This window comes from Channa argus, chromosome 14, assembly GCF_033026475.1.
Source record: "Channa argus isolate prfri chromosome 14, Channa argus male v1.0, whole genome shotgun sequence".
In the NCBI taxonomy this organism is placed as follows: domain Eukaryota; kingdom Metazoa; phylum Chordata; class Actinopteri; order Anabantiformes; family Channidae; genus Channa; species Channa argus.
In genome coordinates this window covers 5,685,308-5,792,934 of record NC_090210.1, presented here as the reverse complement: position 1 = coordinate 5,792,934, position 107,627 = coordinate 5,685,308, and the positions used below count along the sequence as shown (strand labels likewise).

General features: G+C 39.6%; 4 protein-coding genes across 9 annotated transcripts; 1 reads left to right on the top strand and 3 right to left on the bottom strand.

Annotated features, from left to right (window-relative positions):
* Nucleotides 1-6,768: 6,768 nt before the first annotated feature.
* On the top strand, nt 6,769-26,688 carry pax3a (paired box 3a). 3 transcript variants are annotated; one of them, XM_067475377.1, is made up of 9 exons: nt 6,769-7,198; nt 7,698-7,933; nt 8,338-8,467; nt 8,674-8,817; nt 17,017-17,216; nt 17,786-17,951; nt 18,116-18,339; nt 21,451-21,714; nt 25,640-26,688. In XM_067475377.1, the coding sequence occupies exons 1-9, from the start codon at nt 7,114-7,116 to the stop codon at nt 25,775-25,777; spliced, it is 1,587 nt and encodes a 528-aa protein (XP_067331478.1). In that variant the 5' UTR covers nt 6,769-7,113; the 3' UTR covers nt 25,778-26,688. The 3 variants fall into 3 exon arrangements, with proteins under 3 accessions (XP_067331478.1, XP_067331477.1, XP_067331476.1); XM_067475376.1 differs by lacking the exon at nt 25,640-26,688 and adding an exon at nt 22,871-24,051 and having other exon boundaries at nt 6,785-7,198; nt 18,119-18,339; XM_067475375.1 differs by lacking the exon at nt 25,640-26,688 and adding an exon at nt 22,871-24,051 and having other exon boundaries at nt 6,794-7,198.
* Nucleotides 26,689-29,306: 2,618 nt separating this feature from the next.
* LOC137098815 (uncharacterized) lies at nt 29,307-33,619 on the bottom strand. Its single transcript, XM_067475437.1, has 8 exons — nt 33,508-33,619; nt 32,527-32,573; nt 32,211-32,393; nt 31,766-31,894; nt 31,351-31,596; nt 31,057-31,173; nt 30,886-30,974; nt 29,307-30,779 (listed from the first exon to the last, which is right to left on the bottom strand). Exons 3-8 carry the CDS (start codon nt 32,227-32,229, stop codon nt 30,705-30,707), a joined length of 675 nt encoding a protein of 224 aa, XP_067331538.1. The 5' UTR covers nt 32,230-32,393; nt 32,527-32,573; nt 33,508-33,619; the 3' UTR covers nt 29,307-30,704.
* A 971-nt stretch (nt 33,620-34,590) lies between these two features.
* On the bottom strand, nt 34,591-39,932 carry LOC137098756 (serine-rich adhesin for platelets-like). Of its 2 annotated transcripts, XM_067475318.1 has the most exons (6): nt 39,744-39,932; nt 38,986-39,018; nt 38,516-38,641; nt 35,644-38,424; nt 35,207-35,295; nt 34,591-35,086 (listed from the first exon to the last, which is right to left on the bottom strand). In XM_067475318.1, the coding sequence occupies exons 1-6, from the start codon at nt 39,799-39,801 to the stop codon at nt 35,012-35,014; spliced, it is 3,162 nt and encodes a 1,053-aa protein (XP_067331419.1). In that variant the 5' UTR covers nt 39,802-39,932; the 3' UTR covers nt 34,591-35,011. The 2 variants fall into 2 exon arrangements, with proteins under 2 accessions (XP_067331419.1, XP_067331420.1); XM_067475319.1 differs by lacking the exon at nt 38,516-38,641 and having other exon boundaries at nt 35,644-35,847; nt 39,744-39,866.
* A 177-nt stretch (nt 39,933-40,109) lies between these two features.
* On the bottom strand, nt 40,110-55,811 carry LOC137098755 (zonadhesin-like). Of its 3 annotated transcripts, none has more exons than XM_067475317.1 (28): nt 55,556-55,811; nt 55,243-55,376; nt 54,459-54,654; nt 54,288-54,360; nt 53,487-53,884; nt 51,061-51,625; nt 50,752-50,948; nt 50,271-50,660; nt 48,959-49,251; nt 47,853-48,118; nt 47,379-47,444; nt 47,013-47,150; nt 46,651-46,907; nt 46,449-46,533; nt 46,234-46,299; nt 45,969-46,103; nt 45,625-45,881; nt 45,431-45,515; nt 45,158-45,355; nt 44,887-45,018; nt 44,512-44,768; nt 43,058-43,142; nt 42,907-42,981; nt 42,393-42,601; nt 42,135-42,291; nt 41,701-42,044; nt 40,895-41,024; nt 40,110-40,786 (listed from the first exon to the last, which is right to left on the bottom strand). In XM_067475317.1, exons 2-28 carry the CDS (start codon nt 55,266-55,268, stop codon nt 40,632-40,634), a joined length of 5,235 nt encoding a protein of 1,744 aa, XP_067331418.1. In that variant the 5' UTR covers nt 55,269-55,376; nt 55,556-55,811; the 3' UTR covers nt 40,110-40,631. The 3 variants fall into 3 exon arrangements, with proteins under 3 accessions (XP_067331418.1, XP_067331417.1, XP_067331415.1); XM_067475314.1 differs by having other exon boundaries at nt 40,111-40,786; nt 54,459-54,682; XM_067475316.1 differs by lacking the exon at nt 47,379-47,444 and having other exon boundaries at nt 54,459-54,682.
* Between the last annotated feature and the right edge of the window lie 51,816 nt (nt 55,812-107,627).

Below are 107,627 nucleotides of genomic sequence, written 5' to 3'. Positions count from 1 at the left end.
GTTTTTACAATAAGAAGTCACTGTTTAGTTCACTTTTTTGTGAAGCAAAAAAGGTAAACCAATAACTTTAAAGTCCCTGACTGATTGTGAAGCCCCTTGACATCCAGTTGGACTTACAGGGAAAAGGGGGGAAGGGGTTGTGTGGGGATTAGGGAACAAAAGGATCCTTCTCTGTCATCAAAGAGGATCTGCTCCCAACTCATCCTTAACTCTGTGGCGACAGCTTTTTATTTTTCGGGCGAAGGAGTGACGGCTGGAGGGAGGAGGGAGGGTGGGATATAGTGGAAGAGTTTGTTGGCAGGGGATGCAGATTTCAAAGTAATCTTTAACTTTAAGCCCTGCAGTCCCTGTGAAATGAAGCCCTCTGCCCCAGACATAGTTTTGCCTGTGGCTCCCAGTAGAAGCCTGCCACCCCTCCTTTTTTTTTCTCAAGCTTTTGTCATGGTGGCATTTAAGTGGCATTACTCGCCAACTGGATGACCAAATGAAGGAGTCCCTTTTGTGGGACCTGGAAAAGATGGATTTTAACTCCTGAAACCAGTGTCGCCTCTTAAAACAACACCAAGTGAAAATAAATGCCTGCTGTGCTGTTAGGAGTCAACCTGCTCCAAATAGAGTCATCTTTGTGAATCTTAACCTAAACTAATAAGCTAAAAACGGTATGCAGTATTTTTCTCAAACACAGAATTGGTAAGTTTGACAGTTTGTTATAGGAAACAAATACACAAAAACTCAATTGACCAATCTTTTATTCCACGTTTCCGTGTAACCTAACACCTTTGAGGGTGTTCTGGGTGTGAGCCAAGTCATTAGTGGAGTTATATCTTCTTGCAGTTTATATTAGTTGGGAAGAAAACTTAAGCCCATCAGATGGTTTAAGAGCCCTAGGTGGTCATCTTCATTGTCTTTCTACTTTACAACAGTACTTACTTAGGGCCCCCTGCCCCAAAGTTATTTCTCTCATCTTGTGAAGACCCATGTCCCCTCAGGGTCAATGGCTTGGCATCCCCTGCTGATCTGGTCCACCACAGGGAATCAGTGTAATCTCAGAGGTGGTTATGAGCTAAGCAGGTTCTGTGGCTGGCAGGTCATGTTAGAAATGCTGTTGGCAGTAGAAGCTTATAATAAATCAGTCACATACCACCGGATTAACACATGTTTATATATATATGTCTAGACAACTGCTCACACAGTATCCTCCACGCACCTTAGGAAATGTGTCAAACAAGTGTTGGGGGAAACTGTAATGAGTGATTGTTATTCCAGTCATTGTCTGCTGGTGTCGCCATTAACATGACAAGTTTAAGCTACAGTGTTTAGCTAGTATGTTTTTGGTAAATGGTAAATAGTATGTTTTTACCTTAATTGGGGAGGGTTGCGTCAGGAAGGGCATCCGGCGTAAAAACTATGCCAAATCAACATGCGGACAATGATCCGCTGTGGCGACCCTGAACTCACGGGATAAGCCGAAAGGAGAGTAGTAGTATGTTTTTACCTTAAATAAGGTGCAAAACTTATCTTTATGTGGGCAGGTGCTCTTCAACTTCATGTATCATTGCTGTGCAGCAATAGGGACCCGTGAGATTTAAAGTGTGGGAACTAGTATTACTGGCTCCAGTTTCCGGCCGGTACTTCATCATGCACAGTAACCAATTGAGAATAGGCGAAAACAAGACGAGGAAACTTGCAACAAACAAACACACAGGCCCGACTGGCGACGTAATGTTTTTGAAGTTGTACACAAACATGAGCCCCAGAATAAAGAGCACCACCATGGACAGGAAGGAGGAGATGGCGCACACGCAACCTTTGTGCCGGTCTGAAAGATACTGTTGCTGTCTTGGGCGGCTGCTAAGGGGACGTGTGGACCTGTCTGGTCATTAGTGTTTGATCAGTTTACAGACGTTTTAAACCGAAGTGTTCAAGCAACTGCGCTGTTGTCGGGGAGGTTGTGGACCTGATGTTCCGGCACCGGGGTCCATTGGGGACACACGGGACAAAGCGATTCCCAACCCCCGCCCCTCCCTGTAGAGCAGAGCTTCGAGGCACTACCGGCAGAAGCTGTGGGAGCAGCCGAGTAGCTTGGGGGTGAGGTGGTCCAGGTCCAAGAAGCTGTGAGCTTGCTGTGAGTCGGTAGGAGTAGTTGCGTCATCCGGATATGCCATCACAGACTTGTTGTGTAACGGGGCTTGGGCACAAAGGTGGGACTTCCTTACAACCATGGTACCAGCTGTGAATTCCTGTTACTAAATAAACAAATAAGTAAATAAATGAAAACAACATTTGACGGACTCTGTGCGATCAATTTCCCCATCTGTCACATGTAGCAGTAGTGTTTCATTTGATTTGGCGCCCGCATCCACAGCACGGAGCAGTGTGTTTCAGCACCACCGGCAGTGAACAGCGCCGAGCGGGGCGACCAGCGGTGACACTTCCAGCCGAGCTTAGCATCGGTGTGGTTGAACATCAGCCCCCAAAGAGCAGGCGAACACGTCTTATACTTGCTCTCCTTTGTGTTGCACGACTTTGGCTCAACTGTAGTTTAAATCACGTTGTAAAAACTAGACTAACTCATCTCTATTTGATTGGCGGCTGAGGATTAAAGTTTAAAGAAACTGTTTGTTTTTGATCACACAAATACACTTTTCCTGGCTAAACACAGTGTTTGACATCCTGTTTTCGCAAAAATGTCCCAGTAGAATTGATCAAAATTCACCAACACAGTGGTTGGCAAACGACAAAATTGCCCGTCAGATAAAAAGTTTGGTGGATGGTGTCAGAAAATATCCAGTATGATACATTAAGCGAATATGTGCCCTCTTGTGGCTGAATGTATACATGCATCTTTATACACATGCTGATTCAATACAGAGTTGGGTAATAGCATAGTCCATTGTGGATTACATTTATATCCAATTATATGCAGTGTTGTACCTTGCAGTTATTAATAAAAGACAGATTATCAGCTTTTTGGAGTTACTTGGGAAGTTTGAAAATCTGAGTAACGAGATTTATCACAATAAGACACTGAATGTTAATCCTGGAATTCATCATTCTTGTTACTTTATTATATATCCATTTTATGACCAAAATTGTTTCAAAGCAATCAAATGTAATTAAATATGCAAAACAGTGTAAAGAAACATTTCTGGAAATAAAAAAAATAGTGTAAGATTTAGGATTTTTTTTTAAATATTTATGCAATAACTAATCTATAAAAAAGTTAAATAAATACAAATACTCCTTTGATTATGTTTTTCTTTATTTCTATACTTTTTTGTTATGTTTTATACGGCCCAAAAATATGGGATTCTTGAAAATAAGTAGTTGACATTTTGCAGATTGCAAACATTTTCCACAAAGTATTGGCCAGACTGTGCCATTCATATTCTCCGTATTTACAGAGCAGATAGGAATCTTACTGAAGATAACAATGCACGTTCCTCATGGGACCATACACTATTAGCTAACTTTTAAAGGACCCCCACATGCCCAGAGGCAGTATGGCCAACAAATGCTCTGCTTCTCTCCTATTTATCCCTCTCCCACTCACCTGGGTGCACCTTGTGGGTCTTTGTTATGATAAATGCACTCAGTTTGAGCTTCCACTGAAGTGCTGTGGCTCACATGTATTTGATAAGATCAAACACATCAGAAAAACACTGGCTCCTTTAGAAGCACCTTGTAACGGTAACATCCCAAGGCTACTAATCACAGAGTGCATTTCCTTACTCTGAAGATGCCATTTTTCTAATCTGTTTCTCCTGCTTCAAACAATTTCCACTCTGTGCTCTCTCTGATATTGAGCTCTTTTTAATTATCATCACTAAACTGCTGCAAGTTAATAAAGGCAAATCATCAAACATAGATGTATCACAAACACACATACAGAAAAGATGTGGTCCAATAATTTTTATGACATTATAATGACATATGAGTCTTCGTGGTCTTCCATAACCTCTGTCTAGTGGTCTCATAAAACATATTATGGCTTCGGCTTTATTTAGAAACTGCCTATGTATCATGAGGCTAAGAAATTGTGTATTTAATTGTTTGGTTCTATTTATGGTAATTTATTTAGAATAAATCAAAAACAAAAGTTAGCAATAATAATCATTGGTAACAATTATTAGCATTCTAGTGGCAAGATAGAATGATCAGTATAACATTTCAAGTGAGCAGTATAGGGAATAAATGACTTGTTTAATACTGAGAGCACTTTGAAGGTTCTTAGTTCAGCAGTTTACTATAGCTTATGATCAGATAATCAGTACGATGATTCGATTTTCTACAAATGTACTGTAGTTATATTGGATCATATGTGGCCACTGAGTACTTTATTGTTCCCCAGCAGTCGTAATAGGCTGTTTTGTGAGTGTGTGTGTTTGTGTGTGACTGTGTTTGAACCCTGTGGGTTATTAGCCTGTTAGACTACATATATCTGGACATAGAGCAAATTACTGTTACTATCATTTGTGTAAACTTTCTGAAATATAGCTTTAACAGCCCTTGGCCCATTCTGTGCACATGCCTGGTAAATGCACCACACTTTCTTTCTGGGGCCATTTTGTTCTTTATTTCAGATGCATTTGGTTCACCACCACAGCACATTTCTGACTCAGCTTACCCCTCTAATTGATTTGACATGCTAGATCCAATATCCTTTTCATGATAGTCAAACTTTAGTATGATAACTTTCTTTCTCTCCCCCATGCCTTCTTTTATGGACATCTAAAGTTTCCACATGTTCTTTGTCAACTGCATTTTTTTTTACATACAGTCTTATAAGACGAATAAAAATATATAGTGGACCACATGCTGTGGGATACTGCAATGAAAGTGACTATAAAGTTGGGACATAACATCTGGTTAAAAAAATGTCATTTTGGTTTCCCTTTGCTCCATCTGCATCTCCATCTGTTTATTTTTTAATAGTGAACCAAAATCTGTCAAACCATTATCACCACAAAACAGATGGTTTTGCTTATTCAACTTTTCACACTGAAGGTTCAATTCTTTTGGTCTCTGTGATAAAAGCTTGTTCTGGATCATTGATGTGTTTACACAATGATGCAGAAGGTGTTGACAAATCTGATGAAAATAAATTAATCACTTGCCAGGAAGTCGGCCCTGATGATACACGACTTTGTCTCTTTGAGGTCAAGATCCACGTATTTTCAACATTTACTTGTTCAGGGTACGTGTACCTCTCTTTTTCAATTAGGCACATTCACACCTGGGAGCTGCAGTACCACCACAGTCTGGTCTCGGGCCACTGAGCAGCTCAGCTGGCCGTGTCGCCGGGTGTTGATGGACCAAGCGCTGCTTTTGACGTATAACGGATCATTCTTGTCCCATCTCTAACTCTGAGGTGCCCATTCGTGGACATTGAGAAGGTCTCCAAACTTAAGCAGCCAGGTATAAATATAAACCGGTATTATGGCCCCTTGCTGGGGAAAGGGAAAACGCACATTTTTATATTAAACAGGCATAATTGTCATAATTGCCATAACTTTACAAGCTTGGGAAAAGTCGACCTCGGGATGTGTCCCACTGCTGCGTGGCTCAACCTCGGCTCCGCGCAGCACCTACTGTTAAATTAGTACAACTATTAGATGACTGTGCAGAGTTCAATATGCATGTGGTGGAAAAAATAGCCCCCCTCCACTTCACGTTGAGAATCCCCGCATCCACACCACGTTTCTGCCCTGACCCCCATTGTCTAAGCGGTCTGGCGCATGGGGGGGAAACATAAAAAAAGCTTTTCATTGCCGTAAATATTTTCATTTATGCTTTTCATGATTAATGGAAAATATAGTTCTGTAACCGTTTTACTGCCTAATTTACATTTTGCTTAAAGATATTCTATTTAAGATAACATCCGAAAACAAAAATAAAATAAACAAATAGCATCATATAGACCTTGTCATTTCTGGATACTCACAATTTGCTGCAACGCTACAAACCTTTAACAGTAGTCTTTCACTCACATCACGGGTCACCCCACTGAGAACGGAGCCCCGCGGTGCTCCACAATAGCCTACAACAACTGTTGCATTACCAACCAATGAAGTACGCTTTGTCAACATAAATCAATAATAATAATAATAATGATAATACTACTACTACTACTACTAATAATAATAATAATGATTATGAAAGAATGGCTAATAGAATGGAGTAGGTTTTTTCTTTGTTACAGTCTCGTTTTTATTATTAAAACCTAATGGGCATTTCTTCAACATGCCTCTTCCTTTTAAATTTGTGTCTTTTCTCTACTCTACAATAAAATCTTCGCGGCTGAAAAATCCGTATGGTTTTGTCTTATATCAAGAGTTAAGTTAAAAAAAAATAACAAGAATTTGCTTGTGTGTGTGTATGTGTGTTTGTGTGTGTGTGTGTGTGTTTATGAAGACCCGCCAATGTATTTAATACTTTCCAGGAACATTTGTTTTTATAAACAACTAATTTACAGACTGATTTATGTTCTCAAGGAAAGGAGCAACAGTTTGCTTTGTGTCACTGCATTGATTCTTCATGTAGATGCTGAGGTGCATAATACACATGTCAGCAGATGCAAGAAAAGCAAAAGCAGATATATCGTCCCCCAGGTATTAATTTTAACAGGCTTTGCGAACAGTTGTGCGCTTTGTGAGAAGTTTGAAGTTTTGTGACACGACGAGCTGACCTCCTGAGGTCAGTCCAGACAGACGGGAGCTTCTGTTGTCCAATCGCAAGGCTCTTCCAGACCCTGAACGTCCGGGTCTTTGACCAATCAGGAGGCACAGCGCGGAGTCAGAGGGGACAGCAAGCACAGATAAAGTGTTTCACTTCCATCCATCGTCTCAAACCATCACCCCAATCCTCACAGGACTGTTAGCAACCTGCACTTTGATTTGAACATCAGTACACTTCGAGCTCTGGATTGCAGTCACTTCTGGGGATTCACTTTCCTTCGTGTCGAGGTAACCTGTTGCTCAAGGCAGAGGGGGCTGCAACGCCACTGTAGAAAAGGCGAAATCTTTCAACTAATACAGGGCGTTTTGTGGAACTAAAAGGAGACAAACGGAGGTGACTTCGTTGAGAGTGTGGCCTGACAGAAGGTCAGGAGTCATGACAGCCCTTGCAGGAGGTTTACCTAGAATGATGAGACCAAGTCCTCACCAGAACTACCCTCGGGGAGCATACTCTCTGGAAGGTAAGAGACCGGCACCATCTGAAGACAATTCAGCTTCGGAAAACATCGGCAAAGTGGTCGAGCTTGGCCTCAAATATGCTCTAAACATGCAAGAAATATTAACAAGGACTCATGAAGTTTTATCAATCTAATTTAATAAAACAAATGATTGTTTACATCAGTAGGAACAAAGTTTAAATTCTTTTCATTTCAATACTTTTATGTAACATTTTTATATAGTAATATGTGTCTCCTTATCACAATTTATCATGATGATATTTTCACATTTTCGTTTTTTTAAATAAAAACAACTATTTGTTTTTTCATGCCATTGATAGAATTAAAGCTTTCAGTATAACTTTAGGTGATGGTGAAAGATACCCAGCAAAGGCTTTTGGCTTTGTTTAATTTTTTTTCTCAACTAAATAATTTGATTTTTAAAAACAAGACTTGTCTTTTGGGCTACAACCACTTACGAGCAGCCTACCTTACTAACTAAATCCTACGCACTGCTGTCCAGTCTCCACTCCGTTAGGACAGGGTCGAGTCAACCAGCTCGGTGGTGTCTTCATAAACGGCAGACCTCTCCCCAACCACATCCGCCATAAAATCGTGGAAATGGCCCATCACGGTGTCCGTCCGTGTGTTATTTCACGTCAGCTGCGTGTGTCCCACGGCTGCGTATCCAAAATCCTTTGCCGGTACCAGGAGACAGGCTCGATCAGGCCGGGAGCCATCGGAGGCAGCAAGCCAAAGGTGAGAGAAACGGCCGGTGGTGTTTTGGTAAAATGTTTGCAAAATTTTAAAAGGAAAAAAAAAAGAAAAAATGACCTAATTGATAGTGATTTCAGAAAAAACTCGTAGTATAATTTTAAAATTAATTCATTTTAAGATTGCATCACCCCATTCATCTATAAGCTTGTGGTTAATGGAAAAAGAAAAACCTTTGCGGAAAGATGTAAATATAAAAGCTACTAAAAGTTAATAAACTTTATACGCCTCCTAAATCTAACCAAAAAACAAAAAAACGTATTATTGTGTTGCTGTTGTACAACCATTTAAAAATGTTCAAATTCAGCCAAAAATGAAAATTTCTGTTTATGTTTCTGCTTGTTTTTAAAAAGTGACAAACTTTTCTCCTGTCCTTCCTTCCATCAAAGCAAACCGCACCTCCAGAGGTGGACAAGAAAATCGAGGAGTACAAAAGAGAAAACCCGGGTATGTTCAGTTGGGAAATCCGGGACAAATTACTGAAAGATGGGATCTGTGACAGGAACAACGTCCCCTCAGGTAGAATAAAAAATTAAATGTTAAATTTATCATATTTCCCCAAAACCCTAATATCATAATTATTAGTCAATACAGTCACAAAACGGGATTATTTATTGTTTGTTGTGTTTGCATATATTGATTCCATTTTTTTTTAAAAACGTCCTTGATGTGTGTCTGGTAATCTAAAGATATTTCTCCTCTTATATTTGTATCGTCTTTGACAGTGAGCGCCATCAGCCGCATCATGCGCTCCAAATTCGGTGGAGCTGGTGAGGATGAAGAGGATGATGATGAAGTGGTGAAGAGAGAGATGGAGGAAAACCAACCACGAACAAAACACAGTATTGATGGCATTCTGGGAGACAGATGTAAGTTCATAAGTGATGATCTTACCTCGCTGTATTTGACAGAGAAGTTAGTGGCGAAGGTTGTGATTAGAGATGCAGGTGGCACTAGTTGGCTGTAGTATATTATTAATAAGCCTGTCAAGTTTGTGTTGAGTCCTTTATTCAACCTCGTAGTAGAAAGCTTTAGTTATAAGAAGAAGTTAACGTTTTTAATTTGCACATAACTCGGTACATTCAACTTTCAGGACTTCACGCATGGAACTTAGACCTCCTAGAATTATCAAGGATCAGATCATATTTTTAAGACGTGCATATCAAACTCCCAAGCCTGAGAACTTTTCACTCAATCAGACAGTTGAAGATGAACTTCGGCGGACAAAGCAGGGAGAGTCCATTGAGTCTCACACCTCAGTTTGACGCGCACAAAGGCCAAACTCCAGTGAGCGGCTCAGTGGTGTACAAAAAGACTCCCGGGTCTTTCAAAATGGGGAAAGAAAGGAAGAAAAAAGTGCGCTGACAAAAGACCGAGAGAAGACATTATGAACCCGCAATGAGCGATGAATTATTCAGGGACACCAATAGGCCCGGTGCGACCTGGTTTATAGACTGCTCAAAAAAAGTGCCAATCTGTTTTTCCCCTACTGTTTACAGTTAGTCCTCAGAAGCACAGCTCGACTCTGGGCAAACACCTGTTGATTTACGACCTGTTGGGGAGTAAAGAGTTTTTGCCACAGAAGGAAAGGTTACTATTAACCCTAATAATGTAGCCTGTAGTTACTTATTGATGAGCAGGGGCTTGTTCTGGCGATGTGACGTTACGACCCGCGGATTTATTCTTGTTGTATTTAGTTTTGATCATCTCTCATTCCATTTCAAAAATGATAAGCGGTGTCCTCTAGAGTAAATAAAATACAATAAACACCTAGTTAACACATTCAACAGTTGGCAAAAGGCTGCCGGTTTTCATACGACGTGTTAAATGCACGTCAGGTCCGTCGTTATCCACACGAACGTTCCTTTTGCGCACCGAGCTTTTGTTACAGTCTTTGCGCAGTGAGCCAGGGAGCGCGGGGAGACTCATCTCTGTAGTAGATTAAATCCAAACCTTTTATTTCTCAACACTTTCATCTCAAACAACGTCCGCCCCTTTCCTTTCCGCCTAGGGCGCGCACATTGATGCACTATCTGCGGGCGCTCTCCCTCTTCCAAGCGATACACATCCTCAATACTGATCACTTTTTCTGTCTTGTTGCAAAGCAGGAAATTTCATATCATAAATAATAAGATTACTCAATCACAAGAGCATGCAGCCTTGTTTCTTGAAGAAATCGGATTTGCTCTTTTGACCACCCAATTTAAAAAACGTTTTAAAAAATACAACAAGTTAAACTTTCATAAGATAAAATGTAGTTTTCAATATATTTGTAATTAATTTTTTAAATCTATATTTTTTTTTCTGAAAGAAAACAAATAACATTAGCTATTTTACATCCAATAGGTGACATCTTACATGCAAAGAGCTCCAAGCCACTAACCCTCATTGATATACAGAACAGTACTATTTCATTCTTGTGTCTCTTTGTGGAAGTAGTTGTTGTTTTTCCTTTTTTATGGCACTTCATTAGAATGTGAAAAGAGTAGTTTGGGGACTGAGAGAGTGTCTTCTGGCCAAATATTGATTAAGTAGGTGTTTGCAGAGGCTATTGTTATGGTTGAGAGAGGCCTGTTGCTCTCTGCCCCTTTCTCCACTACCACTATTGTTGGCTTTCCTTAAGTGCTAAGATCAAAGCGGACACATTTAGATTTATTTGTCTGGGAAAAGGACTGCTAAGGTTTGTGGGATAAAGTAAACTGGGTAGCCAGGTCTGCATGGCATTAGCAAGTGGCTGGAACCTTGTGGGAAAAGATGTTTGCTGGGATAAATTTTGGAGTTGTTTACATCTCCTCTAACTGCTAAGTTATGTGGATTGAAATTACTTTAGTGTTTAAGCCACATGCAGTGTTGGGCGGCAGTTTGAGATGTGTTTAAAAGAATAATTTGTCCTATTTATCACATTTGTCTATCGAATGTATCCAATTTACTGTATCTTTGGTGGTTGGTGATGGATTTTATTTGGAAGATTGAATAATGCAACAGTGCCATAACTTTTTGCAATGAGCGGGAGAGAATGAATTGATAGCATCCTTATCCCCATTTATTACTGTTCGCACTTTAGCCTCATTTAACTAATTAAAGTAACTAAAGTCCTGAAAGATGAGAAGCCACTGTTGCAGGATCCATTTATGGCAGTGGGGGTGAATGGGAGAAAGAAGAAAAAGAAAGCTCAGAAATACAAACAGTCAAAGGGATAACTTTTCTTTAAAGGGAATCCTGCGGTGCCAAATTGAATGAGCCCAGTGCTTTCAAATCTGCCATGGTGAACGCAGTCAACATGTAATAATTGGTTTCATTGAGGTGCATTCCAACAATCTGCTGCCATTCTCCTGCCTCCATTGTCCGAAGGCAGGCAAGTAGCCAGAGGGACAGGAGGAATCAAGTGCTGACAAAACATGAAAGATTTAGCTGCTTTTGTCAAAGGAGCAGAGTAGGACTTTGTTTGTGTAAATAAAATGGGTTAGTGGCTCCCTGTGACTTTGGCATGGATTTAGAATGAGGGAGTGTGGAGAGCAGAAATGTCATATTTGCATTTTTAAAATGTACCATATTTTTTAACGTAGGCAAAACATTGGTAGCAAGTAGCAAAAATCCAAGCCATCAAATCAAATTTTAAAGTTTCATAATAAAAAAAAAATAATGAGAAATAGAAGTTGAATTTCCTGAACTCATGCATTAAGAGCCCCTGCATTTCCACAGTGAAGGAGATACAATTTGAAGGTTAGAGGAGACGGTCTCTGTAGTCACAGGAGATAGAAAGTGCAACCAGCCACATGTTTCCCTCAGGGATAAATAGATAGATAGATAGATAGATAGATAGATAGATAGATAGATAGATAGATAGATAGATAGATCGATTGGCAACTTCCTTGGCAAAGTTCCTCTTTTCTCCAAAAAGAGAAAAAAGTCCTTTGGCTGATCTGCAACTGAATGCAGACTCTATGCTTCATTAAAGCCTCTTTCTCTATTGGCAACCACATTGTGATCGTCCAATATTAATTCAAAGGACAATTAATGAATGCAGGCCGACTTTGAAGTAATAGGCCGGGGTCCTGCCCTAAGCTGGCCCCTGAGTGCTGATGTACTCTCCACATTCTCCCCACTAACCCCAGAGACACTATGAAGTAACTGAAAGAGAAGCAATGAGCAATGGAAGGTCAAGGAGAGGAGCCCCGCTAGAAAAAGAGTTCTCTATTTCCTTGGAAGTATTAGCCAAGCAAAACTCTGTGATGGGAAGGATAAAGGCGTGCGAAGAGAAAAGGGTCAGGGGCGAGGGGACTGTGCAAAGAGGAGCACAATGGGATAGTTAATTGAGTAAAGCCAGACAGCGTTGTCAATCACTTAACTTTGTTTAGCCTCAGTTTTTGTGGAGCTGTTTCATCCAGCACATTGCACATTATGGACATGCCAGCACAACTCTGTTGCTGTTTTGATTAATGCCTTTTTTCCCTTTCTGGACAAAGAACTCCATTAAAAAAAGAAAATAAATTTAAGGTATAGGAATGAAAAAAAAGTCTTCTAAATTACAGCTTACATTTGTAAAAACACTGGTTAGAGCAACAAAAAGGTTTGAAAATGTGCACAAGTCATAAAACCAAAAGAAATCCACCATTAAAGAGTGTTTGGAATGTGATGATTGTTTTTCTCTCTGTTGTTTGTAAAGTTTTTCTGAGGGGTGAGGCCGTCTTCACTGCTGTGCTGGGCAGTAGCTGTGAAAAGGTCAGGGGCTAAGCTGGGGTCACTTGACTGTTAAAACTATCAGGCCCCAGGAAAAGGAGGTTACGATAATGTTTGGAAAAAGATGACAGCTAACTAACTCTTTAATGTTACATTGCAATGAAAAATTATCAGTTTTTATTAGATGACTTATATTTTATGGTGCATTGATTTCCCATGTTTTCTTTTCCACTTGTTTAAAAAAAGAAGAGTTTATTCTGAATGAGGCGATTGGTTTGGTTGTCTGTCTGGCCATAACTAGGCTGTCTGAGACAGATCTCGCCTGGTTAGTCTCCGTTTCACTGGAACGTGCAATGGAGTGGCCTGTTGCTGCAGCTCTGTGCTGTTGCCCCTGCCCCGAGGGTGGAAATGCCACCGTGAAACTTTCACCTAACCGCACCACAGTATAGCTAAATAATAAGTGCCGCACACTGGGCACACATAATAGCCAAGCAGGGCCATTTGCAGCTTTTTGTCACTACACCAATATTAGAGAGAGATACATCTTTCAACGTCATATCGCAGGCTAGTTCATTGTCCCTTAAGTGCCAACCTCCTGCACTTATTTCTGTCCATCACATCATCATCGCACTCTCTCTTTTCACTCTATCTGCCCCCCCCCGCTTCTTTCCCGGGCAGCTGCGGGTTCCTGGGGGCTTTTTAGCAAGTCAAGTGAGCAGCCCACTCACTCCCATTTTTCCCTTAACTGTTAACCCCAGCTGAGCCCATAAGCTGTCAGTTAACTATTCTTTTCCTCCAGTGCATCTGCTCGCTCTGACTCTATGTGGCATGCCACTTTTTTATTCAGTGGCCCACTCTTCTATGCTCTGTGGCTTGAAAGGGCCAAATCTACTTCCCTGGGCAAATAACTAGTCCATTTGTCTCTTCCTTCCTTTGTTTTGTGTTGGGAACACATGTCACCAGCTCAATTACCTTCTCTATTAACTGCCCCTGGAGGAAGGGCTAGCCAGCCCCTACCAAGACAAGGCTATCAACCGCCCCATATGCTCCACTTCTCTTTCTCATTGGCTCTTCACCCCTGTGCTTTCCTTTCTTTCTTTTTCTCTGTTTCTCGCTTCTTCTCCTCTCTTTAATAGACTGTCACATCTCACATGTACTCTTCCCACATTGTGCTTTGGCTTCTGATTTTTCAAGTTTCATGTGTGAATTTACATGCACACACATGTGCACATACATGTGTGCCTGTGAATGTCTCTTCATATTAACATCTCTCGAAATGCTGGGAGGGGGATGAATGCTTGGCAAAGCAAATCCTGGCCAGTGTAGTCTAAGCAGTAAACAAGAGCAGTCTTTATTCTCCCAGCTGTACTCGTCACTTGGATTTTTTTGGCCTGTTAGTGGTACCACTGCTGCAGGTGAAGCTAATAGAACTGGACATTCCCCAGGTTCACATCTGTGACCCTCTAGAGTTTATCTTCCCTGTGTGTCAGTCTCCTCCTTTCTTGATCAATAAACGGTTGTGTTCACCTTTCACTGGCTGTAGCACTATCTGCTCCTTGCTCAGTAATCAGCCACAGTTTTGAAACCACCTGTTAACTTTGATGTTGTGGGGGACACGGGATTGGGAAAAATTTTATCGTGATCAACAAGTGTCAGTCTCTGACCAGTGAACAAACCTGTAGAACACTGTACTACTTATTCAACAATCTCAAAACCAAACCTATCTAAACTAGCTTATCGGTTTATTAACTTAAATCTTGATTTGAGTTTTTTAGATAAATCTGCTGTAGCCCCAATTTCCGCTTGACGGATAATAATCTATCTTTGTATTAAGATTCTTGTCGGAGCCACAGCCAAACTGTGAGCAGCTATGGAGTATTTTCAGCTCCCTAGTGCTTTAGCCGCAGCGTAAAATTTGATTTGGGTGTTTAAGTGAGGAGGTTGAGGCCTCCCTTTGTGTGTTTAGTACCCTCTTCAGCCGTTTGTTGCAGGGAATGTGTGGGAACAAATCTGCTTCTGTACCAAGCTGCCTTAAAAATCGATCCGCAGCAACATGAGAGTCTTGTTTGAAAATGTCAAAGATGTGGATCCAGCAATGGGTGAGCACAGAGAATGACAGATATGAAAGGAATGGATGAGATGGAAAGGACAGGTCCCACTTTTAAGAATGACCAACAACCTCTTTTTTTCTTAGCTTGTCACCCCACACCCCTACCCCAGCATCTTCTTCAGGTGCCTTCAGTCTCCCGTCTCCTTCCCATGGCAACCCGTTCATCCCCCCATCCCCCAACTTTGTTGCCCTCAGGCCGTAGAGGGAGGGGATGAAGGGGTGCTCCCCTGCTGTGTACCTCCTCAGCCCCCAGTGGGCCTTCTCTGGACCCCTTTGTGCTCCCTCCTCTCCCTCCCACCCTTCATTCCCTCACCCAGCTCCAAGCCCTACAGCCCCCATCTCACCCTACCGCCTCCCTCAACACCCCTGCTGGGCAGGTGACAGGCCCCTGAATGCAGGCCCGGGCGTCCCTGATGGCTCCTACAGATGGAGCGTGGTAATCGGTCCAATAGAGCCCTGCCACAGGCTTTTCCCTGCTAAGATACAAAGCCTTGGCCACATCACTTCCAAAAAAAAAAAGAGAGTGAGAGAGGAAGAGAGCAAAAGAGAAAGCGCAAGCCAAAGGATGACAAAAGCAACACTGTCATTTACCATTAAGGAAGAGTCTGTGACGCTGCAATGGAGTGTTTTCTCTGTTGCTAATATTAAAAACAGGGAGGAAAATAGAGAGAAAGACCGAAATAAAGGGGCAAAGAGACCCACCCCCACCCTGCAGTTAACATGAGTTACAGTGCCAATGGGGAGTTTTTTCCTCAGAGGAGTTTTTATGAGCTGGCTTTCCCTCCCTCAGGAATCTTTTCCTTTCTGTTGCATCATTGGTTCTCTGTCTTTTTCTTTCCGTGTGCCTCTGTCATTAAAATGGTAATGACGGTGCTTTTCAGTTTTTTGTCTTCTCATTAATTGGTGTTTATGCGCTGCTTAATGGAATTTGGTCATTAAAACAATATTATTTAAAATTGCATTTATGGGATAAAATTTCAAGTGTTCTTTTCTCTTTTCTCTTTTCTCTCCTCCTTCTTACCTAAACAAACCACATCCCAAACCCATAGTGCACAGTTCAGGAGTAGCTAAGCATTCAGCCAATCCAATGTGAGCATTTATACCAGCGTGGCGCCCTTACTTCAGCAGTAATAAAGAGCTCTTCTCGGCATCAGAGTCCTGAGCGCTGGCGGTCCGGAGTGCAGCAGCATTTCCTGGGACCAAATCCATGTGTAATGCCTGGTCAGACACACACTGGCAACCGGCACAAACATTTCCTGCTTGGCTCCAGAAGCTCCAGAGGCAAGGGGAGATCCCTACTACCCCCCTCCGTGTCTGACTTGGCACTTTTTAATTAAAGCTTTAAATCTGGAGGATAGGGGGAGAATGAGAGGTCTGGGGAAACAGAAGAACCTCTGTTCTCTGCTGAAGCCTTTCTGTCGCTTACACCTGTCTGTCTGCTTTTGAGCCCCTTGTTTTTTCCCTCTCAGCATAGGTGTTTGCTGCATAGTCTAAGTGTCGAAAAGGTGCAGTGAACCCTTCTCATGGGGTTTTAGGAGGTCAGTCTGGGGTAGATTTGGGAGTGGATTTCAACTCTTTCTCTAGCGTGCATCTGTGTTTGACACATTGTCATAGACTACGTTTATTGAGTGAAAGCCCACAGCCCAAACTTAGCAGATGCATGTTTGTGAGTCTGCATATGACTGAGAAAGTGATGGGGGATTGCAGACATGTAATGGTGCACAATAGCAGGCTGTCACGCTAGTTTGTGGAGCCTAATCATTATTTAATAGACGGGTAACCTCCTCCTCATATGCAGCAATAGCCCTCTGTTTCTGGTCCCAAGCCTTTATTGATTCCCTTCTTCTGCTGAATTAGATCCCAATAGCTGTCTCCCAGTTACCCAGTCGGTCCCTCCTGACCTCAGCTGAACGAACAGATTAAGAAGCACCTGCAAATGGCTGCCTACTTCTCACTATGGGACCTATCAGCATGGCGCACAGCATGGCTAAGACTGAGAGAGACACAGTGTCCCAGGGAATAGATGCCCCAGAGGGATCTAGTGCACTCTAATCCTTGTTCAAGCAGCCTCCAGCTTTTGATCCCCTCAGGAACCACTGAGGAGTTTAGGGGAGCAGGAGGACACAATCTAAAGTGGCCCTCTACCATGTGTTGTACTCAGCAAAATCTATTGTCTTGAGTCTGACTATTGTAGATTAGCTTGGTATTTACCCCAAGGTTTTTATTTGTATCCGACTCCACTGAATGTAAGAGTAACGTGTTTGTTTTTCACTTCCAGCTAGTCACTCGGATGAGGGCTCTGATGTAGATTCAGAGCCAGGCCTTCCCCTGAAGAGGAAGCAGCGTCGCAGTCGAACCACCTTCACAGCAGAGCAACTTGAGGAGCTGGAGCGGGCCTTCGAACGCACACACTACCCAGACATATACACACGGGAGGAGCTGGCTCAGCGGGCCAAACTGACAGAGGCTCGAGTTCAGGTTAGACACTCAGGAACACTCAAAGTCCCAGAGATGTAATTTTGACAGCAGAGCAATACACCAGTCTCTCATGGATATGTGTCATGTAGTTGTTAAATTACTTTGGAATTTTGCCAGGCATTCCTTACAGCCATTAGATATGTGTGTCAAACCCACAACCCTCCAGCTTGTGCCTGACGACATTCCTAACACATTCAGACACAGACACACGAACACATACACTGCACCCACTGTGCATGAAGACATCTTATTTTGTCAGACCCTCTATAAAAAGGTTCTGTGTGAAGATCCCAAAATAGATGCCTGATTTAGATAGTGATCTGACATAGGCTGCAACTATTGTAACATGCCTCTGGTGTTATCTGAACCCAGTGACTTCCAGTAGCACACAAAGATGTAATGTGTTTTCACTGAAAATCTCTATCAACTCATCTGTCTTTAACGAGTCACAGAGGCCTCACACACTCACAGACATGCTTACATACACCAAGCACACACATACAAGTGATTTTATTTAATTGGGTTAGCATATAAAACAAAAGACACTCTTCTCTCTGCTTTTCTCTCAGGTGTGGTTCAGCAACAGAAGAGCCCGGTGGAGGAAACAAGCAGGAGCCAATCAACTGATGGCATTTAACCACCTCATCCCTGGTGGTTTCCCTCCATCCGCAATGTCTGGCCTGCAGCCCTATCAACTGTCAGACAGTCCATATCCCCCTACTTCCATAGCTCAAGGTGAACCTTCCATAGCTGAACCCATTTAAATATACTTTAAATGTATGCTTTAAAATATAAAAATTCAGTTACGCTGCTGCAGTTTGATAACTTGTTTTGAATTGTTTCACACAACAGGAAAATATTTCTAAACTAATCAAGAAAGTGAATTGTTTTATTCACAGCAGCATCTGAGCAGCCCAGTACACTTCACCGACCGCAGCCTCTGCCCCCCACCTCGGTCCACCAGAGTGGACTCAGCTCATCAGCAGGCTCCCAGGATGGAAGCTCAGCATACTGCCTGTCTTCAGGTCGTCATAGCTTCTCAGGCTATTCGGACAGCTTTGTGGCCCCAACAGGACACAGCAACACGGTTAACCCCTCCATCAGCAACAGCCTTTCGCCTCAGGTTTGTCTTTGCCCCTATGTGAGACATACAATGTGGAAATGCCAGCATACGTGTACATGGACATATTCACACATTCAAAAATAAAATTGTAATCACAACAGGGGATCACTAGTTCATGGCATTTGTGAAACACACCATATGGGGGATAATGATACACACACATTCCTCCTCGCGTGACCTAGACGGTGTCATTGCAGCGACATTGATGAAACCTTGTTTGGCTAAAAAACACGGTAGCTTTTCATTTTTGTTTATTCTGATGGGTTGTTTGATGAATTTTAAATGTGGAAAATGTCAGTCAGGAAGGCAGAAAGACCTAGACACAAGGAGGGATGTATGGATGTCGGATGATGACACAAATCAAAACTGAAAAGACAATTATGGTCGATTACACAGTCATCAGTGTCCATCAGTGGCTCCCTACCAGGCTAGAAGATGGACTAACAGGCGTAAAACGAGCTTTTAACCACCACAAAAGGTGGCCAGCCCATATGCAATGCATGCTGGGTACTAATTCCTATGAGAGAGAATCTCAGACTCCTGTCAGGCACAGATAAAAAGCTGCTGTAGGCGGGTTTGTTACAATGCAAATGCCTGAGGATGTATATATATATATATTGAAAAAAGAGAGAATCTTTGTTGTGGCTGCCAGTGTCCACAGTCAGAAATTGGACGGTGGTATCTTTACGGCTGAAGGAATAATTACTGCTTTGAAATGTGAGCTCTAGTTATGGACTAGAATTAGTTGTTTCCTGGTTAGGAGCTAGCCACATTTACTTTCAAACCAATATTCTTCTGGGATTTTTATTTCATTAGACAGAAGGAGAAATATATAGAGCTGCGCCATGGTGAATGGTGAGCTTTAGTGGTCGAGGGCTTTTAGTCTAAGTCAATCGAGCTAACTCACATTTGTGTTGGTGGAGCATAACTGGTTTGCAAACGTGCTACTCTCTGCCATCCTGTGACATGCCTGTGGTGTGAGTTCACACAGCCACAGGGTGACTGACTGACTTTAACTCCAATAAAGAGGCCAAATGTACTGTGGCCTCATGTATGGTTTGAGCATTAACCTTAGTGGGCAGCTCCGTACAGCATAGACATCTCATTTTGCATAGGGACGGCATGCCTGGAATGTTTTCTCAGCCTGGAATTGCAATCACAGGACGTTCCAGTGTCTTAATTGATTGGAATGAAGTAATCTATCCACTTGTAACAAAGTGTGTAATTTATGCAAACGACTCACTTTGTTGGCTAATTTGTTTTAATTCATGTACTCATTGCAGCTGTTTGAATGTATATTGCAATACCGTTTTCTCTGTTTCAGTCGAGGATAGAATTAATTTCCTGATTTTAACTTAATAAGGGGGAGGAAATGAGGATTGATTAAATTCTATGACATTGCTAGTTAGTACATGAAGACCTCTCGGTACTTAGAAAACTTTACAGCTTCTTTTTAAATGAACAGCTCAGCTTGGTCCGTTCTCCTACAAATCCTCTGGAGTTATCTGGTTACTTGAACTCCAAATTTGTCTATAAAAGCTGTTCTACTCTATCTTTTATTTTGCATCCACCAGGAGATTCAGGGGTTCATTTACCTCCAGATATGGTCACATTAGAACTCCATGGAGTTTTGATGTGGATAAGATTTACTTTAGATAGGCGATCTACTTGTCTAAAGAGTTACCTCTGTATTGGGAGCTGCAGTCAGACCAGTGGTTTCTCTGTGGTGCTCGGTCTCTGGCGTCTCACTGCTGATCTGGTGCATACCAAAGGAATCCTTTCTCACCAAGGAAGCGGGCGGCCAGGATTTGCACCCCCCTGAGACCTAATCCCCGGAACAACCTCAAAACAGACACAAAACTGGGAACTGCTGCTGTTTCAGTTGCAGACTCAAAGTACATGATCACATGTAAGATCAGACCCTTAGACACAGGAATGCACATGCATAGACACCACACAAAGTAATGTGTGCAAATACTAGATACATGATACAAGCATTTTATTGAAGGAAAACATGAAAAATAATGGTTTAGTGATACTCTTCATTGCTCTTGTGCATCAGATGTGTGAGGTCTGGTCATTCTCAAAGACCAACTGTAAATTATATATACACATTAAAAACACCCGAAGTTGCCTCATCGCCTGCTGACTATTAGTTTGGAAAGCTTTGCTTCTCAATTACTAACTTTCCGTTTCTTTTTGAGTTCTTTTTTTTAATTTTTATTTTAGGTCTATTCTTTCTTACATGAACTGCAGCTCTTTCCCTGTATGTCGCCTCTCTGTTTTTAGACATTTTTGTGACTTTGCTTCTCACGCAAATCTGTGTGCAGCTGTTCATGATGTATCACTGATACCCCCACACCCCTGACATCAGAGCAAGACTGCTTACTACACATGTGCATGCACACACACACACACACACACACACACACACACACACACACACACACACACACACACACACACACACACCGACCATTACATAAACAGTACCACACTTAACCAAGGTAGCTCTCAGACAGATACACAAATGCACCCTACCCCTCATTCCCACATACCCTTTGACCTCTTTACCCATGCGTCACAACTACATGGTGATTTGAAGGCAAAAACAGAAAGTGAGAGCTAGAGAGAGAGTAGGGGAAAGGCACGGTTCTTAAGAGACAATACATCAGGGAACACATGCAGATTTGTTTGTCATCCTGTTCAAAGTTGTATTATTCCTTTCTTTTCTTTGGTCCTGTTGTAACAAAATGCTAGAAGTGCCATGAGAACTAAAATAAAAAAATACTGTATACTCTTTAATTAACTTCTCTAAATAGAACAGGATAACAGAAACCACAAGGCGCTTTAAGCCACTGTCCACTTCCCAGTCAATCAAGCAGAGCAAAGAGAAACCACATGTGTGAAGGAAGTCAGTTATAATGCATTTCTGACACTGAACAAAAATTGGGGCCTACACATTAGCCCACCCGAGTGGAGTGGAAAAGCTGATAAACTGGTGTATCCCCATACTGGTGTATGTAATAAAACAAATTCTTTGCTTACTTGATATAGTTTGTGTGATATATATATATATATTTTTTAATTGTCCTCTATTTCCTTCTTTAGGTGATGGGCCTGTTAAATCCAGGGGGAGTGCCACATCAGTCCCAAAGTGACTTCACTCTCTCGCCACTGACTGGAGGCCTGGAGCCTAACGGAGGCATGGCTGCCAGTTGTCATGGATCCCAGCGGCTGGAAGCTCTTCCAGGCCTTAGCAGTATGCCCAGCCTGCCTAGCACCCAGTCTTACTGCCCACCTTCCTACACCTCCCCAGCTTATGCCGTGGACCACCATCCATCCTACCAGTATGGACAGTACAGTCAGAGCAAGGTATGTTTCAAATACACTCTCTATACTACACTATTTTCGGATTGTTTGCTTGTTTTCAAACTGATCCGTCAAAGATTCAGAGATTTTAATTCTATATTTGATTGTAAATTCTATGTAATTAAATAGCAGTTATGTCCTTCTATAACCTCTGCTCTGCATGAGATAGTTTAGATTTTCTGACTAAAAGCCCCGTTAATTGTGTAAACCTCACTGATGAGGAAGCTTCTCAAATCACCCAGTGCTGTGCTGAAATTACATGTTTGTTAGAGAACACTAGTGGCCAGGTTACCTCAGTTTACATTACCATCAATGGACTATCCACATGGCATGATGCAGAGGCACGTCAGGGTCACACAAATTTTCACTCACTGTCCTTTCATGACCCTGTATGATGAGCTTGCCCATCAAACCCTTAGTCTAGCTCACCTATCCATGTAATGGCCCCAGTGTAACATAGATAGCCACCCAAATGAAAGGAGCCACTTTCCAAAGCGTGTTTGACAGGAGGGAGGGGAGTGTGTAGGTACGGGCGGTGTGTTGTTGGGGCTGATCTGAGGTACACTACCACATGTTGACTGGACCATCAGTGGCAACATCTTGATGTTATTAATTTAGCCGGTCCTGGGAGAGATTCACATTTAGCTGTTGGGGGTTCGGTGAAATGTGTGTGTGTGTCTATGTGTCTATGTATGTGAGCACATGCACGTGTGTGTGTATAAAAGGAGGGGAAGGGGCTCTTTAACATGGGGCGATTATGGCCCTTGGCAGACCAGGATTAGAACCATGTGTCCCACTGGAGGTCAGATTTAGAGTTGTTATTGATCAGTGGAGCAAGGCTGGAGATCATATAAGACTAAGTTTGAGCTTAGTTTTACCAACCACATTTAGTTCAAAGAATGTGCAATGAGTCTAATAAGCTATTCACCCCTTTTTTTGTTTTTTGTTTTATAATTTAACCTTGGAACCCATTTTCCATTCTCACCTGCTCTCACCTGCTCCTAAAACCTTCTTCTTTTACAGCCCTTCCCCTCAACATCAACCTTGTTTAACTTCCCATTTGTGTTGTTATCTATTAAACATATTATAGTAAAACAATAAGTGAATAAAATTTTTTCGCCCTAACGTTACTTTTTCCCATTTTCCCTGTCCGCTTCAGGTGCCTTTTATTATATGAAGCCCCAAGCATGGCCTGAGCAGGAGCTTCCCCAGCCAGTCTCATATTCATCATCAGAGAGCCCCCAATTCGCTGCATGTGCCAAACCGCCCCAGCCCTAAGGACAGCAAGAGAGAGGCTGGGTGGGTGAAGGGGTAGAGGTGTTCTCGTTCAGAAAAAAAGGCAGCCAGTTGAGATGGAGGTATACTGACAGCAGTGGAGGACTTTGACTGGAATAATTAGGACCAAAGGCACAGCCTCTCCTGTTACCTGGCACTCGCTTTGCTTGTGTGCACGTCATGCTCCAAGGACTAAGCACAGTTTGCTGTGCATGCTTAAAGAGGACAAGAAACGGGTGGGGAAATGGGAGTAAATACATTCAAGATTCTGTATTTGATTTTGTAATAAGTGGCAGAGATCCAAGATGAGGCCGACTTTGTAAGCCCCAAGTGCTTCTGAGGTTTAACCTGATAGAGGAGGGGCAGATTCTTATAACTGATGGTTATCAAAAGGTAACATGTAACATGTTGCACTCAGCTACAGTGTTCTTTTAAGGATCCCTTTATCACATTGTCTCAGAGTAATGCTGTAAACAAGGACCAACTGTACATTGGTAGTCTTGTAAAAGACCGGGAAAACCAGCAGGAAGATAAACATTGAGTGAACTAATGGAGACATAGTGAAACCACTGCAACCCAAAGAAAGTGCAATACATTCATACCTCATGGCATGTAAATGAACACAGATCAAATGTCAGTGATTATAATCTCAAATCCATGCTCTCCCCCTCCTTTAAGATCATTCATTTTGGGTTGTGTTGATTGATCAATCAGGGGAAATCATCCAGCAATGAAAAATAACAAACATAGTAACCAAAAGAATTCTCTGCCAGTGAATACATTATTCAGTTTGACAGTTAATTTGTGGTTTTTATGTTGTTTGCATGTGTTATATTAGTTTTTTTGTACAGGAACTAGTAAACATTAGTTCCATTCCTTATTTATTTAGTGTTGTACAAGTGTTACGTCTCCTATGTATGTCTTGTATAAGTGCTATTAAGTGCTTAAGTCTTCTACAATGTTCATTATTCGTGTTTTTTCTTTTATGTAATTTTCATTTAAATTGGTGTAAAATGATTTTGTTGTAAGACGTTTTGTGTACAATACAGCACTATTTACTATTTATAATAAACTATATAAAACACACAAAAAATGTGTCATTTATGACATATGTGAGCTGTATTCTCATTTTATTTATTTAAATATTCAGTTTTGTAGAATTTAAGGGTTTGAGTATAGGCTGTGAATTTAACAAAAGACATCAGAGGTGTCTTATAAACTTCAAGTGTTTAACTTAGCAATTATTATCTAGAAATGTACCCATTGACTGTGTGGATACTTTAAAAAACTGTCGTTGGACGTTTCTGTTGGAAAAGTTTATTTAGAGATTGTAAAACTAGGAAAGTGAGAAAATGTTGCCTAAATCCTACTGTAATAGCAACATAACGGTTATACCCACTCCGTCAAAGAGCTGTATACCTAATGCACACTACTGTTGTACTACATCATGAATATATCTCCTTCCATAAACACTCTTTTTGGACAAATTCCTACTCCCTAGGGGCTCCTTTACAGCTCTTAATGACTAAAGCAGAGCTGCTATAAATTATATAAGCACAGCAGCCCGCAGACACACAGGGCCATCACTCACTCACACGTCAGTAGAGGATTCAGAAAGGTTTTGGACCTCACTGCCAAACACAAACGAAAGCACTCTTCATCCAGTTGCCAGACTCCTCAAAGGGTCACAGATATCACTAGCGCATTTTTATCACAACCTTTTTTTTTTCCCTTTCTTTTTCAGGCTCAGAAATCAGTTATGCAGCTGTCCATGTCATTTGTGTGCATAAAGTGTGAATAATATTACAAACAATAATGTTCGTATTTTGTGTTTTAAGATTTGTTTTGTGTGTGAATCAGTGTTAGCATGTTTGTTTGCAGGTTTATGCTCACTTTAAGCATCCAATCCAATAAGATCAAGCAAGGTCACATTTCACTATTTTTCTTACTCTCCACAAACTATTTTTTTACAATTGCCCTACTTGTAAGACACAATGAGTGAAAAAGCCAAAGAGGCTGCTTTAGACTGGAGTGTCAGTCAAGCACCAACACACTGGAGACAACTTAACCTCTGACCCTAGCGCTCTTTGAAATGAGTAGACTACTTGACCGGAGCTGACAACAATCCAAGGGTCTCTGCAGTTTCCAAACCCCTAAATTGAAAGTGAAGGAAGAAGCACAAAGAGGAGAAGGGCTGAAAAAAATTGCAGATAGGAAAAAGAGGGAGGTTTAGAAAATACTCAGAGCCAGAGGTTCTGGAGCGGTTGTAATTTTAGGGTGTGTGACCAAGTCAGATTCGTTTGTGACCAGAAAGACAAAAAATTCTGTGCAAATGATTCTTAAAAGAAGGTAATTTTAGTGTCTTTATGATATTTTGGCTGCACCAGTGGGACAGAAAAGAAGTGGCCTTTATCTCTGAAATACCGCTTTATCAAGTCTGTTGAAGAGTGGGTGGGTGACTCACAGCGTGCCTTTCCTAAAGAGGTGAGTGACTGCCTCTCACCCTTTCCCTCAGTAGCCCTTTCTCATTCTCCCTTGTCCCATTTCTATCAACTTTTTTTTTGTTTTAATGAAGATTTCCAGTTCAGTCTCTAATTTTCATTTTTGATATGAAACGCACGAATCGGACTCTCCTGCTTTCTCTACTTTACAGATGCCAGCAGATTCTGGAGGACACTGGTATCGATATCAATGGGCACCAAATCAACAGGACTGTTTCCAGCACCACAGCAAGCCCTCAGTCCAGCACAAGTTCAGTAACAGCCATCTCCAGCTCCAGGGAGACTTATGACAATGCTTACTTTTACATCCTATTTGTAATGTTCTTCTATGCCTTCCTTGCAATGACACTTTTCAAGTGCTTCATAGGCAGCATCGAGGAGAAAAAGGACCCCTACGAGGAGTTCATAAACACTGGACAGCCGTCAACACAAAAATTCAACACAGGCCACATGGCAGAGAAGTTTTACTTTGAAGAGGAGAGCAGCCTGTGAGCCAAAGTCTTTCTAAGGAGAAGGAGGGGGGGTATGAACACATGGGGGATGTTTTGACAGTCACCAAGCCAGAAAAACATCAGCATGGACTACTCAGTCAAGAGCTGCTAGTGATTTTGCAAAACCTGTAGTAAGTTCATTTTCTCCCTTTTCATCTGACAATCAGAAATCTCACGCAAGCAGACAGGTTGGCCAGCAGAAGGAGATGACTGCCTCTGATGATCTGAGAGAAGGGTGGAAACATGGAAAAGTGTGGGTCAATGGCAGGCCGGAATCTCCTCCTGTGAGGCCCAATCAGGATCAATAACACTGGGGCCTTCGACATGCACACGCCACGGGGAGCTAAGGATACCTCAGCAGAAGGATGGAGTAGACAGCTTAGACACTGTGTGTGTGTGTGTCTGTGTTAGTGAGAGAGAACTGATTTGACATTGGATTTTCCAATTCTATAAATTCAGTTTAACTACATACTGAGCAACTTACAAAAGGGCTATGAATTAATCTTTTGTGTGATTAAAAAAAAAAAACACAGTAAGCTTAATAAACTATGTAGTTTTAAGTTGTGTAATTTCATTCTGAGCTGTTGAATACAATACTGTATCTCCCCATATTGCAGTATTAACCCTTAACCACAACAGTAGCCAAAGATTTAACAACAAAATGTACATTCACATAAAAATGTTTCCAAATAAAATAAAATGACATCCCACTCTCTAATTGGTTATAATTAGAGCCAAACCTCTATGCAATAGCCACATTCCTTTACCATTACATTGTAACTGATCTTCGGAGAGACGACGCACAGCTACAGGGCCGCTTCAACCTCTCCGTGACCCCACATGATCTAAGTTTACAAAGCTGTTGGGAAACGTGAACCCGAGACTCACTCTGCAGAATTAACTTCAATTGCTGAGTGGTGCTGTGGAGAGTAGTTTGCGGAGAACACGCGCTTCTGATTTGCACCAGCCATCGCTAAAGTTTCCTTTGCGCAGGAGAGGGAGGATGTTTCAGATTGACAGCAATGCAGGTACAATATGATCCACGATCCTTATTATCACGGAGATACACAGGCAAACGAGCATCAGTTAAAAAATAAAATAAAATAAAAAGGAAATATATTTACATTTTTTGAATTATGGGTCTTTAGACAATTAAATCCCCCGGGTTAAAGGTGGGCAGGGACTGACAATGCTGGTCTAATTTGAACTATCCGCTCCTAGAGGTTACCTTGGTCCCTGAGGCCATGTGGACCTGTTTCCTCTTCTTCCCTCAAAATTAAATTTTTGTCTCATCCTCCTCCCCTGAAGTGCTGGGGTCACCACATGTAGATCCTACATAAGCAAAAAACACTGCTTTCATGTTTAGTACCATCCTGTCTTGCCACATATAGTGCTGCCTGGAAAATGTGGTTTGATGTCTTGTTTTAAGTCTGAGGTTTTTTGAGGTAGGAACTGCTCATGCAGCAGTTCTCATATATTGTAAGAGATTTCCTACAAAGCTTCTTGACATATTTTTTAGGCCATTTCTTAGGTGGGTTTAATGAGTCAGATTTTTTGAGGGTACTCTCTATAGCTCTAAATGAAAAATACATCAATACAAATTGTGAAACATGAGATATAAACAGAGAGAACCCACCCACACTGAATACACATGGCAATGGTGTAGAATGTAATCAAAGGCTCTTGGGATGTTGTACCTTCATGATGTATATTTGCAAACTGCCCATACTTACTCTATATAAAGCATAAATCATATATCATTTTAACCCTCTTTACGGGTTAAAATGGAAACGTTTATGTGAACACTGCCTATAAGACAACAAAAAATAACAAATGTGCAAAAAGACATATTCTCATACACACTCTTAACTGGATCAGTCAAATATCTCAGTCACTAAGAGACTTGACTAACTGTGAAGTCCTCTTACCTGCATGATGGTGGTTTAGGATTTTGTCTTCTTGGAAATGGTAGATTTGCTGCCATCTATTGGAAAAGATGTGACTTAGGTCGTACCCTCAATTGTACTGCTGTCTGACGCTATTCACACAAGTACAAAAAAAGTGTACCTCTGCTGGGGGCCAATTCTTGATATCACTGAGAATAATCATGTATTGACAAAAATCGGAACAAATTATGATAGCTTAAATAGAACCAATTATGAGTTTTGGAAAGGGGTCTAGCCTGAATTCATAACTGTAATGATGGAGACTGTATGGTGAAGTGATCATATCATCAGTACTGGGTGCCGTGGTAGCACAGACTGTGGACACTATGTTTATGGTGACATCTATCGGTGAAGATGTGGTACTGCAGTTTGTTGTGCTGGAACCATTTGCCAGTGCAGTGATGAAAACCTATGGGGTAAAACGAGGTCAAAGCAACGGCGCTTGGCCCCTTCAGGAGTCGCCACAGCGGGGCATGTTCCGCACGTTGATCTGGCATGAGTTTTTACGCCGGATGCCCTTCCAGCCACAACCCTCTTATTTTTATCAGGGCTCGGGACCGGCACCAAGGTGGCCCATGGTGGGTTGGGATTCGAACCTGCTACCTTCTGCATCCCAACCCAATGCTCAACCACTGGGGTTAAAATGAGGTAATAATGATTTTTATGTGTATTTTAGGATTTACACATTTTGACAGGTCATTCCTTAAACTGACTTCAACTAAATGAACAAAATCTGAACTTTCAGTGTAATGTGTTCCCCTTCACTTACCTTATTTGCAAGGAGAGGTGTAGTTAGGAGACCCCTTTACAAAAAACACCAGCTGTCATTTCCATCAGAGCAACACAGCAAAGAAGGTGCTGCACATGCTGGAGCACAAATGGTACAATACAGAGATAGAACCAAAATTCTTTCACATAAAACTCCAAATGTGTTTATTGTAAACCTTGAGTTTAGTTCCTGGGAAGCTTAATTCATGTACAGATTTACAGGTTCAATAGTCCTCTTCAGAATATTTTATAAAAAAAAAAAAAATCATCGAACATTAATTTATTCTGAAATAAAACTTGAGTACCAAAAAGACAAAGAGTAAAAAATAAATGTTAGGGGAAACAAAAAAGAGAAAATATTTGAAATTCACATCTGTGCTGCATGTGCAAACAAAATTTCAAATGTAAAAAATATAGCACGGAATACTGCACTTGATAAAAACTAACTGCAGAAGAAGGAAATGCCAGGATTTTCTATAGCTGTTCACGTTTTTCTGTCTGTGATACATTTTTTCCTAGTTCCATTTATAAATAATGAAAAATGCGGAAAAAGTATAGCCTGTAGTGAAAATTACTCATTTCAGAAAATCCATCAAGTAAAAGCATACAATGACTCACGGTAATTCAAAATTTTAATTCATTTTTTTTTACAGATTAATAAAGTGCATTTAAGTAAAATAATAAAAATATATATTATTGCATCCCCCTTGGTAAATTAATACATTTTTGATGAATGAAGATTTTTAATGGATAATTGTGCGTTAAATATTATGTTGATAAAAACTTGTACACTTTATCCTACACACAGGGTGTTTGACTAAAACAAACGCCATCTTATTTTGGGACCTAAAGCAAGACGGTACTCTCTTATTATAATGCTTTTATTTCAATTAAATGTTTAAAACATGTTTTCCTAGTTTTCGTTACCTCCCATTTCCTCGAACCGGTGATGAGGCGCGCCCCTGGGTGAAACACCCTCCGAAATGATGCTCCGTCAAACTAAATTGAGTTTAATGGACGAAAGACGGGTTAGACAAACTGTCAGTATTACTAGAGTTTTCTGGAAAAATTGAACAAATGTGAGCAAACAAGTCACTCGTGGGGCGCGAGACAAAAGTTTGTATGTTTTTACTGCTAATTTAAACGCTTAGCTTAGCTTAATGTTAATTGTTGCTAGTTAGGCTAACATGATGTTAGCTAGTCCCGCTAACGTTATCTGACGTTTCCAGGTTATTAGGAGGACTTCTGTCAAAAACAACCTAAATGGACATTACAGCCACACGTGCAGTGGGACATTTGTTGGGTGGATACTGACCATTTGGCCTCCAGAGAAGAAAGAGAAGGCGTCGAACTATGTGAGTCAGATACTTACTTTTTACTAGTTGTTAGCTTGTGATGTCACGGACTTTAACAAAATTTTAATGTCCCAGCAAACAGCAGGGAGATACTGTAATATAATAATTTCATTCAATAACACGTCCTTCCCGAACTAGAACTTTAGGAAGCAAGTTGAAAATCAGTGGAGTTGTGCCTTAGTGTTTTATTTGTTTGGGGGCCTGTATTTAAGTCCTTGCTGCACGTGCTTATAAGAAGTTATTCCTCCATATTTAGTTTTTAAGATGTGCTCTGAAATGACCAATAATGACCATATCTCTGATATGTGACATGTTTCATTTCATGTTTCGTTTTTATAAATCTGTTGTCTAAATGTCATTCACACGAATGTAATGTGGCTAATGTGGCAAATGAAAAGGAGCATTTATTAGAGTTAATTTAACTGGCCATTGTGGTTTTAATGGGTCAAAGCCTAAACTGTCTGCATTATTGAACTTTTGACTTTCTTGTTTATCGTGCCTCTGTCCAGCTAAACGGAATAGCCCTGATCTTTATTTATTTAGTTGCTCCACCTAATCAAATTTATTTTGTGTGGATATCATTGAGTAAAGTAATGTGTTTTTATGTCTTTTTTTAATAAGGCTTCAAAAGCTCAGTGTTCTCCATAAGGTAGTTTCTCAAGTGCGTTTGATGTATTTGATCGCCACAGTGCAACCAGTACAGTTCTTCTTGAGAAGGTCCTGGGATAGAAACTGTGAGAGAGAAGACAAGTCACTGATTAAGCAGGTGACCAAGGTCTAAATTATTAGTTTTTTGTGATACTATATTATTGTGGTCTAAATTGAAGATTGATTTTACTTTAGATAAAGCCTCTAAGAGTGCGTCTTCATTTTCCCCATTGTGGGATAAAACTGTTGCTTTTAGGTGAAGAGTTACTGTTTGGAAATCTAAAAAAAGGAAAAGTACAAATGAAAACATATATTGGTCTTATTCCAACTCTAAGTAAAGACACCCATGCCACTCCTGTACCTTTATATGAGCTGGTGGTCTTAGAATCTGTTGTGTTGGAAACTCCAGATGTGCTCCCATCTGCTGGTGAAGTTGTAACACTACTAGCACCCAGAGTTGTCGTGAAGTCTGCTCCTGCTACATGTACAAGGAAACAGGTAAAAGCCTGAAGTGTTAGTGCAGTTAAATAATTAATTGACTTTCAGTATTCTCATGTTCCGCTTCAGAATATCTCCATTTGTAGATTTAATTAAAAGTTATGTAACCATTTTTATTTTCAGTTTCATAAGAATATTTAAATGTAAAATGACCAACATGTAGATTTTCCAACAGTGGATGCTGCAGTTGTGTTGTCTGCTGGTGCAGATGTTGTGCGACTGCTTGTCCCAATATGCCGTGTGGTTGTGTTTACATCTGCTGGTGAACCTGTAGTGTCACGGGTTGCTGTACTGGAAACTGTTGTCGATGTGAGTGGGGAGGATGACAATGGGGTCACATCTGTGGATGCTGAAGTACTGAGTACTGTCCTGACAAACGTCGGAGTTGACGTTGTAGTGGGTGCTGTTGTTAGAGATTACAAACAAAGAAGTTTTTGATATTGACACTGCTGCTTGTTGTGTTCAATCTAAATCCAGCTGGTGGATTTAATGTTGTGGCTAATCGTAAACCAAGTCTAAAATTTTACACAACTTGAACTGACCTTTTTTTTGTTATGTTCACCTTTACTTACATTGTTTACATGTGGAGGTGTAGTCAGGACAGCAGTCTTTATATTGCAAGCAGGCTTCATCACAGAAACACACTCTTCTACAGCTGTTATTTGTTCCAAGGCAACAGAGTGCTGGTGGACCTGCACAAACTTTAGCACACACAGCTACTGTATATGTAAAGAGAACATCGACAGTGGACTGGTTTACAATTATACGTGCTCTCAAAATAAAAAAAGGCAGGGGCTAGTGAAGTTAATAACAATTGTACTATTTTTACCAAGTATGTTTAAAGGAACTTCTACTGGAGCAATAACAAGGAAGAGGTTCACATAGGTTATTCTCAGAGCATACAACATGGAAGCTCTGCTCAAGTTACTTTGAATAGATGTAACTTATGTAGAGGGATTTTTTAAATTAGCCCCCTCCCCCCCCCAAAAAGGAAAACGGAAAATACTGATACCCAACCTCCTGTTGTAGAGACCATAGATGAAGCAGATGTGTTGTTATTAACTTGTGTGGATTTAGTTGTGCTGATTGTTGTGCTGGCTGCTGTAGGGGCATCCACTGTTGATGATGAACTTGTGCTTCCATTTACTGGTGTAGGTGTAGAACTAGTGTTTGATGTGATGGATGGAATAATAGTAGAAGCTGTAAACGATGAATTGGTGATCAAAGCCAGTGATGTAGACGTATTGCTGCTTGTTACATTGGCAGGGACAGCAGATGTGATGTCTGCTGTTTTAAAAATCACATTGTACATTTTAGGACAGTGACAATTTACCATTTTTCTTACTTAACAGCAGTTTCACCTTGCTATCACATCGAAGTCTGAAAGTAAAGATAAATTTCATTCAGCAAACAAAAATGTGCTTGGGGACCCACCTCCTTTGTCACATGCTGCAAAGAAAGGCTGAGGTTGATTTTTCACAAAAAGACTATTTATTCAAGATGTATGGTGAACAACAGTGTGTAAAGTGGATGAAAATCTATAACTTAATGTAAACTAATGCAAGGATATTGAGCAGGAAAAAAAGTGTCCAGTATACATTAAAAAACGTTTGTTCACCATCTGAAAAATGGCACCGTAAAAGTAAAAAAAGGAAATAATTAGACAAACTATTGTTGACAGGCTGCATGCTACTATTACCAGTTTTGGCTACATAAGGTTACACATTTCCATCTGCGTTACACCTACTTAAAAATGTGTCATCTTTTTAAATACCAAAAGATGAAATATGGGCTTGTTATCTTTCTGTCACTGTGCTGAAAAACATCTCCACTTGCATTTAGGAATGAGGAAAGTTGACATAACATCCACTTAAGCAGTGTAAGGAAATTGTTGTACTTTGCTGGTGTTCATACATCTTTAAGGGTTAATGCTCAGAGTGTATACTCACTGCAGAAGCAGGGAAATATGCCTAAATCAAATCACGGTATTTGTAGGAAAGCCTTAATGCAATGTGCCCTTATTTAGTTTGTTTTCATGTAAAGAAAAAGTTATCAATTTTTGAATCTTCACCTCTTTCAAATTGTTTAATCCTTTGGCAAACAACTTGTTTTTTACAAAGAAGTGAGAGACCAATAGTTAGATCATTGTCTATCAAATTGTTCATGTTTATTGTATCTTTACTGTTTTTATGTATTGTTTATCAGAAAAGAGAAAAATTTAATATTATTTATCATAGTAACATCCCTGAGCCATTAAGTCACGCAGCAACCTTAATTATCTGCTCAGTATCAAATGTAGTAATGTTTGACTCACCTCCATAATAGCGACGTAGCAATGCCAGCAGGAGCAAGTAGCACAATGGAAAGCAATTCATGACTCTGTGTGGCTGCTGAGTATAACCAAGGCTTATTTATACATACATATGAGCCTCAGACACACTGGGAGTAACACAGAGAGGTACGCTCCTCTGCAACAATAATCCCATTGTCTTTAAAAAAAACAAAAAAAACAACAACTTCCTTGTATTCACAGAATATAACATGTTACACAAAGCGTCTATTATGTTTTTCCCCACAGTGGTTTGAGTTTTTTCATTACCACAGGTAGACAGCCTAATGGTTTATCTGTCTGACTGTAGATATGTCAAGAATGCTGCTGTAGCAGCGCCGGGGACTGAAATGGTTAAACACAAGGAAACAAAAATTTAACCTCATTGGATATTTATTTAAACAGTGAAGATTAACGAAAAGACATGCGTATGCACTGGCACGTACATTATGCATTTCACATTTGCAACATCAATGAAATGCTATATAATGACTTTTTGTTTTTCTTGCCACACATTTGCACTTTTGGAAATTTCCCTACTGTGGGACAAATAAAGGTTTATCTCACCTTATCTTATCTTAAATTAAACAACTTTAACTTATTGTGCAATAAATAAACTGCACGGGATATAATTGATCTTTTGTTATAGGATTAGAGGTGTAAAGTTGTGATTCATTCCAATAATTTTTTACTAAAAGTAAAAAAACAAACAGTTAATTGTCTCAAAAGGAGAAATCACAGGCCAGCAACTTTTTTACACATGCACACATCAACCTTCAGGCAGTTCAAATAAGGTCAGAGCTAATCTCTGAATTTACATTCCCCCAGTTTTCCTGTGTGATAGCAAATGGACCTACTACTTTCAAGACTCTTAGCAGGAAGCAATTTATTTCAAGACGACTCACTACCACTATCTTTTTGTTTTTGGTTCTTTTTATAGTGCTAGTTATAATTTCACGTTTACTATATACTCTATTGAGGTTTTTCTCCCTCACAATTGATGTTTGTATAGTCACAAGAAATACGAAAGCTTACAGGTTTTTTGAAAACCTTGTTCACACAGTAGGCCTCTGTTGTTTCACTTTATTTTCACAGATCATGAGTTGGGTACGTTCTGCAGAATACAAAATCATAGTTCTGGTGAATCTGGTTACATTTTGAATTTCAGGTGATATTACTGTATGTCCAATAATGACCAGCATACAAGAATCGGTTCTGCCCTTGTGTCCTCTCCTCTTTGCCTGTCTTAAACAGAGGCAGGGCTCCTACACACACAAGCATACTTATTAGGAGGGAAAAAAGCAGACCTCTCCAATTAACAGCAATGTTTATTAACTATATATTTAAGAAAATCTGCCAGTGTTTGATTGAATGTTGTTTAATTTAGTAGGCTTTGTCAGTTTAATTAGATTCAACAAGGTATTCTGTTGTTTATAGCTGTTGTCATATTACACTTTTAACTATGTCTGTGTTTCCACTGAAACAATTCTCAGGTGCGTTTCATTTGTTTGATCGCCACGGTGCAACCGATACAGTTGTGCTGGAGAAGAGCCTGGGATAGAAACTGAGAGAGAGAAGACAGTCACTTATTAAACAGGTGACAAAGGTGGAAATTATATATATATATACGGTATATATATTTTTGATACTGTAATGTTGTGATGCAGGTTCAGTGTGTTTATACTTTCGATAAAGCTTCTGAAAGTGCATCTTCATTTTCCCCATTATAGGATAAAACCGATGCTTTGAGATGAACAGTCACTGTTTGGAAATCTGAAAAACGGAAAGTACAAATGAAAACATATTTTATTATGCAGACTGATAACCCTGACACGGAACTACAGAAAACCTTGTTACTCAGTGTACTTTGTAGTTGGGCTGGTGGTCCTGGAATCAGTGTTCCCATCTGCTGGTGAAGATGTGACACTACTCATTGCTGTTAAAATCCTAATGTAATATTGAGGGTGCTGAAGGAGATTAATCACTAAGTAAGAATAATTATTGGTTGAGACCCTATTGCAAAGAATAAAAACATCTATATTTGTAGATTGTATAGAATATATTCAGCATACATAGTACAAGTTTTTCTTCAATGAAAATGTGTCAGTCATAATAACCAACCTGCTGCTGTAGGCACTGAAGTTGTGAAGCCATTTGCTGGTATAGATGTGGCACGGCTGCTTGTTTGGCTGCTTGCTGTTGTAGCAGACGCTATGGGTGCTGTGGTTGTGGTCACAGATGCAGATGAAGTACTGCTGCTTGTTGTACTGGGTGCAGGTGTTGAAGATGGGGTCACATCTTTTGTTGTATTGCTTGTACTGCGTTCTGTAATAAGAGAGCTTGGGAGTGCTGATGCTGTGCTGAAATTTACTGGTGTCATACTGTGGTTTGTTGTGCTTGCTGCTATATTATCAGAAACTGTAGGCACTAATGTTGTATTTAGCGGGAAGTTAGTACTACTATTTGTTGTACTGTTTTCAGTAGTAGAAATTTTGGATATCGATGTGCTCATATCTGCAGGGGCTGATGTAGTATTGCTGCTTATTGTGCTGGGAGCTGCTGTAACAACTGCTGAGACTGATGTGACTGGTGGACCGTTATCTACAGGCGTAGAGGAGCTGCTGCCTGTCTGCCTGGTTGCTGTAGTAGCAGATATTATGGAGGCTGAGGCTGTGCTCACATTGTGTAGTGCAGATGTAGTACTGCTACTTGTTGTAGATACTGACATTGTATTCTCTTCCTCCTGTCTAGATATACCACTGGCTGCTGTACTAGAAGAGACAGTTGATGCTGAAGTTTTACCCACTTCCAACAGTTTAGATGTTGAATCACTGCTTGTTGTGGTGGATGTTGTAGAAACTGTAAATGCTAAAGATGTTGGGACATCTACAGATACAGTGCTGTTGCTTGTCCTGGGAGCTGCTTCAACAGAGACTGCTGATGATGTATTGTTATCTGCGGGTATAGGTGTACTAATGCCTGTCTGCCTGGTTTCTGTAGTAGCAGGTATTATGGAGGCTGAGGCTGTGCTCACGTTGTGTAGTGCAGATGTAGTACTGCTACTTGTTGTAGATACTGACATTGTATTCTCTTCCTCCTGTCTGGATATACCACTGGCTGCTGTACTAGAAGAGGCAGTTGATGCTGAAGTTTTACCCACTTCCAACAGTTTAGATGTTGAATCACTGCTTGTTGTGGTGGATGTTGTAGAAACTGTAAATGCTAAAGATGTTGGGACATCTACAGATACAGTGGTGTTGCTTGTCCTGGGAGCTGCTTCAACAGAGACTGCTGATGATGTATTGTTATGTGCGGGTATAGGTGTACTGCTGCCTGTCTGCCTGGTTTCTGTAGTAGCAGATATTATGGAGGCTGAGGCTGTGCTCACGTTGTGTAGTGCAGATGTAGTACTGCTACTTGTTGTAGATACTGACATTATATTCTCTTCCTCCTGTATATATATATCACTGGCTGCTGTACTAGAAGATACAGATGATGCTGAAGTTTTACCCACTTCCAACAGTGTAGATGTTGAATCACTGCTTGTTGTGGTGGATGTTGTAGAAACTGTAAATGCTAAAGATGTTGGGACATCTACAGATACAGTGCTGTTGCTTGTCCTGGGAGCTGCTTCAACAGAGACTGCTGATGATGTATTGTTATCTGCGGGTATAGGTGTACTAATGCCTGTCTGCCTGGTTTCTGTAGTAGCAGGTATTATGGAGGCTGAGGCTGTGCTCACGTTGTGTAGTGCAGATGTAGTACTGCTACTTGTTGTAGATACTGACATTGTATTCTCTTCCTCCTGTCTGGATATACCACTGGCTGCTGTACTAGAAGAGGCAGTTGATGCTGAAGTTTTACCCACTTCCAACAGTTTAGATGTTGAATCACTGCTTGTTGTGGTGGATGTTGTAGAAACTGTAAATGCTAAAGATGTTGGGACATCTACAGATACAGTGGTGTTGCTTGTCCTGGGAGCTGCTTCAACAGAGACTGCTGATGATGTATTGTTATGTGCGGGTATAGGTGTACTGCTGCCTGTCTGCCTGGTTTCTGTAGTAGCAGATATTATGGAGGCTGAGGCTGTGCTCACGTTGTGTAGTGCAGATGTAGTACTGCTACTTGTTGTAGATACTGACATTATATTCTCTTCCTCCTGTATATATATATCACTGGCTGCTGTACTAGAAGATACAGATGATGCTGAAGTTTTACCCACTTCCAACAGTGTAGATGTTGAATCACTGCTTGTTGTGGTGGATGTTGTAGAAACTGTAAATGCTAAAGATGTTGGGACATCTACAGATACAGTGGTGTTGCTTGTTCTGGGAGCTGCTTCAACAGAGACTGCTGATGATGTATTGTTATCTGCGGGTAAAGGTGTACTGCTGCCTGTCTGCCTGGTTTCTGTAGTAGCAGATATTATGGAGGCTGAGGCTGTGCTCATGTTCAGTAGTGCAGATGTTGCACTGCTGCTTGTTGTATTGGATGCTGTTGTTGAAGACACTGTGGATGCTGAAACTGTACTCTTTTCCACCAGCCTAGATGTACTGCTGGCTGCTGTACTAGAAGAGACTGTTGTTGCTAACGTTTTACTCCCTTCCAATAATTTGGAAGTTGTAGATCTGCTTGTTGTGTTGTGTGTTGTGGTATCAGAAACTGTGGATGTTAAAGTTGTTGTGACATCTACAAGTGTAGAGTTAGTATCTTCATCTTTGAGCACATCTTTACCAGAGACTGGTAAATATGTGCTGTTATCTGCAGGTGTAAGTGAAATGCTGTTTGTCTGGCTGGTTGCTGCAGTAGTAGACACTGTGGAGCTTGAGGCTAAGCTTATATTCCGTAGTGCAGATGTTGGACTTGTCCTTGTTGTGTTGGTAGTCCTTGGTAGTGCCGTAGCTGTAGTTAAGATGAAAGAGTTGCACTATAAATCTTAAACCCTGTCTTAATCTCAAATCTTGAACTGTCACTAAGTTTCACCCTCACTTACATGTGCAGGTTAAGCGGAAGTCAGCACAGCAGTCACTAAATGTCACGCAGAATGTGTCACAGTAACACCCTCTGAAACAGCTGGCGTTTTGACCAGAGCAGCACAGCACTGGTGGACCTGCACAGCCTGGAGCACACACACCACAGTGGTTGGAGTAAATCAACAGGAACACTGCACAGAGCAGCACGTTACTGTATGGCAAGATCATTCTGGTGACTTACTTTAACATAATTATTGTGATTGCTTAACAGACAGTAAACCAGCTAAAATCCTTTTTCTACTATTAGAATTTTTTTTGTGTCGAGGCGTAGTTTGGCAAGAATCACCCAAAGTCAAATGTTTGTTGGATGCACAGGGTTGTTGCTGATCATTGAAGGTTTGAGGTAGATGGAGAATAGGGGGGAAAGTAGATTGGGAACAAAGCATGGAGTGTATAAAATTGTTTTTTTTTTGGGGGGGGGGGTAATTACCTGTTGCTCTTGTTGTGGGTGCTGCTGTTTGAGCTAGAAAGTAAAACAAGATAATGAGATTTTGCTGTAGTTCAGAAAAAATAACATACATAAATGCATTGTAATACATGATTTATATAGTGCAGAAAAAGGGGCAATAATGCAGTTTAATCATGTAACAGATAACAAAGTAACAGGTTTGGTCAATTTGCTCATCCTTTTTGTTTATGGATAATTACATGCAGCAGAATTCATTTTTCTCACTTGATATTGCATGTCATGTGATGTAAAGATTGGACATGCGCACATAGCAATGACCATGCTGAAATAATATATTGTTCAGCCCTAATAGTTATGTCTTATTATTTATTGATAACTTAGTATTCTGTGCACCATTGTGTTTATTAAAAGGTCCCATCAACACATTATATGGTAACAGGTGGATGCTGTTTAAGTTATTACCTTAGTTGCTAATGAACTAGTTACGTAAATATAAAACTAAGCACCGGATCATATTGACCTAGTCCAGCAAAGTAGTGACACTGCACTTGTAAGCACGGAAGGTATTACCTTCATAATCATATTAACTGTCACATAATACCTAAAATTATTTAATCATTTTGCAATCAATTTGCCTTCTACCACCAAGTTAGAGAACAGTCAGTTTTATTTCATGTTTCTTCTATCTTAAGTCTGCTCTGTTGTAAATTCCTAAATAGGAAAAGATGCAGTGACTTTCTTTAGCTGTTCAGTAATAAACGTAAAAATGTTTGACTCACCATCACAGAGAAGAAACAAACCCAGCAGGAGAAAGAAGCGAGATCCAAAGCAATTCATGGCTCTGTGTGACTGCAGAGTGTAACCAAAGCTTATTTATATACTGACACACCTGAAAATAATAATGCCATTATTTTCCAGCAAACCTCGACTTCCTTATCTGCACAGTGTGACACTTTGTTACAAAGAGTTTATATATATTTTTTTTCCAGTACCACAAGTACAATGGTTTATACTTTTAAAGTGTAGATATGATATGTGAAGAATGCTGCTGTAGCAACACCCAAGACTGAAATGGCTAGACACAAGGCGACACAAATTTAACCTCAGTACATATTTATTCAAGGAGTGACTATCCAGCAGAAAACCTGCCAATGTCCTGGTATTTACCTTTTATAAGGTGCAAGCAGCCTTTTAATACACATTTATTTTTCCAACAGTATGAGATTTAGACAAATAATCCATTTGTAACTATGAATTATCATTAGTTAAACACGCTGTATTTTATGTGTATTTTAATTTTTGATATTACGTTTTAAAATATGCAAATATGCAAGAACATCACCTTTGAAGAAATAGTATTCAGGGCTATGAAACAACAAGTAAAATACAGGGTACAACCATTTCTTGTAAAAGTAACTTAAAAAATAGATTAGAAAACTTTCTAATAGATTAGAAAACTTTCATAGTGTAACAGCAAGCATCTGCCCCTGTCCTGAAAAGCTGAAGGTAAAGCAGTGAATGTCATTGACACTGGCCATGCTTAACAGCAGTTTTGAAGTGGTTGGGTTGTCTATGGGGAAAACATAGTTAGCATTAAATATAAGTATTATTTTTACTCATGGTCAAAATCTCCACAAGGATTATTTGTGTTGTTTGCCATTTTCCCATTATTCTGGTATTCCCACTTTCCAGCTCTCTCCGAACTCTTGAACGTTCCTTGCCCTGGTACCATCCGGCTTTATCTGGTCATTCCACTTTTGTCCATCAAAGTTACCACACAGACCACCAACTTTCCTTTTATATATGTGTGGCAGACTGATCACTGCAAAAACATCATCAATGATGAGTGATTGATTGATTACGTACAGTCATTGTCATTGAAAGAAATAATTACGCTCCATCTCCCTTAGAGTTTTTTGACATTAGTTACCTGCTGAGCTGTGTCCATCAAACTCCACTGTAAGACCAAAGTCCGTCTTCAGGTAGATTTGAGAGGATTGCTCTTGGATCTTTACACCAGCACTCAGGGACACAGGAGTATTAGTTATCATTCCATCCACCTGGAGGAAGACAGAGAGGAAAAAGCATTGTTTAACTAGGAAAAGCATTTTCAAAAAGAAAATGCACTGTAAATGCTTCTGCGCTGAAAGGATTTTCCAAGCAAAGCTGACAAATGAAATCAAATGTCGCTTCCAACCTAATTTTAAAAGGTATAAAAGTATAAAGATTTTAAAACGCATAAAAGATATCCAAATGTATATCCAAAGATGTCCATAATATCGTTTTTATAAGCTGGACATATAATTTTAGGATAGTTTAAATGGTGTTTCTAGCTGAAAGTATGCCAAACATTTAGAAAATAAGTGTAAAGTGTAACAAAAACATTTTCAAACTTATGGAGAAACCACCTGTCTTACATCTACATAAATATAATATATTTGTATTCCATAAATGTTCATGCTCTCTTTCCCACGCCATCTTTGTGGCTCCCTCTCTATCTCTCCCTCAGACAAACAAAGACATGCAACGTGCCAATAGGGAAATAACATATGACAAAGCCTAAATCCTCATGTAGCACATGATCTGCTGCTGGTTATTTCCCTCAGTGCTTTGAGCACTGCTTGTGGGAGGGCAGAAATATGATCATATTATTATCTAATATTCTACCTGCTGAAAATACACAGCAGGAAAATGAGATGAAGGCAGTATGTTGTTAAAAAAGCCCTTGGTACTTACAACCACCCTCCGATTCCTCATAAATGCCACTGTGTGTTTGTACACATAGATCTTCAGCTCTTGTAATCTGTAGTGTTTCTTATGCTCTTCACTGTCATCATCATCTTCTTCATTGCCCTCAGGGAGGCTGTGGTCTTCATCACTGCTATTGTCACCATGTTTCTGTCTATTGGCGTCATCATCTGCTGTGCGTGTATTGATGCCCTCGATGTAGACATGTGGAATGTTGTTTGCCAAGTTGTTGGTCCGGACCAGCACATATGACTGCTCACCCTCAAAGTCATATTTCAGTTGATCAAAGGTTCTATACCCTGGATCTCCATTTATAGTGCATTCACTAAAGCCTGAGGAGCAAGAAGTGTAGCACAGTTCATAAATCAATCAAGAAGAAATAACACTTTAGATACAGAGATATATTTTGGCCTTTACAGCACCTGTAGACTGGCAGTAATAATTTCCCTTGTTGTTTTGAAGGCAGACAGCATTTCCATCGCATTCATCTTTGTCAGCACAGTCAATCTTCCCCACGTATTCATCTTTCTCACATTCACACTTTTGACTGCAATGATTTGTGTACCACACTTCGTTGAACTGTCCAGAGAGCGTACATTCAGAAAGTAGTCAGAAACCAATACTGTGTATGCCTTGTGCCATTAATAAAGATTTAGTGTTATTCTTTAACTGCCACTCACCTTGTGTTTGGTGCCATTCCTGTCTATACATCCACACTGTTGGATAGGCACACAGGCCTGCAATTCCTGCACAAAGCCATCATCACATACACATCCCGGCATGCAAGTGTTACTGTCACTGCAGTGTGGTGGGCCGTTAAGATACGTACACGTTGGACTGCATGCAGGGATACAAGTGGTATAATGACTATTCTCTGGACAAGAGTATACTAAAGAAAGATAGAGACAGAGTACAAGTACTTAGACAAAGGAATAAAATGACAATGCTATTGAATATATGGCATATTTACTAAAAACATACATTCTTCTCCATTTCTTTATGCAGCTATGCTAGCTTAACTTGGTGCTGGGTTGACATATAGCATGCACTCTCAGTGCACACGTCGAGCAGTCCATCTATGTGATTAGGCTAATAGATGATGCATATATATATGTGTGTGTGTGTGTGTGTGTATAGATGTGCGCTCCTAGCCACACTTTTGAGTGTGTGACGTCCTAAAAGCAGAGCCATTACCTTGAGGAAGCTCAGGACCTCTTTTTGCAACTGGATTTAAACTTATGGAAGCAGTGATTAGTAGGTCAGGGAGGTCTGTAAAACATGTCACAATAACGGTCAGTCAGACATGAGTTTCTTTAAACTGAGTCATAGTGTTTTACAGAATTACCTGCACAGTGTCCACGATGAAGTGATACGTCATCTATGGCCACATCAGATCGATCATTGGAACCTCTTCGTCCCTCAAAAATGATCTGAAATGATTTTCACAGTTTCTACTACAACCCTGATTCAAAAAAAGTTGGGACGATGTAAATAAAAACAGAATTCAATGACTCGTCAATGAATCTCGTCAACCCATATTTTAATCATAATAGAATGTAAACAACTTATCAGATGTTGAAATTGAAACATTTTACCATTTCATGGAAAATGGCTCATTTGGATTTGATGGCTGCTGGAGTATAAGGAGAGGAATGTTGTCCCATTCTTGTCTGATCCAGGATCCTAGCTGCTCAACAGTCCTGGGCCTTTGTTGCTGGATTTTTCATTTTATGATGCGCCAAATGTTTTCTTTTGGTGAAAGGTCTGAACTGCCGGAAGCCCAGTTCAGCACCCAGACTTTTCTCCTGTCTGGATGGGAGAATATGTTGCTCTAAAACCTCTATGAATTTTTCAGCATTGATGGTGCTTTTCCAGATGTGTAGCTGCTGACGCAACTAATGCACCCCATACCATCAGAGATGCAGGCTTTTGAGGTTTCCACTGATAACAAGCTAGATGGTCCCTCTCCTCTTTAGTTCACAGGACACTGGGTGCATGGTTTTTGGTTTCATCTGACCACAGAACAGTTTTCCATTTTCCCTCAGACCATTTTAATCTAGCTTTGGCCCAGAGAACATGGTGGTGATTCTGGATCATGTTCACATTTTGCTTCTCCTTTGCAAGAAACAGCTTTAACTTACATTTGTGGATTGTACTGTGAATCATGCCTGTTCTTAATGCAGTGCTGTCTGAAGGCCTGAATATCAGTTTGGACCTTCTGCCTTGTCCCTTGTCCCTTGTGAGAGTCCTCCGGATTCTCTGAATCTTTTGATTATATTTTTTATTGTAGATGTAGATCTTTAAAGTCTTCATAATTTTACATTGAGGAATATTTTTCTTAAAATGTTACACAATCTTTTAGAAGCAGTTTGTCACAGATTGGTGAACCTCTGCCCATCTTTACATTTGAGAGGCTCTGCCTCTGAAATGCTCCTTTTTATACCCAGTCATGTTACAATTAACCTAATTAGTTGCCAAATGCACCTCCATTTGTTTTTGATTTGCAGCAATTACTTTTCCAGCCTTTTGTGGCCCCTGTTCTATCTTTTTTGAGATGTGTTGCCACCATAAAATTCAAAATGAGCTCATATTTTCCATTAAATTTTAAAATTTGTTGTTCATGTTGTTGTTCATGTTCTGTTGGGAATAACATGAGATTTGCAAACCATTGCAAATCTCATCAACCCATATTTTATTGTCTTTTTGTCCTTTTATTTATGATTTACAAATCGTCCTAACCTTTTTAAATTTGTGTTTATATCATACATGTTGGAAAGCATGAAAAGTGTCTGTACTGACCTGAAAAGCTCCAGTTACTGTAAGGTTCACCTGACCCAGGTGCCACATATTCCCTTGGTCATTCGTCTTCCTCCAGACAGCATTAGCTCTTCTGTCCTGGTACAGGTATACATGGAGGCCCATTGTCTCAGCTGAGCCGTACATATGGTACCAGAACTGCAGACACTGAGGACCAGACCCAAAACACTCAGAGCTGATGAGACGAGCTGTGTCTCCATGTGTAACAGTGTTGGCTTCAATATAAAGATAGTGGCCACCTAGACAAAGAGATTAGAGTTATGTTAAATCATGTGAATTGTAATACGCTATGTAGAGTATTTACATGAAATGAGTAGTTACATAAGCAGTTTAAACTGAGTTTATGTCAGTGCTTACTTCCTGTTGTGTGATCTGAGGAAGGTCCAGTCATTATTGTAGGAGTGGAGCCGCTGTGCCTTGTCCAATCAAAAACATCAGTGGGCATCCATTGACAAAGGCCTTGTTCAAAATCACAGTCCATTTGGCAGACTGGTAAATAACATGAGACATATTAAGCTTCAGTAGAGTCACAGCAGACAAATACACTGTGCACCAATTTAAGATCAATAATACCCACAAATACAAAGACTTTTAGTGTTACGATAACGTCCACTAAACAATACAGTACCTGCTGGTGATCTGTCGTTTCTGATGTCGGTTGTTACTTTTAGTGGAGGAGGTATGGTGGTGTTTATTATTGGGGGCTGAACAGTTCCAATGACCACAGAGGGCTCTGGAGCCACAGTTGTTTGCACAGGGACACCTGGAGGAGTTGTGATGTTTTGATCAGGATTATGAGGTTGTGCTGTAACAAGACTTCTCAAACCTGTAAGAAGGCAACTGAGTTTTAGATTAAATAAAGTTTTTTTGTTAGTAGTATTTTACTGTTGATGCTTCCTACCAGAGCAGACACCACGATAAAGCTTGACATCATCTATGGCCACATCTGACCGATCGTTGGATCCTCTGCGCCCCTCAAAAATAATCTGAACGATGGTATGGAATTCATCAGTAAGTTTCACTAAGCATGTTACACACTAAAATCCTTTTTTATTACTACACTAAAGGCTGGAGTTGTGGTTTGTATTGTGTTACCTGATAAGCTCCAGTTACTGTGAGGTCCACCTGAGCCAGGTGCCACATATTCCCTTGGTCATTCGTCTTCCTCCAGACAGCATCAGCTCTTCTGTCCTGGTACAGGTATACATGGAGGCCCATTGTCTCAGCTGAGCCGTACATATGGTACCAGAACTGCAGACACTGAGGACCAGACCCAAAACACTCTGAGCTGATGAGACGAGCTGTGTCTCCATGTGTAACAGTGTTGGCTTCAATATAAAGATAGTGACCATCTAAAAATGGAAAAATGTTGTTGTCATACACAGTTTTTGTGATGAGAACCTTTTTTTTAACCTGATAATAATGTGTTTTTATATTACCCCCAGTGTGGTCAGCTGAAGGCCCAGTCCACTCTGTTGGAGTGGAACCCCTCTGCCACGTCCAGTCAAAAGCATCTGTGATCATTTGAGTCCAGCTACAGATGTTGTTGTCAAAAGTACAGTCGAGGCTGCAGCCTATACAGAATTATTTTTACAAAAGTAGTGAGCCTGACCATATGCAACTTCCTTAAATTTTAGACAACCTTTAATTTTCTTCTTTCTGATAGTTAAACAAATAACTCATGAAATCCTCCTGTTCAGATACCTGGTTGTGAGTGGACCGCTGTTGTTGAAGGTAAATTTGTTCCACTTATTAGCCCAGGGAAATGATCTAAAGGAAGTAATTCATGACTGAGATATAGGGCACGATCATAAATAAAAATTTTAAAGCAATCGAAAAGTAGAAATTTATATTATAGTTTAGTGTATCATCAATCAAATTTATCATACTTAATTTTCCTTAGTGTTAATGTTAATCACCTGAGCATGAACCAAAGTGAATGGAAATGTCATCTATCGCCACATCTGATTGGGCATTTGAGCCGCGAATTCCCTCTACTATGATCTGAAATGCGTGAAACGAAAATATTAGTTCCTTACTGTACAGACTAAGACCATTGGTCTTCAAAAGAAGAGTGTGCAGCATTCTACATCTTTCGGTATAATATCTTCTGAGACTTACTTGAAATGGACCAGAGACTTTGATGTTCACATTTCCTGGATACCATTTTGGTCCTTTCGTGTTCATTGTTGACCAGACCTTGGTAGCTTTTTTGTCTTTAAGCAGGTAAAAATTGAGGGCCATGGCTGCGGCTGAACCATACATATGGTACCAGAATTGTAGGCAGAGTGGACCATTATAGTAGCAAATTGAGCTCAACAGACGGGCTGAGTCTCCATGCATTACACGCTTTGCTTCAATGTACATGTAGAAACCATCTATAGACATAGTAAAAAGTAACAATAGGGATGAATGGACGGTATTATGCAAACCAGTGCAGCAACATAACAGATTCTTTAGTGTAGCCTGATATTGGGTCTTACCTCCAGTGGTGTGGTCCTTCTGTGGCCCAGTTAGGTTTGATGGGGTGGGTCCTGAATGCCTTGTCCAATCAAAACTGTCCTGCACGAGCTGATCCCACCCACACAGATTTTTTTCAAAGTCACAGTTCATGGGACATACTATAAAAATCACAATGAAAAAGGTATAGATCATGGAATTTTTCTATAAGTTATACATATTTAATTTTGACAAGTGTTATTTAAATGTATTCGAAGGCGTTTTATGTAGGCAAGCATAATTGAATTTAATTTTCCTGTTATTGTGTTGTTTTTCCAATTATTGACTATAAATTGGATTATGCCACTGATTCCAAACCACTAAGCTCTCCCAACCCATATTGCTCTTACAAGTCTGATCTGGTGGCGAAGTAGGAGTTGGACTTATTGGAGGAGGTGCAGTGGTAGAGGCCTCAGCTGAAATGGGAAAATAAAATAAAACAAAAGCAAACAAAGAAACAAAAAAATTAATCGAATTCACCACCTAAGCCTTTTTAGCAGCCTAGGCAATATTTTGCATTTGGCCACTTCCTCCAAATCTTAACTGCCTAATAATTTTTTATTAGTGACAAAACAAAGCAAAATGAATGCACAATAAATACATTAAGGCGGGACCTTGGGCAGTTGCCTTATGCTTATGCAGAAGGCCAGTTCTGTTCTGTAATTAAAACCATGAAAAGCAGAAGCCGAGAGAAAAATTAAGATGAATGCATGTTTTTGGAACCAGTTAATCACCAAATTATAGTTTATTAAAAAATGTATAAATTAAAAAGCATTAGTATCATTACACTATCGTCAAACCCCATGCCTGATTCAGATACTCACCACAGGCTGTTCCAGTCTGCCAGGGCGGAAGCTTCACTCCGGCAACCTGGCATGCGGCTGCATAAGACTTCAGAGATTCACAAAGGGTGTGTTGGTCACCATTAGTGGCACAATAGTCGTACACACAGCTTTTGAGATAGATGTTTGGGTGAATGGGCTCATGGCAGGGCTCGAATGCACGCCCCAGAAGTATGTAACACTCCCTATAGGCCTCGTTTTCAACTTCATTATCGCAGACCCTTGGATCATTTGGATAGACGATGCAGCTGTGGGGAGACGGTTTAGACAGCGAGTAATTTATGGTGCCACTTTAAAGTAAGAAAAAGTAGTTTAGATAATCATTTACAAATTGGTACTTCCTCTCAAATTGGTACTTCCTGTTCAACTGAAATTACTTCCTGTTCAACTGAAATTCTCTTGTCCTTTGGTGTGTGTGTGTGTGTGTGTGTGTGTGTGTGAGAGAGAGAGGTTATATAATATAATGTATTGAATAAATTTCTGTGAGAGCTTTTCGTAAGTGGGTGTGAGAGGGTTCAGTGTAATGTATGAATGATGTAAATATGAAAGGAGATTTTTCAGTTATGTATATAACCACATTTTCATGGTGTGTTGGTGTAAAAGCTTTTCAGTAAATTGTATGAGCTTTTCAGTTGTGCATGTGAAAGCATTTTACTTGTATGTATTTGTGGTTTTCAGTATAGTAGGTTAATGATTTTAATATCTAATATTTAATATCTGTAAGAGGGTAATTCTGAATAATGTCCTATGGGGATCCCCATATGAATCCTCTGTCACCAAAACTTGCTTTGTCTATTTAGCTGAGAATTGTCTGGTAATCTTTGTAATTGTGAATCGTTCATCTAACTATTGAGCGAAGCCAGGTTGTGAAATTGTGTCTCATTACAGTAAACATTTCATAAGAGTTGACAGCTGTGCTCCAACTCTACCTTTGCTATTTGTATTATCTATAAAGTAAAGCCCCTTCTAATGGGACTGTCATGCCATACTGAAAATGTGGCTAAAATCCATTTCTTAGTTGTCGTCATGACAAATGAATGTCATAAGAACATTACAGATACTCTCCAGTAAAATACACAAATACTTACACATCATTGTCTTGCACCCTCCAGCTGTCACCAAACTCAAATGAATCTTTAACGTTTTGACCTCCTGGTGTTATGAAGTCATCACCTTGGTGTCCAGAGTAGGTGCCACACAATCCGCACAAGTTATACTTGTAATACTCATCCACCTTCAAGAAGAGTCTGTTCTGCCCATCTATCAATATTTCGAGGCCAAAGGTTGTCTCCAAGGTTACATAATTATTCTTCAAGTAGATCCTTATTGAGCCGAATGTTCCATAGATGGTGAAAGGGAGCTGGATGTGGCTGCTATTCACCTAGAAAAGAAGACAGCTAACAATATTGGCAATTCATATTCTAATAAGAAATGCATTTATCTATATCACTATTTTTTTTACATTATTTTAGTTTTTACATTTCTTTCTTTCTTTCTTTTTCTTTCTTTCTTTCATGATTCTGTCCTGCTTTCATTTATTTATTTTTGTTCCAGAATCTGCCTCTGTCTCTTCAGTCAAACTCTCAACTTCCTCAGTTTTTCTGCATTTCCACTATCCCTTCCTTCTCCTACCATTCCCCCTCCCAACCACCAGATGTCACCGCACTCCTTCCATTTTCCTGTTATACTTGCTCACCTGTTCACCATTTCCTAATACACTATTGTTGTCTTTCACTGCCACCTCACCCCTTTCATATTCACTAAGCCTCTCCTCAGTATCTTTATGTCAGCCTGTTTGCCCTGGCCATTTGCTAGAGTGTCAGTTGGGACTGTTATCAAGCCTTCATCCTTGCTTCTATTAAAGATGTGCTTAGACTATTTGCCCACACTGTTTTTGCATTTGTCTACCTTCTTTTGATGGTTTACCTGGCCTGTATGTGTTTACTGGTTATGGTCTACCACACTATGCACTAGTCCTTTTGTCCATGCGGTGACAATAAAAGTGAATTATAGGAAGTGTCTCCTCTTCTGTCTGGCTTTCTGTATATCTACTCTTTTTCCTTAACAGCTTTTTCTTTCCAAACTGAAACATGACAAGTTTGTGTATATTTTTCAGATAGCACAGATGGCAAACAAGTCACTTCCTCCTATGATCTGACACAGAGTAATAATGGGATTGTGTAAACATTGGTGTGGTGACACTAAAGGCATTTGCCACTGTCATTGATGCATTGTAGTAGATAATAAAGAACAATAACTCAAAATCCAGGTCATGAGACACTTTTGCAAAGACTGGAGCCTGTTTACTGTCAGGCACATTTAGTTTTACATGAAACACTATAAACTACTTCCAATTGTTATTGTTGGGTAAAGTAAATTTCAAGGAATTTGTATGCTTACATAGACCTTTCCACTTTGATTCAGAGTGAGGGACAAATCCTCAATCTGCAGAGTCACAGCTTCCAGTTTGGATCGGGTGAAGTTCTGAAGGGGAGGATGCATGTTATGTCCGATAACAGTAAAATGGACTGAGCTTTCTCCTCCACATGTTGTAGTCAGTGTGTAACTGCAGCCCCCCTGAAATTCATATGCCTTTTTGTCAAAGGTGATGAAGTGTGGATCACCATACACACTGCAGGTGGCGGGTTTAAAAGGGAAGCAGTCTTTGACTCCATCTTTGACCTTACACACCTCATTTTGTGCACATTTCATTGTGGTGCACTGCGTGTAATTATTACCCATGCACTGACATTGCTGCACACACTCTCCTTCCACAAATGTTGCCCCTTTCTGCAGGGAAAGTAGAGTTGTATAAATTAAGTGTAATACTCTGGAAATGAATAAGTGAATATTACATTTTTCTCTTGAGCACCTCACTTACCTGATAATGTTTTCCATTATACCAGCACCCACAGTCTTCTGCTGGTACACATGTTCCCCTACTGAGCTTGAAGCCAAAGTCACACTCACACCTTTCCTCACAGCTTCCACAGGATGTAGCTATATCCAGACTGGAGCACACCTCAGGACAGCCGTCAGCACAGGAGTTGTAGTGGCTGTTCTTACCACAATGAAGGGCTAAGATCAGAGCACATGATCTTAGTGCTACTTTATTTTTATAATCATTGACAAATGTTTTCCTCAATTTCACATAAATGTAATGAAAGCCGAATGCATTAAAACAACATACAGCAGACTGTGGAGTTCCTCCATATTGGTACTATGACTCCAGCTTCTTGGCAGATATCAGCATAGGCCTGCAGTGTCTTACACAGCACAGCTGGGTCACCATGAGTAGCGCACATGCTGGTCACACAGCCCCTGAAGTAGCTCTCTGCCCCAAGTACTGATTGGCAGTCAGCGAATGGTCCAGTACTAGATAGAAGCCCCCCACAGTATGATTCACTGGCATACTGTTCCTTTTCCAGTGGGTCACAGTGATGAGGGACTAGAATGGTTTCACAGGATGAGGTGGTTTGCTCAGTCTGCCAGCTCTCAGCCAGAGCTGACACATTTTGGGCATCTGTACTATCAGGCCTGTGGAAGTCATCTTCTCTGAAGTGGTTAAAGTTGCCACACAAGCCACAGACTTTATTAGAGTAAATGAATGGCAAAGTGACATGGACGGCACCAGCGTTGTCAAATGAGATTGAAAGACCAAAGCTGGTTCTCAGTAGAACAGCAACAGGGTTACTCCTGATGTTGACAGTGCCACTGCTGAGGCTCAGTGGAAGCCTCCTCCAGATCCCATTAACCTGAAGAATAGTATATGTTATAGGTTTCCTCACTGTGTCTCAGCAATTATGAGGTTAAAAAGTCCTTTAGGAATTCCAGAACATCACAACACTAAACTCTCTGATGAGGCCAGTTTGTCTAAAGCACAAGCTTTAGTTTAATGAGATAAATCACACCTAATATTTTAACATTTGGGTTTAAAATTGCAAAATGGATTTGAGTCTTTTAGTTTCAGATGACCCAACATTTAAGTGAGCAAAATCTTAAAAACAAAAACGTAAATTTTGTTGGTTATGCTAAGATCTATTCTATTCTGAAAGTATTGGAACATTGTTTTAAAGTAAACCAATCTTGATATTTAGTTGCTAATCCATCCATTCATCCATTACCTGTAACTACTTAAGCCCAATTCATGCATCACAGATGAGCTTGTTTGCTGCATCATGATCAAATTCTCTGGCCATCACTTTGGTTGAGGTCATTTTGGTTGCAGCGGTCATAAAAAGTATTTGGCTCACCTCTATACATTTTTGCAAATACCAACCTGTTGTTGAGATTTTTACTGCTTATGACAGTGTTGCATCTTGTGGTATGGCCGGTGCACTTCTGTTCAGCCATTTTTTTTTTTTGTTGTTGGATCGTGACACCAGGCCAGCATGGAGGTGGAATGATTAGTGCTGCTGCCCCACAGCTAAGAGGTTGCAGGTGTGGGTTTCTGTGTGGAGTTTGAATGTTCCCCCCGTGTTTGCTTGTGTTTGCTCTGGGTACTGTGGTTTCCTCCCTCAGTCCAAAGACATGCATGTTAGGTTACTTGGTCACTGTAAATTGCCCATAACTATGTGAGTGTGAATGGTTGTACATAGACATGTATGTTGGCCCTGAGATAGACTGGCAACTTGTCCAGTGTTGACTCTACCTCTTGCCCTTTGACATCTGGGATAGGTTCCAGCCCCCCCCCCCCTCCCCGTGACCTTAAATAGCATAAGTAAGTTACAGAAAATGGATAGATGGATGGATAAAGATACCTTCACCCCTGTTCCTTGGAGGTTGTTAGTGGCATTGAGTGCTTTTGGGTTTTTTTTTCTTCACAGCTCTCACAGTTCTTCTGTCAACAACTCTGTTTTCTTTGGCTGACCCGAGCTGTGTATGTTTCTCACCAGTGGTTTCTTTTTCAGGACTTTTCAAATAGTTCTTCTGACAGGTGTTTGCTCAGTGTCTTTGTTTTTCAGTCGTGTCTTAGATTTACAACGGCTTGCTTTTTTCCCATAGCGCTCTGGTTTCCATGATGCTTTATCCTTTTAATCAAAACATATGTTCCTCAGAGGTAAAACCCAAGGCTAAAACCAAGGGTAGTTATTCGGAATTATTAATTGAATAAACACAATTGTTCTCATGGAACACACCTTGGTAACAACATCTGTCAGTCACATGTATAAATACAATCAATTTAAAGCTGGAATTCTGAACCTTTGTCTCATATCTTTTGATCTTAAACCCAAATGTTTTTAGTGTACAGCAAAAACAAATGAATTGGCCTTGCTGTTCCTATACTTTTGGAGAGGGCTTTACATAGAGTATGTTCTGTATAATCTGTAAATCACTGTTTCCTTTCCTCCATCTGTGATTCTTGTCAGATTTGTGGTGTCACACTGAAACACAGTGCTACAAATTTGCTTATGGTGCATAGTTGTAGTTTTTAAGGTATAATTAAATGACATGCAATATGGCATTATACTAATAAGGCATTGAAATATAGTGTTTATGAAAGTCAGAATTGCGCTCTTTTTAAGACAGCAAGAAGTGTTATTCATGCATTTTAATGATGCCTTAGACCATAGGAAAGGCGTATGTGCCTTCACAAGTACTAAAAATACTACTCACCACAACCCTTTGCGTCTCTCTTTTAAGCAAGGACACTCTGAAGTTCCCTGTGTTCACATTGATTTGCTGGACAGTTGTCAGAGATGAGTTTCCATTTTGCTCATTGACTACTTCCACACTGAACATGGGCAGGGCCTCAGTGGGTGAGCAAGTCTTAGCCAGTACGTAGGTGCAGGGAGCCATGAAGCGGAGCAGCACTCCATCAAAAGTGCTGCAGTCTGTGTGACTGTGTATCGTGCAGGTCCCAGAGGTGGTGTTCCCGCTGGAGCTTTCACTTTGAGGACCACAGATGTGGCCCTTAGGGCACTGAGAGGGAAAGCAGGAGAGCTGGCCAGCAGAACAGAGGCAGCGAGTGGACTCATCTGTCCATAACTCGGTGTTAGATTCACACTGATGTCCTGTGAGGTGTCCAAGAAAAAATATTACTTTCTTACCCACACACCATCTGGATAGGAATAACTTGTAAAGAACTTTAGAAAGTTATTATTTCCAGTTATGCTGTATGAATTATAACATATTATCCAACCTATATTATCTTATTATCCAACCTATTATTTATGTATGTATTATGTGCAAAGAGGGTTTTAACACAGGATATTTTCTGGACTGCAGTGGTTTATTTATTGCATGATGTCGCCATGTAACCAATCGGCAACTTTTTGTCACCTGTTGGTTAAAATGCTGTAGTGGACAGGGGACAGCATGGCCACTCTGACCTCCATGCAACTATACAGTCCCATATCTACCACTTCTTTCTAGTAATTGGTCTGATAGGAGCAGGCTGTTAAAAAAGATACTTACCACATGTGCCTCTTCTTACACCAAACTTTTTAAATGCGATCTGTTCACCTATAGACAAGGCTTCAAGGACAACCTAATGTAAGAGCAGATTATTTAAATATGTTCAGTACTATAATTTAATTTTCCAATATAACTTGAATTGCACATGTGTGGCAGTTTGTTTCATTTTACCCCAGTCCCTGGTTCGATGATGTTCAGGGGGACAAACACTTGTCTCCATGAGTTCCTGGGCAGGGCGGGAGAAGCCCAGATTTGTTCCTGACCACCACTGGTTTTAAGCAGAGCTTGAAGTTTTGAGTCTTCAGCTCCAATTGGTTCCAGGTACCAAAACTCTAGACAGCCCTCACCCTCCAGCTTCAGTGCACCACTGTCAAAAATATCCACTTTAAGATTGTCTGAAGGTGAAATGGATAATCAGAAATTTTAATATGCTAGATGCTTTTCGAGTCTTTACAGATATTGGGTTTTTTGCATTTATAGTTCTGCTGTGACAAATGTTTTGTAAAACAGTTTTATACAATATCAAATAAGTGAATAAGACACTGTAAATGGTAATGTAATAAATATACAAGCTGCAAATTGCTTGTTCCATATTCATAATCAAACACTAAAATAGGAAGAAATTTTCATGCCCTTGTTACTGTAATAAAACAAGAAGTAGGCCAACATCTGTTGCAGTCAAGTGAAGGCCCTCTGCTTTGATTGCCCCTGCGATAATTCCACACTCTAAAGAATGATTAGCCTACAGAAAACCATGGCCACATGTCCGTAGTAGAAAACTGTGGACCTATGTTCCAGAGAGGTGGGGACACAATTAACAGTCTAGTAACCTTTTGGTCTGGAACTACATTTATAATCCAATTATAACCTGACCTAATGACTTCGAGAACATTTTGTATTACATTTAATTTATGAAATTAATAACATTTATTGCAGTGAATGTTTTCTCATTTACCTGTCAATGTTGTTTGTCTGCTCCATTTCCAGTTACAAGTCAAATTTGTGTCTTTGTCAAAGAAACACTTTGTAACATATTCTGAATTTGTCTTCCAGTCTGGCAACATAACTAATGACAAGTCATTTTCAGCCCTGACATAAGAAAACAGCAAACGAATTAGTTTAAGACAAATTTCCATAAAAGCATAAAATAGCAGGTTGATTTAAGAACAGAAAAAAATTAATTCATGACCTGCTTCATACAATTCATATAAGCAGCAACCAAAGATCAAATATTTAGCAGTTAATAGTTAAATTATCTTAAGACCCACCTCCCTGTCTGAGTTAGAAAGAGTAGAGTCACTGTGACCAACAAATCTTTGCACATGCCTCCAACCATTGCTGATCCCTAAACGGCAGCTTCTTAACTGCTCTCCCGTTGCTAATACTCTGTCTTTGATGAGTTGAAGAATAAATGATGAGAAGTAACTGTGAAGTGTCTGTGTAGAAACAAGAGTGCCAGGAGCCAGGAGAGTGGTGTGGGCCCTCTTGTGTTCTTCTCAGAAAAGAGTTAGGCATTTATAATGCACCGCTAATCAGGTAACCTCAACAGTGGGTGGAGAAAGGATACTGGAAGTCAGGATGGCATAAGAGTGGTCAGCCTGTGGTGTAAAAAGACTATAAAAATGATGACAGCAGCTAACACACTTACAGTAAATAGTGATAGGAAGGGTCAGAGCTTAGCGTTGTCAGGCCATAAAAGGCAAAGGGGCAAAGGTAACACATAAAAAATTAATTATTACTTAATAAATGCATTATAAACAAATGTGCTTGTCCTCTGTTCATTTCATTTTATGATATAAAAGCTGTACTTGTAATAATGAGACAGAAGTTGGTCTAATCCTAGAACATCAGCTTTTTGCCATAATGAATGAAACAGACAAGAGAAATGTTAGTTTGTAGGATGTGTTTGTATAGTAAGTCCAGCTGCTGACCAAGCTGCTGCAATTCAGAAGAGTGCTTATATTTTCTGAAGGCGGATTTCAGACTAAAGTAACTGTTAGCACAGAGGTATTAGTGTGTTCTGTTCAATCAAATCTGATCCTCATGGATTTTTCTTGCAGTAAACGAGTGACAGGGTAATTTTCTTTGCAAATTGGAGCTAAACCTCTAATATCCTCACACTTGGCAAACAGAAGCTGAGAAGATGGGCCCTTTAAGAGTGTCCATGTTTTTCAAAAATACACGAGACGTGTACATTGTGACCCAGTAATGTTTAAGTAATGTCTTCTACAGTATATTTAGTATATGTCAGCTAGATAAGAGCACACATTATAACAACAGGTGGGAAAAGACTGATAAGAAAACACTCTGTGATCCACGTGTTGTAACATTCCTCAACTCATCTGCATGTGTCAATAGAGAGGCTGGACCAAAACAAATATTAGAGCACTTCACTGTCCACCCTGAATGGAAGTCTTTGTTAGGGATCAGCAATGTACTTGTGCTTGTTGGCAAAGAGAAGGCAATACAGTTCATTTAAAAAAACAAACAAAAGTTTTTTTAAAAATGTTCTGACTACAGCCATAATGTACTGTTATCTGACATATACACTGCACCAACCTGATTTCTTAACAGATAATAAAGATATTATCTCAGTTTGCCTTCATTTTATAAGATGTGTAATGAATGAGGTGAGTTATTTATAAGTTGACTATCAAAGAGCCTTTAACTTAAAAGAAAAGTTTATGATTTTGCAATGTGTAGTCAAAAATCTGCATTTAGCTTTAAAAGCTGCTACACACAGAACTATAGAGATAAATCAGTCAGCCACCTCAGTTACCCATTGCCCTTTACAATGCACGTACTCTTTACAGCGTCATTGTATCAATGGTGGGAAATTGTGCGGCTATTCAAATAGGCAAATGAATTATAATACTTAACAGTATCAGACATTGGATTGGACTTATCTGTCTGTTGATAAGCAGTTGACCTGCAGTTTATTCACTTCTAAGTAAACCAGCCTAATGGATGTTGCAAATGTGACGTAATACACAGTAGCCTTATCATAGTTATGTTGAAAATTTAAATATGGCATAATCAGACTACACATAACCATAAAACCCATACTTGTCCTCATACTGTACCCATTGCATGTCTTCAGCCAACAAAACGGCCAGTAGCTATGAACCTTACCCACAGGTAGCTGGAACTTTTGTTCAAAGCCATGTTCTCTAGACTTTTTTCCAAAGATAACTGCCGATGCCCTGATCCATGACTACCAGTAAGACCAATAAGCATATGCTTGCTATTTGGATCTCCACTCGGCCACTGTCCAATTTTAGTAATCTAGTCAAAAACAAAACATTGCACTAAAAAATAAAATGGGGCAAATTCTACTCCTCCCTTACGGAGTGCTTTGTTCAGGAGAGCAAGTCTACCATTAAATATGGCATAATACAGAAATTAACAAAGCAAGTCTCAAGTTACAGATTTTGATGAGTAAACATCCATGACCAAGCTGCAATATTCTCTGGTGATATTCCACTGATATGCCTGTCAGATCAGAAACTGGTGGAAAAATAAGATTTAGCCGCTCAAAGTTTTTTCCCAGTATTTACCTTTTTATTTTCGATGTGTACAAATTATTGCAAAGCTATAAAATCCCCATTTTTAAATGACGTCTTTTCCCTATAAAATTCTGTTTTTTACACGTCTGTAAAAAAAAAACTACGTGTTCTAAACACCTGCAAACATATTGACGTTTTTTTTTTTTTTTTGCATTCTAATATGTTTTTATGAGACATAATATAACATAGTTCTTTTTGAGCATAAGCCAGCCTTGCTTGTGACAGTTTATCAAATGGACCCTTACCTGTGGCCTAAGAAAATAAGTGGAGGTGGTTTTCCATCTCACGCGTTCTGCTCTAAGCACCTCTTCAACCTCTTTGTCAGAGTTCAGTTTATACCAAGCTTGTACCCAAAGGTCACCTCTGCTGAAAAAAGAGAAAATCAATCTCTCATCTCTGAATAGGTCACTCGTTGGCATATGAAAATCTCGTCTGCCTCTCTTCCAGTTTGCTTGCGTTTTTGCAGCTTGCACTCTCTGGAGATGTCCTCGGCTGTGGCAGCAGGTCAAGGTCATAGCTGATAGATAACTCTGGGCAAGACAGGGCAGACACTGAGGTGCTCCTAGTGTCACAGCTTTAATACTTATTCTCTGATTGAGCTCTCATTCATGTACTTGCACCCTTCTCAGATGAGATGGGAGCTTCCACTCTTCTGAGAATTAAATGAGGACAGCTGGGACTGTGCTATTTTTTCTCTTTGCTGTCTGAGGTGCTGTCCAGTGATTCACTGTAGGGTGAAGGTCATAAAAATGGAGACCATTATGAAAGCAGGCCAGACGGTGGGCTCTCATTCTTGTCTCGGTTTTTAACAGAAATCTTTGAGCTTTTCTTTTGGTGCCCTATTTCTTTAGTCTAAAGAATATAAATAGCATCTTTTGTAGCTTTGAAGTGTGTGTGTGTGGGTGGTTGGACGTTTTGGTGTTTCTACACTCAGCACATGATTTCTACTCCTTTAACGTTTATGGAATATAATGTATGGCATGCAAACTACTGCAGAGGATTGAGGACTTTTAGAGCTCGGTGATAGTTATAATAGTAAATTATATTGGTATGGCAGTGTTGAGGACATTCGTAACTGCTTAAGTGGGTCCATTACATTGCATTTTAAAACCCTGACTATTTATGGGATCATTTTTACAGGAGCTGCCATTTATAGTCGGTCTGCTGGAAAATGACCTGTTTTCATTGAGGTTTTTAGAATAAAGAGTTGCCACTGAAGGGTGAAAGAAATCATTGAAAGAAAGCCCCCTCTGTAGAATACAAAGTAGCTAAGTTATAGGTTAAAGCAATCTCCTTTCTTCTGAAATAAAACAATTTTATCAAAACAAATTAGACATCAGTATGCAGCGCCTGTTTAATATGTATTGAATGGTTTGATTTGCCAAGCCTTTCTTAATTTCACCGGGACAAGTCAAACTTATTAACATTTCACCCTGAAGTCTTTAAAGTGAACAAGTGTTTAAAAAAAAAATAAAGCAATAAATAACCTCAATCTCATTCCAATTATTATTATAACAAACGCACTCAATTTAACATTTGCTGGTTTTGGTTAACAATATGCGTAATTCTTTTTTTTCCCCTTCTGTTCTCCATTTCCTTTTTCAAGGAAAAAGGTCACGTTTACAAGGTCACAAGCTGTCCTTCCCTTACCCTTTGTTTCTTCCTGGCACCATACTGCATCGATGAGGTTCTGTGCAGTCTTGGAGGTGCTTCTTGGCTAGTGGTACTTCATTTCACAAACAGATCCTGACTTCTCCTTCCGCCACACGGTTGCTAAACAGGTTGTTTAATGAATACAGGTGCTGTGGTTCTGCTCTGCCTACCAGAGAGACATGATCAATACTGTAGGCAAGCTGCGTTTAATTGTCTTTTGTCAACACTCTGTGTGAGGAGGAGAAGGGGAACATTCCCCAGACACTACATTCCCCTAAAATTAGACCGCTAAGACAAAAAAAGAATAACGCACAGTATCTGCATGTTAGAAAAGGCAGTTTTATTAAATAATGTCAAAACTTGAGGCGGATAGAGAGTCCAACAGGTCATGTGCTTTATTTGAGCTATTTCAACCCTGAGGCAGTTTTTAAATTGCTGCGCTCATTCTCTACATGCCACTTTCATAAGGACACTTCATACATATTAGTGGAGCAGAACATGATCAATAAATCCTTTCACCACAAGGTGGCACTCTATCACATTCTGAAATCCATCTGAGCGTCTCAGTCATGATTGTAAAGTTTAGTAAAGTTTAACAGTCAGACCATATTATGAAAACCGCGGCTTAGATTTTCGGCTGGTAGAAGTATAGTGTTAAATATTTATTATACATTAAAAAAATGATAAGGAATTATAAAATAGTAATGTAATTACATTTGGAAAAAAATTAAATATGACTGGGGCTTTGCCAGGTCTTTCATGCCCATGAACCTGAGCCAGAAACAGACGAAAATAATATGAATTTAATTACGATAACAATTGATCTTGCTATCTAGTCTGTTAAAGCAAGATAATTCTCATTTGTGAGGTCTGATAAGGAATTGGTTTCTTTCTGGGTTCAGTGATTCTGTTGGTAATAAACCCTGTGCCCAACTACAATACTCCGGCAGACAGTGGCCCAGTGTCTTCTCTCACCTCAATTAACTTCAAACTGCTCTCCATTACACGCTACAATGAGACACACAATTTCATTACCTCACACAGACCCATCAGCGCTACTAATTGTTTTTCTTTTCATTTGCAGTACCCCTTCATTTTCCATGGACTGAGTGTGAAGATATCCTATGTTCAGAAAGATAGAAGGATACAGGAGGTCTGGGTCTGTGCAGCTGCTGTTTATTGCATCGATAGTGAGCCGAGCTGGGGAGTTAGTCCCTGTAGCCTTCAAAGGCCAGGAACCTGAAGTGCTCACTGACACTTAATTCACAATCAGCTAAAGGTCAACACAGACACACATACAGAGAGTAGCTGTAGTTTACTGGGCTAACTGACCAGTGTCAGTGTGGCCAGATTTTCTGTCCTCCAAACACAACAAATCATCAGGTTCTAGAACTCACACCTAAAGCAGTGCTAGGTATGCACGCGCAAGCATGTTTTTTCTGATTTGCAGGACCTATATTAGCACATATGAATTATCAGTCTTAATTTTCATTAATCGTTAATTATTATTTTCAGCTATGCTTAGGCATTAACAGCACTGGGTTGAAGGTGCAAGAAAAGAATGGTCTGTTTTAGTTCAAAACAAGTTCACAGCATTAGTCTTGGTTGTGACAGATGTGTGATTTAAACGCCTGCTGGCCACCCGAGCCACGTCCATAATGTAACAAAGCCAACTATCATCAGCTTGGCCACTTGAGGGCAGCAGAATTTAGCCGTAGATGCACCCTTTAGGTTTCCATAATAAACATGTTGGCAAACAATTGCTTTACTCATCTAGTAGACATGGAATGGTATTCATTTGGAGTTGTGTTTATGTCCACCTTATGAATGTAAGTCCATAATCTTGTCTGTTTTTGGCCATATTTTGCTCTCCATCACCCTGCAAGGAGAATTTCTTGGTAACAAATGTTCCACCGTGTCCACTATTTACTTTCCGTTTACCTGTTTGTTTCTGCGGAAGTACAGTGGCTTTTTGAGACTTATCACTGAAAGCAGTTGCTTGCTTTGGTTATAAGTGACTCTGATCAGAGCTGTGGGAGTGAACCAAATTTGGGGCCGTAAAACCAAAACAATGAGTTTAAAGTCCCTGAAATACTCTGAACCAAGGGAACTGCAGAGTCTGCTGACCATTCGCTTGAGTTTTTCGCTTGGTGTGACATTTTTCCCATACATTTGGTGCAAGGTTAATATGAAAATATTGTTTGCAGCAAGTTTAAATCTCCCTTTGATATTTATATTTAAACTCTCTTGATGCTTTTTCTACACCACTGTAATGCAAACATCTCTAAAAGCACTTCTGACATAAAAGCAATGACATCAGCACCTCTAAGTCAAGAGAGAAAACAGAGAAGCCAGGAGGCAGAAAGACTTAACTGCCACTTAACTTCTCAGGATATTAATAATGCAGAAAGTCGTGCATATGAGTAGCATGCGGTGATGTCACACACCGCAGGCTTGCTACATTGGTTAGAATGACACATTCTGCCTTAAATAGCTACAAATCACAGTTCGGTTGTCAAAATACCATTTAAAAAAAAAAAACAATTTAAACGGGATACTATAAATTAAGTTCTATATATTTCTTGGGCGCTCTCATATTTTGGTTTCATAACGTTAGATTTGTACCACCCTCTCCTTGCTCCATATGTAAGCTGAATTGAATTGAATGCATCCAATTGAATGTGCCCTAAAGACTGAGATGTGAGGTAAGGTCTCCAGTCTCAAAGTGAAATAGTTTTGGTTTTCCTACCCAGGATTTGATTCGCTCACCCAACCAGCCGAGACCAGTTGGTGATGAGGTGCTGGTCTCCAACAGAGCTATAGAAATCACATCCATGCTGTTTCACCTTAGCTGAGGCATACAGCTACTACACTGAGAGAAAGAGGAATAGGAAAAAAAAGAATGACAAACAGGCTGAGAAACAGAGAGAGAGAGAGAGAGAGAGATAAGAGGAGAAAAGTCTTGAAGCTTCAAGCAAAACGGTTGCCTGCCCCAAATCCTGTGCAGTAGAGCATGTAAGAACAATCAAAGCTTTCGAACACACACACACACACACACACACACTCACATTCTTTGTACGGCTTCTTATTTATGTAGGTTTTTTTTTTTTTTTTTTTGCGTTTTACTTTATTTTCTCACTGCTTAAAACAAGCAGTTATGTTCTGTAATGGTCAGCCAGTTGCAGTTAGAAGAAGAGCATTTCATTCAATGGGAGATGAAAGAAAAACAGCCAAATGACGAAGCCTTTGGTATTCTAATTACTGAGTGATCTGCATATAATCAAACAGCAGTGTATTAGCCCAAGGTAGGGAATTTATGCCCTGCTAGGAAGAATAAATGTATTTTCTCCTTTCCTGTAAAGGGACCAGGCTCAGAGGCACCCTGTCTAACCCTCATTATGTTTTGAAGATTCATCTTCGCCTGTAGCACCCAACCTATGAACCTTTTCGCTCAACCTAACTTAAATGGTGAACAGCTGCGACTGGATAGAAAGAACTGCATTTGAATGTCAACCGTCAAATATCAGAGGAGAAGCTACAAATGGCAGAGCAGCTTTGTCAGAGTTGTATAGATACGCATTATCTCAACATGGAACAACTCTGATAAGGCAAATAAAAGCCAAGGGAATTTTAATCATGATACTGTGGATAAGACTTGGGAACTGAATAGCATTCATTTTGAAGTTCCTAAATGCTGCCTTGAATGCAAAACGAAAGAAATTCAGAAAAGATGCATATAGAATAGGCATGGCAAGAAGTATGTTTTAATAATCGGTGCACTACATTATTTATGCAAATACTAGCTAATTTGTAATTATTTGAGTGGGTGCATGTTTGGAATCTTTTTTTTAATTATCCCCTCAGCTCATAACTAACACCGTGCATCTATAGCTGCCGATGGTAATGAGCTAACTACAGTGAAGAGTGAGATGCTACAGCACTAAAATTCCTTCATGGTGTACATTTTTTTGTTTTTTGTTTTTAGACACATCAGGTGTTTCAGAGTACAGACAGCACCAGTGACTTGGAGCCAGGCATGCGATCAAAACTAAGAATGAGCGATGTGAATGAATACTCAGTGTCTTTCTGAATAGAACAATTCCCCTTTTTTCTGTCACTTAAACACCATTCAGAGTTGTTACAATGGTTTGCTCAATGCTTGCATTAGGTCGACTCCATGGGCTTGGCAAGATTGTTTCTTCCTTGGAGGTCTGACTGCCTTTTTTTAATTTACAGTGTTTACTTCACTGGCTGAGCATGCACCATGTACGTATGTGTTTGCATTACTGGTACTACTTTTCTGATGCAACCTTTGTATGTATCAATGATGAGTGAGGGGGCCTGGTGATGCAGTGGTAGAGTATTTGGTTGGGATGCAGAAGACAGAGAGTTTGAATCCCACCCCACCAGGCGTGGCCAGACCCAGCCACCAAGGACCACCTTGGTTCCAGCCCCCAAAATGGGAGGGTTGTGGCAGGAAGGACAACCTGGGTAAAATATCCCGCCAAATCAACGTGCGGAACACGTTCCGCTGTGGCGACCCCTGATGGGACAAGCCGAAAGCCATTGATCTTTTGAATGCACAGATGAGTACGAGTTTGCAGTCCTCTCCAAGGGACTTGAACACTGACAGAAGGTGGGTGCACCCTCACCCAGTCGATAAACAATCTGAGCACCACAAAGGGACAATAGCCACCATTCTATTGCCCACCCAGCAAACATGTCCTTTTAAAATGTCAAATGAAAACTCTGTTGCAAGGGTGCAGTGTTCTATTGATTCAAAATGGACTCATCATCTGACCACTATGACCAATTTATGGACTCTCTCCATCTTGGATACAAAGTGGTGGAGTGAGACCTGCACCTATTAATTAAATTGCAGAAAAAAAAATTGTTAAAATCATCCTTGATGTTTATGAAAAGCAGCAAAGGAAACAAAAGTAACAGCGCTTTCAAAATATACAAAGTGATCTGTGAAGACTGAGAGAGGATTAATGGAGTGTTCACACATAAGCATTTAGCCATTCATGAATCTGAAGTTTTGGGTGTATATTATGTCTTGTCAGTTATGTAATATTTACTGGACCGGGCAGTTGTGTTTTGGTGTATATCAATGACACACACCAACAATGGTCGCAGTTTGTTTTCATATTTTGTTCTTGTTTTCTAAAAATGTACGAAGCCAAGAATGCAATGATCAGCTTTCCTCCATTTTGGTTTAAATTCCTTCTCATGGTACAGTAAACAACTTATCAGTTTCTGCTGGTATTACGATAGTCACAATAGAACCTGTTTCACAAAAATCTGAAGTACTTATTGGTGAATGGGTTGCGGTAGTGTTTTCAACTTCTCTGTTAACGAATAAAAACACTGTATTTGTATAGTTACGATAAACGTAATTATGCCCATTTTAATGACTCATTGTACAGATTATTACCACTTTTATGGCTTATAGCTCTCTCTGCTGTTCACACTCTATCTCAAGGATATTTAACGTTATGTTATGCAGTACCTTACACATGTAAACGGAACAAGTGTTGTTGGCAATAGTTTTAAGCCCTGATATGCAGCACTAAATAGGACATTAACATTGTTTGATATGTACATATCATATTTGGAGGCAGTATTAGTGTGGATTTAATCACGTTTATTAATATTGCCCTCTTCACTCTGTTCATCCACCATTCTTCTCATCATCTCTCATTCTCCACATGTACTGCCCCTCCTCCATCATCTCCACCCCTTTCTTCTATAGTTTTGCTCCAACATGTACATTCTCTTTGCCTAAGGGAAAAACATCTTTGTTTCTTCATTTGATCATATTATATCACAATATAGTTCCTTTGTTTTCCCAACGTAATAAAAAGAGAATGTTCATGCATCTTAGATATTAATAACAATACATAACCTTTTAGTAAATGGTAAATTTATAGTGTGTGCAATTTAGTGTTCCACTCAGTAGTGATGTCCCAGTCAAGTTTTAGACCTGACCAGAGCACTTTATTTTAATAGACTCTGAGAAAACGCCTACCTACCTACAGTAAATGTTCATTAAATATGTATGTAACACTGAAATACCAGCTGGAGATTCTTGGTACAAACACTGGAGGTTCTGGTTTGAAAGAAAAAAAAAAAGGATTTATACTTAAATATTTCATTTGAATGAGAACAGTAGGCAACACAGTGGGGCAGGGATTAGCGCTGTCACCTTACAACGTTGGGGGTTCACATCCCCAGCCTTTTTGTGTGGATTCCAAAAATATGCAGGTTGGGTTGATTAAAATTGCCTAAATTGACTAAATTGCTTGTAGATGTGAATGGTCTTTTTGTATATTCTGTGTTGGCCCTGAAATAGACTGGAGACCTGTCCAGGGTGTACCCTGCCTCTTGCCCTATGACAGCTGAGATAGGCTCCAGCCCCCCTTTGACCCTAAACAGGATAAGCGATTAGAGATAATGGATGCATGGATTAAAATATTAACTGGGAGAGAGTGACTTCAAAAATCGACTTTTGTCATTTTAGCCAGTAAATGCATCAGTGAGTGTTAGTAAAAGTGAGAAGCTCTTGGTGGATATTGAGTGGGCTGCACTGCTGTGTTGTCACTTGCGGATGTTGTCACTTTTCAAAATCACAAACTCCCATTTTTCCCTATCCTGTAGAAAAGCTGCAGCACAGCAGGTTTGTGACATTACTTGTGTTCACCATGGAGGTTCATACTAGCCAGTTGTACGGGATGTCACCTTACTGATACCAGCATCGGGCTGGATGCTGCCCCTTGTGTACTTGTACTCAAAACTCAGAAAATGTGATAGTTAGTGGAAATGCTCTTTATGTGGGAAATGTTCAAACTATCACAGTCTTTGCTAGTCTTCAGGTTTCTCCCCAGCTTTAATCTACACATGTGTCCCCACTACTATTTGGACAAGCAGTGTCTGCCAGTGTCTCTCAGCAGCTTAACTGTGCATTGTATTGATGAGGATTTTACTATCCAGGGGAAGTCCAGCAAGTCCTACTAGAAGCACAAGACATTAGTACTCAGTATTGGCAAGTACTGAAATTTAGGTATTTTTACTTTTACTCAGTCTGAGTAAAGTAATATGGGGACATCCCTACTACTTGTTGCTGTCTGTGTTTTTTTTTTTGTTGTTGTTGTTGTTTCCCGGACACATCAGCTAAGTAACAGGGTTTCTGTCTAATCTACTGATGTAACTGAATGATTGTGCAGTAAAGTTGACACATATAGCTACTGGAAAAGGCTCCTCTGTTCATCATTAATTCCATTTTTATGGCAATAATTAAGACCATTGCTATTGGCCAGTCCTATTGATTTTTAACTAACTCCATACTTGCCTGCCGAACAGAAGGCGTCAGCTCATACGGTATTCCATGACATTTTTTTAATCCCACTTTCAAATTATGCTGTAACACTGCATGGGTGGGAAAAAGTTGTCGTCATGCATCACAAAGAAGGTAACCATTATTTTCTGAGGGGACAGGGTTTGTCAGAGCCTGTTCCATCAGTATCGTTACCAGTGAGGCTGATGGGTGCTGTGCATGGCCATCTCACACAAATAACTTTCACGGGTCACTCCCCATCCATCTGGAACATGTTAACTGAGTGGACAGGAACTTCTGGACATAATAAAATTTTTAAAGTGTGGTTAAGGTCAGTCAAACAAAACTATACAGTGTGAATACAGAAAAATGAAGGTCACTGACAGATAAACATGTGAACATTGACTAGTAGTAATGTATTGATGCAGCCCATGGAATAAAACCCCCAGTGTCTATTCACAATCCCACTTTAGTTGTCAGTGCACTGTAATTTTCTTCATCGGCACTGAATGAAAAATATAAATGAAAGTGTAAGTAAATTGTTAGATATAAGTTTATTATAGGGTTATTTAAGTGACATGTAAAGACAGGTATTTGGTGGTTTTGCAGCATAAGACCTTCTCCTACAACTTGTCCCTCCCAGCTTTTTCAGGAATAGAGTGAGTAGGTAGGGATACTTGCCACAAGTTTCAGAACTGTACCACCAGATCGATGTTAAAATGATTTCTAATGGCAAACACTTTGTATTGCAGACATATTATAAAATCTGTCAGGAATGATTTAACCTCTCAGTAATTTATTAGAGTAGTAAAGCACTATGCGTTGCCTATATGCTGTCCAGATTATTTAATAAAATCACTGACGGGTAAATGTACTGAATTGCATTACCATCATTGTCCTGTAATACTAATCCCATTTGGAGAGTCTTTTGTTGGAAAATAGAAGGAACATTTTAAGGAGCTTTTAACCCTGTCTAACATGCTTTCTTATAAGGAGACAGTGACAGAATATTCTAGTGGTGGGTCCATTTCACTGGCAGAGCTTGTTTTTCTTACATTACAATGAAAGATGTATCTTAGTGGTATGTTATACTCAGAATTCCAGAGGGGACGCCGTAATGCTGAAAAGCATGGTTTCATCTAAAAACATACATTTTCAGAATTGCCCTCAAGTGCATATCATATTTCATTGATTCTTCACAGGAGAAAAGACCCTTCAATGTTTCTTTATTGCATTTTGCTACAAAGTAAGCGACCGGTTCTGACCGATAATAAAGAAATCAAGGACGTTAGCTAATCCTGGCTACTTGTGCTTTGTTCCTTTAGAAAAGGCCTATGATTGGGCTCCCACAGGTTTTGTGAGGCAAGCATTACTACTGCCACTGCTACTATTTGATCTCTAAAGAAATAAAGGTAATAGCTTGTATGCTGTTGCTGTGATAGTATATCAAGCTTATATTTACCTTAAATAATAACATTCAACAGAGTATTCAAATATGAAGCTGACATTAACTGAAAAACTGGATCTTCTGGTCTTAAAGGACCCCTGCTCTGCTTGTGTTCCAACTATCTCTGCCCTGCTCACTGTTTATTAACTAGATTAGGTAGGTTCTGCCATTCACATACTAGGAGATAACCATTTTAGATGACGGTGGAGTAGGGTAAGAGAAAGTGAGTTGGTTTCTTTTGGTTTACTGAACATACCTGAGCCAGGTAACCAGCAGTGGAAGGGCGATACGATCGATAGTTGGAAAACAAGTAGGGAAGGGGTCCTTGAGGACCTGGAGTGAGAACCTCTGATTAAAGTGCTATAAAATAAAATAAAAACTGAAAATAGCAACAAAAAAAGAGATGCAACACAACTAGCCTTTGTGAACATTTAGCTAATTTTTTTTAGAAAGCGCACGACAGATGTGGCGGATTGCTGCTTGTGTTTGCCTTGAATTTAAGATCAAATTCAGCCTTTATCTGTATTCCTTATGTAACGGAAATAAGCTTTGAACCTATTCCTACGTTTGTCTTGCTGTGTGTCTGTGTGTCATGCTGTCCTATGTGGTGTGTTCTTCAGGCATCGGTGGCTCTGTGATGAATCCTTATGACCCAGCAGGCATCTGCCTGTATTACAGCTGGGCCAGACTAATGAACTGGACCTAGACACAGTCATAATCAGATTAATGACTGTGTTCAGGTATAAAATGACTGAAATCAATGGGGAGAAAGCAAGATGGAGGAAGAGTAGAGCCAATCCATGGCCAAAGGATGATTAGACACTGTGGACAGGTGCTGAGCCAAGGTCAGAGACCAACCAGCTGATTCTAGGTCAGAAAAAACGTATTAAACCAAGGAGCAAAATAAATATAATAGGTGACTAGGTAGTCAGAGGCCTTCAGCATTCTGTCTGCCTGCTGTTGAAGCCATATGGAAAATTACCTTGAATGAATGCAGATCACTAATGTTTTTCTGAGACATATGGTGACAAAGGTTAGGGCCAATCTTGCCTGCCCTGGTCACATCCCCAAGGGCAGTTTGACTCCTGGCATAGACAGTGAAAAATGATGAAGATAATACTGCAACTATACCCACAGCCTTACATAGATAATTCTGTGTGTTAACAATGTGACAACAGTCACTATACAGTGGAGAAAATGTCAGAAAAAGATGGACACTGTCATAGCAGGAAAGGTCTATAAGGATAAAATGCAAATAATTAACAAGATATTGCTTTGTCTGTGACTTTTACTGTATCTGTGAGAAACAAAAAAGTAAGACAGGGAGGAGAAGACTCAGAGAATAGCTGTGTAGACTGGGTAAAGATCTATACTCATTCTGCAATGTATGCATTTTTATTGTTTTGTGTTATCTTTGCTTATGATTTAGAACCAGTAAGGTGGCTCAGGTGAAGATAATTTCATGGTTTTGAATATGCATTATTTTTTGGAAAAGCGGGAACTTTAGCCCAAACAGCAGCCACCTGTTACACACACACAGTCACTTAATAAGTGGAATACACTAGAGGGCTGAAGCTCACATTAAAGGAGTTGGAGCTTACACTGGAAGAGCCTGAAATAGTAAGATAAAAAAAAACCTGAAACTGAAGGTTGTGCTAATGAATGAAAGGCCCCTTTTGCTTAAATCTTGAAACAAAACAAAAAAAAGACTTTAGTCATAGTGGCTTGCAATCCAAAGAGGGTCGTTTTACACGTTATATTACTGCACACGTTCCAATTTATCCAATCAAGTCTTTGTCAGAGCCAAGACACATGATTATAAAATGACTTGTTCAGGCATATCAATCCACTGAGATTGTTCAGTTAATCTTTATTGATCCTCCAAGAGAAATGTTACATTCAGCATTTCTATCAAGCAAATGCCCATAAATACAATGAGAGACAAACAGGTGATTCTTTTAAAAACAAAGCACAATATTTATTAAGGGTGGGATTGTGCTTTGGTGCAATGCACAGAAAGGGATTGTTCTTAGTATTGTTTCCAGAATTGTTTGGAATATCGTGACTCTATTGTCGACATGGGAAGTAGTTTTCTATAGTCTGTCTCAGGTCTGAATTTTTTCCTTAGTTGAGCATGAATACGTGCAGTTGCGTACAAATAACATGTGACTTAGGAAGCTGTGCAGATATCCTACAGTTAAAGATGATGTTAACAACCCCAGCCCAAAGGGGAAGCAACATTCAAAAGAAAAGAATTGTTAGAAAAGCAACAGTTTCCATTTAAATCAAGTAAATAAAAACCACAGACTGTGTGGTTGGGGAAGACTTTGGTGCTGTAGAATCTGCTGGCTGAGAGAGATTATGTGACACATGGTGGATGGGCTTTTTGTAGGTGGACCAGCTGCCACTGATTGGTCAGGAGCATGTGATTAGTCGAGGGTTCCTGAAACAGTTAGGAGAGTAGATGCAGGTACACAGAAACCCCATTAGGACATAACGATGAATTATTCATTTCAGAAGTGAAAATAAACAATGCTGGCATTAGGAACCTTGCAAGAAAGACTTATTTTAGACCTTAACATTCTTCATCCTTCTAATTTTAAAGGTAAAGGTGCTTTCCTCTGTCATTCTTTCAGTTATTACTGATGCAAATCAAGATCATCACTTACTAGCATCAGCAGCAGCGAGAAATAAAGCAAGTGAAACTGTGTTACAAACTCTCCGAGGTGAATGCTTTTAATCCCTGATATTCAGTGTTGAAAAAGGCTCAGTGCCCTTCAGGTGTTCACCTTTACAAATGTAATCAACAGATGCTAAACAGAATCTGAAATAGATCATACTTGAAACAGGATCAATAGTGTCTACATCCTTTGGTGCAGCATATTGCAAAGTAATGTGTTTGGATGAATATAGAAGCCCAAAGGATGAAACAAAAAAAACATTTTGACATTAGTTGGATCATAAAAATAAGTCTTTCTTCCTGCTATTTTTGTAAGCTTAAAAAGCTTACATCTCACCATAGTCCTGAGGGTCCCACTGACATAATACCTTTCCCAGAATCTTACCTTAACCTTCACAACCAACTTAAACCCAACTCCTATGCTAACCTATACTTAACTTTAATCCTTAAATCACGTCTCAACCAAAAATATGAAAAAGCAGTTAAAATGAACTGAAGCGTTGCCACACAAGCATCTATTTTCGAAACACGCACACACACACACTATTGCAAGACAATTTCACCTCAAGCAGGAGCATACAGGCATCCAAGCAGGAAGCCAGGCAAGAGGGCACATGGGAGTTTCTTCACAGCAGGCACAAAATGATGCATGAGAAAGTGATTCTCATTCCAGTGTATCAGCCCGTTACAGATGCCACCCAAGGAAAGGGAAAAATAACTTTTGAAGCCCTGTATAACTGTGTTTACTCACAAAATTGCTGCAATAATTAGCATCAGCTATTCCCTCATTACAACATGTTACTATGCTACAGAAATAATTCGAATTTTTATGGCAACAGAGCAGCATGTTTAAGAGCTGTATTTTTCCATTTAAGGAAAAATTATTTGAAACCAACTGATATAGAAATTGGTCTTTTAACATAAACATGCAAATTAGCGTTTTGAAAGAAAAAAAAGATTATGATGAGTTTAATTAAAGTGGTATTTGTAGCATCAGTACAATATATATTTTTGCATCATTTTGTGAGATCATTGGCAAAATGGATACATGCTATTAACACTATTGTTGCTACATAAGGGATACATTTGCATATTACAAATTTCCAGGGGAGACCATCTCCCAAAAAGACTGCTGCTCTCACTCACATATTTGCCTCCATTGATAGGTAGTTAAATCTTGCACGAAGACTTATGAATAAAATACACCACGATCAATAAATTATTGACATTGTGTCATCAAGTAAGGAAACTCCTAATGAAAAAGTGATATCTATCTACCCTTTAATGTGATGTTCCAAATCAAACCAAATTCATTAATGTTATATGGTCATTAATAAAATTAATTAAAAACATTATTACAGCAGTGCACAATAAATGTGTTAACAAAGAAATATTATTTACAGTGTACTTATTCTTCTTTCACAGTACTCTGGAAATGGCTATTGCTCTGAAGAAACCCTTCAATGTGTGGTGCTTTAAGGCCTTTGGGTGGTAAAAAAAAAAAATCAATACTTAATCACAGGGGTAATAATAATACCATTACAGTACACCAAAAAAGGAGGCTTTTTCTATATACAGTATGTCTTCCTAAATGTCATGCAAATTTCATCATAAATACTGCCTGAGAGTCAGTAATTGACTGTGCCCTTTTAATAACAGCGATGTTTTTTTTTTTTCGCATCTCAAATGTATAACACTCAAGTGCACATTTCCATGCAAATATCCTAGAATTTCATCCCAAAATGTTTAAAGTCCTCACATCATCACTACATGCCTGTGTCTGCTGTCTGAAGCTAAACAGTGAAGTGGTTCTGGCTGTCTATTTCTGAAGAGCGGCGAAGCTATGGGCCCATTTTCTGTCTTTTCCTGACAGCCCTGTGATGTGTACAAAGCCCCCCATTCCTCAGCTGGGAAATCAACCTTACTACAGCCCCGTCACAAACAATCAGCGCTCATTACCCACTACACAGCACTACATTCTACCCCATTTACCTGCCGTGCCTGGGGTGTGTGCTTGTGCGAATTTGCGCAGATATGTGTTTCTTGGTGCCCACAGCTTATGATGATTTAGTTTGTGTGCAGTGAGTTGTGCGTGCTCTTCAATGAATTGCTGTTAGCTGCATGGCTTTCAGTTTCTAACTTGGCGAATGAGCTCTATCTGCAGACATTTGGTTGACGTTACCTAGAGTAGGCCCTCTAACCTTGCACAGAGTAGACCAACTGTTAGATTTAAAGAGACGCTTTTATCTAGCTGGTCCCGTGACCCATCCTTGAGCACTTAATCAATGACCTCCACTTCAGGCATAAACATGTACGCCGTGTGCTGCTCTCTCCGCTTGTGCCTCCTTGAAGGACGTGATGATCACAAAGAAAATCTTGTGTCAGGCAGAGGGGCCATTTCAGGAATCTAGCGTAATTGTTGAGGAGAGCTGTGAGCTGGTTGCTCTGTGTGTAAGCAGATTACAGGCTGGCATAGTTGAGACCCCCTCAGGGCAGCGCAACATGGCTGTTGGTACGTGGTGTGTAAAACAAGCATGTCATTCATGAATTATACATAGGAGAATGCCCAGCCATGAAATTGGGAAAGCGGAGAAAACAAAAGAATATGAGGAGGTAAAATTAGGAGAAGGAGTGAAAGGAAAAGAGGAGAGGACCCTGCTTCATGACAGTTAAATAGAAATAGAAAGCAGGTGTAGCCAACCACCGGGAAGCCAGACAGAATTTGCTGAAAACACGGAGCTGTAATGCTTCTTCCATTTTGCATTGTTCAAAAGCATTGTTGCAGCTTTGTGTACTTACCCTTCTTCTAACAATGGGCTTGTTTTGCATGGAGTCCAAATCGCTGCTTATCTTTTTTGCCAAAGAAAGGCTCCTTCATGCACAAGCTTTTGTTCTCTCTTGGAAGTGTGTCGTCTTTAGGATTAGCCTTTTTCGTCTTTCTAAATAGGTCTCTTTTGGACTATTAAGCTTTCCTCAGCACACTATGCTTTATTCCTCATTAAAAGAGAATGATATACTCATATACAGTACATAAGCCAACATACTATTTGGTAAATGGACCCTGGGTGTTCAATTTTTCATGAACCTTCCTGGACAGTTTGGCTCAAGTGTGTTTTCCACCTCTGCAACCCTGGGCGGGTTTCACACATACTGAGTGTGAATAAAACATCTATGCATTCAGATTAAATATCAGGCTAAAACCACTGTTGTTCAGTAAAGTTTCCCATCTGCATCGTCTGAAGGCGAAGAGCATTTGTATATTTTCTTGTCTGTTCTTCTTATAAGTTTTGAGAAATTAACTGTTGAACCCTGGAAACAAAGCATTTTGAGAGTTTTTGTTCTGTATTTTTGCTACATTGAGAGCAGGAACTACTTTTTAAAACATGGTAGAAACATGTTTCCATCTTCTGCCTTCAGATGGAGATCTACATTGTTATACCTGAGTCCACTGGCAGTTCCTATATGAGACCACAAGTTGTGTCTTGGACATATATTTTCTATCATAGAATGATAATTCATTTAGTTGCATTTGTGCTTTATTGTTATCAGTATGTTTTGTTGCATGTGTCTGTGATGTGTTCTTGTAGGTAAAATGCTCATTACAAAACAAAGACACTCTATAGCTCAAAACCAGTTAAACAACTTATTTCAGTTTGGGCTGACACATTTTCAACACTACAGTTGTAATCTAGCATGGTATGTTTGGCAAATCAAATACATATTCAAAAATAGAGCTCATTGTTAGGTGGGGAAAGGCTGTGAAAAAAGAAAATACGTAGCAGAAAGTTCTATCTTGGTCTCTTTTCAGAGATATACTGAAGTACAGTACAGTCTGTGGGCAGTTTTAACAGCCTGTTTCTCAGATAGTAGATCATTAAATATGTAACAACATTAGTCCCTGAACAAGGTGCTGCAGGAGTCAGTTAATATCAGAAAAAAACGCATCTACAGCATGACCCTGGCTTCGGTAAAATGACAATGTGGCAGATGTGTAAGTGTTTTTGGGCTATTTACTTTTTTGGGCTATTTATTTATCGTTGTAAAGTAACAAAATGGCTTATCTCTGTCCCCTATTTTCCAAAATATTACAAGGCTCCTGCTCCGCAGGACCCAACCAGTAGAACATCAGCCCAATGAGAGTGCCACAGTTGATAATGATGCTCATTTCAAGACACATGGCAAAACAAAACAAAATCAGCACGAAGAAAGCAAGCCTCCAATCGAGATTGTCCAGTGTTAAATGAGCATCGCCAGTGCAGCTTTAGCAATTCAAATCACCTCTCTCCTGTGCTTTGCATTACGATGCGGCAGAGAGAAAAACCTTGATAATGGTTTTCATTTACCCCCCAGCTAGATTAATCACACCAGCATTGGTTCCGCTCACTGCTCTGACTGACACATTGGAAATACTGCCACCCAGCACTATAGGTGGCTGTGGCAGGTCGTTGCCCTCGCATCACCATGTATGCCAGTGCCAGTTTTCACCACGCAATGTCAGTGCAAAAGATTTTGGCAAATTTCTGAAGGCTCATGCAAACTGCTCATGCTTTTAGTAAATACAACGAGTGTTTGTTTGGAATTGCTTTTACATTCTCCCCTGCACAGGCTGTTCATGGGGGGGCCAGATGCATAAAGACGCCACAAAAATTAATGCGTATAAAGACCTCAGTCCAGTTTTATTATGTCTGGGCTAGCATTAGCAGCAACTTAACGCAATCCCCCATCATGCATTTCCTTAAATGTTGTGAAAAAACAAAGCATGTTCCTCAAGATTGCTTTCTGTTCTCCCAGACAAATTACTAACCTGTGAGGGACAAGTGCTCTGTACTTCGTCCAGGGCCTTAAGTTTATTGTTGGACTGCAGGAATTGCTCATATCTAGCAATTATGATGTGAGAGATACCTGTACACATTCAATCAACCTTCACACTTTCTCTCCCTCTGCTGTTACAGCGTCTCTCGTGGCATATGCAGTCATGTTTCTGTGATATGAACATGACAGCATGCAACCATGGACGCCTGGTTAAAAAGGTAAAATCTACATCACTTAAAGTGGAAGTTCCTCATAAAATAAGATGGAATCTGAAAGGAGTAGCACAATGAACATGTTTCATCAGGATCCTTAGGGAAGATAGGGAACATGTTTTTCTCTAGACAGAAAGAAGTTCTGTCTTGTGTCATAACGATGCTTTAAACGCTAAAGTCTAGAGAGGATGACTCTACTTTCTCATCCAAAGATGAGAAGACAAGTGTCAGTGTGCATCAGCTTCACTCGTGTTAATAGGTCTGTTAATAATGCTCTCAATTTTTTTCTACCACACTGATCGTCACTGTTGGCAGTAAAAATGACAAACATAACAGGTCAGGTCATCTGTTGCTAATTGACGTTAACTTAAATGTTAACATGCTTCTGTAGGTGTGTGTGTGCTCTCGGCAAGTCAGTGGGAAACAGGCTTCAGTAATGGGTGTAAAGCCAGTGAATATGGCTATGACCTATGAATCTTCTCATGTCAAACCATGAGCTGATCCCACATGCATCAACTATTAAAGTTTTATTCTTTTTATTCGAATCAATCAGACTAACTTTTATTTTTGGAATCAGAACCTTTGAAGCAAAAAGCTTTTGGAGAATAAGATGTGCCAATGTCAGTGGGCGGTATACAATATGTTTATATTTACCATACACTGAGCATCTTTGGCAAAACACGTCTTTAGGAATTAAATAAGTTCAGACTTATCTATTGTAATTTTCAAATTGAAGAACTAGTTTAAATATATAACAATAAATACTCTGAGCCATTGTGGGGCTGTGGGGCTGTGTGATATGACTGAAATTCTCATATCCCAGTAAAGGTAATTTTTATCCTAATAGCAATATATAGTATCGAAATAGAGCATATTTCAGTAAAGTCAAAACAATAACTACATTGGAAGACCAATTTCTTATTGTAGTTTAGTTTATGTACTTGACTAAAATGTATTTACTCATTTCTATTTATTTTTTTCCTTTGAACCTACGTGACAATTTTCATTTACCATGTTACAAAAGGTACAGCATGCTTTTGTAGTAGCTTTATGTTCTTTGCACTTTTTTACAAAAAAAAGATCTGATTAATCTGTTTGTAATTTATTTACATTTCTTAAACCACTTGAATATCCACTCATCCGTAACATTTTAAGACCTTACATAAAGAAAATGACATAAAAAAAATCTACGTTCAAGGAAACAGAGAAAAGTCTATCAGAGAAAAGATAAATTTGTTTTACAGTCAACAAATGGTATAACCTGAGAAAGGCAGCACACATAGATGTAGAAGTGCTTTTTAGGGTTTGTGGGGAATACAAATGCAATCTAAGAAGAATTAAGCAAAATTCAGGCCCTGCAGTTTTATTATATTTATTTCTAATTATTGCAATGTTTGTATTATTGTGGTCCATTTATATTCTTAGTTTTGATAGGATTGCCATTTTTGATAATTATCTATCCACTGTAAAGTGACAGTGATTGAGATACATTAGTTTTTAAATGTGCATTTGGGATAAATCAATGAACTAATTAAACTTCAGGTGCTTTAAGTGGGCAATGACTGAGCATCATTTTTTTTTGTCTGGCACTATTGAATGACCTTGATATTTGGTGGAATTTGATGGAAGAAGTTTGGTGTAGACAACCGAGTTTTAATCAGGGGTTAAGCAAATACACCTAGACAGCATTGCATAACTACCTACAGAGATACATACTCATAGCATTATGGCTGAAGTACCTGTGCATATTCTACATTTATATTTACACAGCTTTAGTCTTGAACCACAGTTTATGCCAATCACCTCGGGAACACTCAATATTTAGAATGAAACTAAAATCCAGTTTACCCCTTTAAATCATCTGTTCTAATCGTTTGCCTCTGCTTTAAGAGTACAGTGGGTGCAGACATTCGGTGTATATACATCTATACAGTATATGTGCACAATTACATCAATACACTCAACAGTATATGTTGTGTAGTGTTATTGATGACACAGTAGTTCTCAGATGAACACCATGCCGACTCAGCATGACAGAGCTAACATAATCTCATTAACTCAGGGCATTTAAAATACACTGAATTATTAAAGACACGTTTGACAGTATCCACGGTACGGCAGTGGAAACGGGTATGGATTATTCATCCTTATTTTTATGCTTTCATAAATATACTAGGCAGTCAACCTCCACTGAGGTAATTAGATAACTGGCTTATACTGTAATGCAAGTCAATTCTTTTTGTAATCGGGCCCAATTCCAAGCTGCTCTAAGTCAGAGTTCTAGCAGTTCGAACTTAACTTCAGGAAATGTGTCGCAGTTTAAAAGTACTTGATAGAAAGTGAAATTATAGTCTGTGAAAGCAGCATTTTGGGTTTTTTTTTTTGTTTGTTTGTTTTGTTTCCTCGTGATGTACCTCAGCAATGGCCACATGCTTCTGTGGGTGATGCAGAAATGACCAAGAACCCTTGCAGCTAGAAGCCTCCAACACGCTTGTGACAATTAATCATTAAGAACTGAAGGTTCCATTTGTGGAGCTTGTGTCCATTTGCCACATGGTCGAATAACTGAATAAGTCAACAGCAACAATGAGAGAGAATTTGTTCTAGGCTTAGCCATTTCTCAAAATAACTCTCCTGAGGCTGAAATTGAGATGATGAGAAAGCGAAAGGAACTGGGAAATCCAAATGCATGCTGACAATGTGCACCACCATACTTGCTCAGCTGTCTATGAAATAATAAAGATGGAACGCTGAGGTCATGCTTTATTCACAGTAAAAGCCTCTTGTGTTATTGTTGCGTTAAAGGACTAATAATAAACCCTGTCAATGTGTGTTTCAGATTCTGTCTCCTCACAGTCTCTCTATAATAACAGCATGTCAAGTCCCCTGTGCTTTTCCAACACTAAATTAAAACAAAAGACAGAACATTACAAGACTGTGGTTATGCAGATTCACTTCTACACAACATAGACTGTCTTTATCAGATGTATCAAAGTGTTTTCAGAGGTGCATAAATCTACCAGGAAATGAGAAGGAAATGTAAGACAAAGTGCTTAAATTACCAGGGCACATTGATTTCCCAATGCAGATTTGCAGTTTTATTTTTTTTTTAAGCTGTGACTCAATTATCAGTGATTTTAGGCTTACCAATGTACTGCTTAGGATTTATAAACAGGAAATTCTAATTACAACAACGATGCCAAGACAGATTTTCTTATTGTTTGCTGCGATGGTTGATTAGGTGGATGAACTCATTAAACATTTTCCTGCATAATTAGGGCGATGCTGACAATTTAATTTTACAAGGATTATTATGAATTAACATTTTAAATCCTAGCCAGAGTGTACTGACTCAGGGTTTGAAATTAGAACTGAAATAGCTTCACTTTCTAAATATAAACCTTTCATAACTTTTCCTGCATCCCCTTTTCCTCTAAAGCATGTACTGTAGTGTGTCCTCAGCCATAATAATATTTACTTGCTCAAAATGGTGGTTTATTGGTTTTTACTTTGCCTGCTAACACTGTGGTGTGTAGCAAGACATACATTTTGAGAAGGCAAATGGGTGTAAAAGAAATATTGGTTTCCCATCTTTGTCAGTAACACTAGATACTTTCCTTTAAAACCTTTAAATAAGACTGACAGTAAATTAAAAGTTTTTCCTTCATCACACTACAGTATAATTTCACATTTTTAACTAGTTTTCTTAGCACAAAATAAATGGCTCCAAAAAAAAAAATTGTATATGTTCACAAACACTGATTATGCATGTTCATGTTCTTCACATACATCTATCTCTATCTTTTTATGGGATTTCGATGTGTGTGACTTCATACTCCATCTGCATCAGTGCTACTTCACTTCACTGCTACTTATGTGCCCTGCCATGGAGCAGCAACATGGGTCTCTAACCTGTCACATTGAGGCGTGCCATGTTTGATGATAAGAGAGAGCTGGAGACACTCGGCATCCTCCAGGTTGATTAACATCTGCAGAGGTGCAGCAAAACTACCTTGAATTTGTCTCTGGCTATGGCCAAAGCTGTCACAGGCTGATGTTTCTTTTCTAACTCATTTTATCTTTTTTTTTCACTCGCTCACTTTTTTTTTTTACTCTTTTTCCATTTGAATGATCTGAACCTTTGTCTTCTTTTCAGATCGACTAAATGGATTCATGGCTTCATTCAGTATCTGAGGCTTGAGTTTGTACATGCTGGATATGGCATTTAGATTTTCTTTAAACATTTAAAGCCAATTGTGTTTAGTTGGTTAATTGAATGTCTTTCAGTCTGTTTGGGTTAATATTTAACAATGCTGAGAATTTTAGAAATGTTTTGCACTGGTTTAAAATGACTTGAAAGCAATTTCTATTTAAAGAGCCTCAATTTCTGTTTAATACATCACATTGTCAGCCTGCCAGCCACAGGTGAGACACTGACATGAATCAACACTCAGCAAGCTGTCCTGGTTGCAGCGTGGCCTTCACGGTTTTTGCACCATACACTGTAGCCTTTGGGTCCAGACATCTCAAAGACCTGAACAGGAGGGCTGCATCATGGGATAAAAGAAATTATTAAGTGAACATCAACTGAAAGGTGCTGAAAACACATGAAGACAGGTCACAGTTTTGGCTGTTGATATATCCTTGGACCAAGACCAGTATGATCCTCACTCTGGTGTCAGTTGTGCTGTGGCCTCTTGTTAACTGTATTGTGCTCTAGCATTGATTTTACCAATGATGTACGGCAGCACAAGATTTTCCAAAGACAAAGGGAAAAAAAGAAAAAAGAAACTAGGCCATTTTCCATGTTGTCAGAGAAGGTATTAGGTAATATTATTAGTGAAAACATGCTTCTTCTGTTTGTTAAAATTGATGTTCTTGTTTATTGTAACTTATTAACCTAAAATGTAAGTGTTGTGGGCTGGTAGGAAACAATCAATTCTCTGTGTCTCTGTGGATATGGCAAATAGTGGTTGGCCAAAGGGCTTAGCATAACATCTTTATTTTAATAATTTGTAAGACATAGTTAAGAGCTTGTTTTAGTACTTGTTCTAGTAGAAAATCATTGATGTTAAAACAATACAATGTTTCTGAATATTGCTGTCCTCATGCATTTAGCTAGCATGGGTGATGGACGTTGATAAATGAATGGGGGATGCTAGACAGTTTAATATTTAATTTATTTTTGTGTTTTTGTCACTTGTTAGTACTTTCTATTAACTGTTGTCATATGGTAGATGCGATGCAGCCTACATGATATTTTGGGATTTGATTCTTTCATACATTTATAATTGTGTGATAAATGTTTACCTGTAGCCAAACAGTAGGATATAATTGGCTCCATTTTGTCAGGAGTCACATGACAAACATAACAAAGGTCAGTCATACACTTTGATAGAGAAAATATACTGATAAACCATATTGAACTATATTATTAATGGTTTATTTGCAGTGTGACTGCACTGTCTCATGTCAACAATGCACATGGATGAACTTTAAAAAGTGTCTTCACTGCTGTCAAGATTCCCTTTTGCCTCCTCACTACTCTGAATAGAACATTATCTTTTCTTCCTCCATGTCTTTTCTATCTTTTCTCCCCTCTCTCCTGCTGGTATGCTGTGTGACAGCTAAACACTGTTGCCTGCACCCCACTGATTTTCATCAAAATTGCATGCATCACCCAATAGCTCTTCCACTTTTCTATCCACCTCAAAAGGCAATATGTGCTTAGGAAGAAGGGAAGCAAAGAAGGGCCGAAGTGACTGTGGATAATGTGTTGGTTTTTTTTCTTTTGTGCGTCACAAATGTTCTCTTTCAATGAAACAATGTAGTACACCCATGAAATATGAAAATCTAATTCAAATCAATCTCAAATAAGAGTCCAAGGAAAATTAATGAAGATATTATGAAATATTTTGACATTATAGTCAGTTTATTATTGCAAGGGATATATTTTGGAATATTGACATTTTTGTTTACTAGTGAATGAGGTAAATCAAATGTGACAATATGGCTGAAGGTCAGCTGGTAAAGCAGCTGTCAAAGTGTTCTTGGGCAACATGCTGAATCTCAAATTGTTTCCACTGGATGAAGTGAGCATCGGTGTGTGTGATTGTGGGTGTGAATGGGTGATTGAGAAGCGACATTAAGCACTTTGGATAAAAGTGCTATATAACCAGATAATTTACCATCTCATGTTAATAGTATACTTGGCAATTATCTAGTAGCCAAGTAGTAGTTGCTTATTTGCCCGGGAATACAAAGCACTTTGGTTCTAGTATCTAGAACCTGATGTACAGTACTTGCTGTTCTCATCTTTCGGACAATGGAGGAATGGATATGTTCAGTGTTGATCTCCATTAAAACATATAGTAGGAGCTTAATTTAGATACTCTAGAGGACTAGATCTTTTTGTGTGTTTTTCTCTGTTAGCTCACCAGAGCTCTGCTGAATCAGCAAGGCTAATAAACCCTTGATTTACAGAGGTGGGAAGGTTACTTCGCAAGCTACAGACTATTACTTAAAATTGAAAGTAATAGTGTGCTGAAAGCCTAAGGGGTCTTGATTTGTCTTTTGTCTCTGCTGTTTGGTGTTTTAGTCAGAGTAAACACTGAACATCTTTTATTTCTACTTTTTCGAATAAGGATTCGAGGAAATTGACAAATCATATTTTAGTTCTTCTCGCATTTTAGAAAATGAACCAACTTTTCTGAAAATGGGGTTTGTTGTTTTATATTGCCAACGAGCATTTCTAAATGCTTTTGCCAATGACACTTAGCACTTATGAACGCAGCGTTGGGTACCAGCACATGTATGGCAGCACAGAGCACGCTTGCACAGTATTGTTAACTGCCACTTATGTCTCGGTGGATGGTGTTATATACAACTGCAGCTGGCAGCATGTCAATGTTCAGCAGGTAAAAAACTGGATGGCAGGGAAAAGGAGAAAAATTGTGGTCTGTTTGGCTTTTGAGTTTTACATTAACATTTACATTAACGTTTAGTTACAATAAGCGCAGAAACAGGAGGAATTGTTTTTAAATATGCAAAAATAGGCTTTTTAATCCCAAAATGCACTATCTTAGAAGTGTTTAATGAAACAGGTGCTTTTTTCTTTATCTTTGTGCATTCACTCAGACTCAGAATATGAGAAAGCTAGAAAAGCATGAATTTCAGTTACACGTGTAGATGTTTGTGTGTGTGTGTGTGTGTGCCTTCATTTTTAGAAATGTCTTCAAGCATTTCTGATTGAATCAGCATGATATCAAATTTGGTGAAAACATGTGGTGTGCTGTCATCCAACATAGAGCTTTCAGTGTGCACCAAGACATGCAGAGTGCGAATTGTGAAGGCGGCTTCATCTGGTGTGTGCTCTCCTGTCTCTGAGAACTGCCACTGGTTCTGTTTGGCTCTTTGCCTGATACCACGGGATGGTTTTGGTGATACAGGGCTATGGATCTCCAAGGACAAGAACAATTTGTGTGAAGGATGAGACACAAGCAAATGCTACCTCTCTCCCAGCTAACATTTAGTTAATTATGATGTGGTATCTAGCGTGTGCTTATCTCAGTCACAAAGAGCACTCTCAGCTTTGAAAAAGCCTTTGTAGCAGATGTATTCTGAGAAAGATTTGCCAAAGCACAATGGTTCAGCATGTACCACTGTTAAAGGGAAACAGAATCCGTTATTTGATTAGTACTGATTGTTACCATTCCCTGCCACACCTAATGATAATGTATTTCACCTAATCACAGTTCATTTGTGATTGTGCCACAATTGCACAACATGCCTCTGGCAAACAAGATTAACAAATTCACTTGACATGCCCTGTGAGCCTTTGCCCCGCTCTACTGGGATTTGTACTGTATGCAATTAATTGCTGAAAACTGTGCTCCATAAGTAACAGTAGGTCTCAGATGTATTCTTAGTGTCGGACTACAGACTGTTCACGGAACAAGAACACCATGTCAGCTGCAGGAAGCTCTGACCCTGTGGCAGCCTCTCAGCTTACACTTTTCATTCTTGCCAAGTAGTGCTGCTCCCGCTGGGTCCTCATCTTGTGTCTGGATCAACAGTCCAATTTCCATGTACTCCGTTTATGGCTCAAGTAAAAGGCCAACCTTTGGAATCCGTCTTTGAATCAGACTGTGGCTCTATCTCGGAGAAAAAAAAAAAAAAAAAAATCACCACAAACGACCACTTGAGAAGCGTTTCAGGGCCAGCTTATCCCTCTATGCTGAAGCATTGTGCACAGGGAGAGAAGAGAAAGAAATTAATTTCCACCGACGGTAGCAATAGAGCACTGGCTGTTTTTTTTTTGTTGTTGTTTTTCCCCACTGTGACGGTTTCAGGTTCTGACAGAAGGCACCTTAACAAGTTCTCTGTCCTTCTTGAACCCTGTGACGAATTGTAGCAGCCCAGCAGAAGGGCATGTGGCCTGGTGGTATGACCTCGGCCTGGGGCCAGACACCGGGGGGGAGGGACCGGACGTAAGCCACTAAGATCAGATGCTGCTGCTGGTAACACCACTACACATTAAACCAGGTGATACCTTAAGTTAAGTTATCAATCTAGAATATTAGGATCAGTTAGGTCACTACAAGAGCCTAGTAATCTCAGCAATGTGTATTATGTGAAATAGTCATCTGCTTTTGCATATGAATAAACAGTGATGTGGAAAATGCCACTTTAAGTTGTTTGTTGTTAAATCTTGTTAAATGTTGAGAGTTAAATCTCTCATCCACACCCACCTGGAAAAGCCTGGGGGGGTCTGTAAAGATTATGTTCTTTGACTTCTCCATTGCTTTTAACACAATTTAGTCTGTCCTGCTGGGGGATAAATTAAAGAGCATGCTCGTTGACACCCCCATGGTTGCCTGGATTTTGGACTACCTCACTGACCGACCCCAGTATGTCCGTCTGCAGAACTGTGTGTCTGACACTGTGACCTGTAGCACACGTGCTCCCCAGGGGATAGTTCTATCTCCCTTTCTCTTCACCCTGTATACCTTAAAGTCCTGCCACCTTCAGAAGTTTTCTGAAGACTCTGTGGCTGTTGGATGTATCCAGGGTGGAGATATCAGCTCAACATATCTCCAGCTTAACATCATTAAAACAAAATAACTGGTGGAAGTCCAGGACTCATTCTCAATCCTGGCTCTAAACAGGGACATGGGGTTGAAGTAGTTGTACAAATACCTGTGTGTCCCCCTGAACAATAAATTGGACTGTTCAGTTAATGCAGCATCATGAGGTATGATGCTGCATTTGCTGCACGCTGTATTTTCAAAGGGGACAAAGTCCTTCAGTCTCTACAGCATGATGCTGTGGATATTTTATGAGTCCATGGTAGCCAGCTCCATCTTCTTTGCTGTGGTTTGTTGGGGCACCAATATGAAGGTGACAGACAGTAACAGACTGGACAAACTAATAAGGAGGGCTGGTTCTGTTCTTGGGGAGGTGCTGGATCCTCTGAATGTTGGGACGGAGAGGGGAATATTGTCCAAACTCCTCTCAATCCTGGACAGTCCCTCCCACCCACTCCACTGTGAGCTGGCTGCACAGAGGAGCACTTGCAGCCAGAGACTGATCACAGTCAAGTGCTCCACAGAACTCCACAGGAGATCCTTTCTTCCAGTGGCCATTAAACTGTTCAACTTATCCCCCTTCTGTAAAAAGGAGGGGGGACTGAATGGTTCAAATGGACAAATAATATTGTTTTAATTTCATTTATTATTTTTATTTCATTTATGTTTACTACTCTAGCTGTGTTTTTTTCTTACTTATTGATCAGTATATTGCACTTGTACTTCTTTATTGTCTTGGTTTGGTGGAAGTTTTTTCCTTTCTTTTCTAATTTTCACGTGGAGAGCAGCTGTAACAAGCCAATACAAGTTTCCTATGGCATCGATAAAGTTGTTTGAATCTTGAATCGTTTTAAACGATTTTAACTTGTGAATTTACAAATTACTTTTAGTTGGCAACAAAATAACCCACCAAATAGCATCTTATCTCCAAAACACATGTTGTCATATGGATGTGGGGATATGGAATAGAAATGGCACAATGCTTTAGTAACTGATGTCCTAGTGATTAGTAGTAAAAGCATTAATTGGTCCTGACCCCCACCATCAGTCAGACTTTCTTCGTTCCAGGCAGGAAAGGAGAGGATATGGAGTGGCAGCGCATCTGCATGACTGCAGTTGTTTTAATGTTAGCGCTCAATTAAATGGATGTTATTAGTTAAATGTGCTTCCGTTAGGGGAGGCAGACGGTGCAAACGTTTGGTAGATCTTATACTGTGACTGCGCAGCCTCTGGTGGCTGTGCTAATTATGACAGTAGAAAATAAAGGGACAGTCTGCATAGAGATGAAGTTGAAGTTGATGGATAGCATGACAAAACATATTTCATATTTCAACTGGGAGACGGCTCTTTACAGTCTCTTATTGTTATCTTGATACAAACAACAATTGTTTTCTAAAGCCTACTATATTATCTCTTAATCCTGTTCAATTCTGCATTTATTGCATCTGACGTGATGGCACACTAAGCCAACTAGGATGTGAGGTAGGCCATTATTAGCCCTTGTCAAGGTTGCCCATGCCAAATTGCCAATTGATGGGTTGAATATATTCTAGATAGAGAGCTCTCTATGCCTAACATTGTTTTGGCTTTGATTTCAGCAGTTGTAGAAGCTCTGTTTATCTGCCATATTGCCGACATTGGTCTTTGCCTGAGGTAGTGAAGGTTAAACTGCAGATTTGCACGCCACTGGGATGTGGGACTGAAACTGGACTCAGTCCTTGTCCATATGTTAAACTGACCAAATTGCATTTTCACAGCAGACCACACAGATGGTCGAAGGAGAGATGAACTCAGAGGGAAAGGAGTTTTTTTTTTTTTTTTCAAACCTGTCTGTTACAGATAGGGATCGAAGCTAAGACATGACCTGTGGTGGTGGAGGTGCAGCAAGACAGGAAATGCAGCTGACCACACATACTGTATGAGATTTCTTCTGGAGAGATAGGTCTTACCCGAGGCTCGTGAGCAGGTTCAAAAACCAGTACATGCAAAATGTCAGGGCCCCCATAACTTCGACCTAGTGCATGTGAGTTATCATTTCCACGACGGATATTAATTATTACTTATAATTCACAGGATACTAACACAGACAACACTGTCTCCAACAATAGTTGCTAGATAATCTTCTCAATAAAAGCGCTGTTATATACTGTAGAACACATAAAATTGTATGGAGCACATATGTTCTTTGTGTCCCTCTACTTTATGTAAATATGACAAAACTGTAAATTGTCTTCTTCTGTATTGTATCTCTCAATCCTCTGGGTTCTTTTTATTTTAATGTAAAACAGCGGACGTGTCAGGTAGCACGCGTGCTGCTTAGATGTAATCTGCAGGATTTGGTGTCTAGATTTAAGTTCCAGTGAAATGGCATTAAACACATCCAGATTCATGCTCAAAAGCACCTGAAGCTTTGGTGTGGCTGAGTCCACATTTATGAATACGAAACAAGCTCAACCAAAACAGATTTATTAAAATGAATAAATGTTTTTCTAAAATTGTTTGAGGTAATGCATTGTTAAGCACCTACACTCGTTGTAATAAAAGACACAGTAATGAAAAATGAAAATTCTGATGAGAAAGTCACTTCTGCGAACACAGTTAATCAATCACAGAGAGCCTACTAAACGCAGTTAGCTGAAACATTGCACAAAACGACTTGATTGCAGCTGGTGAGGTAAAAAGGTATGATGTTAAACTGATGTGAACTGCTTGCAAATTTTGTGGCCGACAGAGATCCAGCTGTCATACCCGTTTAACACTTTACACCTTCACCATGTATCTACATATGAAAACCACTGGGATCAATACAGAGGCACAGAGGGTTCTTAGAATGGAAAATCAATGGCCACAAACATTCATTATGGGAAAACAGCACCAAAGGGTTGTGCTTTTACTGCTTTGGCTCAGGTCGATGCGTTTCAGAGTCAAAGAGTCCAAGTCCGATGTACGAGAATGAGTTAGTGGAGTGTCACCTCTGTCTACTGCTATGAGTCTTTAATGTGGGATTCAGTGTCATTGAGAGGATTTGCCAAGTCAAAGGCAGGAGATGCAAACACCAGCTTTGTGTTTTACTCCAAGGTATGAAATATTAAGTGGAGTTTAACGATGGCTGTGTCCACCACAGGAGGAATCTGACAGCTTTTAAAACACAGGGCAGAGGTTGGAACACAGACAAATGGAGGACTGCGTGAATATGGGCAAGGTTGATTGAATCTGAGCAGGCACATGTTTTGCCTGGAGAAATGGAAGTCCGCTCCCTACTGAAGACTTTGGATTGAAATTGTATAAAAATATAATACTTGATAGCGTGAATGATACTTCCTCTAAAGTCTAAGTAATTTTACTGAATGGTTAGTCTGTAATAGCACTTTTATTTCACTGCTAAGATATAATTGGTGAAAGAGGGAAAAACACATGTCTGATCCTCACTCTCCCTGTCTATCTTTCCTTGCTCTTTCTTCCACTCTTGTCTTTTTTCTTGTCTCTGGATAGCAATCAATAGTTATTATCTGCTGAGTGTCGCGATAGACACTGCACAGAGCCCCCATTTTGAGTTGATGGTGCTTTTTCATTATAGCTGACACTAGTCTAAACAAAGCAGGCCTATTTCCCTGCCACCAGACAAACACAGTCTCCATAATGGCACCAGATAAAAGAGAAGCAGGAGGGAAAATTGAGTTTCACATAATAGGGAATCACTAACTCGGGACCACTTCTTTTCCCCACTCCATTTTTTTCCCTCTTCCACCATATTTCTATAAAGTATTTGGTCAATACAAAAACCCACTGGATGTTAATTTCTTACCTCTTGCCATTGATCTGTCCATTCTTCCCTTCATTCATCCCTATTATTCAGCGCCATAATGATTTTGCTCATCCATCATCCATCCATCCATCCATCCACCCGTGCATCTGTCTGTCCGTTCGTCCATCCGTCCAGCTGTCAGTCTGTAGGTGGGTAGGGGGTGAGGTTGTTTTGTTTTGACGGGGTTGTTGTTTCATAAAATAAATAAATGATATCTGTGCAGCCGAGTGGAAAGCATAACGAATGGCAGTTGGAGAAAAGGCAATTTAGGGAGAAGTGCACTGGCTGGCGAAGGAACAGAATGGGTTTTTACTGTGAAGTATAACCAATGCATTACAAAACACATCACCAGAGGTTTATTGAAAAAGCCAAGTACCCCTCACTCCCCCCTATGAAAATGGCCAACATTATCATGGCCTACATGGTTAGGCACTGAAAGTCACTTTCAGAAAGTCAGGGGAGAGGTTTTTATTGCAGCCGTACAAATAAATGGGAGAGCCCAGGGTGAATGACAGAGCAAGAGGTGGTCGTTTTTCAATTCACATACATACATAGGTGCAGATAAGTTCCATGACACATGGTGTGTGGTCACTGTTGAGTGAGACATTGTGATTTTTGTTCACACTACTCTTCATACAAAGACACGAAACCCTAAATTTGCTTCTATTTGTTAGTTCTCTGACCAGTGAACAATTGCACTGTGTTTAAAATGCACTAGAACTTATGAATTATTGTAAAAGTATACTGCATCCTTAGTAGTGACCCACATGTTAATATTTTCATATCTGATTGGACTCGCTGTTTTTTTTCTGGAAGTAAGCCAGTGTCATTGCTTGCCAACAATAAAACAGTGAAGGTTACCACCGTATGGAAATGTAACATAAACCTCCTGAAACTAGAAGAAGTAGAAGAAAAGGAAAGACATGCAAAAAAATTTTAGTTCAACCGAAATTATACAATATTTCAAAATATATTGTATAGGAAACACTGTACTTGTAAATGTAACAAGTTAGAAACATGGTCCTACATAAAATGTGAAATGCAGGGAAATGTCATCTATAAAGGTTATTTTACAAACAAATTGCATCGGCAAATACCCACAGAAAGAGCATTATCTTGCAGGGCATTTAGTGTCCAATAAAGCTTCCTACACTGCCATATCAGACATGAACAATTCTGAAGCCATTTTATAGAGCTACTGCACTACGCAATTTCAATACACTAAGGTACGTGTCTTCTTTCTAAAGCAAAAACACATTTTAATTGGTGTTTAAGGAAATAGATTTACCATAATGTCATAGAGAAATAAAAAAAGTTGCAGAAGTCTATAGTTATCCTAACATTCTTACTCGTTTCTCATTTTAAAGAGCTGCCAGGAGCATTCTTAACAGGAGCACCCCTCCAAATTTGATCAGCTATTCCTAATATAAACCTTCCACGGTCACTTTATTACATTTAACCATATAGCAAGCTAATAATTTAAGAATTTGCATGCTGCCTTCCTCCTCACTGTAAGATGGAAACCTAAGTCACTATTTGCTACACAAGCTGTCTGTTGGTTATTTAAGCTCTATCTAATCAGGAAAATCTGAACGACCTGAGAACAAATTACATACAGTATGCAAAACATCATACCAGATTTTTTATTTACTCAAACATATATGGCCACACTAATTAAAAGAGTCTCATATATTATTAGGAACATAAGAATTAGTCAAGCTTTAAACTTTCAGAGGAATTAGAACAGTGTTGCATTGTGTTCCTGTAATAAGGTGCTTTCACCGAGTATTCACCCTAAACCAGTTCTGCAGTATGAAGAATTATAAAAGCCAATCTCTCCTTTCAGATAGTGCCGTTGTGATGAGCTCTTTCATGCATTATCTGTACCCGCTTATCCTCACAGGGGGTCACAGGGGGCTGGAGCCTATCACAGCTGTCATTGGGTGAGAGGTGGACAAGTTGCCCGCTCATCTCAGGGTCAACACAGAGAGACCTACACAGACGGACAAGCATTCCGCTCACATTCGCACCTATGGGCAGTTTAGAGTCACGCATGACTTTGGACTGTGGCAGTACCTGCAGGAAACCCATGCAAGCACAAGGGGGGACGTGTAAACTCCACACAGAACGGCCACAACTGGCTGGCGAATTGAACTGTACTGAGCACCTTCTAGCTGTAAGGTGGCAGTGCTAACCACTCCACCACCATGCTGGCCATGCTGAGCCCCTAACACAATTAAATATGTTAAATTTACTCCGTTTTTTTATAGGTGAAGACACTGCTATGATGATGCTTCCTAGAGGTTAGAATGTAGTTGGAGTTTAAGTGCGGCAGCAGCAGCTGTACAGTATTGTGGATTGTGCAATGTTTTTCACATTGAAAGGAGAAATAAGAATGAATCTTTTAGAAACATTAGATGTATAAAACCATCTACTGTGTTGTCCATTTTAACTATCTATAATGCATTACTGTGCGGAGTTAAAAAACAAATACAGAGTAAGAAGCCTTAAGACACTTTAATCAACCATCTGGGAACTAGATTTCAAAAAAAGCATAACAAAAGTTCCAGGTATACCAGACACTGTGATTTGAACCTGTTTTAAACACAGACATCAAGTAGCTTTTTTATCAAAATGTTGTGATCACCAGCATCAAAAGCCTTCCACTGATCTACAAAGAGTGGGATCAGAGTAGCTTTTTATATATTATGTTAATAATGTTTTCCATAACTGCAGTTGCAGCAGTTATTGTGGTATGAGCAGATCAGAAGCATGACTTCCTTGCCTAAAGGACATTATTATACTCCAGGATGCTATTTAGCTGTATAGTAATTCTAGGATTTTAGATATCCTGGCTATAGGTCAGTCGTTATTGAGTGTTATCACCATTTTGCAACTCAAGTATCTGAGCAATCTTCCACTTTGAGAGGGGTTTGCCTACAGGAAAGGTTGCTTTAAAAACACGTATAAGTGATACACAATGTTTGAGCAAGTCCAGGAGAAATAAGTTATCTGCTCCCTTTTTGTGTCCCTAGGCCAATAATGAAGAGGAGTCATGGCTCTGAGTGCACAGTAAATTTGTGTTACTCAGAATAGCTTTGCTTGAAACCAGACAATTCCAAATGCAAATATGGTCTTTTAATTTACTACTTTATACTATGACTTGTATACTGCAATCCTCAGTAAATATAACAGTAAAATAAATGTAGTTAAAAGGTGAGTCACTGTTATTGCAAATGAAGAGGCTGGCAAAGACAATCCTGAGCTTTTAGCAGCGACAGAATGAAAACCAACATCTTGAAGTTATTTTGAAAGAGGCCTTTGGACGTTTTGAGCATAAATAGAATTTTATTATTACTTCTTTGAATCCTAGTTATCGTTATCTAAACTTGAGCTCCTGTAAGACCAGTTTTTTTCAATAATACGAATCTGAAAATATTTTCTTTTCTTATCATTAAAAACATTTTAAAAGTTCATCTAAACAAAGATGATGAAGTTTCCTGGACCTGTCCACTTTACAACATTTTGCAAAGTATTTTATGCACATTCAGTCTCTGAGTTTTTCCAGATTATTTCATCACTAAAAAAAAGACTTTAACTGGGCACTACCAGTACAACACAGATTGTGCACCACCATCATTTATGTACCACACTTCCCATAGAACATTGTGTTCTCTGTGTTGTTCAATTGGCTTAATTGGATCCATCTGCTGTAACCATTGTTTGAAAACCAGGTAGGGTGCTCCATGAGCAGCTGAATAAAGTTGTTACATAGTAGTGGAGTGCAGCCTGCAATTTTCCCCCTACAATGCTATAGCATGGTCATGTGGGTTCTTTGTAGAAAAGCATTATGGTGGAGATAATACACCCTTGTAAAAAGCATGCCCCTCAGTCCAAGGGGAATGACTGACAGACACTCAGGCATTATCGCATTAACACCTGGAGCCAGAGAAAATCTGCCCTTTAATATAAAAAGTGGGTTACTGCGTGGTTACTGTTTGCAGATGTATTGTGCTGAAAGAACATTAAAGTACACACAATGATGTTAGATTCTCTAACATCAGTAGTGTGGACTAGTCCCTAGTCTACACTGCAGAATCTTACTGTCTGTGGATGCATTAACAGCTTCTTGGTGAAAAATCAAATTTAGTTGTAAATCTAATCTATCACACAGCTGCTGTTTTTCATGTTGACCTTGACCGATGATGTGATGGACATAAGATTTCCTATAGTGTCTCTGTCTCTCTAACATGGGTCACGATGAGATTACATTACTTTTTCATATATATCTCCTAAAAGGTTCCTAAGCAACTAAACTGCAAAGGTAAAATCATTTGAACGTTTGATGTCTGGATTATAGCCCACTGCAACTGCACACTGGTGCACATTGTGTGTAAATATTGTTGTGTTATTAATTGGATTTGCCAACTAAGATTAGTTCTCATAGTTAGTTTTTATTTATCTTGAAATAAATGTTTTATGCACCTAAATACCGTGCGTGGTTTTGGTGTCAGGTCGGCTCGAGCAGCTTCTCTTCAACCTCACATTCACTGAATGTGTGACCCACCTGTACATATACTGAATTATTTTATCATGGAGGCTGTTCAACTGTGTATAGAATTGTGACATAATCCCCAAGTCCGCCCACGTCTGACTCAAACTGTAACTAACACAAAGTGGCCTGTAAGAGTCTAAATTTTGAAATTTTTTTTGTGGACCCACTTCCTCTTTTCTATTTTCTAATTGCACTGTTTTCTCCAGCATGTCCAGCATGTAGTTCAGAACACAGAATGATCACTGGTAAATAAACTACCAGCGCGATCAAACGCCTGTGTTGAGTTGTTTCAGTTATCACCTGTTAGGAAACTAACCAGACACCTGAGAAGTGAAAGACTCCATAATGAGTATGTTTACACTACTTTTACGGGAAAGGTGATTTTTTTTTTTTTTTTTTAAGTGTCATGTAAACAGGTAAACTGGTGTCCGAGATCGTGGTAGGAGATTAGGGAAACCTGGTTTCCCCACGTAGATTCCTTTCAGAGATTGCAGATTTTTTTTTCCCCCATGTCAGCAGAGTGATAGGGCAAGTGGAGAGAAAGAAAAAACTTCTACAACTTCTAAGAGGCACTTTGTATTATTATTTTTTTTCTGTCTGACCTTAGGTGGACTCTGTTTTTAAAATGAGGCAGTATCGCCCCGTTAATGATCTCGTGTTCCTGTCTGGACCCTTTTGTGGCACAGTTTGAGCAAGCTGATTATAAACCTGGTTATGCTTAAACATGGCAAAGAAATCGATGTTCTTCGACAGAAATGTACCTGGAGTATCCAGGTTTTCCTAATCCCTAATCCCATTTCCCGATTTCGGAAACCAGTTAGCATTGTTTTGACCACTGCATTATTTTACCGCTGCAATAAACTATAAGGCACGATTTGTATTCTGTTTTCTCATTACATTTTTCGTTGCTTGGGATGAATATAATTTGAGTAAAACACCTTTGTCCTTTGTCCTTTTTTTTTGTTTTTGTTTTGTTTTTTTGTTTTTTGTTGGGTTGGAAAATAATTACTGAGTCCACCCAGTCTTAACCAGCTGAATATTTCCTGTATTATCAACATAACTTAATAGCCCAATTGACCAGCCGGCTACAGTAATTAATAAAATACATAAAAACAATGTTTACTTAAATTAATAATGATGCATATAAGTTTACCTACAGAAGACATACTGTAATCATGTCCCATTTGGCAGCACAAAAGAAGAGCATTTGCTGTAAGAGTGACCACTTGATATGGCAGAGAGCAACACATTGAATGACTACGCCTGTACTTTATACATCACGATTAGTTTTCAGTTACTATCCTGACATTAAGGGCATTGGATAGATTTCCTATGTTTTATCCAATATTTCTTTATTTAGCTTTTGCTCCGATGTCATGCTTATCTGTGTTTCAACTGTCTGCAATGCAACAGCTCTGCTTGCATAAATAGTTAGTTTTATTTATATTGCATTAAATTTCTTTGCTTGGCATTACGTTTTGTGTGCATGTTTGTGCACACGCTGGCCTGTGCATGGGTGTTTCCTTTCTACTCTAATATGTGTGTATGTGTCTAAGAACTGTTTACTTCAGTCCGAGATATCCTCTACAAGCTATAGGGGATATGCCTGTAATCTCAGCAGCACAAATACATAATGTAATGATGATAAGATTAGCTTGTAGCCCTGTGTTTGCTGACTGGCTAAAGAGACGGAAGGAGAGCATCTGTGAAGAGTAATGAAAGAGTCCCCCTATCAGCTGCACAAGCACAGATAAATGTGCTGCAGGGGGCTTTGTATATATATTACAAATTAAATGGCAGACAACATCAACCTTCCATGGATCTTGATGTTTTCTGTAACAGTGGAACTAAACATCCATATTGTGCAATCAATTTCAAATACTTTATTAGCAATGCAGTCAGATTTTTTTTTGTTGTGCAAATCCTATGCAATGAATTTTAAATACATAGTTACAAGTGGGATACTTTTTGAATATTATGCATTAAAGAATCTGCTGTTGTAAGTCAAATATTCATTTTATTATGCATTTGTACAAAGTAAGTACATCATTGTAACAAGCTATTCACTTGAGGATTTACGTGTCGAAGTAGTAACATTAATTATTACATGGTGGCGAATTTAAATCTTTTGAATTATGAAACAAGTCACAGCCACTTATTGTCAATCTGTATTCAACTTTAATTAATGTATTTTTAATACCCTTCTCCTTTGGTACAGTAAATGAGGGAGCTAGTCTGTATTTTTCTTCTTTGTTAGTGTCACAGTGCTGTAGAAAATCGATCTTTTAAATTCAAAAGCTCTGTGTTGTAAATACACGATCCTTACCTGCTACTAATATGCTTCAACCAGGTTTGACACGGCCTCCTGGAGGATTGTGCAAAAGAATCAGAAGAGAAAGAGAATGAGTGTTTTTACAACACAGCTGAAGTCTGTTCTGCTCCCTCATACTGAATGGGAAAATAGAGCTAAATCCTCTTTCTACAGTCAGAACAGTAGTTACACAGTAGAACAGTATATCACATTTATTGACCTGTTCCCTCAAGGCTTTTATTTATTGTCAAATTCGTCATTGGGAACATTCGCTGATATCAAATATGTAGGACACTGGACAAGATAACCTCTAAAATACTATCACATTCATTTAATCTTCTTTAAGCCTGAGAACAGTATTATGCAGATCTGCTTTTATCACTTTTTAAAATCAGCACAATACAGCAAACCACCCGCTCATTCTCACGTAGTCCTCAACCTGTGTCTGTGCTCACACACATGCACAAAAACTTTAGAGACACAAGGGATGGTCACCTTCTTGCTCAGTGGGATGCTTTCAGCTCTGGAAAAACAATGTTGAAATATTGGCATTCACAGAGCAGAAAGAAGCCAAAGGCCAGGGAGAGGACACCCGAACCCAGACAGAGAGACAGAAATGAAATGATATCTTGGAGTGCAAACAACAGGGATAATAAATTGTATGTGTTAATAATTTATTATATGTTTTCAGTGAGCCCTTTTGGACATTAATTTTAAAGAGAACCTCCAACCAGATAAAACACTTCCTAATAAAGTGCGTAAATAATTTCCCATCCATACAGTTCAGTAATATGCATACACAGATTAGATTAGCAAACCAATCATTTAGCGTAGAATAAAATGACTCCTACGTAGGTCCCACACAGTCCCCAGCCAATTTATTTGGTTGCCCTTGTTAGTAATGGGTTGGACCCCCCTTTGCCTTCAGAGCTGCTTAAATTCTTTGTGGCATAGATTCAACAAGGTGTTGAAACATTGCTTAGATATATTGGCCCGTATTCATATGGCGGCATCACACAGTTGCTGCAGATCCCTGATGCCAATCTCCCATTCCAGTGCAGCCCAAAGGTACTTAATTGGATTGAGATTTGGTGACTGTGGAGACCATTTGAGTACAGTGAACTCATGGTCATGATCAAAAAGCCAGTTGGAGACGATTTTAGCTTTGTGGCATTGTGCATTAATCTGCTGAATCTAGCTATCAGAAGCTGGGTCTGTGGTCATAAAGGGATGCACATGGTCAGCAACAATACTCAGATAGGCTGTGCTATTTAAACAATATTAAATTTGTACTAAAGGAGCCAAAATGTGCCAAGAACATATACCCCACACCACCACCATCAGCCTGAACCTATGGTTTACAGTAAGGCAGGATGGATCCATGCTTTTATTTATTTTACATTAAACAACCCAACCATCTAAACAAAACTCACATATTCTTCCAGCCCATCTGGCACCATATCATACCAATACCATGCTACGTTCAAAGTCGCTTCTTGCTCAGTTTAAACTTCAACAGATCATCTTGACCATGTCTACATGCCTAAATTCATTGAGTTGTCTCCATGTGATGGTTTGATTAGATATTTGCATTAATAAAGCAGTTGAAGAGCTGTATGTAATAAAGGGGCCTGTGATTTCACACGTCCATTGAAAGATAAGCTAAATATTGCGTTGATAGTGATTAACAATTAAACCACGTTAATATTGTCAATAGTGAAACTGCCTTTATGTATCAGCAGGTGTATGCTATGTTAACGATAAAGCTTTTGATTGACAACCATCGTGTAGTAAACTTACAATCGGGGAGCTTGTTTATGTGTTAGTGTCTAGAATTGTCTAGGAGGGGAATGACATTAGCAGAATTGCTAAAGATGCACTCCAGTGTTTTTACCAGCTTTAATTATTCATTAAAAAATGCTGTCTGTTTGTCCTGATAAGCCACTGGCTCATTGAGTTGTGTGCAGCCATGTGAGCATAGCTGATTTAGCTAGCTGTACTGTAGATGCTGCTCTCAACATTGCTGTCTGACTTGAATCAATGTCCTCTTCCACAAAGACAACAACAAGTTAACCTGAGCTGGCCTCCAATGCCTGTTTCTCACAGCTACCCCATTAAAATGCCTTTCCTTTTGAATTTTAATGCCAAAAACGATCCATTCCTCCTTTTCCTAAATTATCCCAGCAAAGTTTTCCTGTTGTAAACGCTTTATGTGGCTTTAGCTTCCAGACACAAAGCGAAAAGTTTCAAAATCCAGTGTTAAAGCATTGCCAACAATCGAGCTTGTTAGCAGCAGAGCGTAAGGTTTAAATTGGCGGCTCAGAGGTGACAGGTGTGTGGTCCTACATTGCCTGTATTTGTATTCATCTCTATTTAAGAGGAGGTGTGTGGAGAAGGAGGCAGAGGGATAAAAAAAGACAGTCTAATCAATTAGGCTTTCAAGGTCTGTGCTCTCCTTTCCTCACTTAATCAGATACAGCTCTAATTCTCCTCTACCAAAAACACACACAAGGAGACCACCCTAATGATAAGTGAAGTGCAGCTATGTCAGCCCACCATGCAGCCAGTGGCATCCAATACCCCAAAATTTCCATTTCTTAAACATCCTACAGAAAAATCCAATGTTTGAGATGCTCAAGTGCCACATTCTCATCTTCCCCAGTGATGATGAAGTGGTTGTTTGGCAGCAGTGTAAACCTGGGCCCAATCCTCTCATGTAATGATCTCACAGCTGTGACCTTCATGGGAACCTGTCCAATGACCCTGCAGGTGGAAAGCTGCTTCCACACTGGTATTAGCAGACAGACAGACACCTCTTCAGGGAATGGGATAGAAATAAGAGGAAATGTTTGGCGCAGAGGAGAGAGCAGCTTGGAGACACAGTAATTTGTCTGGGTCTGAGCCTGCCGAGCAGAGTCAGGGTCGCACAGGAGTAAGGGCAGAGTGTATACTAACAGCACATGATGAGCGTGCACTCCTACTGGAGCGTAAAGTAACAGGGCATGGTGAAAATAACCCACGCTGAAGTCCACTTTTGGCTCATTTAGAAGGAACACAGAAACTTTCAACTTGCTTTTTGTTCTCCTGAGTCCCTCATAGATCCTTTCAAAAAGGCAATGCACATGTCAGTCGAAGTTGAGACAGGTCAGTTCTAACAAAACTGGGTTGTTGCTGAGTCTGTTTTTGACCATACATCGAAATCTCTTAAATATAGAATTGATTTAGACAGTTTTTGAGCTTAACCCTATTTCACAGCCGTGCAGAATTCTTGTCTAGTCTTCTCCCCAGTACTCTGAAAAGACATTAGATGTCTTGGCTTTTGCAGTGCAGAACCGAGGTGTATTCTGGGACCTGTAGCACCGTTACGTTTACCATACTGTGAATGTAATTAAATCCAAGAGCTGCCAGTATTTACTGGCGAAGGGGGGGCAGCCTCTCTCTGCTCCTTAAACAGCCCCTCCATCTGTCTGATTGGATTGTGGTCCCAGGCAGTACCAAACATGACACAGGCACTGGAGGAGGCAGCCTAGGCCGAGTTCCCCTGAACACCACCTCATGCTGTTTTTTATTACGATATGACCTAGCCAGGGGGATTCAGAAACACAAGATAAAGAAAAATATTGTGTGCTTGTTTATGTACATAAGCCCGATAAGAGCAGTTACAGTCCCTCTAGGTTACCACACACGATTAGTGTTTTGGCTGTGATGTTTTTCCTTGATAGAGGAGCACAGCTTTGACAGATAGCAGATACAATGTAAACTATTAAACATTTAGTGTCAGCAGAGTATTGGAAGTGGCAAAAGCACAAGGATTTACTGTCTGGCTGGTTTATTGTCCTAATGATACAAAGATACAATAGAAAAATTGCAGCATGGTGCATGAATAATATTCTAATTGATTCCTCGGACAATACTGGAGGGTTATCCAGATGCAAGCAGGACTTTCTGGCAATTAAGTGGTTTGGTGACACAGTAAGATGATTTTTAACACATACCATTTACTAAATGACTGCCAAAGACATTAACATTTTGCATCACCATAAATATTTTACTTAGTGGCATCATTATTAAGATTTGAAATATTAATAGGTCCAGCCACAGTGTATTTAGCTTGCATGTGGTGCTAAAAAGATCTGATGTCAGGCTGTATTAAAGTGCTTAAATGTAAAAGACAATGTTGCTGAACCTGTAATATTAGTTGAAGATAAACCCTTTTTTTTTTAAAACCACAAATGTGGATTTATCTCACAAGAAGGCAGCAGTGCACTAATGCTAAATACCAAGGTAAAATGTAAATGTAAAAATGTTGTTGTGGTGTTGAATCTAGATCTCTGATAAAGTAACTTTCTGTTCTGGATCCAGTTTTTCTGCTGGACATATTCGCCTACCTTCTGTGTGTGTTTTGATACAATGCATTGTTTAGCCTTGATTCCCTCTGCAGCATGTGTTAAAAATTAACATATTTTGCATCTCTGCATCTCATCTACTGGTGGACTTGAAATATAAATTGACCAAACATAACATAAACGAACATCAATTCCATTTTGAGTGCTGATAGATTAATCATTGTTTTATTTGATATCGCGATTTACCAAAACGCAATTTTCAAATTACCAAAACTGCAATGAAAAGTTTTTGTGTAAATGCGACAAAAACCATATGCAGAGATCTGCCCTTACCTTCCTGCAGAGGAAGTAAACAAGAGTGGATGAAGAAAGTTAAAGAAACAACCAATAAACACAGTGCTGCTAACTGTAGATGTGGAAGCAAACCCCACCCTCAATGAGCAGGGACAGGTCCAGAGGAGTGGCCTGAGGTGGCACTGGCCACCTCCAAAATATGAGTGGCTACCCAAGGGACCACCCCCACCAGAGCGACAAGATTGTAGAACTTACAGCACAAAAAGAACTGGCCAAATCCGAGGCTGAAACAAATCACTGTGAATTCAAAGAGATACATTTTTCTTAATATAACCCTTTAAGGTGGTTTCAAAATTCTATTTTTTACAAAGCAAAACAGTAAAGTTACATCATTTGGATATACCGTATTTTGGTTTTGAGTGAGAGAATGCATGGCGAGAACAGGCAGTCTGCTCAAATCAACATCACAACTGTCCGACAGGATTTAATAAAGCCCCATCGGTCTGTGTTTGATAAGTTAATGATTAAAAACACATCTACTAATGTAAACTTCAAACGCTACTTGAGTCAGTTAAGCTTGGAATCAGGTACATGCATCTGTGGCAAACGTGTGTGTGAGAGTATCACTTCAAACGAAGCTGGATCAACACACAGAGTTAATTTAATTTAGTTCACTGTCAGAGTTCACTTTCTCTGTTCTCTGTGGAGAAAATTACTGTGTGTGTGAGAGAGGAGCTTAAACCTTGACAGCATTTCTTACTTGTATTTCTTGGTTGGTATTTACAGTTTTATATACGCCAACTAACTGATGTGCGGGAAATAGTAGGCAGTGAGGAGTAGAGAAAGAGAGAGAAAAAATTATAAAAGGAGACTGAGTTGAGAACAGAATGAGTGTGTGTGTGTCGATGCTCCTGTAAATGCACGGTCAACAATAAAGAATAGTTTATACGATATGCTCTGCAATGTTGGGTTTTCTTATCATTCATAAGTTATATAATATCTATCTTTATAGTTTGTTTGCACAGAATAATATAGAAGAGGAGATCGCAATCTCAGTCTTAAATTGTTTCCCTGTATCATTCAGCTCAAGCACTTTTTCTGTTTATCACCTTCAAAGGAGCAACAAAGCTCAGAAATGTAGCAGCATTGTGTTTGTTTTGCCACTTTACTCCATCTCTCCCTTCTACTTAACAACCTGAACATATATAATCAAGCCATGTAACTGGTATCAGAATTCGTCGTGTTTTGAACAGTAAAAAACAGTAATCAGATAGCTGAGACAAAAGCCTAACATTTCATATATGCCTTTGATACTATCGTGTAGGACAGTGAATTGAAAACTGTTCCTTGGTGTGTTTCTCTCAAAGGCATGAAATAGCATTGCCATTGTTCCATTTCCTGCTGATTAGACCCTGTTACTTCCTGTTCCTTGGACAGTCGTTCTTCAGCGAGTACAACGGCCATCAGGACAGCGTGTCCTGGTCATTAACTCAGCATGGAGGCACCAGTCTTACTTATTACTTTGCTGCTTTACCTCTCCAGGAGCTGATGCTGGACACGGGAACAAACCAAAAACAAACAAATAAATAAATAAATAAAAGGCTTTGAAGATGGAAAGGGAGGCAAAAGCAGATAGATACCCCCTGATTAAGGCAGTTAAGGTTTTTTGTGTGTGGGAAAAGGTAGTGATTGAGGTGGGGCTAGTCCTTGGAAGCTGCAGTCAGAGTGAGTGAGTGAAAACAATGACAGTTATGATGTGGGCTCTGTGCTAAGCCAGCAGGGCCAGAGATTGAGCTGTGGGAGAGGGCAAAGGAGCCTTCTGAGGAGACACTGATCAAATATTGTGTTCAGTGTAGTGATGTGGTGCATTGAAGGGGCGGATAAAGACATTGCTTTGGGTCTGACTCACAGGGAGGAAGAAGCATGCGTAGAAAAAAAGAAAGGGAAAAGAAAGATGAAAGACATCGTGGAAGGTTATGTGCAGCATTGCACCTTTAGGACAGCAAAAGAAGCAAGATGTGTTTGAAAGACTCTGCTGCCGTTTTTGAGTTTTCCATTTCTTGCTATCGTCCCCCTGTGCTGCCTTCATATAAGCACTCACAATAATAAAACAATCTTTTTTTTTTCCCCAATCTGTCTCTGCGGAGTCAATCTTGGCAAAATCATTTTTGCAGGCGATTTACCAAGGTTACACAGGAACAAACCTGAAAACATGGCCATTTAGCCTTTTATTCATTTTGTCCTCAAACATGAACAAAGTGAGAGGCTTCATGAATTCAACTTGGAGCCCTTCTGCTTCACACACACGCCAACAAAACTTAATTTAATCTACTTTAGTGTGCACATACTGTTCTTGAGAGTTGGTTTATGCAGTTACCCATTCACAGCAGAGCACACAGCCTCAGCAAACCTCACTCTTTCAGTTAAAGATGCATTTTCTGTTCAGTCTTGTGGTTATTGTGTAACTTAGTTTCATTTACATGCTGGATCACCCTTTAGAGGGCACTCTTTGTCCTTATCTTTAGTCCATTTTTAATTTTCTTTTTAGCTTTTTGTCAATTTTGCGTTACATGCCCGTCTGGCTCATCTATACTCAACCTTGCTTTTCATCTAATTCTCTTTCCCTTCTTTTCTGTTCACACCTTTTCTCTCTCTTGCCTTTTTCCACCATCATGCAATAAGGACTCTCTCCACCAACACCCTTTTCAGCTGAATGTCGGCATTCATCACATCATCCAGGGACAACTCAACAGTCCCACTAACATGCTGTATTAGAGAGGAAGATGGAATGTGAGATGCAGCCTCTATCTAATTTACCACAGTCATGAATTGAAGAAAAAAAATCTATGAAATGAAGGCAACGTGGAACTCCTCAGACAAACTCTAATAAAAGATATGAAATCAGCATTTTTCGTGATACAGCACACTTCTGTGAGGTAATTGCATACTTCAGAACTTTTCTTTTCTGTTGGAACATCTGATATCAAAGCTCCCTTGTAAAACAGAGTGAGTCTGAAATGAGCTACAGGGGAAAGTAAAAGGAAATAATACATTAGAAGACTAATAATACATTATTGCTTTGGATTTAATATGTATCTCCTTGAAGTGATAACTCACTTTTATCGGTCTCTGGTGCTTGCTGACTTTAGTCCTGCTGCAACATCACGTACTGAATCTTATATGCAAGCAAGCCACATGTATAATCCACAGCATGACACAGGTAGCATGCTGCTGGCAAATGGTGAATGTGAAGAGCCCTTTACTCCAATGAGCACTTTGGTGCAGTCTGAGACTGGAACTGTGAAAACAGTAAACCACTGATTTCACTGTTGTTTCTGTTTTAACCTCAGTTAGGGGAGATTTCTGTGCTTCTGTGGGCTTTGACATTTCCAAAATCAATTGTCTTGTAAAACATAATGTGTTGTTTTAACTTGAAATATGGTTTTTTGCTAACATATCTGTCTATGTATGCTTCTATCTATCTATCTATACTTACCAAGGGACTAGTGGAACCTTACAAACTTTTGAAGAAGGTTTTTTTAATAAGACAAAATTACAGTAAATAACATTTAACCACTTGTTTTGAATTATGATGAAATGTCAACACTACAGGGATCATACAATTAATTTCTTTCATACTGTGTTCACTTCATCTTAAGAAATTATTTACTCAATTAGAAAATGCTAGTCCCCAATTTCCACATGAACTTCTCCATCACTATCAATCTACTACTATCTAATTACAGTCTACTTACTATTGCATGCTGGACACTGGCAGTAAATAAGGTGGTTCAACCAACCTAGGTTCAAAGATGCAACTTGTTATTCCAGTAGCCGTCTATCCTGTTGTGGTAATGTCTCAGGGTGGCTAAAGTAATGTTTTTATTTGATTTATTTTTTTAATATGCTTAGTCACACTGGTAGTTAGCTCAGTGGGGAGGCTGTAGCTCAGTTGGTAAAGGCAGTCGTCCACGGACCACAGGGTCAGTGGTTCGATCGGTCGGGATCTTTATTACCTGGAGATCCCGACTATATGTCGAAGTGTCTCTGGGCAAGACACTGAACCCCTAACAGCCCATTCCCATCCCCAGCTGTCCAAGCCCGGCAGAAACTGGGGAGGGTTGCGAAGGGCATCTGGCGTAAAAACAAATCAACATGTGGACAATGATCTGCTTTGGCCACCCTGATCTCACGGGATAAGCTGAACGGACAAAAGAAAGAAAAAAACAAGCTTTAGGTAGATACAACTTTCATGTCTGCACTTGTAGATGAACCTGGAGATTAGAACCAGGGGAAGGCACTAATTTAGCTCAGTCTAATGCAGTTGTTAAATTGGCACAATTTAAATCCAAAATGATGAAATAAAGTTAAGGTATATATGGTTTTACTAAATATTTTTTCATACACTTTTGCAGGTGAGATAATTGAGGACTCACATAGAAAGGGACTGAGAGTGAAAAGAGATGGAGAGAGAAATGAAGAGAAAGGATGTGAGGCTGTTGACAGAAAAACACAAGGAGGTGAGTTACTTTTTTGACATGCCCTGTTACTCTTTTTGTTGCATTGTGGAATTATAGAATGAACTATGTAGTCAATAGATATACAGTCAGTATTCAGACACTTCTACAAAATGGTGAACACGCCATATAGTCCACCATATATTGATTAGGAAGTGATTTTGGACCCAGCCGAGGTGTGTGTATATATACATGTGTATCACAAACCTGCATTCGTGGAAATTGAAATGCAGCTGAATGTTAAAGAAGAAAACTGTAGTTTCAATTTTTTTTTTTTTTTTTTTTTACACACAAAAGCAAAGAAGAATGAATTTCTGAATTTCTAAAGATGAATAGGAGTATTAGAGCCAGAGGTCTGATGTGTGTGAGCTGTGTGGCTGTCAGTGCTTTTTTCCTCTCTACATTCTTTGAACAAAAAAGAGAAAGTTGTATTTCAAAGGAGTCTTAGAATAGTCAAGGAGGCATTATACATTGCATCAGCGTGGTCAGTTTTATGCTTCTTCTAAGATATTCATCCAGTTGTTAAATCTACTTTCTACATTCATAGTGTGTGAGGGTTACGGACCAATAACGTATAGCCTTTCCTCTTAATAGCTTCACATCAAAAGCTCTCATCCACATTTTTATATTGCATATGACACATTTTTGTCATCTAGACAAGAAACCCAACTCTTAAGCAGATTTCTATAGAAAACACGATGGCTCACTATGAAATGTGCCAACTTTGGAATAACATTTATAAACACAGTAAGCATGGATAAGGTGCTGCTGCACTTCCTGGTGCAACTGCAAACTCCCTAAAATAAATTTTAAGCTTTGAATAGTTTTTAGAAAAACAGTACCTGCCCAGTGCCATTTTCACTTGCTGCAGTCAAAACAACATCTAATCTTAAAGATTTTCAAGGGTGCATCACTATTTTTACCAGAGTGGTAAAACAAAGCAGGTGATGGTGGCTGTAATATGCTGTTTTTCCGGTGCATCTATATTTGTGGTCCCTTAAGATGAGAAGAACTCCAATGCATTCTGAAGAGTTCTTTTATTCCTGCCGTAATGAGCAGATAGCTGGCGGGTAGCTGTTGTCTCCTGCTGTGTCTTATTCAGTATTGATAGTTTCCCTTTCAAACACACCTCATCCACCCCCCGCGGCCTGCAGTTCCAAGTTGCCACTGTGCTTCATAGTTTGCCTTGACACTAACTCTAATCTTTAGACACAGCGAGCAAAGAGGCAGAGATCCCATTTCAAAAGAAGAAACGAGGTCAGGTTGTGTTCGTAGAATATGACATGTGGTTGAAAATGGGTTCCTTTTGCACTGATAAAGCTGTTCCTAAGGTGTTCAATAGACAACCCGCAGCAGGTGACCACCGATTAATCTCTCCACTACAATGACATTCAACCAACAGCATTGCAGAGGGACTCTTCAGATATATATCACTAACATTGTATCCACCCAGGGTTCTTCGTGACTGTCACTGATGTGTTACTGTGTAAAAGAAAAAAAAATCGTTTTCCTTAAGTTGACAACAGCAGGACTGTTAATGTTCAGACAGAAACGTTTTTCATTATTGTGGCTTAAAAACATGTTAAAAAAGAATTTAAAAAGATGCCTGTCTAAGACATTCCTATTAACTCTAATTAACATTTTGTCTATAGGGCAAATTTTAACAGTTGTGGGTTGAGTGCTAATTAGTTCTAATTACTGTAGTTACCTCTCTATCATAGAATTGAAAATACCAGTATATTAACATAAACATTGTGGATGGAAGTCATGTTCAATACAGCTCTCGGTGGAAACCAACTTTGCTTAGAAACCTGAGGCATGTACGTAGCTGTGGGAAGCCAATTGGATTTGGTGCTTTGTTGATAGATTGGTTAACAAACCTGAGCCTATCTGGCCATTAGTAAAGAACGCAACATGTGTTTTTGTGTGTTGGTGTTCTATAGAAGTTGGTGTCGGACTAATTAACAAAGGTGTATTAGTCTAATAAGTTCCCTTGCTGAAGTTTATGAGAGAAATTAAGTCTGCTAGTTCTAAGGTATGCACCAAGTTCATCTTCTTGGAGGTAGTGGGTGAAGTTATTGATTATCTCCTGCCGTGTCTGTCAAGCCTGAGAAAGCCCAGGCGAGGAAATATGCAGCTCCAGCCCTCCTTACCACGGGTACAGAGAGAGAAGAGGGTTTGATCTTGCTTTGAAAGGGCCAAAAGGAATTGAAAATGCATTGGTAAATTTATGTTTTAATTTCCTTAACGTTGCATAATTGTCATATTGTCACTGGCAAAAATTATTTGTGGGATTGAAAAATTAGCATGTAATTCTTTGTGTTTAGAATAACTTAAAAATATTTTTCATTTACTAAGAAATCAAAGACGCTACACTAGTTTTCCCGTTTTTGCCTTTAACCAAAGAGGCAGTGGGAGATCAAACCAACAAGAATAACTTTTAAAAACAAAGACGACCACCCTAATATGTCACCTAATGGCTCATTAATAATATCATAAATCACTGTGACAATGACAGCTAGTCCCAATTACAAATGCCACAGTTGACTTGGTGCTCTATCAAGCTTCATCGTTTCTGGAAACCATACTGTGCAGAAATCCCCCTGTTTACTTAATAATAGACCGCTGGATGATAAATATGCACCTAACACACTTTTTAAAAATGTATACCTGTTTTAAGAATGATAAAAACAGAATAAAGACTTGAGAAAACTGGGGAT

Coding starts and splice junctions, on each gene's coding strand:
- LOC137098755 (XM_067475314.1), bottom strand. CDS start 55,623: ATGGTTGGAGGCATGTGCAAAGATTTGTTGGTCACAGTGACTCTACTC. Junction 54,683..55,242: donor CAGACAAACAACATTGACAG/GTAAATGAGAAA, acceptor TTTCACCTTCAG/ACAATCTTAAAGTGGATATT. Junction 51,626..53,486: donor GAGAGACGCAAAGGGTTGTG/GTGAGTAGTATT, acceptor ACTATTCTTCAG/GTTAATGGGATCTGGAGGAG.
- pax3a (XM_067475377.1), top strand. CDS start 7,114: ATGACAGCCCTTGCAGGAGGTTTACCTAGAATGATGAGACCAAGTCCT. Junction 8,468..8,673: donor CAGGAACAACGTCCCCTCAG/GTAGAATAAAAA, acceptor CGTCTTTGACAG/TGAGCGCCATCAGCCGCATC. Junction 8,818..17,016: donor TGGCATTCTGGGAGACAGAT/GTAAGTTCATAA, acceptor TTTCACTTCCAG/CTAGTCACTCGGATGAGGGC.
- LOC137098815 (XM_067475437.1), bottom strand. Junction 31,174..31,350: donor CACTGTTGGAAAATCTACAT/GTTGGTCATTTT, acceptor TTGTACATGTAG/CAGGAGCAGACTTCACGACA. Junction 30,975..31,056: donor GACCACCAGCTCATATAAAG/GTACAGGAGTGG, acceptor TCCTTTTTTTAG/ATTTCCAAACAGTAACTCTT.
- LOC137098756 (XM_067475318.1), bottom strand. CDS start 39,801: ATGAATTGCTTTGGATCTCGCTTCTTTCTCCTGCTGGGTTTGTTTCTT. Junction 38,642..38,985: donor ACCCACAACAAGAGCAACAG/GTAATTACCCCC, acceptor TGTGTGCTCCAG/GCTGTGCAGGTCCACCAGTG. Junction 38,425..38,515: donor CTTCCGCTTAACCTGCACAT/GTAAGTGAGGGT, acceptor TCTTAACTACAG/CTACGGCACTACCAAGGACT.